This window comes from Schistocerca americana, chromosome 11 (assembly GCF_021461395.2).
Source record: "Schistocerca americana isolate TAMUIC-IGC-003095 chromosome 11, iqSchAmer2.1, whole genome shotgun sequence".
NCBI classification, from domain to species: domain Eukaryota; kingdom Metazoa; phylum Arthropoda; class Insecta; order Orthoptera; family Acrididae; genus Schistocerca; species Schistocerca americana.
Window position 1 is genome coordinate 13,077,956 of NC_060129.1, and position 144,179 is coordinate 13,222,134.

The 144,179-nt window shown below is 44.0% G+C and overlaps 1 protein-coding gene across 1 annotated transcript; it reads left to right on the forward strand.

The window, feature by feature from the left end:
- Window positions 1–26,751: 26,751 nt before the first annotated feature.
- Window positions 26,752–93,862, forward strand: LOC124554103 (histone-lysine N-methyltransferase EHMT1-like). The gene is made up of 4 exons (XM_047128168.1): window positions 26,752–26,804; window positions 68,220–68,796; window positions 76,106–76,210; window positions 93,311–93,862. Exons 2-4 carry the CDS (start codon window positions 68,231–68,233, stop codon window positions 93,795–93,797), a joined length of 1,158 nt encoding a protein of 385 aa, XP_046984124.1. The 5' UTR covers window positions 26,752–26,804; window positions 68,220–68,230; the 3' UTR covers window positions 93,798–93,862.
- The last annotated feature ends 50,317 nt before the right edge of the window (window positions 93,863–144,179 follow it).

Genomic DNA, 144,179 nt, shown 5'->3' on the forward strand with positions numbered 1-144,179 from the left:
CTGACGGCTAGGCTGATATTAGCTGCTCTTTGTATCTCGTCATATACCTACGACACAGCAACCTATGGAAGCAAGTAGCCGTTATTTCTTCTCTTGACCGGAAGCAAACCATAGTCCACTTATTTACCTTTTGGCTGTAATGAAATAGTGACGCAAATTCTGGAAACCGTTTTTCTCTAAGTGACCTTGTTACATTAGTCGATTCCAGTAGGGTCAACAGACGTCCCGATCTTCATGATGTTGGCTCGCATGGTCTCTGCAATGCAGCTGTGCTTGACGAAGTGAACTCGCCAGTCTTCATGTAACACGGAGAGGAGACACAGACAGATAATGCAGAGCACGAATTCCTTACGGACTTCTCATCGAGTAAAGACACATTCCCAGCTGAGTGCAGAATTGCCACTGGCAGATCGGTTTGCAGAGACTGCCCCCTGTAGTCCCACTGCTTGACCTTCACAGAAACCGACTGAGGACCAGATACGCTTCCCTACGTACGTATATCACTGTGATCGGAAATTCGAATACTAGAGATCAATTGTATCATAGCAAATGTCTCGCTGATGTCTCGCACATGTCTTTCACTCATACTGAGAAATGATTTCGAAACAGTATGTAAACATACTTGTCGCGCCGAATTGTGGAACAAGTTTGCGAAGTATAGCACACTTTATAAGATGAAATAAAAATCGTTACTATCGTTTTTCGTGGTCATCAAACAAATTTCGGGATATTGTTTTATTATATATCAAGAATGTGAAACACACTACTGTGGAATTTCGAGATGGAAGACGCTACAGAAATGTTATTAGCATGTTGTGAAAAGAGCACACGTGATCCCTTTATCGAGGAGAAAACAAAGCGATAAAAAATCCAAGTTTCTCGTCTGATGCCCGGTCAGCTACACACGATCGCTTTCAAAGTGGATGAATAACTATACTCGAAAAAATGAGACGTATTAAATGGGCAAAAATTCTTCTCTTCAGAGAAGCACGGATCTTTTTAGGGTACTTATATTCTAATAAGAAGAACGTAAGGCCAGGCTTTTTCGATTACAGGGTGCTAGAGCCAAACAAAAGCGCGCCCTTCCTAAAACGAGGAAAGTTTTCGGGTGCTGAATGTATTTTCTTAGTGAGGCCAATAACTGACCAAGCTCTGTCGGTTCTAAAATATACGTGAACTTTCGTAAGTAGCTTTCTACGTAAGCAAATTCGTCTCCGATGCTGGTTTGACGGCTGTTGTCTTAGCGTTAACGGTCTACAGTCATTTCCAAGACTTGTTTACATTTCAAGCATGGTGGAAGCAGTGTCGCAGACGTAGACACCCTCTTTCGCAGCACGGCTGCAGTCAGCTGGTCCAGAAAGAGACGGCTGAGAGTTTCGTCCGGATCTTGATTCGTTGTTCACGTTTAACGCGGCAAGAACGCCGAAAGCGTGCGTCACAAGAATGTCGCTGCGAAATATTCCTTTTGCAGTTGTAACGGAATTTTGTGGCGCACTGCTGTTTTCACGGCGTTTTATAAATTGCACGTCTTATTAATTGTTCGTTTACGCACTGCTAAAGAACTGAAAACCCTTGAACTGAGGAAAAATGTAATTACAATGAAGAGCTGAGGAAACATTTAACTTTGCAGAGAGAAAAATTACTGCCGCTTACATCAGTAAGTATCATTTTCTGGTGACGAATAAGGCAGGTAGTTTCTGCTGGAATGAACGACCACTTTTGCGATACGCTTTCCACGTCTGCATACGAGCTCTAGCCGCTGTTTCACAATAATAAATCATTATCACGGCATGTGAACAAACCGCTGGTCGACGCTCACATAACACGTGTGAATGCTGACGTGATAATTAAGAAGCCAGGAGATGACAAGTTTTTATATCCCGTCCATGACTACTGCGAAAATAATGAACTGTTTTTATATGCCGACAGATTGCGTAATAGAGCACACAACTCTTTGCTGTAGGGAGGTGGAAGTGTTATGCAAACATGACGCCACAAGTGGTTAGTGGAACTCAGTGTCGTTTGTCAGTAAAGTATACAATACGTAACCTCATTTGGGAAGAAAGATAACTTTTGCGAATTTGTCTGTGGAGCCATACCTCTAAATGTGTCCTTATGCAGCCTAATCACAATTTTGTGTGCCCCACCGTCGTAATTTATTGTTTACAGGTTTACATGCTTATTACCGTGCTATATGTAAAGTCTCAATGCTGTTTGTACATATATTAACATTTTTTCACGTGTTCATTTACTTCATCAAACGGATATTGTTCCAGAGGAAGTTAAACTGCCGACATTCCGGAGCGCTAGCAGCAACAGTCAGTCGCTTGAGGCAGCGACAAAGCTCTGTGGGCTGCAGGGCAAGGAGAATTCACGCAAAAATAAATTCGTCTTCTTCATTACTGCGATCTGCTAGTTCAGTTAAATGTGCTGGAATTCAAAACAATGTCATTACGTTTGTAAGTCATTCAGTGATGTACCTGCAACTTATATAACTTGAGCAGTGCTGGTTGAGCGAGGTTTTGTCATCCAACACCGTTACACATGCCAGACGTGACGGGACAAAGGTGCTGACCGCATTCTCAGGAGTTCCATACTTAATCTTTGATAAAATGAATGTGCTTAAAACGGTAAAATGGTGGAATGCCGTCGTATTGATTTTTACCTTAAAAACACAGTAGGAAATTCGGCATCGGTAATCGCATTTCCAGAACCGATTTGATACTGTTTACAGGACGAACCAGAAGGGGTCCATGCACATGGGTTTATGAAGAGTGTGTTTATTAGCCGTATGTAGGACTGTTAAAAGTAGGTTTCATATTTCCGTTGAAGCAGTTACATTGAATATTAACATATCGTTCGTTTCCCAGAACGGGATGACAAAAAATATTTTTGCACTTCACGTTTCTTCTCTGTTCTATATTTATAATTTTATACGAAAAGCTATTAAAAGTCCTATCGCCATTATAATGTACTTCATCGTTGTGTGACACAATGGAGACGTATTACTCTGTTTATTCTTTTTAGCGTCTCATTGTTACAGAAATTCCAGAGCCAGTACTGCGTGAGTAGACCACAGCCCCCTGTGAGAGGCTGGCTGCAGTTGGTACTTGCCGCCGTCTCAGCAGTTGGCAGCACTGGCAGCGTGGCAGTCCCTGCGCCTTCTGTTGTCTGACGAATTTGTAGCGAGCTGTTTCCAGTGTGAAGACGTGCGTCCGCATTTTGTGCTGCAGCTTCCGAGTTGATATCTACTTCTCCGTTAATAAGGTAAAGGTGACCATTTCCATTCGTTCCCGCTATGTTGGATTATTTTCTTTTTTGTTTTTGCAATGCCGTAGTAGTTGTACGGTCTCAAGTGTTCTCCATCGAGGCTATTGCGTGTAAAGCAAACTATGAAGGTTACTATGCTCTCAAAATACTAGCGAATTTCGTATTAAAAATCTTATTTCTAAGCGCTATCGAAATTCCAGTTAAATCTGCTGTTTCACTGACTGTAGGCATGAATGAAAAGCACAGTCACCGACTAGATTTTTTTTGTCGTTTTCGCGCCATTTTGTTGAATTGTTTTTTCGAAATATTGGTTTGTATTCGTTACTTCTGTTGCATAAAACAACTACCATGCTTGTAGGTGGGGAATAATATAACGGAATGGTGGGACACAGATTTTGTCGTGGAATAAAAGGTTTTCCTTCTATCTTCAGCAGGTGCGATGCTAGGACAGAACTTAATCCACTCTTGAATTAAAGAACTACGTTCTGTCTGGTCGCTGCGTAGAACATGGGACAGTATGATACTAGATTAGTCGCGCGACATCAAACTATGTGGGACGCCTTTTGACAATGCCTTCGTGCGGCAGTGAATCGGATATTTCGGAAGCCCTCAGCTTTACGAAAGCAGCCGAATGCAGCACTTGAGCCTAACAATTATTTAGTCCAACGATTCTAATAGCTTGTTTCTCCCTGTCCTGTATTAGCAAACAGCAAGTTGATATTTTTACTTTTGTGGAGTCATGTTTTCGGCGACAATTCCGCCTGTTGCTCCATTTCGTCTTTAGTGTATTTGTGTACATGCAGAAATCAATGAATTCTTACGTTGACCTCAAAATGTTCGCCGTTATGGGTTTAGTACTGCATTCACGTAGGCAAATAATCGTGTATATTCAGACTGACTGTGGCTTATACTTATCAAACAGTACTCCCTTTTCTAACAAATAAGTATTTGAATGAGGAAAACAATACTGCACATTAAGCACCAATATTGAAAATATTTTTTGCTAAAACCAGTCGCCCTGAATGTATTTTCTGAAAAGTCATCATCATTGGTCAGAGCGATATAGAAAGACGTGGTGTGACGATTACAGATGTTACTGCAGTAAACTATTATCCATATTCGTGATGGAGCAGTGCACAGGCGAACTTCTGGTTCACAGTATGTCCGTTGGACTCACCAACTGGCAGTTCGCTCGTGGACTGATCGACAACAAAAGGTTGTGAAGTGTCTCTTCGGAAGGAGTCTTATTTATTTATATTTTTCTCATTTGTTCGGAGTCTTCAAAAAGACGCGTGAGCGTAATTGTGTGGTCCAAGATGCAAAAATTGTTGAATGTATTATTAGCCTCAGCGTATTTGTACTTGAAGAGCATGGACTCAACTATTGAAATTGTTGTGGACCCACGCAGCACTTGAAGAATACTCCTCTTACCATCATGTTCAGGCTGTTGTTGTTGTGGTCTTCAGTCTTGAGACTGGTTTGATGCAGCTCTCCATGCCACTCTATCCTGTGCAAGCTTCTTCATCTCCCAGTACCTACTGCAACCTGCATCCTTCTGAATCTGCTTGGTGTATTCATCTCTTGGTCTCCCTCTACGATTTTTACCCTCCACGCTGCCCTCCAGTGCTAAATTGGTGATCCCTTGATGCCTCAGAACATGTCCTACCAATCGATCGCTTCTTCTAGTCAAGTTGTGCCACAAACTTCTCTTCTCTCCAATCCTATTCAATACCTCCTCATTAGTTACGTGATCTACCCACCTTATCTTCAGCATTCTTCTGTAGCACCACATTTCGAAAGCTTCTATTCTCTTCTTGTCCAAACTAGTTATCGTCCATGTTTCACTTCCATACATGGCTACACTCCATACAAATACTTTCAGAAATGACTTCCTGACACTTAAATCAATACTCGATGTTAACAAATTTCTCTTCTTGAGAAACGCTTTCCTTGCCATTGCCAGTCTACATTTTATATCCTCTCTACTTCGACCATCAGTTATTTTGCTCCCCAAATAGCAAAACTCCTTTACTACTTTAAGTGTCTCATTTCCTAATCTAATACCCTCAGCATCTCCCGACTTAATCCGACTACATTCCATTATCCTCGTTTTGCTTTTGTTGATGTTCATCTTATATCCCCCTTTCAAGACGCTATCCATTCCGTTCAACTGCTCTTCCAAGTCCTTTGTTGTCTCTGACAGAATTGCAATGTCATCGGCGAACCTCAAGGTTTTTATTTCTTCTCCATGGACTTTAATACCTACTCCACATTTTTCTTTTGTTTCCTTCACTGCTTGCTCAATATACAGATGGAACAACATTGGGGAGAGGCTACAACCCTGTCTCACTCCCTTCCCAACCACTGCTTCCCTTTCATGCCCCTCAACTCTTATAACTGCCATTTGGTTTCTGTACAAATTGTAAATAGCCTTTCGTTGCCTGTATTTTACCCCTGCCACCTTCAGAATCTGAAAGAGTATTCCAGTCAACATTGTCAAAAGCTTTCTCTAAGTCTACAAATGCTAGAAACGTAGGTTTGCCTTTCCTTAATCTTTCTTCTAAGATAAGTCGTAGGGTCAGTATTGCCTCACGTGTTCCAATATTTCTACGGAATCCAAACTGATTTAACCCGAGGTCGGCTTCTACTAGTTTTTCCATTCGTCTGCCTGATAGTTCGGTAATTTTCACATCTGTCAACACCTGCTTTCTTTGGGAGTGGATATGGTAGTCGAATCCTGGCTCTTGGCGTAAGCTGGAAAGTAAAATCTCAAAACTAATGTTGCTCTCATCTGCAGCTGACTGCTGTGAAAAAATGTCTTAAATGTTAAAGCGGGCGATCTGATCTTCCGCTATCATTTTGCATTATAAGGCGATGCGCAATGGCGTCTCTTGAAGCAGAGGCCGCTAAAATTGTAGAGCTGTAAGCGTCTTAAGAAAAAATAATTCGATGCAGGGATCATGAGGGCTCACTGTACTTCGAAATAACGCACATTTAAATTTTAAGGTACTATATTAGCAACAACTAACGTACGTGGTACAGTATGTCTTCTACCTATTACTAGAAACAAGCGAAGAGAGGGAGAGAACAACAATCAAGGAGCGTTATTCTCCGGTATTAATTGTATAGAAGTTTACATTTAAGGAGTTTACTCCTTGATAGGAACATTAAATTTAATATTTACTATAAAATTTTACGCCGTCTTTGCGCTCGGTGATACACGAGGTTCGTGTACATTTACTTCGTCGCGAGATACATTTCTCGTTCCAAGTTTTTTAAATGTCTTTACGACACAATTGTCGCTTGGTAGAAACTGAGGATTCACATATATATTCTTGTTAAACAAAGGCACAGGAGTTGTTGAGTAACACTTTATTAGCTTAAATAAGGATTAATCAACTGCTAGTGCGGATTTAACGAGAATACATTCTTATAGCTGTAGTCGCCTATAATGTAAAGTGTATTGTTATTACGTAGAGCAAGCAATACAGTTTATATCACAGCAAGCGGATCTCTTGATACTAATACGCAAAGAGTAATTTCAACGTCTTTCGTTGAAGTAAACGAAAAAATTGGAATGCGAACAGTAGACAAACGTTCAGGATCAAGGAGTGATATAAGCTCCTCTCTACGTCCATGAAACCCTGGTTATGCTGATAGACAGGTCTGTAGCGTAAGGAGGTGGTCTAGGTTAGAGGTTGGAACAAGACGGTATGGTTGGAGACGGGTAATCCATTGGATGTGAATGGGCAACGGATTGGTATGCAGCAGCGGCTGATGTCCACTTTGCACTGTAATTAAGGCACTTTGCCATATACAGGGCGAGTGAGGAGGAAAGGTACATGCTTTCAGATGCGGTAGTATAAGTGATACTGAACAAACAACTTCATGTGGACATATGCCATATTGCGAATGGTTTCCGAGATAGAATGTTTGTTATTACTTCTGTACGTTATTCTTTAATAACTCGAAAACCGCACATTCCAAGGAAAACGTGTCTTAGTACACAATTAAACTAGATTTGCTACTAAAAAGTCCTATTTATTTTTTGTCTAGAACTAACAGTTTGCGCAGAGACATCGCGAGAATATTGAAAATCTCGCGCGTGCGCTGTAGCGTACGCGCTTTTTGTAAGCCAGTTTGAGGCAGTTTTCCTTCCTGATAGACCGAAAGCGCCCAGTAACCAAAACGCTCGTCTCCACTTCACTTCATGTGTGTTACTGTGGTAGGTTGTAAAAAAACAATAAAACAGAACGTAAATAGAAATGTACCTTAAGTGTTGTATCTGGGAAACCATTAGGAATAGGCCATACATCCACATCAAGTTTTTTGTTCAGAATCACTAATGCCATCACCCGTCAAAACACGTACCTTTCCTCCTGACTCACCCTGTGTATCGTACCTTCCAAATTAAAACCTAAAACTGCAAGGTAACTTCGCCAAACGTTAGAACGATGAAAGAATTCTCCCATGAGTGCCCTGCCGATGTCAGATATTTACTTTGACCTGTGTCGTAATTTCACGGGACGTCCTGCGTGCACAGACAGACCACATTTATTTTCCTCCTACATTCTTGGCTTAGGCACAGTGTGCTGATACTTTTAAGTACCTTAGACTGAAAGGGAGCTTTACTTAGCGAAGCATGTCTTATAAGGGGGAATAAATTAGTTTTTGTTGCTATAGGTATTTCACACATACTGCATTTTGGGAGTGGCTTATCCGGCATTTTGGTGATCGGTCAAACTAGATGGGTAGTGGTATTAACAGGTACCATATTTTTGAATTGCTAGTATCGACACACCTTGTAGAGTACTGCTGGTACATTTTGTTTCACGAAATTCGTGCATCAGTAATCATGTGCAGTTTAATGTGTTTTCTGTCTAAGTCGGAGAACAATATCTTTACTACTCGTTCGTTAGATGTTTCTAACCGTATGATCTTCGACTGCAAATGTGTAGTGTTATATGGAGGCCAGAATTTAGAGGAGAACGTTCACTGATCAGTATGTAAATGAATAGACGGTAATAAATTTGTCGTCGGGATGGAAATTTCATTGTTACCCACATACCGCACACGAAGCTGTACGGAGAATTTTCCCGTCATTAACAAATAATGTGACGTCAGTGCCTCATCTCGTGGCAACAGTTGTCCTGTGCTGTGATTGGCCGAAAACAGCAGTCGGAACTGAAGCCAGATTAGGCCTATATTCAATTTTAGCGAAGTTTAGGTGGCTTGTTTCGGAGTCATTGCTTATTAAATTGTACTCTACGAAATTAAGTTCGTGGGACGTTTTAATGGACATAGGTGCTGGAAAACGAAAGCCACCTTCGCTTCCAGGCACGCGGCACGAGCATAAGACAGGGTTTCCAGTACGTGGAACTGGAACAACGGTTCTGCTCACGTGGTCCGCTGTGTTGTGAAGACAAAAATAAATAAATAAAATAAAATAAAGGAAACCGCAGGAGAGAAGACTTGTTGTGACGTGAAGACTGTTTAATAGAACGACTCAGTGGCGTACCAACCATTTCTTTGGGTGTGGGGGGGGGGGGGGGGGTTCATGGAAACCCATTTGCTGAATTAGTCTTTCAGCCAAACCGTTAAGAATACATAAATACTGACCGTGTGGGAAGGTGTGTTAGTTACGCAGCGCTGTTCTACAGAAACAAGTCGTTAATAATAATATGGACCCAGCTTTAAGGTTCGTCCTCTGTAAAATTGTCTCGTTGCTTTAATTTTTAAAAAGACATTGGTCCTACTTTGTTTTTAGACCATTTACGAAAAGGAATACCTATTTACTGTAGACTGTGGCTAACAGTCGGGTAGACAAACCTTTTATTATTATTTTATAAACACTGTGCATCACATCATAATGGAAAAACAAAAACGTGTTTTGAAATAAAGACATTTATTTTGTTTTTATTTAGACAAAAAATTTTAGGTAATATTTCCAAATGTAGTTTTCCTTTCTACGGTTCGGGAATTTCCAGTCCCGTCTTGATGAATATGAAAGAGGAGTAAAGGGGTGAGTCTCGATTGAGTCAGCGTTCATCTGAGGCAAGTTTTAAATCGTATCAAAGCGCCGAATGACCTCTGAGGATGGTGACGGTCAGAACCAGAATGATGAGGCAAATAAATTCCTGGAGGAGTTCTTTAACCCTAACAGGTTCAGCGGTAAGTTTTCTTCCAATAGAGGGTACGTTATATGGTTGTATACCAGTCGCAATGGTTCGCATCATTTCGAGCTGTGCAGAAAACCTGTCCAGGTTGAAGTCTGTTGTATTTACTCGAAGCAATTCTTCCAAAGGTGTTGTAGATAGAGGACATATTTGGGAGAACGTTAATAACCGCCGCTTCAAGATGGGATAGTCTCTTTAATTCCTCTTGGTTGCCCTTCGATACTTTTTTTCAGAATGTGATCAAGAATTTGGAACGAATCCTTCCTAAATTTTCGTTCTGAAGGCAATTTTTTATCAGCAAATGGAGTTTCTGTGTGTTGCAATTTCGCTGGAATTTTTCTTGGCTGTTAGAAATTTGTGTGTTTCATATTTAGGCTTTTAGAATAATTTTTGGATTTCTCTAACAGCATATCAAATGGTTCTGTAGTTAGATTTGGAGAAGCTAGTTTCAGAACCTCTACAAAATGTTTCACTCTGACTGCTTTAAAATTTGTATTCCGTGCGGATCTGACCGGCTCTCTCACAATCCAGAAGCTTTAGTTGCTACTGCTACACTATGCGATCAAAGGTACCTTGACACCTGACCGAAAATGACTTAAAAGTCGGTCGCGCCCTCCATCGGTAATGCTGGAATTAGTGTAGTGTTGGCCCACCCTTAACCTTGATGACAGCTTCCACTCCCGTAGCCATAAGTTCAGTCAGGTGCTGGAAGGTTTGCTGGGGAATGGCAGCCCATTCTTCACGGAGTGCTGCACTGAGGAGAGGTAACAATGTCGGTCGGTGAGGCCTGTCACGAAGTCGGCCTTCCAAAACGTCCCAAAGGTGTTCTGTAGGATTCAGGTCAGGACTCTGTGCAGGCCAGTCCATAACAGGGATGTTACTGTCGTGTAACCACTCCGCCACCGGCCGTGTTCGATCGTGTTGAAAGATGCAGTCGTCATCCCCGAATTGCCCTTCAATAGTGGTAGGCAAGAAGGTGCTCAAACGACAATGTAGGGGTGTTCTGTGATAGTGCCACGCAAAACAAGGGGTGCCAGCCTCCTCCATGAGAAACACGACCACACCACAACACCGCCGCCTCCGAATTTCACTGTCGGCACTACACACGCTGGCAGATGACGTTCACCATACCCCGCTATCGGAACGCCTCATTGTGTACTGTGATTCGTCACTCCACACAACGTTTCCCCCTGTTCAATCGTCCAGTGTTTACGCTCCTTAACACCAAGCGAGGCGTCGTTTAGCATTTACCGGCGTGATGCGTGGCTTATGAGCTGCAGCTCGACCGTGAAATCAAAGTTTTCTCACCTCCCGCCTGTCATAGTACTTGCAGTGCATCCTGATGCAGTTCGGAATTCCTTTGTGATGGTCTGACAGATGTCTGCCTGTTACACATTACGACCCTCTGCAACTGTCGGCGGTCTGTCGGTCGACAGAAGAGGTCGGCCTGTATGCTTTTGTGCTGTCTGTGTCCCTTCACGTTTCCTCTTCACTATCACATCGGATACAGTGGACCTAGGGAGTGTAGAAATCTCGCGTGCAGACGTATGAGACAAGTGCTAACCAATCACCTGACCACGTTCGAAGTCCGTGAGCGCGAATTCTGCTCTCTCACAATGTCTGATGACGACTGAGGTCGCTGATACGGAGTACCTGGCGGTAGGTGGCAGCACAATGCACTTCACATGAGAAACGTATATTTGGGGGGGGGGGGGGGGCTGGTACTTTTGATCATTGTGTATATAAAAATAGTTTCGAACTCTTCGGGCCGCTTCGCATAGCCCCGCAGGACTGATCTTTTGTCTGTTAAGTGAGCTCGGTACATTCAATATTTCGGTCACTGTCTTCTGGACTCGCTGATAGTTTTCCCTCAAATATGTGAAAAATGTCACTCTTACAGCCCACAGCATCTGCATACACGTCTTTCGGTTTTGCTAGAATTATACGTGAGGCGTCTTTCACAGTTACCAGTACATCGCACAATGGATCACAACTTCTTGAAACAATGAATGCTGCAGTGGATGTAACAACGCTTTGGCCGGTCTTTACGGGTTTTCTTCCCCCCTTGTTCCGCCCAGACATATTAGCTGCACAATCGTAGCAGTGGGCGCGTAAAAACTGTTTTAGTGACAGCCCTAGAAGGGTGTATTTCATCGTAGTTACCAGCGTTTTTGCCTTGGAGTCCGACGGACTGCATGACCCCAGGAAAAGTTTTTATTTCAAGCGTCTCAGGGTCAACACTATGTACACGAAGAGTGCCAGCCAATTTCGTCGTTTATTCTGTTCTAATTCTGTAGAAAGGCGAATTTTTTATTTGCTGCACATTTCCTCGCTGGATCGTGTGAGCGATAATTTCCACTACTTCGTTTTGTATCGCCGACGGCAACCAAGGGTTATGACGTTTTCAGAAATATCTTCAGTTCTGGGACATCATTCTTCTGATCAAGAAATGTCGTGAAGTTCCCAGAGACTGTTTCAAGACCTCTGTGTTTTTCCCATTCGACCCAGGAACCTGAGTGAGCTGATAATTACTAGCAGAGCGGTTCTAGCTTCATCCTGATCGGTCAGCAGACATCTGACACGACCAGCAACAGGTGTCCTGTTTTCATGTTGCCGAGTAATTGCTCGAGACCCTCGTTGGAAAAGACTTTTCGTGTATCTTGAATTTTTCTCCGGTTTTTTCCAGTTACAGAAAACTTCTTTAAGAAAAGCTCTCCCTTTCTTTGGTCTTCTATTCTTCACTAAGTGGATGGACCGAATGCAGCATCGCCACTCTTTTCTCTGTAATGTAGCCACGGATAAGCCACAGACCATTCCGATTTACAATATCTTTTATTCCTTCGTGGAAAGTTACGCTTGTTTGCTGGATGAAATTTTGTTTCATGAACAGGTATACTTGAAGTAGAACCCACTGTTTCCATGTGAGAATGCGTGTTTGGCAGTCCTGCGCCACAACTTTTATGTCCATCGCCTCTACCTCATTGTATGTGTCGCAAGTAAGAGGGATCTTTGTAAACGTTATTGAACATCTTCACTGGTGTCCAATATCAAAGCAAGGAACGGAAATTTTTCAAGGTTGCGTTTATTTTGCCACAAAGCTGTGAAAAAAGATAGTAAAACAGTAACAATGCAAAGAACACAGGACGTAATCAACTGCAACACGCATAATAGACAGAAATGATTTTCGTTTTTTCCAACTTGACGGATTTGCACACATTCTGACAACTGGTTAACGTGCTGACCAGGGCGTGTGACCTCCTGTGGCACAAATACGGGCCTGACAAAGACGGACCGCTGTGAATGACGTCACCAATCTCGTGTTGAGGCGACAACGCCCTTTCCGCCTGCAGAGCTGCTCCCAAGTCTCCCAGAGTGGCCAGTGGATGCAGCCTGTTTCCTTACTGCGTCCCAGACTCGAGTCGGGAGAGCGAACTGGCCGCGGCACGCGTGCAGCATCTTCAGTTTCCGTAAGAAACACCAGCCACGTGTGCTGAGAGAGGTCGGCCATCATCGCTCGTCGAGACAGTCTGGGCACACCGCAGCTCGCAGCAGCCTCGCCTGACATTCCGAGCTCTCCTCACAGCAGCTACGCCGTGCTGGTTCAGCCGTACGAGTTCCTGAAGAGGTGTTCGAATGGTCGACACAGTCCCTGCCCACACCACCAGGGATCTCTTTCCACAAGGTTTGGAGCCCAGCACCGTGTTCCACGTGCCCCCCACATGCGAATCCGCCGAGAATCTCTCTCCACCAAATCGGGACTCGTGTGTGGAAAGAACATTCGCCCACTGTTCTACGTCTAGGTGGCGTGTTGACGGCTCCACTCTAGACGTTCCCTTCTGTGAAGACACGCAGGAGGAAACTCACGTGGTAAATAAAATGTTTTCTGTGTGTTCAATGAGGAACTGCCGAGTAAAGCACTGTATTTGTGTGTTTGGCATTCAGCTTTCAGTTGTTAAATCAATTCAAGATAAACTGAACAGTGTTCGTACCGTTAAATGTAACATTTGTCATGAAACGTGTATGAAATTACAGAGAACTCAAATCTCGTCTAATATGTACGAATGCTTCTCAATGGCTGTTTAACGTGCAAGAATGAAGCCGCTTCGCAGTATGTTAGGACTTCTTGCCGGAAGCGACTGTATATTAATTGCTTCTGTTTTTGCGGCAAGTTTTATTCTAAACATTGACTTGCATTATAGCACTGTATTTTCCTTTCATAAGCTAACGATTGGCATTAATATACGGCGCATATCAAAAAGAATCGTCCGATTTAAAAAATCATAGCCATTATGTTATTTGAGACGTGTGTGTGAACAACGTACTGTTGCAGAGAGCAAACTCGTAGTTTTACATGGTTCCCGCCAGGTAGCAGCAGAGCGCGCCGAGTTCAGTTCAAATATAAATGGTGTCCGGATAACAGAAAGCGTTTCGTGTTCAGCAATGTTGTGGATCCTCCTACAGCACAGAGCGTTAGACGATGCCGTGAACAATTCCGAGGAACAGGTTGCTTGTGTCGCAGCAAATCGCCGGATCGTCCCCGAATGTCTTTGACAAGGACGTCGAACGCATCCGCCATAGCTTCACAGGGAGTCCGCAGAAATCCGTTCGCCGTGCAGTTCGACAGCTAAACGTGGCCCCGATCTACGTCTGGCGTTTGTTGCGCCGACGTCTACGCATGAAACCACACAAAAGTCAGCTGCTGCAAGCTCTTCGTGAAGGTGATTTCTAAATCTGAGGTTCACAGACCGATGGATTCGCTCCCACTGGACCACATGATTCAGCCTTGCTTCACTGGCCTCCAACGTCACCGAACCTGACCTCATGTGATAATTTCTTTTTTTTTTTTTTTTGGGGGGGGGGGGGCTTTCAGTGCCTCCGTTACCAATAACAATGAAAGAAGTGAGACATTGCATAACAGCAGCTGTGGAAGCGGCAACTCGACACATGGTCGCCGCAGTGTGGAAACAATTTGAATAGCGCATTGATGTATGACGTGCAGCTCAAAAAGGCATATTCAACACCTATGGAAAGGTATGGAAAAACTTTTAGAGTTTCCCGTTCACCAAGAAACTAAATTCATTGTATGTGTGCAACAGTTTCAGACATGGCAAATAGGATGATTGTTTTCAGTACACCCTGTAAACTTCGAGCCTGTGTACTTCCACATTATGGTAGATAAAAACATCTCAGTATTTTTTGTACAGAGAACTACTAATTTCTCTGCGCGCAATTTCCTGAAGTGTTTGGGTAGTAATTTGTCACGCTCAACTCTGTTACCTATAATGCCTTAACGGGACCACACCCTGCCTATCTAACCCATGCTAATTTAGGCAAGTATTTGACTCATTTCTGAAAAAAAAAATTATTTGATGCAGGACCGTAATATTTTTACTGTATGTTACGTGATGCTAATAGAGCCAACTGTATTAAAAACTACTTGATTAATTTAATAGTTTTTAAGAAATACTTTTTTAAATTTATTAACAAAAAATATTAACTTTTTCTGCAGAAAATATTTTTGTGAACTTCCTAATGGAGTATTAATGAATGTAGTACCAGAGGTGGCCTTTTATGTTACGCAGAGTCTCTGGAAACGTCATTCATTTATCTATGATAGTTCGATATAATAAGGCATGTGTACTGAAAATTTTATTTTGAGGGAAATTGACTTTAAAGCAAAACCCTTTGAAATTTGTTACTTACAGTCAATTAAAACTGTGCTGCCGCATATGATGGCCCTTCTTTGGCCTCTAGCAGGTCTTCCAGCCTCTCTTTCACCTTCCTGCATGTTTGTCTTGCTTTCTTGGCCATTTTGGATGCAGACCTGTCTGCATCGGCTATCCTCGCTTTATTGCAATGTTGCAGCCCAGTGATCATACTTTCACCAGGGTTAATTCCCAGCTTTTTCAGTACGCAAAACTTTCCAATATTACCACAATTGAATGTAATAACAGCATCATGGACTCGTAGTTTCATTGGATGCATGCCTACAAATACAGTTTTAGGAAGGCGGTTCCAAGTTACGCTGTTGAAACATTCATTTGGGTTCTGTGTCTGCCCACGCAGACATTTCCGTATAAGTTCAGGATGAGCCAGTTCTCTGAAAATTGGTTTAATTTCTGTAATCAGAGCAGCAGGAAGAGAATGCTGGTGGGAATAAGATTCTCCAGTTGCCTAAACCCTATTGTATTTGCACCACGAAGTTTCTCCTGATGGACACAATCCATGACATGGCTTATTGTCAGTAGAGGACATCTCTCTTCATTGCCTCCAGATTTCCTTTATTTGTCCTAATTGCCTGCCGTAGTATACCTGCAAGTTTTCTATTTCAGTTTTAGTTAATCGACCCTGTCCGGTCTACAATTTTCCATCTTCTAATTTTTTCCACTCGTATCAACAGTTTTCTCAACCTTGTTCCCAAACGTTTTTGAACATGGCCTACACATTTTGCTAATAATGGCATCTCCATATGGCTTAGTTGACAGTGGGTGACAAAAGTGGGCGTGGCACATAAACACATGTGGTAGGAAAATGCTCTTTCAGGGTGTATACGACCTGGGACAACCCGGAGATTCGGGAATTTTTTGGAATTCCGGGAATTTTTCATTTTTCCAGTTTTCAGTTAAATTTTTGTAATTTTGACTGGTAAGAACCGACACTCTGACGAAGGATATTACTGTATCCGCTACTGCAGAATAATACAATAAAACATAAACGAGATAAGGAAGACGAAAATGCAGCTAAGTTGCAAAGGACAAACCAGTGCTCATACAAGCGTCTGTCAACAGTAAAACGTGTCAAAGGCTTCAGGAAGACTATGCAATGTTTCAGAACGACAAATTGCCTCCGATGAGCGTGAAGTCTCAACTATTTACATTACATTAGTTGCAGCAATTACGAGCGGGCTCATGCGCATGCGCAGTGCAGTCGGGTTCGAGTTGTAGATTCTCCCGCTTCTGGCTACAGAAATGTGGCTGTCGGCTGTGCAAGCAGTCGCAGCAAGCAGCTAGATGCTACCGGGAAAAGGGGGCGCCAAATTCATACTCCTGGGCAAGAAAACGTTTCACGAAACGCCTAGCATCTAGCTCTCGTTGGTCTCTAGATTATTCATATGATTTTGAAACTCGTCCCTGTTGGTCTTTGAACATTTCTGAACACCTTTTAAATTGATTTATGAATGAGTCATAAGTTGATTTTTGAGTGTGTGCATAGTGTATGTGATGTGTGTCTCAGGAGAATCCCCGTCGCATCTAGAAATAAAGTTTCCGCAGACAACAGGGGATGGGGCTATACGAGCTGAACGGAGTAAAGCGGAACGGATGAATGCCAATCGCTGTCTGATTATGTGGTTGATAGCGTTTGCGAATGACCAGTGTTGTCACAATTACTAGCGAAATCCATAGATTCAGAGTACCAGAATGGTAATAAACGACTGACAGGAATAACCGATGAGAAATATTACGTATTATCTTCTCGGTGTATCCAAGAAAATGAAATTTGGACAGAAAATTTTTGTCCAGATCGCTACACCATTAAGGACCGTTGTACAGTCCCCGACTAGCAGCCGCTTAAGTTCTATTCTGGAAGTAACGCAGAAAACGTAAAACGCCTAACTGGAAAATAATCGCGGTATAACTAAATCTGTGATTCTAGCGGGGTTAGTGAAGTTAATCGGCGAACAAATTTTGACAATGGCAGGAGTAGCTACAGAATTGGTGATGACAGGATTGATTGTTAGAACGTGGAACGAGAAGAAACGGGGACATCACACAATTTTAGAAGAATAAGACGAATCCAGATTTATATAAAAACTTAGTAATACTACTTTTCGATCTCGTGCTTGAGAACCTGGTGCGTATAAATAAAATTTGAAACTATTTCCTAACAAAATTTTTTGCTTGTAGTAGGTCTAATAGCCATGTGATATTGGTACTTTGTGAATTAATTCTGTCGTGTTATAAAAATGGCCATCTGTGCCAAAACAGTCACGTTTATTTGATGTGTGTTACAAAATTGCTGCAATATTAGAAAGGCCTATTTTATCTAGCAGACAATGACAAAATAGACGTAAACAGATCGAAAAGCCACACCAGTCTTGGATATTATTTGTGTTAAAAGCTTTTTCAGTATTAGCTAACGACATTTCGATTTTTCATGTAGCAAAACGTTTGACGAACTTTGAGGTTATAGATTCTTTCGCAGAAAGGAAACCATGCCATGTAAAGCTGGAGCAAGATTAGAGAGAAAAAAATGCTACGAGCTAAGGATTGAATAAATGTGTAATTTCTTGCTTATCTCTTGTTTATTCGTTTTATGTATCCTATATTTAATTTTATGCCACAGAAAACAGCAAGTTATTAGCTAATAGGCAATAAAGAGTGCAAATTTTCTGGAGAGTTCTTGTTCTCCGTATTACAAATATTCCCATCCTCTATTAATTGCGAGATTTTTTTAAATAGGGGCAGGCTGGCAAACTGGGAGCAGAAGTGGCACCAGAGGACATTTCAGTTTCCACTGTCCTGAATATAGTTTGGTGGCATCCATTACAAAATGTACACGTTTCAATTCCACAGAGCGAAATACAGTGACGTGCGGTAGAAGAATGCCTTATGAAGAGGCGTGGCACTGCACTCTGGCACACTTCAGACCAAATAATATCTTACATTTCCTCGAACACGTATGTTTCAGACTTTTCAGAAAGACGTGCGCTACAAGATGAACATATTTTTGGAAAACTGGATTTTTTTAGTATTATCGTAGATCCGGTGCTGATGCGCAGAGCAGTCTCAAGGTGGGCAGTCTCCACGTGACCCGTGTTTACATTTACTGATTTTGCTGTTTCCCCTTAGTTTACATAATTGCGGAAGCCAAAATTTTTCATCAGTTTGAGATTTTATTTTATTTCCATCTTTCTGACAGTCAAGCATTAATCGCCTTGCGGAACAATGAAGAACAAATAAGCCCTCGGTCACAAATATTAAGTCAAAATTGACCAGGTTTCGACGCTACTATGAGCGTCGTCTTCAGAATTAAACTAACTGTTCTAAAACATAATAGGTATATAAGACATTAATAAACTAAAGTGTGTACTGACTGGAAAGAGATGCAGTACTTACAAGTCACATTCTAAAATAATCTAAGCCGGAAAGGCGACGTCGTGAAAAGTTGTAAATATGATAAGATGGCGAGCCGCTAAGGGCTGCTCGTACCCGAGTGAACACGGGTTGCAACCAAACTGCGGTGCCCACGTTAGGAAGTGTGGCCAAGTAAACACGGGGTTGCTACGAGCGCCACCTAGTAACCGCAGAAACAACTACGCTACTGCACATTCAAAATCAGACAAATGAAATTGTAATGAAGCTTATTCAGGCATAACGTAAGCACTAATAAAGCGCTAATAATAAGATGAAGTTACGTATTTATCTGCTTTAAACATATACATTTTGTAACGTAAAAAAAACGTCAGTTATGACATACAAGAAAACAGCAAAGACGTAACAGGAAAACAACATTTCGGCAAACTGCATGAGGAAATTGAATCAAAGATCAAGCAACGGCTTTATACAGTGGAAAAAGTTTTTATTTCCCAGCTGCAGCTGTTCGCTGAGAATGAGGCCATCATGACGAGATAGATGTTTGAAAATCTCCAATTCCTCTAAAACATCTAACCTACGCCCCTTCTTTTCGGTATGCAAAAATTGTTATCGCCAATGGCTTTAGGCACGTGTCCAGTAATTACGAGATGATCGGCAAAGGATGAATTTAGGGGACTGGTGCCGTTTTTTCTCGAAAGATGTTCCTTATATCTGATGGTGAAAGTACATCCAGTTTGCCCTGTATAATAGGAGGAGCAGGTATCACAGGTGATATTATAAACGCCAGAAGTTTCTGTAGGGGAGCGAATGGATTTCAAATTATGAATGAAGTTTCTCTTCAGATTATTATCAGAGAAGGCAACATTGCAGTTGTATTTGTTGCGAAGCAGGCGCTGAATCTGATAGGAAATGGGTCCTGCGAAAGGAATAGAAGAACGTTTAGTTGGTTAACTTCAGCGCGTGAGGTGTTGAGCGTAGTAATTCTTGCAATTTTCTTTTTGAGGATATCGTCCACTATGTTAGGCGTATATTCATTATTGACTGCTATGGCTTTAAGTAAATTTATGTCCTCATTGAACTTTTCCGTTTAAAGTGGTATAGAGGTGGCTCGGTGGACGGCAGAGTGAAAAGAGGAAGCAGGCACGATTTGGTCAGGATACTTTTCTTTTCGAAAAATATTGAAAGTGATGTTATTGCCTTCTATTGTAAGGGGCAAGTCCAAATAATGTAATTGGCGGTTTTCGTTTTCGAGTTGAATAGTGAAAGAAATTTTTTCATGGAGGTTGTTAAGAAGTTTAAATAAATGATCAATGCTATCGGCGGGTCCGTATAGATGACTAGAATATCATCAACGTATCTTGTGTAAGAAAGGATACCTAGTGAAGCGTCTGAGAAACGGTTAAACAATTTTTTTTCCCAAAGAATTGATAAAGATGTCGACAAGGATGCCGGCTAAAGGGTTGCCCATAGCGAGCCCATCAGACTGCTGCTACAGTTGTCCGTTTAGTTCCAAGAAGTTGTACGTGACAACGACAATGAGATTCATAAAATCGGTAATCTGTTCATCTGATGGATCTTTTTTAAAGTGACGTACGGTAGGGCGACAGACAGGCAGACACTAACTGCCTAACAAATGCGGACGGGAGACAGACGAGCAAGCTGGGGGACGAGAGACTGACCAAGAAAACAAGTGGAATTTAACAAGGAAATGAAACAACATATCACGAATCTCTCAACTTCTAATAAACTGCGATGTCTGGCAAAGACCTCTCCCGAACCGTCCGTTGCCAGCCGCTTCAACGGACGCAGGAGGGCGCGCCCATCTCCCGCCTCACGGCGTCGCAGCTCGCACCGGCCAGACCGATGTCGTGGTTTGACTCCTGCTGCTCTCGTGTCGGCCGCGAAGCCACTACCCCTCGCTATACGGCGCGGCCCACTGGACTCACGTGGCGACCTCACACGCGCCGACGCTCAAGACGGACAAGTCGTCTCGTGTCTCAGTGCGCGACCGACCAACCGATCTATCGATCCTACCGCCAACGACCGTTGGCTGAGCAGACGGGCGGCCTGACACACACTGGCACTCCGGACGACAGACAGACACTGAGGGCCCCACACTGACCCGGCTGACCGACTGACCGACTGGCGAGCTCGTAGCGCCCCTTACATGCACGTGAACAGGCAACCTTTCCCTTTTCCCACCAGAGGGAGACACCAAAGCTGCTGTTGCCACAAACGGAGGGCGACTGCTTCACACTACGCGCTGCGGCGCGCTCTTCCAAACAGCAAATTTTACCTCGGCTCACTGCCGCTAAGTTTACATGCGACACATCTTCCGAAAGGCGCGAACCGAATTTCGGAATCAGTTTTTCGCAGTCGTGTTTACATGTTAAGGTCTGAAGCGGATTTGCCATCCCAGTTACCCAGATACGATGATAGGAAAACAGCCGTTAGTTTCCGATTTACTCAGCACAGTCGCTATTTCTCTCCAGTTAGAGCATGTGCAAATAGCTTTAGTCTAATATTCCTGCTTGTCCTTCACTGTACAGGATGCCACTCCGTCCATATTAGTCTAAAACTTTTAAAAACGAGTTCAAACCTGGTAGCCCAAGCATTTTTGCGTTTACTTGGGAGTGAGAACTGAATGCGCAGTTCGGAAAATCGGCAACTGGAGGCGGATTTCCAGAATAGATTTACGTGACTACCCAGAAGCGATATTCGGAAATGTGATTACGGTATCCTGTGTTTGGAGTCCCGTGTAAACGGGGACGGGGTTCGTGCTGCCAGCTGTATACGGCAGTGCGAGACAAACCGGTGTGGGTGGAGGCAGGCGGTCCGGTCCGGTCCGGCAGTGCGGACACCGACGTAGACGCCTCGCCGGCTCTGCAGCAGCCGCTCCCTCGCCTGCCGGGGGCCGACCTGGCAACGCCGCGCCGTGACGTCAGCCGCACGGTTGCACGGTTTGTGCGGGTCAGTCGTGGAGTGTCGGACGGGGGGGACGGGGGGGGGGGGGGGCAGGCGACCAGTGTCAGCAGGTCCTCAGGGCATCTCTTCTGCGCGTGAGTACAGGGGGAGGCGGGCAGCTGGCCCCGACTGCAGTTTCCGGAAGCCGCGGCTGTTACGCCGTTCTGCACGATTTGTGTCGTCCGTCGCCAAACTCACGACAGAGCAACGTCAGAAAACTTCTCCTCTATAATACATTGTCTTACTTTGAAAACAGAAAATAGCGTCGCTACGAATGGCGAATAGTCTGTTTAATTACCGTGCCGAGTGTGTAATAATTTTTTGCTCGTTACTTCCTGTCTTTCTACTCATTTAATCGCTGTCAGTCTAGATTCCCTCAGAATTCTCTTACCACACACACTTCAAGTGAAAACGACGCGTTATTATGTCACAGTGCATCGAAATAAGACACGCTAGTAGGACAGAGTTTCAGGGAGAGCATAAGGCAACAATTGACAGGAATGGGGGAAAGAAATACAGTAGAAGAAGAATGGGTAGCTTTGAGGGATGAAGTAGTGAACGCAGCAGAGGATCAAGTAGGTAAAAAGACGAGGGCTAGTAGAAATCCTTGGGTAACAGAAGAAATATTGAATTTAATTGATGAAAGGAGAAAATATAAAAATGCAGTAAATGAAGCAGGCAAAAAGGAACACAAACGTCTCAAAAATGATATCGACAGGAAGTGCAAAATGGCTAAGCAGGGATGGCTAGAGGACAAATGTAAGGATGTAGAGGCTTGTCTCACTAGGGGTAAGATAGATACTGCCTACAGGAAAATTAGAGAGACCTTTGGAGATAAGAGAACGACTTGTATGAATATCAAGGGCACAGATGGAAACCCAGTTCTAAGCAAAGAAGGGAAAGCAGAAAGGTGGTAGGAGTATATAGAGGGTCTATACAAGGGCGATGTACTTGAGGACAATATTATGGAAATGGAAGAGGATGTAGATGAAGATGAAATGGGAGATACGATACTGCGTGAAGAGTTTGACAGAGCACTGAAAGACCTGAGTCGAAACAAGGCCCCCGGAGTAGACAACATTCCATTGGAACTACTGACGGCCTTGGCAGAGCCAGTCCTGACAAAACTCTACCATCTGGTGAGCAAGATGTATGAGACAGGCGAAATACCCTCAGACTTCAAGAAGAATATAATAATTCCAATCCCAAAGAAAGCAGGTGTTGACAGATGTGAGAATTACCGAACAAGCAGTTTAATAAGCCACAGCTGCAAAATACTAACACGAATTCTTTCCAGACGAATAGAAAAACTAGTAGAAGCCGACCTCGGGGAAGATCAGTTTGGATTCCGTAGAAATACTGGAACACGTGAGGCAATACTGACCTTACAACTTATCTTAGAGGAAAGATTAAGGAAAGGCAAACCTACGTTTCTAGCATTTGTAGACTTAGAGAAAGCTTTTGACAATATTGACTGGAATACTTTCTTCAAATTCTGAAGGTGCCGGGGGCAAAATACAGGGAGCGAAAGGCTATTTACAATTTGTACAGAAACCAGATGGCAGTTATAAGAGTTGAGGGGCATGAAAGGGAAGCAGTGGTTGGGAAAGGGAGTAAGACAGGGTTGTAGCCTCTCCCCGATGTTATTCAATCTGTATATTGAGCAAGCAGTAAAGGAAACAAAAGAAAAATTCGGAGTAGGTATTAAAATCCATGGAGAAGAAATAAAAACTTTGAGGTTCGCCGATGACATCGTAATTCTGTCAGAGACAGCAAAGGACTTGGAAGAGCCGTTGAACGGAATGGACAGTGTCTTGAAAGGAGGATATAAGATGAACATCAACAAAAGCAAAACGGGGATAATGGAATGTAGTCAAATTAAGTCGGGTGATGTTGAGGGTATTAGATTAGGAAAAGAGACACTTAAAGTAGTAAAGGAGTTTTGCTATTTGGGGAGCAAAATAACTGATGATGGTCGAAGTAGAGAGGATATAAAATGTAGACTGTCAATGGCAAGGAAAGCGTTTCTCAAGAAGAGAAATTTGTTAACATCGAGTATAGATTTAAGTGTCAGGAAGTCGTTTCTGAAAGTATTTGTATGGAGTGTAGCCATGTATGGAAGTGAAACATGGACGATAAGTAGTTTGGACAAGAAGAGAATAGAAGCTTTCGAAATGTGGTGCTACAGAAGAATGCTGTAGATAAGGTGGGTAGATCACGTAACTAATGAGGAGGTATTGAGTAGGATTGGGGAGAAGAGAAGTTTGTGGCACAACTTGACTAGAAGAAGGGATCGGTTGGTAGGACATGTTTTGAGGCATCAAGGGATCACTAATTTAGCATTGGAGGGCACCGGGGAGGGTAAAAATCGTAGAGGGAGACCAAGAGATGAATACACTAAGCAGATTCAGAAGGATGTAGGTTGCAGCAGGTACTGGGAGATGATGAAGCTTGCACAGGATAGAGTAGCATGGAGAGCTGCATCAAACCAGTCTCATGACTGAAGACCACAACAACAACATACACTACTGGCCATTAAAATTGCTACACTACGAAGATGACGTGCTACAGACGCGAAATTTAACCGACAGGAAGCAGATGCTGTGATATGCAAATGATTAGCTTTTCAGAGTATACAGGCAAGGTTGGCGCCGGTAGTGGCACCTACAATGTGCTGACATGAGGAAAGTTTCCAATACACAAACAGCAGTTGACCGGCGTTGCCTGGTGAAACGTTATTGTGTTGCCTAGTGTAAGGAGGAGAAATGCGTACCATCACGTTTCCGACTTTGATAAAGGGCGGATTGTAGCCTATCGCGATTGCGGTTTATCGTATCGCGACATTGCTGCTCGTGTTGGTCGAGATCCAATGACTGTTAGCAGAATATGGAATCGGTGGGTTCCGGAGGGTAATACGGAACGCCGTGCTGGATCCTAACGGCCTCGTATCACTAGCAGTCGAGATGACAGGCATCTTGTCCGGATGGCTGTAACAGATCGTGCAGCTACGTCTCGATCCTTGAGTCAACAGATGGGGACGTTTGCAAGACGACAACCATCTGCACGAACAGTTCGACGACGTTTGCAGCAGCATGGACTATCAGCTCGGAGACCGTGGCTGCGGTTACCCTTGACGCTGCATCAAAGACAGGAGTGCCTGCGGTGATGTACTCAACGACGAACCTGGGTGCACGAATGACAAAACGTCATTTTTCTTTCGGATAAATCCAGGTTCTGTTTACAGCATCGTGATGATCGCGGTGAACGCACACTGGAAGTGTGTATTCGCCATCGTCATACTGGCGTATCACCCGGCGTGATGGTATGGGGTGCCATTGGTTACACGTCTCGGTCACCTCTTGTTCGCATTGACGGCACTTTGAACAGTGGGCGTTACATTTCATATGTGTTACGACCCGTGGCTCGACCCTTCATTCGATCCCTGCGAAACCCTACATTTCAGCAGGATAATTCATGACCGCATGTTGCAGGTCCTGTACGGGCCTTTCTGGATAAGGAAAATGTTCGACTGCAGTCCTGGCCAGCGCATTCTCCAGATGTCTCACCAATTGAAAACGTCTGGTGGCCGAGGAACTGGCTCGTCGCAATACGCCAGTCACTACTCTTGATGAACTGTGGTATCGTGTTGAAGCTGCATGGGCAGCTGTACCTGTACACGCCATCCAAGCTCTCTTTGCCTCAATGCCCAGGCGTATGAAGGGCGTTATTACGGCCAGAGGTGGTTGTTGTGGGTACTGACTTCTCAGGATCTATGCACCCATATTGCGTGAGAACGTAATCAGATGTCAGTTCTAGTATATTTGTCCAATGAATACCCGTTTATCATCTGCATTTCTCCTTGGTGTAGCAATTTTAATGGCCGGTACTGTTTTTTATCATCACGTAATAAGACATTAAAAACTTTATTAAACATTAAAAAACTACACTACTAATTTTCAGGTTTTAATTTTCTTCTCAGAGGTTTCCTGTGGACTAGCTGGGATTTTTTCGGAGAAATCTAGCTAGATTGGCTTCTTGTAGGAATGGCAAACATAAGAAGTCTGTCTCTTCTTTTTTGGGTGACAGATGGAGCGTGTTTTGCGTTTCTCCAATCGTTGTACCACTACTTGTACGTCCGGTTCTGGTAGGCGCAAAACAAGATGAATCGACACACAAAGTTCGCGGCCTATGCGGTAATGGTTGACTCGCTCTTTATTGTGCTGTGAGCAACGAGTTTGCAGGATTCATCAAAAAATCAAAGCGGCTCATCTGAGTACAGTTTCTGTAGGAATTGTGAAGGACAAACGCGTTCACACCACTTACGTCCAACACGCGGAAAAGTATTATCGTTTGCCACCGCTGGAAGAGGCTTCGGTCACCTCCGACATTTGTTTCAATGAAACATATATGTAGCAGGACCCTAAGCTAAAGATGGGGCTCTACAATTGTCTTTACCACTTCGATAACTGTCATCATTTAAGGATGTCCCAGGTGGCGAAACAAATTCGTCTGCGCTGTTCCTGTAGCGAAATATATCTTCCCTTCCAATTTCGTTGTGACTATCTAATCAAACACGATAAAACAGTGCCGGCCGGTGTGGCCGTGCGGTTCTAGGCGCTTCAGTCAGGAACCGCGTGACCGCTACGGTCGCAGGTTCGAATCCTGCCTCTGGCATGGATGTGTGTGATGTCCTTAGGTTAGTTAGGTTTAAGTAGTTCTAAGTTCTAGGGGACTGATGACCTCAGATGTTAAGTCCCATAGTGCTCAGAGCCATTTTTGAACGATAAAACAGTATTCTCAAAGTGAAGGAGCATAACACGGATAGCAGAGGGAGACTCGGCTACTGAATCCGTAGCGCAGAGTCCACAGAGGGGGGCCTCGGAGAGCGCTGGCACGAAAGCAGCATTGGTGGTGTAGCTTCAGGCCAGACTGCAGAGAACAGCCCCGCCCGTACGCATCAGCAGCAGAGTGGCAGCAAACGCTGGGTCGTTACGGCGTAGCTGTCAAAATGGCGCTGAGAGGGGCTGAGCGGACGTACAGGGAGTTGGTTTATTCGGAATGCAGTGTTCTGTCGCGGGAAGCGTGGAGACTGCTCCGTTCTCGGAGAGAGAGAGAGAATAATAGTGCACGAGGCGCGGACGTGACGGCTCGCTGCGTCAGCTGCTGGTGTTGGGGGGGGGGGGGGGAAGGGGTCACGTGACGTCGCAGCCGCCGCCCCTCCTCTTCTAGAACAGTCTCTTGCGAGGCGGCGCTCAGTCGCTTTCCTACAGCAGGGCAGGCGTGTTCGTGGACGCAACAGGTAGGACTAGTTACGTAAACTTCGATAAACTAAAGATCAATTATTAGCCTCTGCACTATCGGTAGTCTGGTTTCACTATCGATAGTCATATCGTTTATAATGAAATCGTCTTCTATAGACGCGCGAATGTTTTCGGATGTTGTTTTACTGGATTCCTAATATGCACGGTACACTCGTGAAATTGTCGTTCGGGGAAAACCCCACTTGATCGCTACCTCTGAGATGCTTTGTCCCGTGGCTAGTCCGCCGACTGTCACACCAAGTTCCAACTCACTTTACTGTTGTTAGCAGCAGTAACCGATGTGAGGCTAAGCGAAAATTGACTTCCTTTTTTTTCACTCCACTCACTAATTTTTTAAGAGTTATCGACAGCCATAGTGCACGTCATTTACGACGGCGGCCGAGTTTAGGTTCGTTCTGCGCATCTGACGCCACAAAACACAGTCAGCCAATGAACAGAGAACGACGTTGCCAGAGCTCGACTGCAGTGCAGAGCACGGACGAGTGTCTTCAGTTTTAGAAACGTTCAGTCATAAATAAAGTAATTGAACAAAAGCAATGTAGCAGCAGTAACCGATGTGAGGCTAAGCGAAAATTGACTTCCTTTTTTTTCACTCCACTCACTAATTTTTTAAGAGTTATCGACAGCCATAGTGCGCGTCATTTACGACGGCGGCCGAGTTTAGGTTCGTTCTGCGCATCTGACGCCACAAAACACAGTCAGCCAATGAACAGAGAACGACGTTGCCAGAGCTCGACTGCAGTGCAGAGCACGGACGAGTGTCTTCAGTTTTAGAAACGTTCAGTCATAAATAAAGTAATTGAACAAAAGCAATGTAGCAGCAGTAACCGATGTGAGGCTAAGCGAAAATTGACTTCCTTTTTTTTCACTCCACTCACTAATTTTTTAAAAGTTATCGACAGCCATAGTGCGCGTCATTTACGACGGCGGCCGAGTTTAGGTTCGTTCTGCGCATCTGACGTCACAAAACACAGTCAGCCAATGAACAGAGAACGACGTTGCCAGAGCTCGACTGCAGTGCAGAGCACGGACGAGTGTCTTCAGTTTTAGAAACGTTCAGTCATAAATAAAGTAATTGAACAAAAGCAATGTAGCAGCAGTAACCGATGTGAGGCTAAGCGAAAATTGACTTCCTTTTTTTTCACTCCACTCACTAATTTTTTAAGAGTTATCGACAGCCATAGTGCGCGTCATTTACGACGGCGGCCGAGTTTAGGTTCGTTCTGCGCATCTGACGCCACAAAACACAGTCAGCCAATGAACAGAGAACGACGTTGCCAGAGCTCGACTGCAGTGCAGAGCACGGACGAGTGTCTTCAGTTTTAGAAACGTTCAGTCATAAATAAAGTAATTGAACAAAAGCAATGTAGCAGCAGTAACCGATGTGAGGCTAAGCGAAAATTGACTTCCTTTTTTTTCACTCCACTCACTAATTTTTTAAGAGTTATCGACAGCCATAGTGCGCGTCATTTACGACGGCGGCCGAGTTTAGGTTCGTTCTGCGCATCTGACGCCACAAAACACAGTCAGCCAATGAACAGAGAACGACGTTGCCAGAGCTCGACTGCAGTGCAGAGCACGGACGAGTGTCTTCAGTTTTAGAAACGTTCAGTCATAAATAAAGTAATTGAACAAAAGCAATGTAGCAGCAGTAACCGATGTGAGGCTAAGCGAAAATTGACTTCCTTTTTTTTCACTCCACTCACTAATTTTTTAAGAGTTATCGACAGCCATAGTGCGCGTCATTTACGACGGCGGCCGAGTTTAGGTTCGTTCTGCGCATCTGACGCCACAAAACACAGTCAGCCAATGAACAGAGAACGACGTTGCCAGAGCTCGACTGCAGTGCAGAGCACGGACGAGTGTCTTCAGTTTTAGAAACGTTCAGTCATAAATAAAGTAATTGAACAAAAGCAATGTAGCAGCAGTAACCGATGTGAGGCTAAGCGAAAATTGACTTCCTTTTTTTTCACTCCACTCACTAATTTTTTAAGAGTTATCGACAGCCATAGTGCGCGTCATTTACGACGGCGGCCGAGTTTAGGTTCGTTCTGCGCATCTGACGCCACAAAACACAGTCAGCCAATGAACAGAGAACGACGTTGCCAGAGCTCGACTGCAGTGCAGAGCACGGACGAGTGTCTTCAGTTTTAGAAACGTTCAGTCATAAATAAAGTAATTGAACAAAAGCAATGTAGCAGCAGTAACCGATGTGAGGCTAAGCGAAAATTGACTTCCTTTTTTTTCACTCCACTCACTAATTTTTTAAGAGTTATCGACAGCCATAGTGCGCGTCATTTACGACGGCGGCCGAGTTTAGGTTCGTTCTGCGCATCTGACGCCACAAAACACAGTCAGCCAATGAACAGAGAACGACGTTGCCAGAGCTCGACTGCAGTGCAGAGCACGGACGAGTGTCTTCAGTTTTAGAAACGTTCAGTCATAAATAAAGTAATTGAACAAAAGCAATGTAGCAGCAGTAACCGATGTGAGGCTAAGCGAAAATTGACTTCCTTTTTTTTCACTCCACTCACTAATTTTTTAAGAGTTATCGACAGCCATAGTGCGCGTCATTTACGACGGCGGCCGAGTTTAGGTTCGTTCTGCGCATCTGACGCCACAAAACACAGTCAGCCAATGAACAGAGAACGACGTTGCCAGAGCTCGACTGCAGTGCAGAGCACGGACGAGTGTCTTCAGTTTTAGAAACGTTCAGTCATAAATAAAGTAATTGAACAAAAGCAATGTAGCAGCAGTAACCGATGTGAGGCTAAGCGAAAATTGACTTCCTTTTTTTTCACTCCACTCACTAATTTTTTAAGAGTTATCGACAGCCATAGTGCGCGTCATTTACGACGGCGGCCGAGTTTAGGTTCGTTCTGCGCATCTGACGTCACAAAACACAGTCAGCCAATGAACAGAGAACGACGTTGCCAGAGCTCGACTGCAGTGCAGAGCACGGACGAGTGTCTTCAGTTTTAGAAACGTTCAGTCATAAATAAAGTAATTGAACAAAAGCAATGTAGCAGCAGTAACCGATGTGAGGCTAAGCGAAAATTGACTTCCTTTTTTTTCACTCCACTCACTAATTTTTTAAGAGTTATCGACAGCCATAGTGCGCGTCATTTACGACGGCGGCCGAGTTTAGGTTCGTTCTGCGCATCTGACGCCACAAAACACAGTCAGCCAATGAACAGAGAACGACGTTGCCAGAGCTCGACTGCAGTGCAGAGCACGGACGAGTGTCTTCAGTTTTAGAAACGTTCAGTCATAAATAAAGTAATTGAACAAAAGCAATGTAGCAGCAGTAACCGATGTGAGGCTAAGCGAAAATTGACTTCCTTTTTTTTCACTCCACTCACTAATTTTTTAAGAGTTATCGACAGCCATAGTGCGCGTCATTTACGACGGCGGCCGAGTTTAGGTTCGTTCTGCGCATCTGACGCCACAAAACACAGTCAGCCAATGAACAGAGAACGACGTTGCCAGAGCTCGACTGCAGTGCAGAGCACGGACGAGTGTCTTCAGTTTTAGAAACGTTCAGTCATAAATAAAGTAATTGAACAAAAGCAATGTAGCAGCAGTAACCGATGTGAGGCTAAGCGAAAATTGACTTCCTTTTTTTTCACTCCACTCACTAATTTTTTAAGAGTTATCGACAGCCATAGTGCGCGTCATTTACGACGGCGGCCGAGTTTAGGTTCGTTCTGCGCATCTGACGCCACAAAACACAGTCAGCCAATGAACAGAGAACGACGTTGCCAGAGCTCGACTGCAGTGCAGAGCACGGACGAGTGTCTTCAGTTTTAGAAACGTTCAGTCATAAATAAAGTAATTGAACAAAAGCAATGTAGCAGCAGTAACCGATGTGAGGCTAAGCGAAAATTGACTTCCTTTTTTTTCACTCCACTCACTAATTTTTTAAGAGTTATCGACAGCCATAGTGCGCGTCATTTACGACGGCGGCCGAGTTTAGGTTCGTTCTGCGCATCTGACGCCACAAAACACAGTCAGCCAATGAACAGAGAACGACGTTGCCAGAGCTCGACTGCAGTGCAGAGCACGGACGAGTGTCTTCAGTTTTAGAAACGTTCAGTCATAAATAAAGTAATTGAACAAAAGCAATGTAGCAGCAGTAACCGATGTGAGGCTAAGCGAAAATTGACTTCCTTTTTTTTCACTCCACTCACTAATTTTTTAAGAGTTATCGACAGCCATAGTGCGCGTCATTTACGACGGCGGCCGAGTTTAGGTTCGTTCTGCGCATCTGACGCCACAAAACACAGTCAGCCAATGAACAGAGAACGACGTTGCCAGAGCTCGACTGCAGTGCAGAGCACGGACGAGTGTCTTCAGTTTTAGAAACGTTCAGTCATAAATAAAGTAATTGAACAAAAGCAATGTAGCAGCAGTAACCGATGTGAGGCTAAGCGAAAATTGACTTCCTTTTTTTTCACTCCACTCACTAATTTTTTAAGAGTTATCGACAGCCATAGTGCGCGTCATTTACGACGGCGGCCGAGTTTAGGTTCGTTCTGCGCATCTGACGCCACAAAACACAGTCAGCCAATGAACAGAGAACGACGTTGCCAGAGCTCGACTGCAGTGCAGAGCACGGACGAGTGTCTTCAGTTTTAGAAACGTTCAGTCATAAATAAAGTAATTGAACAAAAGCAATGTAGCAGCAGTAACCGATGTGAGGCTAAGCGAAAATTGACTTCCTTTTTTTTCACTCCACTCACTAATTTTTTAAGAGTTATCGACAGCCATAGTGCGCGTCATTTACGACGGCGGCCGAGTTTAGGTTCGTTCTGCGCATCTGACGCCACAAAACACAGTCAGCCAATGAACAGAGAACGACGTTGCCAGAGCTCGACTGCAGTGCAGAGCACGGACGAGTGTCTTCAGTTTTAGAAACGTTCAGTCATAAATAAAGTAATTGAACAAAAGCAATGTAGCAGCAGTAACCGATGTGAGGCTAAGCGAAAATTGACTTCCTTTTTTTTCACTCCACTCACTAATTTTTTAAGAGTTATCGACAGCCATAGTGCGCGTCATTTACGACGGCGGCCGAGTTTAGGTTCGTTCTGCGCATCTGACGCCACAAAACACAGTCAGCCAATGAACAGAGAACGACGTTGCCAGAGCTCGACTGCAGTGCAGAGCACGGACGAGTGTCTTCAGTTTTAGAAACGTTCAGTCATAAATAAAGTAATTGAACAAAAGCAATGTAGCAGCAGTAACCGATGTGAGGCTAAGCGAAAATTGACTTCCTTTTTTTTCACTCCACTCACAAATTTTTTAAGAGTTATCGACAGCCATAGTGCGCGTCATTTACGACGGCGGCCGAGTTTAGGTTCGTTCTGCGCATCTGACGCCACAAAACACAGTCAGCCAATGAACAGAGAACGACGTTGCCAGAGCTCGACTGCAGTGCAGAGCACGGACGAGTGTCTTCAGTTTTAGAAACGTTCAGTCATAAATAAAGTAATTGAACAAAAGCAATGTAGCAGCAGTAACCGATGTGAGGCTAAGCGAAAATTGACTTCCTTTTTTTTCACTCCACTCACTAATTTTTTAAGAGTTATCGACAGCCATAGTGCGCGTCATTTACGACGGCGGCCGAGTTTAGGTTCGTTCTGCGCATCTGACGCCACAAAACACAGTCAGCCAATGAACAGAGAACGACGTTGCCAGAGCTCGACTGCAGTGCAGAGCACGGACGAGTGTCTTCAGTTTTAGAAACGTTCAGTCATAAATAAAGTAATTGAACAAAAGCAATGTAGCAGCAGTAACCGATGTGAGGCTAAGCGAAAATTGACTTCCTTTTTTTTCACTCCACTCACTAATTTTTTAAGAGTTATCGACAGCCATAGTGCGCGTCATTTACGACGGCGGCCGAGTTTAGGTTCGTTCTGCGCATCTGACGTCACAAAACACAGTCAGCCAATGAACAGAGAACGACGTTGCCAGAGCTCGACTGCAGTGCAGAGCACGGACGAGTGTCTTCAGTTTTAGAAACGTTCAGTCATAAATAAAGTAATTGAACAAAAGCAATGTAGCAGCAGTAACTGATGTGAGGCTAAGCGAAAATTGACTTCCTTTTTTTTCACTCCACTCACTAATTTTTTAAGAGTTATCGACAGCCATAGTGCGCGTCATTTACGACGGCGGCCGAGTTTAGGTTCGTTCTGCGCATCTGACGCCACAAAACACAGTCAGCCAATGAACAGAGAACGACGTTGCCAGAGCTCGACTGCAGTGCAGAGCACGGACGAGTGTCTTCAGTTTTAGAAACGTTCAGTCATAAATAAAGTAATTGAACAAAAGCAATGTAGCAGCAGTAACCGATGTGAGGCTAAGCGAAAATTGACTTCCTTTTTTTTCACTCCACTCACTAATTTTTTAAGAGTTATCGACAGCCATAGTGCGCGTCATTTACGACGGCGGCCGAGTTTAGGTTCGTTCTGCGCATCTGACGCCACAAAACACAGTCAGCCAATGAACAGAGAACGACGTTGCCAGAGCTCGACTGCAGTGCAGAGCACGGACGAGTGTCTTCAGTTTTAGAAACGTTCAGTCATAAATAAAGTAATTGAACAAAAGCAATGTAGCAGCAGTAACCGATGTGAGGCTAAGCGAAAATTGACTTCCTTTTTTTTCACTCCACTCACTAATTTTTTAAGAGTTATCGACAGCCATAGTGCGCGTCATTTACGACGGCGGCCGAGTTTAGGTTCGTTCTGCGCATCTGACGCCACAAAACACAGTCAGCCAATGAACAGAGAACGACGTTGCCAGAGCTCGACTGCAGTGCAGAGCACGGACGAGTGTCTTCAGTTTTAGAAACGTTCAGTCATAAATAAAGTAATTGAACAAAAGCAATGTAGCAGCAGTAACCGATGTGAGGCTAAGCGAAAATTGACTTCCTTTTTTTTCACTCCACTCACTAATTTTTTAAGAGTTATCGACAGCCATAGTGCGCGTCATTTACGACGGCGGCCGAGTTTAGGTTCGTTCTGCGCATCTGACGCCACAAAACACAGTCAGCCAATGAACAGAGAACGACGTTGCCAGAGCTCGACTGCAGTGCAGAGCACGGACGAGTGTCTTCAGTTTTAGAAACGTTCAGTCATAAATAAAGTAATTGAACAAAAGCAATGTAGCAGCAGTAACCGATGTGAGGCTAAGCGAAAATTGACTTCCTTTTTTTTCACTCCACTCACTAATTTTTTAAGAGTTATCGACAGCCATAGTGCGCGTCATTTACGACGGCGGCCGAGTTTAGGTTCGTTCTGCGCATCTGACGCCACAAAACACAGTCAGCCAATGAACAGAGAACGACGTTGCCAGAGCTCGACTGCAGTGCAGAGCACGGACGAGTGTCTTCAGTTTTAGAAACGTTCAGTCATAAATAAAGTAATTGAACAAAAGCAATGTAGCAGCAGTAACCGATGTGAGGCTAAGCGAAAATTGACTTCCTTTTTTTTCACTCCACTCACTAATTTTTTAAGAGTTATCGACAGCCATAGTGCGCGTCATTTACGACGGCGGCCGAGTTTAGGTTCGTTCTGCGCATCTGACGCCACAAAACACAGTCAGCCAATGAACAGAGAACGACGTTGCCAGAGCTCGACTGCAGTGCAGAGCACGGACGAGTGTCTTCAGTTTTAGAAACGTTCAGTCATAAATAAAGTAATTGAACAAAAGCAATGTAGCAGCAGTAACCGATGTGAGGCTAAGCGAAAATTGACTTCCTTTTTTTTCACTCCACTCACTAATTTTTAAGAGTTATCGACAGCCATAGTGCGCGTCATTTACGACGGCGGCCGAGTTTAGGTTCGTTCTGCGCATCTGACGCCACAAAACACAGTCAGCCAATGAACAGAGAACGACGTTGCCAGAGCTCGACTGCAGTGCAGAGCACGGACGAGTGTCTTCAGTTTTAGAAACGTTCAGTCATAAATAAAGTAATTGAACAAAAGCAATGTAGCAGCAGTAACCGATGTGAGGCTAAGCGAAAATTGACTTCCTTTTTTTTCACTCCACTCACTAATTTTTTAAGAGTTATCGACAGCCATAGTGCGCGTCATTTACGACGGCGGCCGAGTTTAGGTTCGTTCTGCGCATCTGACGCCACAAAACACAGTCAGCCAATGAACAGAGAACGACGTTGCCAGAGCTCGACTGCAGTGCAGAGCACGGACGAGTGTCTTCAGTTTTAGAAACGTTCAGTCATAAATAAAGTAATTGAACAAAAGCAATGTAGCAGCAGTAACCGATGTGAGGCTAAGCGAAAATTGACTTCCTTTTTTTTCACTCCACTCACTAATTTTTTAAGAGTTATCGACAGCCATAGTGCGCGTCATTTACGACGGCGGCCGAGTTTAGGTTCGTTCTGCGCATCTGACGCCACAAAACACAGTCAGCCAATGAACAGAGAACGACGTTGCCAGAGCTCGACTGCAGTGCAGAGCACGGACGAGTGTCTTCAGTTTTAGAAACGTTCAGTCATAAATAAAGTAATTGAACAAAAGCAATGTAGCAGCAGTAACCGATGTGAGGCTAAGCGAAAATTCACTTCCTTTTTTTTCACTCCACTCACTAATTTTTTAAGAGTTATCGACAGCCATAGTGCGCGTCATTTACGACGGCGGCCGAGTTTAGGTTCGTTCTGCGCATCTGACGCCACAAAACACAGTCAGCCAATGAACAGAGAACGACGTTGCCAGAGCTCGACTGCAGTGCAGAGCACGGTCGAGTGTCTTCAGTTTTAGAAACGTTCAGTCATAAATAAAGTAATTGAACAAAAGCAATGTAGCAGCAGTAACCGATGTGAGGCTAAGCGAAAATTGACTTCCTTTTTTTTCACTCCACTCACTAATTTTTTAAGAGTTATCGACAGCCATAGTGCGCGTCATTTACGACGGCGGCCGAGTTTAGGTTCGTTCTGCGCATCTGACGCCACAAAACACAGTCAGCCAATGAACAGAGAACGACGTTGCCAGAGCTCGACTGCAGTGCAGAGCACGGACGAGTGTCTTCAGTTTTAGAAACGTTCAGTCATAAATAAAGTAATTGAACAAAAGCAATGTAGCAGCAGTAACCGATGTGAGGCTAAGCGAAAATTGACTTCCTTTTTTTTCACTCCACTCACAAATTTTTTAAGAGTTATCGACAGCCATAGTGCGCGTCATTTACGACGGCGGCCGAGTTTAGGTTCGTTCTGCGCATCTGATGCCACAAAACACAGTCAGCCAATGAACAGAGAACGACGTTGCCAGAGCTCGACTGCAGTGCAGAGCACGGACGAGTGTCTTCAGTTTTAGAAACGTTCAGTCATAAATAAAGTAATTGAACAAAAGCAATGTAGCAGCAGTAACCGATGTGAGGCTAAGCGAAAATTGACTTCCTTTTTTTTCACTCCACTCACTAATTTTTTAAGAGTTATCGACAGCCATAGTGCGCGTCATTTACGACGGCGGCCGAGTTTAGGTTCGTTCTGCGCATCTGACGTCACAAAACACAGTCAGCCAATGAACAGAGAACGACGTTGCCAGAGCTCGACTGCAGTGCAGAGCACGGACGAGTGTCTTCAGTTTTAGAAACGTTCAGTCATAAATAAAGTAATTGAACAAAAGCAATGTAGCAGCAGTAACCGATGTGAGGCTAAGCGAAAATTCACTTCCTTTTTTTTCACTCCACTCACTAATTTTTTAAGAGTTATCGACAGCCATAGTGCGCGTCATTTACGACGGCGGCCGAGTTTAGGTTCGTTCTGCGCATCTGACGCCACAAAACACAGTCAGCCAATGAACAGAGAACGACGTTGCCAGAGCTCGACTGCAGTGCAGAGCACGGACGAGTGTCTTCAGTTTTAGAAACGTTCAGTCATAAATAAAGTAATTGAACAAAAGCAATGTAGCAGCAGTAACCGATGTGAGGCTAAGCGAAAATTGACTTCCTTTTTTTTCACTCCACTCACTAATTTTTTAAGAGTTATCGACAGCCATAGTGCGCGTCATTTACGACGGCGGCCGAGTTTAGGTTCGTTCTGCGCATCTGACGCCACAAAACACAGTCAGCCAATGAACAGAGAACGACGTTGCCAGAGCTCGACTGCAGTGCAGAGCACGGACGAGTGTCTTCAGTTTTAGAAACGTTCAGTCATAAATAAAGTAATTGAACAAAAGCAATGTAGCAGCAGTAACCGATGTGAGGCTAAGCGAAAATTGACTTCCTTTTTTTTCACTCCACTCACAAATTTTTTAAGAGTTATCGACAGCCATAGTGCGCGTCATTTACGACGGCGGCCGAGTTTAGGTTCGTTCTGCGCATCTGATGCCACAAAACACAGTCAGCCAATGAACAGAGAACGACGTTGCCAGAGCTCGACTGCAGTGCAGAGCACGGACGAGTGTCTTCAGTTTTAGAAACGTTCAGTCATAAATAAAGTAATTGAACAAAAGCAATGTAGCAGCAGTAACCGATGTGAGGCTAAGCGAAAATTGACTTCCTTTTTTTTCACTCCACTCACAAATTTTTTAAGAGTTATCGACAGCCATAGTGCGCGTCATTTACGACGGCGGCCGAGTTTAGGTTCGTTCTGCGCATCTGATGCCACAAAACACAGTCAGCCAATGAACAGAGAACGACGTTGCCAGAGCTCGACTGCAGTGCAGAGCACGGACGAGTGTCTTCAGTTTTAGAAACGTTCAGTCATAAATAAAGTAATTGAACAAAAGCAATGTAGCAGCAGTAACCGATGTGAGGCTAAGCGAAAATTGACTTCCTTTTTTTTCACTCCACTCACTAATTTTTTAAGAGTTATCGACAGCCATAGTGCGCGTCATTTACGACGGCGGCCGAGTTTAGGTTCGTTCTGCGCATCTGACGTCACAAAACACAGTCAGCCAATGAACAGAGAACGACGTTGCCAGAGCTCGACTGCAGTGCAGAGCACGGACGAGTGTCTTCAGTTTTAGAAACGTTCAGTCATAAATAAAGTAATTGAACAAAAGCAATGTAGCAGCAGTAACCGATGTGAGGCTAAGCGAAAATTGACTTCCTTTTTTTTCACTCCACTCACTAATTTTTTAAGAGTTATCGACAGCCATAGTGCGCGTCATTTACGACGGCGGCCGAGTTTAGGTTCGTTCTGCGCATCTGACGCCACAAAACACAGTCAGCCAATGAACAGAGAACGACGTTGCCAGAGCTCGACTGCAGTGCAGAGCACGGACGAGTGTCTTCAGTTTTAGAAACGTTCAGTCATAAATAAAGTAATTGAACAAAAGCAATGTAGCAGCAGTAACCGATGTGAGGCTAAGCGAAAATTGACTTCCTTTTTTTTCACTCCACTCACTAATTTTTTAAGAGTTATCGACAGCCATAGTGCGCGTCATTTACGACGGCGGCCGAGTTTAGGTTCGTTCTGCGCATCTGACGCCACAAAACACAGTCAGCCAATGAACAGAGAACGACGTTGCCAGAGCTCGACTGCAGTGCAGAGCACGGACGAGTGTCTTCAGTTTTAGAAACGTTCAGTCATAAATAAGGTAATTGAACAAAAGCAATGTCATGATAGCAGACTTTCTTTTATAGAATGTTTGGAAAAAGCATTCTTTATACCAATTGCTTCATATTCTATTAATTAAACCAAACAAGCAATAAGCCTACTAATTCAGGCGATAGCAAGGAAAGGTGTTTGTATCATTATCGCGAACCGCTTTTTTCGCAATAAACAACAGCGGTAATTGTTTATTTCCTATTGTACTTCGACGAAACGGGAGTAATTAATAGTCATACCAACAGCGATTGTCGGTATTTTGCGTCCTTTTTAGAGTCCTCCAGGAGTTCTGTCCACCGACGAGCGGCGTTGGCATAATGGTTAAGGTGCATAGGGGCTACGCAAAAGGCGCCGACTTCAAACCTTCATGCCGGCACGGTTAACTCAGCGTGTTCGGTCAGAGGGTTATCTGCCCTCTGTAATAAAAAAAAAACTGAGTTAATTGATCAACGACGAACCGAAACTGGTGTCTTGCGACGTATGTCACGAGCAGATGCAACTAACAAACACGAACAAAATGAGATTAAAAAAAAAAACCTTGTTCAGAGCTTGATATTTTCTTTAATTATAAACAATATCAAAGTATCCAACTGCATGAATTTAGAATTTTTTGAAATTCTAGTGCTTTGTCTCTTCATTATAATCATAAGTTCTCGGTTTTTCTAATTTCGTCCTCCAGTATTTCTTTTCACATCAATTAAAAACAATGAAAAGGCACACATACAAAATTCATGTTATCTGTTTTGTTTGTATATCTTCTCTTCCGCAGTCGCTGTTTTACTGTTCATACTGAGATATTTTCTTTCGCGACAGTATTAAAAGTATTATTGAGAGCAGAATTTCGGCTCGTACGTTGCCGAGCTACTTGATTGTCTGACACAATTCTTTGCTTCGCTGCTTTGGCAACGTCATATTCAATGTTTTCGTCGACTGATATATGTTTTGGCAAGTATTTGCTATCCGTTGTGACAAACACAAATTGTTTGCGCACTGTGCCTCACTCACAATATATTTTAGTTCTATGTTTTATACATCCACAATTCAGTTTTGTGTAGTTCGCCAACTTTGTTTTAATCAGAACGTTTTGGAAAAAAGCGAAATGACTGTGGTATAAATAAAAGTTTTATTACAGTCGCTAAAGATGGAATATTTCCCAGTTTATAAACACTGTTTATGTTTTAAAGGATGTTCATTTTAACTGGGGACATGCTTTTGTAAGTCCACAGTTTTGTTTAATGTAATTTGTCCTGCCTCGTGAAGACTGGGTGTTGTGTGATGTCCTTAGGTTAGGTAGGTTTAAGTAGTTCTAAGTTCTAGGGGACTGATGACCATAGATGTCAAGTCCCATAGTCCTCAGAGCCATTTGACCCATTTTTTGTAATTTGTCTACTTCCTTTTGATTGACTGAAGTCCTTTGAAATACAGTCAAATGCGCCCGGTGTAAATAAAACTTTTATTACAGTCGCGAAAGACGGAATATTTCTCAGTATTACATACGACACCTATCAGGTGCTTAAATTAAATGAGATATTGTTATACAGTAAATTTTATATGAAATTTAGATATCTTGTCCACATTTCATTCTCAACACTGTGGCAACTATAATCGACCATACGGAAAGTATACGCTATGGACTTTTACCTCTGCAAAGTCTTCAAACTTTCGTGCAATGGTTTACTACATTTAATGCTGCACATCGAAACAAAATTAAGTCATTTATGGGGGGAAGGTATCAGTCAAGAACATGTGTAAGAACCAAATTTTGGGGCCAAACAGTTTTTGTGAAATAGAATGATACGTGTGTCAAAGCAGTGGGAACACCATGTGTCTGCACAGGCGAGCAGTGCAGTGATGACAAAATCGCGCACAGCGCGGAATGCGGGGAGCACGTCTGTGCAGCAGCGAAAGGGTCAATGCGGCCGTGGTGGCTTTACTTCATAAACTGCGCGCTGCCCCCTAAACGTAAGTTTGCGAACTGTAGTATACTATGGCGCTGCTTGTCTTGGCGCGTACAACTGGCAACGCAGCAATCTCCCGCGTCTGGGCGGGCATGCGCGAGCCGCCGAGATAAAAGAATTGGTATAGTGAAACAAGGTTTCCCTCGTATGAAAATAAACATCAAATTTCTTCTCTTATGTTACTCCAAAGTTTCGTAAGCTATTGAGGTCTTTGTTGCCAATTACTTGTTTAATGAGGGTCTCTGTTTCAGAATTCTGTCGCAGTAGTTGCTGTGAGATGAGTTTGTGCTAATTACGCTTTGTTTTGACAATGGAAGTACTATTAAACCTGTCAACAAGAAATGTGGACGCTACTCATAAATGGTGATGTTTCTTCGAATCAGAAAACTTTAACAACACACAAAGACTGCCAATTCTGTTGGAATTTTGGTTGAATCCCCATAACCCATCGGTATTTTTGACACTGAGCGACTGGAATAAAAACTTGCCAAAGGATTTTATTCCTTCTCTTGATCTGAGTATGATTTTAATTAATTACGAGCGTTCTTTCAGGTGGAATGATAGGAACATGCCAGGTGCTGGTTACTCACATACGGCTTGCAAAACTGACAGTGTGCAGTTCGCGAATAAAATAGTTCTTACTGAGAAAAATAAAAAAATGATCTGTCGCACAACACAATGGTCAGTGCATTGTCAGCAGCTGAGCATAATGCGCACGAAAGTAATGCGGAAGGTAGCCATTTGTGCCTCGTGAGCGATAGTTCGAAAAACATTGTCATGAAAGTAGAGCTGCCTTTGTCAGCAATACATTTCAACAAATTAAATATATTTAATTACCACACTCTTTCAGGAAACTCCTACTTTCGTAATAATACCGACATTTTTTTTATGTATGTAGCCTGTTGTATAATTAGTTTATTAATGCTCACACTGTGTATGCAACAATTGAAATCGTTTCTCTCAACATGGCGAGCCAATTAAAAGATGATTATTTGTGACTGTTTTTCGACTGTTTCTAGCTTACAATGGAAATGTGATGTCCACCTGTACATAGTGTAATGTCTCTTATTACATCAATATCCAAATAACGATAGTGGAACTTACGTACTACATTCCTTTGGACGATTTTTTCCAGATGCACAATGGGGTCATATCTGTGGAAGTTACACGTTTTCGACTTTTTGCAACAGATCGTAGAGATACGTCAGCATAACAGGCAACGAGTAGATAACCATGTTTAACTTTCCTGCCTTGCCTCGAAATCACGTGATTTTATAATATTCCTTACTTCCTTAATCACCACCTTCAGGATGAATCGTCTGCCTGTTCTTACGGTCTGAAAACATTGTGGAGACAGAAAATATAATCAGAATTGCTAATGGCTCACCAGTTATCGAACTGTGCATTGTTCTTGATGAAAGAATAAACAAAACGAAAGAACTGTACAGATGTATGTAACTGAAAACTTATGTACTAACGAAAATAGATGGAGTGCTTAAACGGCGCAAAACGAAACATTACTCAGTGACAGTAAAATACAGTATACAGCAAGGCCGTATTTTTCGGATGGGCAGTACTTTCACTGGCCATATGCGCCATGCCAAGTGGACATACGGCAGGACTGCCTCCCCCCTCCATCCCTGCCTCAGGGCTCGCGCGGCGCGAGAAACTGTGCCGCAACCGGAGCGCCGCGCGACCTGGCGCAGACGCGCGTCGCGTCCCAGTCGCGTCGCGTCGCAGTTCGAGCAGTCCCATTTGAACCTGTGAAGTTACGAAAACGCGCGCTGGACTGGGTCGCGCTATACGCGTCTTAATTTGCGTCTAGCTTAACAACTGCGCCACTTTTGTGTTACACAGGCGATGCCGACCGCAGCGCCATATTCTGCATGTTTATATCTGTGTCTGAATACGTATAGCTATACCAGTTTCTTTGGCGCGTATCAATAGTTTTGAAGAACACCGTCAGTAGTGTGTCGGCTATCGATGCTTAAGTAACACTAAGTAGTGGCCTTCCTCTGTTGCGGGGGCGTGAGGCCGTGGGGCGGCACGCGGGGGTAGCGGCTGTGGCCGGCCCGCCTCCCCTACCTACGCCCCCGCCGCCCACAAAGCGGCAGGGCGGCGCGCCTCCCACGCTGGCCTTCTGCCCTAGTGTGAACCACTGCAGACGTGAGCGCGTGCGTGAATTACGTCACCCGGTCGCGACTGACGTGAGGTGGCCATTCTGTGCCGCCACAGAGGCGAGGACGACTTTTCCGCTACTGGAGACCTGCCAGTTTAGCAGTGCGGAAGTACACTTCTCGGCCAGTTGCTCTGACGAATTCTTCCGAGAAAGGTTGCCAGAAGACGGTGTACAAGTGTTGCCGGAACATCGCTCCGAGACGAACGCATTACTCGGGGGCTTCGACGTCGAGAAACGGTGAGTGTCTGTTCCTTAGTTTAGCTGTTAAGTCCCACAGTGCTCAAAGCCATTTGTTCCTTAGTTTCTGTCGCCTAGTGTAAAGTACCTTTTCGGCTCGCTAGATGGCGGTGCCATAGGTCCAACGGATATCAACTGCGTTTTTTTAAATAGGAACACTCATTTAGCCAGATGGCGCTACGGTTGGCCCGCTAGATGGCGCTGCCATAGGTCAAAGGGATATCGACTGCGTTTTTTTTAAAAATAGGAACCCCCCTTTTTTATTACATATTCGTGTAGTACGTAGAGAAATTTGAATGTTTTAGGTGGGCCACTTTTTCCGCTTTGTGATTCATGGCGCTATAATGGTCACAAACGTATAAGTGGTATCACGTAACATTCCGCCAGTGCGGACGGTATTTGCTTCGTGATACATTACCCGTGTTAAAATGGACCGTTTACCAATTGCGGAAAAGGTCGATATCGTGTTGATGTATGGCTATTGTGCCGGCCGCGGTGGTCTCGCGGTTCTAGGCGCTCAGTCCGGAGCTGCGCGACTGCTACGGTCGCAGGTTCGAATCCTGCCTCGGGCATGGATGTGTGTGATGTCCTTAGGTTGGTTAGGTTTAAGTAGTTCTAAGTTCTAGGGGACTGATGACCACTGATGTTAAGTCCCATAGTGCTCAGAGCCATTTTATGGCTATCGTGAACAAAATGCCCAACGGGCGCGGCTAAGTATGCTGCACGGTATCCTGGACGACATCATCCAAGTGTCTGGACCGTTCGCCGGATAGTTACGTTATTTAAGGAAACAGGAAGTGTCCAGCCACATGTGAAACGTCAACCACAACTTCCAACAAATGATGATGCCCAAGTAGGCGTTTTAGCTGGTGTCGCGGCTAATCCGCACATCAGTAGCAGACAAATTGCGCGGGAATCGGGAATCTCAAAAACGTCGGTGTTGAGAATGCTACATCAACATCGATTGCACCCGTACCATATTTCTGCGCACCGGGAATTGCATGGCGACGACTTTGAGCGTCATGTACAGTTCTGCCACTGGGCACAAGAGAAATTACGGGACGATGACAGATTTTTTGCACGCGTTCTACTTAGCGTCATTCACCGACAGCGGTAACGTAAACCGGCATAATATGCACTACTGGGCAACGGAAAATCCACGATGGCTGCGACAAGTGGAACATGAGCGACCTTGGCGGGTTAATGTACGGTGCGGCATTATGGGAGGAAGGATAATTGGCCCTCATTTTATCGATGGGAATCTAAATGGTGCAATGTATGCTGATTTCCGATGTAATGTTCTACCGATGTTACTACAAGATGTTTCACTGCATGACAGAATGGCGATGTACGTCCAGCATGATTGATGTCCGGCACATAGCTCGCGAGCGGTTGAAGCGCTATTGAGTAGCATATTTCATGACAGGTGGATTGGTCGCACGTTCACCGGATGACGTCCCCGGATTTCTTTCTATGGGGAAAGTTTAAGGATATTTTCTATGGTGATCCACCGACAACGCCTGACAACATGCGTAAGCGCATTGTCAATGCATGTGCGAACATTGCGGAAGGCGAACTACTCGCTGTGAGCCATATGCTTATGACTATTACAGCGCCATCTATCACAGAGCGAAAAAAGTGGTCCAACTGAAACATTCATCTCTCTTTACGTACTACACGAATATGTAATAAGAATGGGGGTTCCTATTAAAAGAAAAAAAAGCAGTTGATATCCGTTTGACCTATGGCAGCGCCATCTGTTTTCCTCCTTCAAGCTAGACAAGTTTCGTTCTTTGTCGTTTTTTGGTTTGACGCTTATTTCGTGAGATATTTGGCCGGGTCTCGATCAATAGACCACTCTGTGTGTGTGTGTGTGTGTGTGTGTGACAATGATAGTTACCTTTTATTATTTTCCTTAATTGTGCTTCATATTTTAGGAATAAATGCAACGTAATTTGGGTCTAGGAATGTAGGCGCCGTCTGACGTACGTCATGCACACCTTAGGCCGTAAAATGCTGCGTAATGTGCCGCCGAGGTGCCGAAATCTTTCTTAAAGCTGGAGATACCGTCGTGTTGTATTTACAGTCTAGTCTAAACGTGCTCGGAGCTGCAGACACGGAATGTCGGCTATCCGGTGACACAGGGACTCCGCAAAGTGTTCGTCTAATACGTGATCGTATGTTTAAGTATGTATAAAGGGTCGAAAACTGCCGGATGGAAACGAAGCAGGTACAAGCACGTCCTTATTGATCAGTGAAAATGAGAATGCAATAAAGAAACACAGGTTTGCTCCGTGAATAAAGACGGTTAAGCATTCAGAAATACAGATAGGCAATGTAAGACGCAAAATCAGTATTCGTCTGCAGTACTGAAAATCACACTTTGAACATAGAATGTTGTTAGTAGGACCTCCTTTCCTCCTATAATCGCTGACATTCTTCTTGGAATGGATTTCACCAGAGATTGTGTTGTGTGCACTGTAATTTTACGGCATTCCTCTTGGAGAGCGGTCTGTCGATCAATTCTATTGGATGTCTGACGTGATGTTTTTGTCGAGCAAATGCCACAAATTGTCGATAGGATTAGTGCCTGGGGTGTCTGCATCCAGTGGGGCCTGTTATACAAGAGCCACAGTTAGAGCAGCACGTTTTGAATTAATGTCTTGTGTGAAAATATAATACCCATATGATTCACAGTACTGTTTTTAGGGTATTTATGGTGCATCTTGTGGTCCATAATGCCATCAATGAGCACCCTCACACATGTACTGAAACCGTGTGTAACTGGAGATGTTACATTTCTCTCTTCAAGTTGACAATTCTTTTTTCTCCACGCTGTTACGCGCCCTTTACACGTAAACAGCTCAAATCCATTATCGTCAGTAAATACAATCTTCCTGCAGAAATCAAACGCACCTGATTTATGTTCCCTTTGAAATGCAACGCGCTTTCTTCTATTCACTTCAGTTCACTGACGTACGGTTTTCTGCGGGCTGTTCGTGCAGAAACAGGCCTTCCTGTACGCACACGAAAACCAGTAGCGAGGTGTGGGGCGCTGAGTTTCGAATTTTTGATGACTTCTCGAAGTAGCTGTCGTTTCTCCATCTCGGACAGAACTGCAACACGACCGCTTCGCGATTTGTTTTCGTACTTTCTGCTGCGGTTAAACCTGTGTGTAATACTCGTAACTGTACTGCTGTGTGTACCGGCGTTTTCTCCAAAACATTTTCCTCGTCGAAACAACCTGAGGCACGTATCTCTTCGTTTATAGTTTCGCAACGCTCTCGACCTATATGGCGTGAGTATGAGTGAACGGAGAGGCAGCTGTTCGGTGGGCTGGGTGGAACGCGAACGAACGCGAGAGGCCGTGTGTCGCCGCGGCTGTTGCCCAGTGGGGCGGGACCCGTTTGGCGGTCTTACGTAGCGTGTGTTTGGTCACAAATATAGGTGAAGACCGGTTTATTGCCAAGTGTCGAAATCAACCGATGTAAGGAAATAGTTACTATTCGTTTCGCAGCGATATTTGTATGACTGTGTTATAGTCTATGCGCCACGGTCGGTCGAACAGTTTGTGGAGTAACTGTACTTGTGGTCACAACACGATCCACGAACGACGCCCTGTTCTCCGAACTGTGGTAGCTTTGTTTACAAAAAGATGTTGCAACTTTTGCCGGTAGCAATACGTCAAATTCAGTGTAAAGAGCGGTGAAGTGCATACTATTCTAATTACCAATAATGTGCTCAGTTTACTTTGAAAAAAAAAATTGCTCTAGTGACCCGAAGAGGCGGCAACGTGTATCTCACACTGTTACTCGGGTTATGCAGGCAGAATAGGTCCAGCTTGCTACTAAATGGCCGAATAGAAATGGAAGAAAATTAACAGTTCGCTCAGAAATGCTCAGTTACGAAACAAATGTTACTCCTGTTTAGAAGTGAAACCGTGAAAGAAAGTACACCCGAAGAAATAGGTGGCATACTTCGGACTTGGTCTTCTTCTCAATAAAATTGCCTCGTGTTCAATGTACGGAGCCCTGGAATGCAACCGATGTGATACTGTCGTAATTGCCGACGGATAGTACCACGGAGGGCATTAGTATCAACTAAAATACTATTATGCTCAACACGATGTTTCGGCTCTTATGCAGTTTATAGTGTCCATGCGCTGATCACGAGAAAAGTGCCTATTTTTGAAGGGAACGCGTATTTCTGAAGATATAAGCATATATATGCACGGAATACCAAAAAAGTACTTATTTTCATATGGATGCAAAAAAAAATCAATTAACTGCCTGCTTTGACCAACTTGCCAATATGCTGCAGACTATATTTCTTCACAGTCTTTAGCCATAGGTAAAGCTTACAGTTTCATACATCCTAACCATGATATCTACAGTTGGCTTTGCATATTGTTGCATGTGGTATATGTCCCTGTTGCTCACAGTTATATATATCTTGGTCAGTGCGCCCAACAACCTATATTTTTCTGTTGAGGCTGTCTGTTTTGAAGTATCGTATATCACTGTGTGTGCCAAAATGGCGAGAAATTTTCGAGATGTGAGTGACTTTGTAATGGAAGATTTATACCATATTACGGAGAACACCCAAAGTTCTATACAATGGGCTAGGCAACAAGGTCTTTTGAAGAACGATATGGTGTGTGAAAATGGGAATTGTCTTGGATACACAGGAGAAAACTACGGGGAAAGATGGTGAAATTTGGCGCTGCTCCGTTGGCAGGGCCTGCAGAATGAAATGTTCGGTCAGGAAAATGTCATTTATTGCTGGCAGTCATTCGGACATTTGTAAAATTTGGCGACTGTCTTAGATGTGGGCTTTCGAACTCAATAAGCAAAAGTTTTTAATGAGGGACCTCAAAATTGGCAGTGAGCAGACTGTGGTCGATTGGTGCCAATTTTGTAGGGATATCTGCCATGAATATTTCGTAATTGAGCCAATAGTTTTTGACGGCCCTGGCCATACTGTTGAAGTAGACGAGAGCTGCTTCGTCAGGAGAAAGTACCATCGAGGTCATAGTGTGCGGGAGCAATGGGTCCTGACGTTGAGACAAAGCAAAGCTTTATGGTTGCTGTGCCACGTCGTGATGCTACGCATTTGCTGCAACAGTATGTTTTGCCCGGAACCACAGTAGTTTCCGATTTGTGGCAAGCTTACATCACCATATGTAACATGGGCTACAATCATCTGTCAATCATTCGCTTTATTTTGTCGATCCCTTTACAAACGATACCACAAATCACGTGGAGTCAGTCTGGCAAAAAGCTAAAGAAAAAAATAAAAGGCGTTTCGGAACTCACCGTGCTCTGCTGAATAAGTACCCGGCGGAATTTCTCTGGCGTCAACGTTTTGGGGAAAATCCATTCCACAGTCTCATTGAGCGTGTTCGAAAAATCTATCGCAATGCCGCAAATTAACTTGAGGTAGCTGTTTTTTATCTAATCTGTGATTCGAGCTTTAACGTATATCTTTTTTGCAAAAAAAAAAAAAAATGGTTTTGAAATTCCGTGCATACATGTGCAATACATCATTTCTGATTTAAAAAATTTTTTTGAGACAGTTAATTGATTTTTTTTTTTTTTTTTTTTTTTTTTTTTTTTTTTTTTTTTTGCGTCCTTACGAAACGCATCAGATATGATTGTAACACACAATTTTTGAAATAAAAAATGTTTTGGTATTCCGTGCGTATATATGCTTATATCTTCAGAAATACGCGTTTCCTCGAAAAATAGGTACTTTCCTCGTGATCAGCGCATGTACCCCCTAAACTGCAGAAGTGCCGATTGTTCTTCATAATACTACCCGCTTATGCCTGTTCCGCTCGCGAATGGCGAGTGGGTCTGTAAGCGTCTGTATTGGCTGCAGTTTCCGGATTTCGCCCTCGTGCTCATTTCGCTGCAAGGCCGTGAGTCTGGAGGAGGCGCGCTGGCGCTGCCAAACAGCAGTCTGGCCGCAGGAAGCGGGCGTCCGCGCACCGCAGGTCAGATAACTGCGTGTCGGCAGCTCAGGGTCGGCCGGTGACGTCAGCGGCCGCGCCGGCAGGGAAGTGCGCAGCGGCGAGGCCGAGAGTGCGCACACTACCCTCCTCCACATACCGCAACGTGGTGCAGGCGGTTACTCAGTTTTACTGCACTCCGCATCACAGTATTAATTCGGTACTACTTCCCGTTTAGATTTGGCTGTTGCACGAGAGATGTGTTGCAATAGAGCAATTAACGAATTACGATTGCGCGGATGAGAGCGTACTGTTGGATTCACAATGGTAGATTGGGTACGCTTCATATCTTCGAGAGCGATGTTTCACACTGGTGCGGAAAACACCGGGCCATAAAAAATGTGTAGGCCACATGAAGTTTTCAGGTGGAAGAATGTTTCCTTCAGCTTGAAAGATGTGATTGTTCGTATGTTGGCATAGTTTGACAACACAAATTGTATCGTTTATCGTTCCTGTTATAAAAGTGGTTCGTCGACCGTCAGTCAGCCTCTCCTCTCCTCTCCTCTCCTGTACTGCGCTTCGTTAGTGCTGCTCCCTCGTCACTGAGTTCGCGACGCTCCCAGTAGAGTCCCCCAGCCACCAGGGAGAGCTGCCTCAGCAGTCGGGCAGAGGTGAAGATGAGCTGCGGTGACGGGCGCCAGCCGAGACACTCGGCCGGGAATCGAACCCGGCTACGCTGACCGCGAGAGCACGGGTTGGTGCGCGCTGCTCACTGCTGGTCCCTGCGCTCCGCCCCCCCCCCCCCCCCCCCCCCTGCTGCACGTACTCACCCTCCCGGGATTCTTCAGTTCGTTGCTCATGCAGCGATGTCTGGACGAACGCCGGACATTTGCCACGCCGGACATTTGCCACACTCGCCCCTTCGCCATGTAGCGATCCCTCAGGTAAGGGACGCCCTTCCTCGTACTTCTTCTGTCCGCTTGCAAACCGCCGTCTCCACATCTTACTCGGTACAAGCAGTACGTAAGGGACCATCTTCGACATCTTGGCCAAATACAGAGCTCCTTTTCCGAAATCGAAGTATTTATAACTTTTGGGAAACGAAAGCAATACCGACGCTTGTCAGTATGTAATTAGTTCTGCGAAGTATACATATAGATTCGTATGTCTGTACGGTAGCTTCCTTTCACGCTTACTGATTGCGATAGAAACAGTCCGTCGCCATGGGAGCAACAAGAAAGGAACGATGTAAAGAGAATGCGAATGTACGCTAATCATTTCTTTTTGATCACTGCATTTGTGCCTACTTTAATTACTACAACTGCATGCCCAAAATACAAGGAAAGAAGAAATGGCTATGTCAGTGTTTGAAAAGAACGACATACTCCATATTAATTTACTCTCTAAAATGCGATATCCCTACTCTCTAAAATGCCACATCCCTTGCGGCGAAACATTAGTTAATAAAGTATAGCGGGACACTGTTAAAATTATGACTGAAAATTCGTTCACTAAATAAAGGTAAGAACATCTGTGATTGACGTGTCATCTAAAGTCGACGTTACAATTTTAAAATGTTAGAAATAAGGAAATGAAGTAATACAGAATGCTGTGCTTGTAACGTACGTTGTTGTTCTTCATTGTTTGCCTGTGGTATTTACAGGCTCACAGAGAAAGCAACCTAGGTTTTGGAGGGAAAAGCCGTGATTTTAATGATCTGCGCAACAGAAACAAGAAGCACAACTTAAGGAAAAATAATGTAATGTGTGTTCCAGCTCACAAACGACATTGAAGCAGGTAGTTCCTGTGACTTAGTATGGGCAGAGGTTGTATTCGACAACCGGAATAAATTAATAACTGGCTCCTTTTACCAACCCCCGGTCTCAGATGAAACAGTTGCTGAACAGTTCAAAGAAAACTTGAGTCTCATCACAAATAGGTGCCCTACTCATACAATTACAGTTGGCAGTGATTTCAGTCTACCTTCCGTATGTTGACAAAAATACATTTTCAGACCCTATTGTAGATAGAAAACAACTTCCGTAATTGTTCTAAATGCTTTTTTAAAAATTATTTTGAAGAATTAGTTCACGAGGCCATTCAAATCGCAAATGGTTACGAAAACGCACTTGACCTCTTAACCACAAATAATTCTGAGCATCACGACGGATACAGGGATTAGTGAACACACAGTCGTAGCGAGGCTCAATTCCGTAACAAAGAAATTCACCAAAACTAAACGCGAAATATATCTGTTTATAAAAGCAACTAAAAATTCGGTTGACGTCTTTCTGAGAGACAGTCTCCAATCCTTCCAAACTATGTAAGTGAAGACCATATGTGGCTTACGTTCAAACAAATAGTATCAACAGCTGTCGAGAGATTCATACCAAATAAATTAATAAGAGACGGAACTGATCCCCCATGGTACACATAACACGACAGAAAGCTGCTGCAGGAGCACCGAAAAAGGTATGTATAATTTAGACGAACGCAAAATCTCCAAGATTGACCAAGTTTTACCGAGGCTCGAAATTTGGTGCGGATTTCTATGCGACATGCATTTAATAGTTTCTACAACGAAACTCTCTCTAGATATGTGGCGGAAAATCCAAAGAGACTGGTTCTGTGTTAAGGAAACCAGCGGAAAGGCTCAGTAAGTGATGAGGAAGGGGAGACAAGGGACCCAACGCTTCGGAGCAGTAAAATCGTGGCAAATGTCCGCACACCACAACCACACTGCAGTGACGTTTCAGAGATCATTAATCCGTCCCTTCCTGAGTGTTCTCTTTAGAAATGCGTGAAAAATTACGTACTACGCTCCAGGTGTTACACGTGCCTCGTGTACGGGTCTCAGCCGGTCGTAGAGCTATCAGGTCACCCAAAATATACGCACAGTATGTACCGAGGTCCGGCTTCCGCTGAACTATAGCGGACATTTAATGAAATTCCGGACTACGCCAGTTACAGCGGATCTGCACTTCGGGTTAATTAGGATTTTTAAATGACACACGCACCTAATTTTTCCCTGTAAATTGGGAAAGCCGCGTGTCCCGAAGAATAATGAAAACCCGGACAACTACGGATACAATTACAACGGAATCGTTACTGCGCGACTAGTTTTGCACGGTAGCGATACAAAGAAACGTGAAACTATGAAATAGTTACTGAAATTTGCAATAAATAATCTGAATGTTACTTTAGATGGCAAATTACTTGAACCGTCGCCAGCTCCATTTGTGAGCAAAAATAGCTGTACGTTTGTTACTCTCTATATAAGAGCCAGTGTCCTGACTGAATCATCGCCCAGTCCAAACCGCTGAGGGCAGAAAGTCGATCTGCAGGTGGTGTGCACCTTACACTGTACGCGTCGTTTGATGTTTCGTTTAGCGAAGAATCCGTAATTTTGCAGTTCTCTGTTAACGTAATATTCAGATGTGAGTAGAGTTTGCAGCGCACACAAAAAACATGTCATTCTGAGATAATATTTCGTCAACATTTCATTTAAATTATGGTTCAACTCTTCTACGTTGTCATTATTCTGTAACTAGTTGCTTTACGGAGCAACAAAGTTCACCGATGTTAAATAACAGTTTTGAGTAGCACTGTTTCACTTCTTTATCGTATTTACCGAAATTAAATAATGTAACCATTCCAATATTTTAATATTCTTTCGCTCGTGGTGTTCCCGGAGTCAGTAATGGTGAAGGGATAGCGCCTGTCGGGCAAATGACTGACGTAAAGTTCATTAGATTATAACACTTGCTGATCTCAACAGCCTCACTCAGTTACGAAACAGTACTGCACCTGCCGGCCTGTTACGGCCTCAACGTGAGACCACTCGGGTCTCAGTTGGATGAGCTGGTGCTAGGTACGGCGTTAGTGGTGGACAGCGTGTGACGACACGCAGTTCTCCAATGTCGCTCGACGTAACAAGTTTGGGTCGACAGTAGCGTCGTGGGATATTGGAGCCGCCACTCGCCTCCGCAGGGTACGGCCGGCCCTGTACGAAGGCCCCGCAACTCCCCCCCTCCCAGCTGCGGCGCAACGCCTCTGCAGCGGACCGCCTGCCGCCGGCAGCTCTCTCCGCCACACGCCGCGACTCACCCCGTACTCCAGACGTACGCTTCGGCTCCGAACAACAGCAAACTCGCTTGCATAGGCCAGCGTTTTAACTACATCTAAATTACAATATTCACCTCTAATTAGTTCGTTCGAACGAATTTTTTGACATTCAAATTACATAACAAGGAAAAACTGGTAGAAGCCAAACTCGGGGGAGATCAGTTTGGATTCCGTAGAAATGTTGGAACACGGGAGGCAATACTGACCCTACGACTTATCTTAGAAGAAAGATTAAGGAAAGGCAAACCTACGTTTCTCGCATTTGTAGACTTAGAGAAAGCTTTTGACAATGTTGACTGGAATACTCTCTTTCAAATTCTGAAGGTGGCAGGGGTAAAATACAGGGAGCGAAAGCCTATTTACAATTTGTGCAGAAACCAGATGGCAGCTATGAGAGTCGAGGGGCACGAAAGGAAGCAGTGGTTGGAAAGGGAATGAGACAGGGTTGTAGCCTATCCCCGATGTTATTCAATCTGTATATTGAGCAAGCAGTAAAGGAAACGAAAGAAAAATTAGGAGTAGAAATTAAAATCCGTGGAGGTTCGCCTATGACATTGTAATTCTGTCAGAGATACCAAAGGACCTGGAAGAGCAGCTGAACGGAATGGCCTCGTGATGGCTGGGTGTTGTGTGCTGTCCTTAGGTTAGTTAGGTTTAAGTAGTTCTAAGTTCTAGGGGTCTGATGACCATAGCTGTTAAGTCCCATAGTGCTCAGAGCCATTTGAACCATTTTTGAACGGAATGGACAGTGACTTGAAAGGAGGATATAAGATGAACATCAACAAAAGCAAAACGAGGATAATGGAATGTAGTCGAATTAAGTCGGGTGATGCTGCGGGAATCAGTTTAGGAAATGAGACACACAAAGTAGTAAAGGAGTTTTGCTATTTGGGGAGCAAAATAACTGATGATGGTCGAAGCAGAGAGGATATGAAATGTAGACTGGCAATGGCAGGGAAAGCGTTTCAGAAGAAGAAAAATTTGTTAACATTGGTATCAGGAAGTCGTTTCTGAAAACATTTGTATAGAGTGTAGCCATGTATGGAAGTGAAAAATGGACGATAAACAGTTTGGTCAAGAAGAGAATAGTTGTTGTTGTTGTGGTCTTCAGTCCTGAGACTGGTTTGATGCAGCTCTCCATGCTACTCTATCCTGTGCAAGCTTTTTCATCTCCCAGTACCTACTGCAACCTACATCCTTCTGAACCTGCTTAGTGTATTCATCTCTTGGTCTCCCTCTACGATTTTTACCCTCCACGCTGCCCTCCAATACTAAATTGGTGATCCCTTGATGCCTCAGAACATGTCCTACCAACCGATCCCTTCTTCTGGTCAAGTTGTGCCACAAACTTCTCTTCTCCCCAATCCTATTCAATACTTCCTCATTAGTTATGTGATCTACCCATCTAATCTTCAGCATTCTTCTGTAGCACCACATTTCGAAAGCTTCTATTCTCTTCTTGTCCAAACTATTTATCGTCCATGTTTCACTTCCATACATGGCTACACTCCATACGAATACTTTCAGAAATGACTTCCTGACACTTAAATCAATACTGGATGTTAACAAATTTCTCTTCTTCAGAGAATAGAAGCTTCCGAAATGTAGTGCTACAGAAGAATGCTGAAGGTTAGATGGGTAGATCACATAACTAATGAGGAAGTATTGAATAGGATAGGGGAGAAGAGAAGTTTAAAGACAACAACAACAACACAGCCCTATTCCGTCTTCGTGAGTGATGTTCAACAGAAATTTTTATGTGGGAGAAAAAGGAGAGGTTAACATTCTGTCCTTCCCCTTGAAGTGGTGTCGGGTGTCAAAAAGTCCGGTAAGCGATTCGCGACGTGGCTTTCTAGCCCGGTGGGGGGGGGGGGGGGGGGGGGGGGGAGGAGAGGAGGTGATGAGGGGTCAAAGTGCTGGGAGGGGGGGGGGGGTCGCGTGACGTCAGAGCCGCGTCCGGTTCTGGAACAGAGGCTGGATCATGGAGGTGGAATGAGGGGAGACGGCGCTGCAGACTGACGCTGTAAGTCAGTGGGCGGGGCTGCCGCCATCTTGGATCCCACAAAACATTTGCAGACGAGTGTTTACAATTGCTGCTTGTTCGTCATTTCTGTCTTGTGCACGCGATATTTATTTTTTGCAGTAAATGTTACACTGTTTTAGTGAACAACACAGCATAAGGAACGCAACTTCAAACGTTTAATGCGTATTCGATGCAGTAATACGACACGAAAATATGACGCTTCTGGCCCCAGTACTGTAATTCCGTTTTGTTTATACACTTCGAATAACCGAGAATACAAGTATGTGCTCTAAAAAGCGTGCTTTCGTAATCCATTTCTCTTCACTTTCATTGTGTTTGTGTCGATAATTGATAAAGCGAGAACTCCGAAAGCAATGATTGATAGTTTAGAGGCACCCATTTGTATTCGTTGCATTTTCAAGTCAAATGCAAGTTTTAAATGTTCAAGTTTGCAAGAAACTTACTTTATTTCCTTTGGTGTCCCAAAGATGTATGCAACGATGATTTAAACAAGCCAGCCGTCGTATCAACAGAGTGAAAGATTCGTTAAATTGCGAAGGAAGTGGACGGAATTCAAGATTGTCAGGCCCATTGTAATTTACACATCTGCTTTGTTCTTAAATTGTACGTACCAAGTGACATTCAGTGTGGCGAATAACAGCAGTTTACAGGGTAACACGACAGCACAGTGCTTAATGTAATGACCTAAGTAGCCTGGACTTAGATAGGGAACTTTGCTGTAACAAATATCCAACCCTTTAAATACTTATAATTCAACCACTGTAACAGGTGTTCCACACATTTCACTGAAGATTCAATTAACTACGTGTAGTTACATTACTTTTGTATTAAACTATCGCATTTAAAACATTGGTCTCCATTTCCAGGATATTTCCTGCCAGGACTTTCCAGTTACTTGGGAATAAGCAAACACTGAAGACCAAGTGCATCGCTCACTTCCACAGAGCTGTTCGCGCTGGATTGACAATAAGTCTAAAGTCAAATCCAGAAATAAAACCATACTGTAAAACTTTACAGTTCATCAGAATTTCAAGTATGCATAAGAAAATAGCGCTTAAATAAGTCCACTTACGAATGAAATGTGATTTGTTTAGATTACAATCAGAACGACGCAAGCCGGCATTTTTCCTCTTATTTTTACCTCCATAGGCAGCGGCGAGTGCCCTCTCCACAGCAGAGCAGATTGTGTGTGTGTGTGTGTGTGTGTGTGTGTGTGAGCGCACGCAGCAGCAAGGAACGTACCTCTGTTGTGGACACAGATTTTTGTAAGACGCGAAATATTAACCTGCTACAATAGGTTTTAAAATATCTTTTAATGCGTATCTATTTCAGATGATGGTTTCCAGCCTGAGATCAGTTTGAAACTGTAATGTTTGGAAGATACAGGTTGGCTGGGTGATTTGTGGGAGGGACCAGACGAGGTCATCGCTCCCATCGGATTTGCGGAGGAAGGGCAACGAAGTCGGCCGCGCCCTTTCAAAGGAACCATCCCGACATTCGCCTGAAGCGATTTAGGGAAATGGCGGAAAACCTCAGTCAGGATGGCCGTGCGCGGGTTTGAACCGTCGTCCTTCCGAATACGAGAACATACTACAGGGCGTCCGGAAGTGCGCAGCTTAATACACTATTTCTCTCTTCTGAAGCATAACAAACAGTTGTTGAAACGTGGGCAATGAAAGAAACGTAAACTCGATGCTTGAAGAAACTGGCGTCCAAATTTTCTATTTACCCTTCGATTTAATAACTGAGTAATACATTTTTGCCAGCGACGAAAAGTTTCACAAAAAGTAATGAAAACATAGCACAAGTGTAGGTTACGGTATATTTATAACTGTCGAGAAACTGTCTTCAATCGTAGAGAATACTGTCGTTTTCAGATGACACTTTTCCCTTGCACACAGAAGCACTTACTCAGAATTTCTCTTGCATAGATGGTAACCGTAGCTTCCACACGTTAAGTCGCTTTCTGTGGTCTTCTTTCTCTGGCTCTCTGCTTAACTGCGTTCTTGAAGCATGTGTAGCACCTGGCTTTCTCCTAGCTGGTTCTTCATTTGGAACAGGAGTAACTTAAATAACCTCTAGCTTCTTTCCAGGTGTGCCTCTTAACAGCGTAAATGATGGGCAAATGCAGTCGTTTCAAGTCCTCGAATCGTTCTTTGAAAGTTACAATCCTGATTCTCGCGTCTGCAGTTTTCTGCCGTTCGTTGCGCCGAGGTACACCCACCCTGGACGTTGTGTAAGAGCTGACCGCAGCTGCGGGAAGCAGACTGCACAACACACGCCTCCAGTCCCTGGCGTTTGCAGCACCCACTCCTCCCTAAGGTTCTTCTGGGTTTTCTTCTTCCGTGCGTCAAGTTGTCATTCCTGGCAGCAAATTTTTCTTCACTTTCTCCTTTGTGATTCAAGTATAACTCTTACTGGTCGGTAAATCTGCGAATGCAAACCTGGAGGAATACACCTCTTTGCCTGCTGCCGTCTAAGCTCTTTCGGTGTGCGTTTCGTGTTGCATTAGGAAGTCCCAGCTGAGATAAGCCTGTAGTCGTGTGACAGAGATGGTGGGTTGTGGTGTCGCAGCCTGTATTCCTTTCCTTACCGGCTCCACCGCTGCTTCCAAACTCTCTCTCAGCACGGCGTCCACACCGAGCGAGATGGCGCAGTGGTTAGCACACTGGACTCGCATTCGGGAGGACGACGGTTCAATCCCGCGTCCGGCCATCCCGATTTAGGTTTTCCGTGATTTCCCTAAATCGCTCCAGGCAAATGCCGGGATGGTTCCTTTCAAAGGGCACGGCCGACTTCCTTCTCTGCCCTTCCCTAATCCGATGAGACCGATGACCTCGATGTCTGGTCTCCTTCCCCAAAAACAACCAACAACCAACGGCGTCCACAGGCGCGCCTGCTCTCCCTTCGTCTGTTGTGTATCACTCGGGTGCACTACCGAACGTGCTAACGTGTGCGCCAGGTTTGCCTTTGGGGAAAGCGTTAAATGGCAAGACACAACATCCCGTCAATTGTATTGTGACGCCCACCTTGCGAATATTTATTTATTTATTTTATTTATTTATTTATTTATTGTTCCGTGGGACCACATTTAGGAGAAGTCTCCATGGTCATGGAACGAGTCAATACATGAAATTATAACACGATTGTAGAAACAGATAAAATGAAATATAAGAAACATATTCAGGCGACAAGTCGTTAGTTTAAATAAAGAAAATCAAGAATGTAACACTGGAATTTGCTTAATTTTTTAGCTCTTCCAGGAGCTCCTCGACAGAATAGAAGGAGTGAGCCATGAGGAAACTCTTCAGTTTAGACTTAAAAGTGTTTGGGCTACTCCTAAGATTTTTGAGTTCTTGTGGTAGCTTATTGAAAATGGATGCAGCAGAATACTGCACTCCCTTTCTGCACAAGAGTCAAGGAAGTGCATTCCACATGCAGATTTGATTTCTGCCTAGTATTAACTGAGTGAAAGCTGCTAACTCTTGGGAATAGGCTAATATTGCTAACAACAAACGACATTAAAGAAAATACATACTGTGAGGGCAATGTCAAAATTCCCAGACTATTGAATAGGGGTCGACAAGAGGTTTTCGAACTTACACCATACACAGCTCGAACAGCCCGTTTTTGAGCCAAAAATACCCTTTTTGAATCAGAAGAATTACCCCAAAAAATAATACCATATGACATAAGCGTATGAAAATATGCGAAGTATACTACTTTTCGTGTTGAAATGTCACTTATTTCAGATACTGTTCTAATGGTAAATAAAGCGGCATTTAGTTTCTGAACAAGATCCTGAACATGGGCTTTCCACAACAGCTTACTATCTATCCGTACGCCTAGGAACTTCAACTGTTCCGTCTCGCTTATAACATGCCCATTCTGTCTGATTAAAATGTCAGTTCTTGTTGAATTGTGGGTTAGAAACTGTAAAAACTGAGTCTTACTGTGATTTATCATCAAATTATTTTCCACAAGCCACGAACTTATATCTTGAACTACATTATTTGATAATGTTTCAATATTACACACAAGATCCTTCACTACCAAGGTGGTGTCATCAGCAAACAGAAATATTTTTGAATCACCTGTAATACTAGAAGGCATATCATTTACATAAATAAGAAACAGCAGTGGCCCCAGCACCGACCCTTGGGGAACGCCCCATTTAACAGTGCACCATTGGGACTGAACATCATTACCACTCTCAATATTGCGGATGATTACCTTCTGCTTTCTGTTCTTTTTCGAAGACTGTGGCAAATATCCAGGTAAGCTCTCATTTTAATTAAAATTCAGAACAAAGCGTCTATTTGAGAATCTGAAACGGGAGATTCATTTTCTCATTCAGATTCTTCAGTTGTAGGACCGCAATTTTCCTAACAATTTCGAGAGTGAAATTTTTTTGAATGGTTCACCACACACATTCCTCTCGCAGCTGTAGTTACTCGCTGAGGTTCGTGGACCAAGTTGGCAAACTCACTTTTCACAGACTCCGGGATGCTTCTTCGGGATGCGCTCTACCAGAGCTTGTTGCGTATTTGGAGTGTTACCTGTGTGGATTGTTTCTTCGTTGTCCTCCGTTTCTTTTTCATTTGCATTCTCTCCAACTTGTATGTAATCCGACTCGTAATCTCGTAACGCTCATAATTGTTCGACTGCTGAAAAGTTAAGCGTGAATTTCTGCTTCGTCCAGGCAAATCTATCTTAGAAGACACACGTTTGGTTTATTGTGACAAACTGCTGCTATTAATGGTCAGTTATAAATCAGCTACGAAAATGAAAGTAAACAATTACATGTTCAAAAAGGCGTTGCAAAACTTAGATTTTAGGTTGCCGAATGAAATTAAGGCCTAATTGGAGTTGTCACAGGTGATGCCAAGACTGTGCAAAATACGTCCTTGAGCACAAGTTACGTTCTTGTCGTTCCATTTCGACATTGTGAAATCGGAAGGCAGGGTGATATGTTAAAATGTGTCTTTAAGAACCGTAGTTCAAGGTCGTTAAAACTCCTTCATTAACTAATAGTTTCAGAACATTGACCAACCGTCGTCAGATCTAAAATGCAGAAAGTTGCATAAGAGGTGAAGAATAACATACACATTATATGTTTAAACTTCAATTGTTTCATACGTACAAAAAAATTGCTGCTTAATTATGTCAGGCATGAGGCAATAGACATCGTCAGGATTGGTTGTGCTGAATCGCTGACTTGTTAAAACGTTATTTTAACGCCGTTCTGCTCATTTTTCGTCAGACGTAGCGGTAGCGGGTGCGTATGCGTACCGTCGCAAGTCGAGTACTGACGTAGCCAAAAGTCGGTCGCTATGGTTACATAACGTACGACGTCTGCCACGCAGGTCTCCGGTAGTCACAGTGTGTGAGCGCAGTGTGACGTCAGTGGTGACCACAACGCAGTGCGCGTGTCGACCTAAAGGCCTGGCCACACACAATCCGTCAGCGGCCAGGGGCGTTAGTCGGCTGCTACAGGGTGGAAGGGGCCGAACGCCATTATTAAGCCTGCATGCGTAGCGCGATTGTCTTGGCGTTCAGACGGTTTGGAATCTTCACGCGGGACACGTTATCTCCGTGCGAGGAAATGAGTAGCTCGCGCTAGCGATACGAAATGGCACCGAGAAGACGAGATGTTGAGTGCTCGACATTCTTAGCGAGAGAGAAAGCTTAGGAGAATAGCATCGTCTGTGCATTGATGTAGTGTCTGACGAAGATAGGTTCTTCAAATATTTTCGTACGTCGCGAGGATGTTTCGAGGAAATGCATCGCCTGATAAAAAGGTAGCATCGAGATGTGCACAACGAACTGGAGAAAGCCAATTGATACAAGGCACAGACTAGCCATTTCTTTGAGGTAAGTTTTACCATTTGTGACTTCTTTGTGCTTCAAACAGAAGTCATATAATTTATTCCGTTTCAGTTTTGCTGTATGATACGAAATGTTCGGCGGAAGAAAGTGCTGTCCCACTACGTAGTTACGAGTGGAGTGATAAATTTATCTGCAGTGTTTACGAATACAGCAAACGATAGTAACATCTGGTTCCGTATGTTCCGCTAGAGAGAACTTTCTACTTAATAAATTGCTTTGTTTCATTGTATTCATAACATTGTCATTGAATTTAAAGAAACGTATCTTTGGTCGTTAACTCATCTATTCGTTCTATCGGCATAAGATACTTGACTACAGGCGACAGTCACCAGACTGTAGCTTTTTCTTCTCGGTTAGGACGTTCGACAGTCTCAGAAATTGTGAAACAAGTGAGCCAGGCAATATGGACTGTTCTACAACCCAAGTATTTACCTACTCCTACAACAGAGATGTGGAAGAAATCTGAAGAAGGATTTCTAGAACTTTGAGGGTTTCCGAACTGCCTCGGAAGCGTAGGCGGAAAGCGTATCAGGTTAAAATGCCCGAAGGACAGTGGATCCCAGTTCTCCTGTTACAAACAATTCTTTTCGTTGCTTCTCCTGGCGATCGTTGATCCATACTACGGGTTCACAGTAGTTGATATTGGAAATTATGGACGCCACAGTGACAACAGTATTTCTGAGAATTCAGCTCTCTGTCAAGAGTATATCGAGGGCAAAAGTATTCTACCACCAAATCAGGATCGCGTGTATCGTACAAAAAGTTGTACTGCCTCACCTCCTCTGTAAGTCTTTCCGTGTCCACGATGCGTGCACCACGAGCTGCGAGACAAAAACCGCCCCACGCCGCTGCTTCCAGTGTGACCGCAGAGCAGCTGAGTGCGCAGGCAGCCGCTCCGGCTTGCGGCGAGTCTGTGGCCTGTGGCAACCCGAGCCGCGCTCTGTTGAGAGACGGCCGCCATACGACGACGGGCGACTCCGCAGTGCGCGGCCCAAGGCCACTCACAGGCCGCCTTCTGTCTGGCGGCGCATCGCTGGCAACGCCGCACACGTCTCGCCTCGTGTGCAGAGGTGGGCCAAACGGTTACTCTGGAGCAACCGTTACCACAGTTCCAGTTACTCTTTGATAACCGTTATGTTTAACGGTTATTAATAACTGCCAAGTTAATTTTCGCTAGCGAGTACCGAATACTCAGAGGGGCTACAGTTAAATACCGACATTGTTGCAATCCTTCAGTTTAGTTATCAGTATAACTGCGAGTAGTGTGGAATGGCTGGAATGTCGCATGAATCGTGTCATAACCTTAGCTTATTAACTCCGGGTACATTTTAGAACGATTATTAGTGTTTCATATTATATGTTTGTAGGTTATCAGTCGCTATTAGAAATATTATCTTCGCAGCTGCGACAGAAAGTACGCGTAACTTCGCCACAGCACTGTTCAAGTAAAATGTTAACAACGTGCGTTTTTAAGTATGAAGTGATATGTAAACTGAATACTCTAGGTTAAATTCGAAGCTTAATTTCCTGTGCTGCTCACTTAATAGAATAAGTGTACAGCCTTGTAATACAACAAAAAATATACGCAATGTGACAGATTCGTTTACTCCTGTCATGTAAAAGATAATCCTATTGGGGAAAGTGTGAGTGCGCTAATCCAAGTTGTATGTGAGATTTGGAAACTGCTCGATTTCTCCAGCTACAACATGTTTATAACATATGAAGACACGCAGATCGAAAGCGTTGACAGTGTTACATTTCTTGCACTACAACTCGATAATAAATTCAGTTTGGAAGGGCATACCACATTTTTTCACTCTATTATTTCATAAGGAAGCATATTCTGCGGTAACTCATCAAACGTAGCAAAAGTTTTTCGCATGTAAAAGCGTGTAATAAAAATCATTTGTGGTATAAATTGGAGAACATCATGTAGGAACCTGTTCAAGGCACTTTGTAATCTAACCACTTGTTCCTAGTATAATTATTCCTTAATGAAATTTGTTACAGGTATTTCCAACCAATAACTCAATACATAATATCAGTACTATAAATAGGAACAGCAATCTACATAAAGACCTAAAATCACTTACCTTTGTCCAAAAATGGTACAATATTCAGGAACATGCATTTTCAATAAACTGCCAGCAAGTCAGCAACCATTAAAAACTCGGTTTCAGATAAAGCACGGTTTACAGCGTGTTTGAAAGACTTTTCGATACGGAAGTGTCTGATTCCACCCGTCTGCTTTGGCCCAGGACCTCGTCAATATGCCGGAAATGGCTATTTTAAGTGTGTCTATGACGTCACTACATACACATGGCAACAAACACGAAGATACATATAAATAATACAATAACATCTCCCACCAAATATACAATCAAACCAACTGGACAACTGCGGGAAGTTGGGGGTTTTAGGGTGAGGACAAGCTAGTAAAAAAAACACACCATGATCCCAAAACACAAAATCAAGAACAAAAAAAAAAAAATACAGCATTCCGCTACACCAACAAAAATCTGCAGGAATCTGACACTTCCCTTGAACAATATAGGTGAACCGTAGGTGACCATACCAAAACACCAATACCCACAACTAAAAGTACGAAAATTGGAATGGGACATTTCCCTTGACCTACATTGGTCAACCTCAGATGACGATACCAAAACATGAACACCTACAACTATGAAAATGGGAATTGGTCATTTCCGGTGACTTATAAAGGTCCACCACAACTACTGATGCCAAAAAGCCAACACCTACAACTGCGAAAAATAAAACCACAATCCCAAAAATCCACAAATCAAACATTCCTACATAAATTAAATCACATTCAGTACTCCATAAATACACAAAACATGACAACTAGAAAAAAAGAAATTAATTACCACCAGCAAATTGCGGCACTGCCCCCCCCCCCCCCCCCCACACACACACACAAAAACCAAGTCAACACCGTGTCGTAATGACATTCACACACGACACCCTTACGTCGAAGCAGACGGGTGGAATCGGACGCTTCCATTGACCCCTCCTTCTACTCTGTAGATGAATATCGTAACAGAGACTGATAGACCAGCTTAGGTAAAAATTCTGCTATATTTCAGTTTTGACAGCACTTGGTTGCAACAGTTCAAGATCGGGTATTCTGTGTATGATAAATTTATTCTGACAGTGTATCAATTCTGTAAATATTAGCAGTTACTGTAATATATTCACATATTTTGGCAATCTCCTGACAAATGATGGGGATAATAATTATTATATTTGACTGTATTATGTTGTACTTTCTGACATGTTATTTGTCATTCGCGATGGCCAGCGGCTATTTCCGAAGAAGTACCTAACGTAAATATTTGTTAGCTCCAGTAACTATCGTCTCTGAAATGTCACCGGTGTCTAAGACTGGAGTCACTGTGCCAGGAACACAGGCACACAGTTATTTTCCGTTACCAACTTCCAGGTTACCTGTAGTGGTAGCCCGATAACTGCCAGAGGAGAATACCGATCTCTGACAGATATTTCCATAGTCGCTCGAATTCCTTATGGTAACTCTCCTTGTACTACCCGAACTAAATTAACACATAAGGCGGTGGCTCAAGGGATCGACTGTGCTTGTTGATGCCTGTACTGCAGCTCCTATCAGCCGCCGCTCGGACATTAACGTTGTTTGTGCTAAAAGTAACGAAGGCCCACGAAATAGTACACAGTTCTTATCAACAGATGGCGCGCAGTCTCACAGTTATTCCCGTGGCCTATAGAACGCCTTCCAAATGGTCTACCCTCTCCTTAGTTCCTAGCCAGATCTCCGATGAGTTGATGCGAAGGCGTAGTATGATCTTCGGTCAACAGATGGCGCGATGCACTGTTGACACTAGACAGTTATTGAAATAACTGCCAGAATCTGAGGAACGGTTATCGCAGTATCCGTTACTTCTATCAGTTACGTTATTTTCTGCCACCTCTATGCAGTGAAAGGCGGCGCTGGTGGGCAACCGAGCCGTGGCTCTGTAGGAACACAAAGGACTGCAACGTAACCAACTGCCTACCAGGTCTGCCTTACAAGGGGTGCGAGAAGCTGGCCGGTTTCCACAATCTGTAGTAACCAATTCACCTAAGCTGTTTGTAAATTTGTACAAAACAAGGACATTATACAAAAGGAAATTAATACGGTCACAGTGGAAAGCAGTGAAATATTTTAAGATACAGGAAAAGTACGAGGGCTATCGGCAAAGCACATTACGTTTTGGAATAAAAAATAAATAATGTATTGGAAATTTTTTTTATTATATACATATGAAAGCCACACTGAAATACTACTTTTCTACAAAGTTGCCATTTAAATTAAGGCACTTACCGTAGCGATGGACGAGCTTGGAAATTCCTGCCGGCCGGTGTGGCCGTGCGGTTAAAGGCGCTTCAGTCTGGAACCGCGTGACCGCTACGGTCGCAGGTTCGAATCCTGCCTCGGGCATGGATGTGTGTGATGTCCTTAGGTTTAATTAGTTCTAAGTTCTAGGCGACTGATGACCTCAGAAGTTAAGTCGCATAGTGCTCAGAGCCATTTGGAAATTCCTTCGTCGTAAAATTCGGCCGCCTGGGCCTTCAACCACGTGGTCACCTCTTCTCGAAGCTGTGCGTCGTCATCAAAACGCTGCGTAGCCAACCACTTCTTCATTGCTGGGAATAAGTGGAATGCGCTCGGTGCCAGGTCGGGACTGTACGGCGGATGAGGAAACAACTCCCACTTAAAAGATTCGAGAACTTCACGAGTGGCATTTGCCGTGTGGGCCCGGGCGTTGTCGTGAATCGGCAAGATCTTTGAGCCCAACTTTCCCCTGCGCTTGTTTTGTATCGCTCTTCTGAGGTTGTGCAGAGTTTGGCAATACCTTTGAGAGTTTATTGTAGTGCCTCCTTCCAGGAAATCCACAAAAATTACACCTTTTCTGTCCCAAAAGAAGAGGTAACCACGTGGTTGAAGGCAAGGCGGCCGAATTTTACGACGAAGGAATTTCCGAGCTCGTCCATCGCTACGATAAGTGCCTTAATTTAAATGGCAACTATGCAGAAAAGTAGTATTTAAGTGTGGCTTTCATCTGTATATAATAAAAAAAATTCCAATACTTTATTTATTTTTAATTCCAAAACGTAATGTACTTTGTGGCTAGCCCTCGTATATGCAATACTACTGATAAAAAATTTTAATCCACAACATTGAGTATTAAAGCGAGTATTAACGTAACCTGAAGTTCAGATGCCAGTTACAATCTGAGTTGTAAATGGCTTCAATCAGAAGCGAGTAAACAGATGGATAAAGCCTCATGGCTAAAATTGAGACATTATACGATGCATTTATGACGGTTACCACTTCATGAATGTAATCATGCTACCTCACATCTAGGTATTTGCTATAAATTATACACCAAAACCGAGACATACATAGCGTGTCAAAACACTAGTCAACTGATAAACTTTAAGCATTTTCTGTTGGTCATACAGAGGACGAACGCGTGTGTATATCCCAAATGAGTCTTAAGGTCCAGGTGTTGAGTCCACAGTACTTACATGTCGAGTAGGACAACTGAGTTTCAGCGGTCCACACACAAACGAACAGCTTGAGTTGGGTGGTGTTGTGAGCTGAGGTGCAGCAGCCGTGTGCTTTGTATGCTGCGGCTGACGTCACGAAGCCCGACACACGTCGCCCCCTGCCAGCCAGTGATGATGGGATGGCCAGGCGTGGTGATTCGAGCGCACCGAGAATATCTCGAGCCTCTAGTTCTCGAGCAGTTCTCGAGAATCTCACGAGAAACGGCTCGGCGGCGTGCGCCGCTGCGCGCGAGTTGGCTGCGACGACATACGCCGCGCCGCTGTTTTATGAATTGAATGCCGCCGCTAGACTTCGTTTCTTTGGCAACGTGTAGATATACAAACCAAATTAGAAGAGACAAATTGAACACACAACAGTTACGACTCTAGATCACTTTTTACCAAAATATGCGTAGCTGTTGACACAAGAATAATTGTGCTGTACACCAATTAGCGCAAAGAACATTAAAATTGTGAAGTAAAAAGTTTCTAACGTGAAAATGTGCTTATGTCTTGCGATTTTATAGTGCGGTCTGCAGCCCGCTACCAAGTCAGAGGAAACGCAAATGCCAGCCGAACATTCGAATAATTAAGTGGCCACTGGTTCAGGCAAAAAAAGATGATGATCTGTTTCATAACCTACAATTCTGAGTCCACTGGGAGTGCCTTAAACTAAAAGGCGAAAAGCGTCTTAGACAAATAAAATAAATCACACAAATAAAATGGCATTTGTTATTTACAAAATGAATATTTCTGTGCTTGCTGCAGGTGATGGCCATGTTAACAAACTACTTGTTAATTATTTCGTTTTGCCTTAAGACATTTTATTTGCAACGTTTAGTATTTATAATTACCTATAATATCACCAGATTGCCAATCACTCTTTCCAGCATCGCTAAAATTGTCTTCACAGGCAGGCTGTATACGTCGATTTCTTTTACCGAAAGATTTTACATCCCTGATCGAATCTTTGTGTCAAACACCTTGGGACAAAGTACCAAATAGACTACTGGCCATTAAAAGTGGTACACCAAGAAGAAATGCAGATGATAAAAATGGATATTCATTGGACAAATATAATATGCTAGAACTGACATGTGAGTATATTTTCACGCAGTTTGGGTGCATAGATCCTGAGAGATCAGTACCCAGAACAACCTCCTCTGGCCGTAGTAGCGGCCTTCATACGCCTGAGCATTGAGTCAAACAGAGCTTGGATGGCGTGTACAGGTACAGCTGCCCATGCAGCTTCAACACGATACCACAGTTCATCAAGAGTAGTGACCGGCGTATTGTGACGAGCCAGTTGGTCGGCCACCATCGACCAGACGTTTTCAGTTGGTGAGAGATCTGGAGAATGTGCTGGCCAGGGCAGCAGTCGAACATTTTCTGTATCCAGAAAGGCCTGTACAGACACGCAACATGCGGTCGTCCATTATCCTGCTGAAATGTGGGATTTCACAGGGATCGAATGAAGGGTAGGGCCACCGGTCGTAACACATCTGAAATGCAACGTCCACTGTCCAAAGTGCCGTCAAAGCGAACAAGAGGTGGCAGAGACGTGTAACCAGTGGCACCCCAGACTGTCACGCCGGGTGATACGCCACTATGGCGATGACGAATACACGCTTTCAATGTGCGTTCACCGCGATGTCCCCAAACACGGATGCGACCATCACGATGCTGTAAACAAAACCTGGATTCATCCGTAAAAATGAGCTGTTCACCAGTGGCTGGTATCTCGGTGTCGTAATTGACACGCACGGACAGGTTTCGCAAACTGTCGACCGACGCAGGTACACTCGTCGACGGTGCTGCGTAACGATAAAGAGCTGCCCCGTAACGCCGTGTTTCAGAATCGACTACGATGGCGGCCGGCAACGAAGCTCAGCACAGCACACCGGTGTACCTGGGCGCCCTGCTGGATGACGGGGAGGGCGCCACCGTGACTCTGGCGGCGGGGGAGACGCGGCTGGTGGTGCACAGGGCAGTCCTCGTGGCCGGGAGCCCCGTGTTCGAAGCAATGTTCCGCCACGACACGGCGGAGTCGCGCGGCGGCCTCGTCGACGTCGCAGACGTGGACGGGCCGGTGCTGAGGGAGCTGCTGACGTACCTGTACACCCTCCGCGCCCCGCAGCTGGCGAGCCTGGCCCCCCGCCTGCTCGTCGCCGCCGACAAGTACGGCGTGGCGAGCCTGAAGGCCCAGTGTGAGCAGCAGCTGGCCGCTGGGCTGACGGTGGACAACGCGGCGGCCACAGCTGTTCTCGCGGTGCGACACTGCTGCCCCGGCCTCCGGCAGACGGCCGTCTCCTACATAAAGGGCCACACACACCGAGTGATGGCGACGCAGGGCTGGGCTGACGCAGTGCGCACCCGGCCAGAAGACGTCGTCGAACTCAGCAGGTTGCTGGCGGAGACGCCACCGGAATCCAGGTGAGCACGGGGTGATCACCGTTGATCCACTGTGTGTGAAACTTCCTGGCAGATTAAAACTGTGTGTCGGACTGAGACTCGAAATCGGGACTTTTGCAGAGGTCCCGAGTTTGAGTGTCGGTCCGGCACGCAGTTTTAATCAGCCAGGAAGTTTCGTATCAGCGCACACTCTGCCGCAGAGTGAAAGTCTCGTTCTGGAAACCCGTGTGTGTGTGTGTGTGTGTGTGTGTGTGTGTGTGTGTGTGTGTGTGCAGGTATTACTTTATTATAATTTGAAGAAGATGAAATACTTTACTTTGCAGAGCAATGAATTTATTGTTGTCAGTTTGCTAAAGATATTTGGCTTCATTAATCTTTCCCACTGAGGCAGTCAATTTATTTGAAACAAAGGTTTCATTCCACAGTTGTTTGTTGAATGTAAACTGCATGTTTCCATCTTCTGCCATGTGTGAGATTATGTGATAATGAAGAACCATACATGAGATAGTACAGTACAGTACTGATACTCCAGGAAAATTTACGCCCCAAAAACCGTACTGAAAATCTTAATGTCAGGTGGGACATACTTAACTGTAAATCTGCACAAACCAATGTGCACTTGAGACCAAATTATGCATTTTAGTATAGTTTACGAAATTCCTATGCTCACGGAGTATCCTCTCGTGTCCTGTTTCTTTTATGTCGTAATCTAAGCTCTCTTTATGCTTTATACTCACAAACATGCGGCCTTCCTACATCACTGGAGCTGTGCACGCACAGTAATGCCTGTTTTATGGCGCTCTGGCTACTGCTAAGCCGAAGATATTTCTGACAGTCTCAGGGTAGTACTGCGAATGGTGGTTTGAAAAGTGTTACTTTCAAAGTAAATTTGCTTCTACGCAAGATTAATTGTTACGTGTGAGAAAGTGGATTGAATTTCTTAAATAACAGAGTGTTTGACTTTCGTTTAAAAGTGAACACTTTCAGGACCAGCCACATAGAATAATTTCTAGCCCAGAAAACGAGACATTCACGTCAATATTTTAAATTTACTGGCACATTTGTGTGAAGTACCTTAAGTGTAACACACGCAAGAAAGATCAATATTAGATGTGAAAGCTTAGCTTCCCTTGTATGTTATTAATTTCAGGGACCAATATTATATGTGAAAGGTTAGCTTTTTTTTTTGTTGCGAGGCTATGCATATTAATGTAAACCATTAACTTTTGCTCTTTGTGTCCGTGCGCTATGTAAGTAATGTTGCTATTGGTTTACCACATCACATGTCCTATGCTCTGAATATCTGCTGCCATCGGCTGGCGAGATCACGTGACATGAGATAAGATTGGCTGACAAAAGGGCATCGCAATCTCGATTTCAAAGCTCCGGAAACTGAGGTGTTGTGTGTGTTTGGTGCAATTTGAATTTACACTTTCGTAATATGAAAATATGCAGTGTATATGTTGCTGACATCAAAGGTCTTTCCAAAACTTCTCTCCCTTGTTCCCTTTTTTTCCACGAACTTCTGCGCCAGTGTACAAAACGTTAACCGTTCAAAGCATTGATAAGTTTTACACTTGGGAAGGAAAATCTATGGATGTCACTTAGCACGGAAAAAGTGTATTTTCGCCCAGGTAAGAGTGCATTTTTTAAGGGGGATATCTGGGAAAAATCCGGGAATTTTTTCCTTGTCTGTATATACACCCTGATTTCAGGAATTGCGACTGCCTCACTGCAAGTACATTGTGCAATGTGGCGTTTTGCAGACATTTTATTTATTCTAGTTCACTTTGGGATTCGGAAAGTAATTTATGTATTAGCTGTGTTGCTGTGAGACATGTGACTGACTCCACACTTGTCGTACATTTATGGTATTACTAAGAAGCCAAAAGTTTGTTTTATTGGTACTACTTTACATTTATGTAAGGGTTGTGCCATCTGCAATGGTTCACTTGGGTTGCAGTCATTAAAGATGTTCAGTGACACATCCTGCACGTGGCATGTACTGTTGTGTAATTGGTGTACAACTACGTACAAACAGCGTGTATCTCTCTGTGCGGCACTTTGACAGCCATTAATTTTGTTTATTCTGGCCGGTGGTCATCGGCATTTCGTCGCCGTTATGTGCACTGTAGTACTCAAAAACTCAATGAAGCACACACGAATAAACCGTATCTCTGTTTACATTGCGGGTGACTGGACATCTGGATGTTTCCCAGGCCGCGTACTAACACTGTACACAGCAGTACGTAAATTCAGCGTTTGTTGTATCGTAGTAAGTCAATCACATTGCAATTTTGAGCAGCGTGCAGGTCAGTCTTGTATCGCAAAAAGCACAATAATGTCGTGTTCCACCCATTTCACGTGCCAAATTCGTGTACGAATTTCTCGGGATGTAACTGACATATTGCGATGCAATCAGTCCCATTACTATGAGTATTATGATTTCTCATGTTACTGTGTATGGAATAATATGGTGTGTCCATTTTGAAAAAACTTAAGATCGTGCTGAAACCAGTATTTACACACGGTTCAGAATGTCTCGCAGTACTGGCTTCTGTGAGCCCCTGCCGTACATTCGTACCCGTGAAAGCTGTAATTTAGTATCTGTTGGTGGTTCCAGAGATTTTGACGGTGAAAAGTTGTAGGTGGGACACCCGTTATCAGTAGAATTCTGCAAGTCGTCAACATTTGGACAGTTCACTTGTATACTTCGACACACAAAAATGTTGTTAGAAATAATTTACAGAATCTGCAGTTTTCCAGGTAAAAGTTTTTAAGTCATTTTACGTTCTTTTCAACACGTGAAAACCCTCCCGAGGCCATTTTTGCCTCTATAGTACCACTTCGCTTGTATTTGTATACACGTGAAGCGCCCGTTATACAAAGGTATCGTCTCATAGAGTTTTATTCATGGAAAAATGCTGGCTAAAAGCGACGTTTGGTGATTTCAGAACCTATGCAATGGCCCGAAAACCCTTGGCATGATTTCATTACGTCAGTTAAAACTATATTAACACTTTGCCTGCATATACAGGGTGTAAATTTCAAGTTGACAAAGCAGCATAACTCTAAACATAAGCTTCACATGAAATAATGTGTAAAATGCAAATTTGATTATTTTTGAGGGGGATATCTGATGGTGCTAAAATTAGCCCGCCACCCCAGCCCCCCACGGGTGGGGCGTAAGGCAACTTTAAAATTTCAAACGGGAACCATTTTTTACTGCAGAACCAGATTCTACATAAAAAACTACGTACATTTTGTCTTAAACATGTGTTTTGATTCTTGGTAGTGGGCACTGCAATTCAAGAAAATCCATGTTCTCATGTTTGCATGGAAAATGGTTATGGATAAATAAAAAGTAGGATGTTTGGTTGGTTAGTTAGTTAGATAGTCAGATGATTTGTTTGATAATTAAAAGTTGTGTGGCCTCATGACCACGAAACAAACAGAACTTACCAGAATCTGCAGAAGAAATTAATACAGTATTTGGGTCAACATTTCCTCTCTCAAACACCACCCTATGGGTAGAGGGGGAGGTGTTTTTTATTCATCCGTAACCATTATCCATGCAAAAATGAGAATATGGAATTTCTTGATTTACTGGGACAACTAATAAGAATCAAAACAAATGTTCAAGAAAAATGTACATAGTTATTATGTAGAATCTGAAGCTTATTTTTCGAGTTATTCTGGTTTGCCAACTAAAAAGTTACACCCTGTATATGCCAAACGTGAACTTTCGGCTATCATGACTGAGAATGATATCGAAAAAAGAAAAACAAAATTCAGAATTACGCAAGAATGTAGTCTTAAGAAGACATAGCAAAGACGATGTCATGACTAGAAATGACCATCCGCATTTGGGCTACCTAAAAATCGTCTTTGTCCTTGGCTTTCACAGGAACTGCCCATGAACAAATAGTGCTTTTATAAGCCGCGTAAGGTGCTGCGTTGGCCACACCTTACGCGAAAGAACCAGCTGATTTGCTCAGTTTGCCTGGGCTGTAGGAAGTGTGAGGTGTTCAAGCTTTGACCGTGTACTGAAGGATAGCTACAGTATGGCATCTCTCGCGACAGGTGTACAGAGGGTCTTGAGGCTAAGGGCAATCCGAGGCACTAGACGCCTTGTCTCTGCCACCAGCAGAACGCAGTTTGTGACCCCCCTGAAAAACTGCATTTGTGGGCGCAGCGTAACGGTATCTTGCAGTGGGGTGCACGGGCCAACTGAAACACAGTGTCCTACAAGCGTAAGTCGCTCGCTCAGAAGTGTGATACGTCAGTGAGTGTAAAGACCAGCTGGCATTCCATACGCTCTTGCCACCGAATGCTTCTGCCGCAGTGCAGACAGTACCGGGTGATCAAAAAGTCAGTATAAATTTGAAAACTTAATAAACAACGGAATAATGTAGATAGAGAGGTAAAAATTGACACACGTGCTTGGAATGACATGGGGTTTTATTAGAACCACCCCATATTCCTAGAGGCTTGAAAGATCTCTTGCGCGCGTCGTTTGATGATGATCGTGTGCTCAGACGCCACTTTCGTCGTGCTTGGCCTCCCGGGTCCCCAGACCTCAGTCCGTGCGATTATTGGCTTTGGGGTTACCTGAAGTCGCAAATGTATTGTGATCGACCAACATCTGTAGGGATGCTGAAAGACAACATCCGACACCAATGCCTCACCATAACTCCGGACATGCTTTACAGTGCTGTTTACAGCGTTACTCCTCGACTACAGCTATGATATGAATGATAATGGACATATTGAGCATTTCCTGTAAAGAACATCATCTTTGCTTTGTCTTACTTTGTTATGCTAATTATTGCTATTCCTATCAGATGAAGCGCCATCTGTCGGACATTTTTTGAACGCTTGTATTTTTTTGGTTCTGATAAAACCCCATGTCATTCCAAACATGTGTGTCAATTTGTACCTCTGTCTGCATTATTCCGTGATTTATTTAGTTCTCAAATTTATACTGACTTTTTGATCACCTGGTACTTTGTGTAACTTGCTTTAATTTCCTTGGCACTTGTATCCATTATGGCAGCAGTTTCTGTAGCCAACGTATTTTATTACCCCCAAGCAATGGGGGGGGGGGGGGGGGGAGGAGAATGTGGTGTAATTTTATATGATATGGCACATCAAATAAAAAATAGTTTCTTGTACTATGTATAATTAAATATAATAATTAAAGTTTGAAACAGCAGCACAATAAATCTCGTTACTCTGATATTCCGTACATGTAAATATAGTTCTGATTGCCGTTCAGCAATTAGCTTCCTAAACTCCTCAACGCCAGAAGTCACAGCCAGCTGATGTTACAACTAGTTCCTTCTTTATTTTAGGTAAGATTTTTGGAAATCAGCGATATTTCAGTTAAGAAAATTTGCAAAAAACAGTGTCGATCACTCATGTGTATATTAAAGATATGACCATTTTCCACCTCTAGAAGTAGGCCATTTCCACATAATGCTGTGTAGAGGTAAGTACTAAAAATTCTCATTTGCGCAGGAAAGTTGGCAAACATTGAGCAGAGTGTGCATTCAAACCATGTATCGTTAACCACGGGGCTGGCAGGGAGGTCGCTGGCGACAGCTGTGCTCGCCTCAGCTGAGGAACTACAGCTGCGCATCAGACAGCGTGCAAGAGGGCGCGTCACGCCCGTGTTAAGTCAGTGGCAAGCGATTCACGTTTACAGACCTGAAACTCTGTGTTTAAAAATGAACAAAAGTTTAACCCAAAACAGGGCTTCCTACACCCTATGCATATCGTGTATCTGAAAAACAGTTTTGTAAAACAAATAGTAAGCGAATGTGATAGGTGGAACTGTAACCCAGAACCCTATTTTTAGTCAATCATTAGGAATGCGAAGACGCCTTTCCCGTAGCAACTAACTTATCTCTCATATTTGTAATAGCCCAGCGGCCTGGAGACTCAGGGGGCCACCGGCGTTCATCCCCCCTCCCAACCCAGCACCTCAGGCCGGAAACTTTGACCCTCGTGTCTGTGCAGTTACGTGAAATGTGGTGCTCGTACCCCACCTGTGCCTGACACTCTTCAAAGTCTGCGACACCGCGCTATTGAAGCTGCGAATTCTGTAACGAGACACCAGCTGCTTTGTGTGTGGCAGGAAATGAGCCAGTGGTTTGGCACTTTTCGTGTAACACATGGTGCTCACACTGAATGCACAAAAATTACTGTTTAAACCATCACATTGGCTTGTTATTGTTTTATAAACTTTTTTTTTGTTTACGGTGTAATTTTTGTACATTTGTAAAAATGGACATTCAGATTTTGATATACGACACGTAAATCGCTTCCCGGTGGCTGACAGTGGTGTGACGTGCCCTGTTCCACGCTGACTGACGCGCGGCTGACGCGAGCGTCCTCCCTGCCAGCCCCGTGGTTAAAGATACGTGGTTTCAACGCACACTCTACTTAATGTTAGCTGACTTCCCTGTGCAAATGAGAATTTTTAGCGTTTACCTCTACACAGCATTATGTCAAAATTATCAAACACCACAGGCAGAAACCATTCGTATCTTCAATAAACAAACGTGCACTTGAGGCCGTTGTTTACTAATTTTGCTTCCACCGTGCAATCGTTATTCCTCGAGCCGTCACAGAAATCCATTTTCTTAGATTCTATTTAAAGTGAATACAATCATAAATTCAAACTTTTAATTCTGATACAGTGGCAGCCTCTTAACGTATGTCAGGCAGTAACATATCTACGTTGTCATTGTGTACACCAATTCGGCTTTGTAGTTGGATCGTGTTTAGCATTGGCCTACCTGAGTCGAGTGTGTCGTTAACTCGTGTGTGTCGACCCTATTTAGTGGACAACATTTAGATGTTATGATATTTCCAATGAGTGTAAAAGTTTCCACTGGCCTAGCTCCATTGTCTCATGTCTTGCAGTATTTCTGCACTGCTGCCTTCTCTGAGGTACCTTCCCTGCAAAGTTAAGTATCTGGTGTCTTAATGTTTATTTCCTGTGCCTGTTACAGTCAAGTCCCTGGTAAACGAGCTAGTGGTTTATTTGCAATGTCCTGTTCAACAACCCTCCTATCTGTCCAGCTGTGCTGAGCCCTTAGATTCATCTTCGGTTTGGTACACTCAGCTGCTGTTATGGAGAAACTTGGGAGAACCGACCTGTAAACTGATGGAACGGTGAGTCGTCGAACTCGGGAGACCCACCAGCGTGACAGGCAGTGTGTGTTGCGTAAGCGGCCCCCCACCCCCAGCACTGTGCACACGCCCACCCACGCAGCGCCTCTTGCTTGCAGCGCCTCTTGCTTGCAGCGCCTCTTGTTTGCAGCTCGCCCGCCAGCCCCGGCCCCAGCGCCGCCACTCAGCCTCCCACCGGCGTGGCTGCCCGCCACACTCCGCCGCCTCCTGACGACGCAGCCGTCTCTCGCCTGCGGTGAGTGCTGCCGCTGCACACACGCGACTTGCTCACCCACAGTAATGCTCAGCGCCTTGCCGCATCAACCGTGTGTCACGCTAAAAAGATCTAATTTGAATTTTTCTGAAATTTTCGATAAAGCTGAGCTTACAGCTATCAGGAAAAATTATTTCTACATTTAATTGGTGTGTTCAATGTAACTGCTGCTCTAGATGTTCCTTGCGAATATTAGAAATTAGTTCTGAAGGAAGTGGGTATAAAGCCAGACTGCCGGTGCACTGTCATTCGACGAAACCTACGTGTCACGGCAATGAATGTAGAACTGTTCGGAAGTACTCACGAGGAACCTCTTAGAGTGCGAGATCACAAATTCAGTCTTTTCCTCATTTGAAACTGTTAACGTTTTTAATGGGGAAAATATCAGCTGCTAATGACTCACCATCTCGATCAGGAGGGCGACAGAAAATGAGTGTCCGGAAGGTACAGAGACCAATCTCCTATGGGACACACATAATACACTTAACAAAATAGACATCGTCGACATTAGAGAAATGTTCAGGACAGATCATTAACTTGAACCGCAAGCACCAGATGCAAAACGGTGAGTCACAGTGGTCGCAAATGTTCGCACCCTCGAGATCGAAGCAAAGACCTTGAATGTGAAACCGTCTGTCGTGGTGTTCGTCGTGAAACTGGCTCTCCTTCAAGGCGTATGTGCAGTTAGTGTGATAGTACGTTTTATAGGCACGGAACAAACAAATATTTTCCAGTGATAAAAGTCGCAACATCAGACACCTTTCAGGAGGTACAGTTCACTCTGAGACAGTATGGTTTTTATACGCAGACCAGGAATGGAGCGAAAGAAAGTTATTTTAACCAGCTATCGATCAAAAGTGGTGCTCGTACCGCACTTCCTCTCACGCCCATTTCCCTGCTCTTCCTCGGTTTGGCGTAACTACTCCCTACTCTCCTTGCAAGATCATGCACACGACAAGGAATCATAGGGGGAGCAGCAACCCCAACTTCTCACAGCACAGTAAGTAACTTTTGCAGCCAGTTTACCATCCAGATTAACAGTCGGCACAATTGTATATGGCTGCATTAAGGCATTGATATTAGTTAATCTTGACAGAACTTTCACAGTACATCTAATCCACTGTTACGTGCATTTTCTCTTGAGGTCCCGAATGGCCAAAGTTGAAAAAAAGTTCCGTACTAAATGATGCGACAAGTTTATCTCATCTACGAATTTTCATGTGGCTTCTGCAGTTGGCTGTGCATTGTCGACTTCACACCTTATTTGAAATTTCGTTACCTGGTTTCTTTCAGTTCTGTAGCACTTTCCAAAGCTATGCCCATCCACTGCTTCCCCAAAAATGACTGTAACCTATATCACACACAGTTTGATGTGCGTAATGTAGTAGGTAGCTATCATGCAACCCTGTAAACTGTGTCGAGCATCCCTGAAATGCACAAATACCAATTTTTGTAACGAGTGTATCTCGTCCTCCCTTGGGGACGGACGACATGGTCATATTGCTGTGGTCTTATTGAAAGCCCGTTAACAATTTTTTTACTGTGCTTCTTGGCCAAAGATAGTCCTTCACTGCATTTCAGTGGAGGCGGGATTTGTCGATCCCTGTCTGACAAGAACGATGAACTACATGGCTCGACAAGGTAATTCCACTTGTTAAGCACATATCGCCATCATTGTGTTCCTCATGTACATTGTCTGCACTATCAAACACATGACACTGGGCATTCTGCTGACTCACTCTCTAAAAACACTAATATTTCATCTGCCATTCCTTTCTCACTACACGGAATTCTTTGGTTTACTTTCTGACAATGTCAACTTCGATAACTGTTGTAGAGATAATGCAATATCTGTTGTTTATCGTCATTACTCTGCCTTGTATCAACAGCACTAGAGTGTAGCTTTGTTGTGAATTACTTGTCAACTGATCAGTTAAACTATGGTCTGCAGCCACATGCTGTGCTCACCATTGTATATGTCTAGTGTCGACCACTGTTGCCATTAACAGGCCGTATTGTGGGGAACAAAATGTCGTAAACGTCATTGGCCTTTTGTGACCTCGCAAGCAAGTGGTTCCTTGTCGGGGGGGGGGGGGGGGGGGGGTGTAATGAAGGAAGAGAAAGTAGAATTAGAAGTAGGACAGTCAACTAACTGCAAAAATGTGAATACGTCTTGTTTAGTCTGTCTGAGTGTTCTTAGAATTTCCTTTAATTGACATTTATTGGCACTTTCATTTGTAGCGACCATTGAATACTTTAATACAAAGGATGTATATGAGAACCTTTGTGTGTATAAAGGTCAGGGTGAAAACATCAGCCATAATGAAAGTTGAATTCAGGTGTGAAGGCACGCTCATGTGGCGTAATAGCTGTGGTGCTTGTTCACAATAAGTGGGAAATAAGGTCAGCTCTGTTGCTGGTGTGGCAGGGTTGTGGCGTATGTAGCACTGCATTCCCCACCAGTGTTAAACCACGCCCTGCAGCTGATTGGATTCAGCACGTGTCTTCAGTTCAGGTTTTTCTTTCACCGTGGAGCAGTTTCTCCTTAATACCTTTCTAATACTCACTTTGCTTATTGCATATCAGCGACCGATGGTAGCCGACATGGACAGTTAGCTTTATGAAAACAAAAATTTATATCTGACACTGAATTGAAAGGTTTAGGAGATGGCTTCATTGAGACTGCATTGACTTTGCTTAATGTCCTAGAATAGTACTTGCACAGGCCTCAGACTAGCAACAGTGCGACTATTCAGCATGAAACTGATCAGAGCAGAATGCAGCAAGACGTTATAGATAGAAGTGTCCTAAGTTTCAGGTGGGAAAGTGGGTGCGGAACATACATTGTACCTTACACTGGACAGGATATGTATGAACTGATTTTAGAAAACACATTACTCCTCCCTATACAGAGATTCATGGCTCGATTACCCATGGTGGTCAGTCATACAAGTGTGGAATGTGTGGATCTATCTGTGATGGGTCCCATGGCTTCCTATTGTTACAATCCAATTTCGTTATTCTGTCCACTGAAACTGTCTGTGCTAGTCTCGGTGTTCCACCGCCCAGAACCCTACCAGACTGCCTTACTGATTTGGTTATTTTCTCCTAGTTCAGTATATTATAGCGACCATTTATTTTCATACATTGACATGTTTGTCGCATCTATCGCGATTACCAGCTGCCATTGATGGAAACACAGCCTGACTATGCCACTCCCATCTGCATAGCTCCATAAATGTGCGAACTTCCCATACATTAACTTCTCGCACAGGAAACACCCTCTTCACACTTTACACAGTATCACCGTGGGCAACTGGGAAAATAGCAATGCCAGAATAACAACCCTCACCCCATAGGAATGAAGCCCAGCGTACACACTTAACAGTGAAAGCTACTCACAGCTGCTACTGGATTTTATACTACTGTAAACAGTGAGGGTAAAATTAATGAGAGTAATTAGGGGCTCTATCGGAAACTGGGTTGTCCCAGTGGCAGGGCGTGGCCAGGGTTTAACGCGGCGTGAGCGGCCATTTGCATTTTATAGGCTGGTGGGTGCAGCTGTCAGTGCGGCGACATCGGGCCGTGTCCTGCCTGCCCCTGACTGGTGCCATACGCAAACATACTTGAGAAAATATTAGCTCTTTCACTGCTCCGGATGTAAATATACGCTAATCGTTTCAGTGCTCCAGATGTATATATAGTATTTGCCATAAAAATATTTACACTGGTTCCCTGCTACAGTCGTATAGTTACGTATAACGCCGACAATCTGGCTAGCGAGTATGCAGTTTAATTGTTCTAATACTACGAAATACCTGAACAACTATTGAATGCTGAATTCTCTTTCTGCTGAGTTCATTCGTATCGCTATATTACCTAGTTTGTGTGCAGCGGTTTCTGCATTATCGAATAAAATGACGCGACGTTACCGTTCGTTTACAGATGATGACCTGCTGCGTATTCTAAACCAAAGTGACGACGAGGACATCATCTTGCCCAATCCAGCTGACTGTGGGTGGACAGATAATGACGACGATGAGTTTTTTGATAAATCTGTGACCACAAATATAAAAAATATTTGTGAACCAACAAATGTTGAACCAGTAAATGCAGATCCAGTTTTTGATGTTATCGTCGATTCTTTCTCCGATTCCGAAGAAGAGCCTGAGCGTTTGCCTGAAAAATCTCCTAAGAGACACAAAACAGTTGATTTTAGATGGAAAGGCTCTGATTGGGACACTAAAGTGTATAATTTCGATAACAGTGGTTCCGGTTGCAAAATCGTCAATTTAGATGATTTATGTACTGTATACGAGCGCCTCCAAGTTTTTAAGCCAAGAAATTATGAGCTACATAGCTGAGCAATGTAATTTATATTATGAACACCTTTGCAATGATGCCAGTGAAAAATCAAGAATGCGACGTTGGAAAAACACATTCAATGACGAAGTCGATAGTTTCCTTGCTGTAAATTTTCTGTTGGTTCGAGTGAGAAAAAATGAAATAAACAGTTATTGTACCAATGATCAGTTACTGTCTACTCCAGTGTTTGCGCAAATCATGCCGAGAGATAGATGTCTTCTGTTACTTGCAATGTTACATTTTGCTGATAACAGTAAGGACCCTGGAGATGACAAAATCTGGAAATTACATCGAATTGTGGATCACTTAAGAAAACTATTTCCAGGTGCTTTCTATCCTTTTAAAAAGTTTTGCATTGACGAAAGTTAGTTCTCTTCAAAGGTCGTGTCTTCTTCAAGCAGTACATTCCTTCCAAACGCCGAAGATTTGGTGTAAAAATTTTTGTGTTATGTGAATGTAAAACTGGTTATATTCTTGACTTTATATTATTTATGTGGGTGCAGCAACAGACGTAAAAAAAGAAACTGACTTTAGTGTAAATATTGGAATACCTGGAAGCATTGTTCTCACTTTACTTGAATGTTACCTTGGTAAAGGTCACACATTATATGCTGACAATTGGTACACTAGCCCAATGTTATTTTCTTATTTGCATGACAGAGTGACTAATGCCTGTGGAACTGTGAGAACAAACAGCAAAGGCATGCCTTCTTTTTCAGAAAAACTTAGTAAAGGTGAGATCGAGTTTGTGTCAACAGATAAACTTCTTGCTCTGAAGTGGCAGGACAAGCGGGAAGTGAGGATGCTTTCAACTCTTCATACAAACGAAGTTACAGCGACTGACAAAATTGACAGAACCACGAATGAACCAAAAACAAAACCAGCTTGCATCTTAAGCTACACTGAAAATATTGGGGGCCGTCGACAGGAGCGACATGATGCTAAGTTCAGTAGAATGTGTACAAAAAACTGTAAAATGATATAAAGTTTTTTTTTTTTCATTTGGTGGATATGTCTCTGCTCAATGCGAAGTGCATTATATAAAACTCAAACAGGACGAAATATTTCAGTATCTGATTTTCAACAGAAACTTATCAAGGAACTCCTAGAGATTCACCACCGACCCCAAACAGAGGGACGTCGTGGAAGGAGATCGGCTGATGGTGACAATCCCTTACACCTAACCGAGCGCCAATTTATCTCGCTAATCCCAGGAGCTTCAAAGAAGGAGGCCGCCCAGGGAAGGTGTATTGTATGTGCAAAACATGATAAACGTATTGATACAAGATAAATTTGTGTAAAATGTAATGTGCCTTTATGTTTGAATTTTTATTTCAAGAGATAGCACACTTTGAAGTATTACAAATGTAATATGTTTTGTATTTCTTTCTCCTAATGAAGTACCATTTTTGAACAAAGTAAGACTTTCTGAACAAAGATTAAAAAAAAAAGGAAACGATTTACACCGACAATACCGGCTTTTGCGTCTCATTTTTATCTCAATAATAACGGTAGACTGCTACAGTCGTAAATATATGCACCGGGTGAAAATAACGTGCACAGGGTGGGAGCCACTGAGAGTAAATGCGCAGTGAAAGGGTTAACACTCGGAGGTCGGAATATTTGGTGCTTCAGTGAAATAAGACAGCAAATCCAGTGAGCAACTGCAAACACTATATTCCCCATTAACCGACAAAACAATTCTGAACCAGCGTGGTACACTGCTTCTGGCCACTATGGTTGACGTTCCAGTAAGTCTCTGCATTTAGTCCTCTCCCCCAGTCACCAACCCCTGACATCTTCATGGATTAGACTGCTCCCTGGACAGCATATATGCCAAGAGCCGATTTCTGTAGTTCTTCTGGCTCCAGCCTCCCAACCTCTTAAGAATAATGACGTAAAGGTCCTTTGCACACGAACACATGTCCAAAGGAAGGGGCATTGCGACAACAGCTGCTGTTACGATGTTACAATCAACAACACAGGCATAGAATTATCGTATTTATCCTCCAGTACCTGGCAATGACTTTCAATCAAAGTATCATCCCCTGTATGGTAATTAATCTGTGTATGAGTACACACTGTGATGGAGTAACAATGACATTTGGAAGTTTATATCTGGCCATGAGCCGTGCACGGATAGCCGAAGTGGGTAAGGCGAGCGCTCGTGCAAAGAGAGAAATCGGGGCTGAGTCCTTGTCCAGCACAAATCTTCATTGCCTTCCATCCCTCACACAGCTGACGGTTGTCCGTATTCGCATCTGTGAATACATTTCATGCTGCTTTTCACAATGGCTGCAGCCACTACAGTGCCTTTTTCCACAGACATGCATGCGTGTCTTGAAGGAACATTGCGTCATTCGTCTTAAAAGCACAGGTACGTCAATATCGTCAATGACAACACACTGATGTGACAAACGTCATGGGATACCTCCTGGTAACGTGGCGGGAATCCCTTTGCTCGACGTAGCGTAGCAGCTGGACATGGCGCGGGCCCAGCAAGTCGCCAGAGGTCGCCCGCACAGATACTGAGACGTGCTGCCTCTACAGTGAAAGTGTAGCCCGTGCAGGATTTTGTGCACTAACAGATCTCTCACTTATGTCCATAAATAGTCGGTGAGGTTCGTATCAGGTGATTTGGGTGGCTAAATCATTCGCTCTAGTTGTCCGGATCGTTACTCAAACCAGTCGCAAATACTTGTTGCCCGGTGACATGGTGCATTGCCATCCACAAACATTCCATCGTTGTTTGGGAAAATGAAGTATATGAATCGCTCAAAGTGGCCGACCTTAACAATTCCCAGTCAACGTTCGGTTCAAGTTCGACCAGAGGACCCAGTCCATTCCATATAAATACATCCCTCGCCACTGTCGAGCCACCACCGGCTTGCACAGTGCCTCGTTGACAACTCGCCTCCGTGGCTTCGCAGGGCCTGCGTCACAGCCGAACCCCACCGCCAGCTCTCACCACCTGAACTCTGGACTCACCTGAACTCTGGACTCGCCTGACCGGGCCACAGTTTTCCTGGCACCTAGTCTCCAGCTGATACGGCCACAGACCCCAGTGAGGCGATGCAGGCGATGTCGAGCTGTTGGCAAAGGCGCTCACGTCGGTCCTCTGTTGCCATAACGCATTAGCGCCAAATTTCGCCACATACTCCTAAGATATACGTTCGCCGTAATGTCCGACGTTGATTTCTGTGGTTATTTCATGCAGTGTTGCTTGTCTGTTAGCACTGACGAATCTTTGCAAACGCCGCTGCACTCGGTCGTTAAGTGAAGGCAGTCGGCCACTGCGTTCTCTGTGCTGACAGACAATACCTGAAATTTGGTATTTTTATCGTACTCACATCGCTGTGGACGTGGTAATATTGGAATCCATAGCAATTTCCAAAATGGAGCGTCACATGCGTCCAGCTTAAGAATGTTGATGAAATGTAGGCATATCGGTATCTTCTCCAAAGATTATTGATATATATCGGCCATATATTTTCCGTCGGTATATCAATAAATCGATATCAAAACGGCAATATCGAATGTGATATTTTTATTTTATATTATATTTTTTCACAATTTTCGATAAATAGTTGAAGTTTATTTTTTCATATTGTAGTGGGACATGATTTTTACCTTCAGGTGCTAAATAATCTTACTACTTTTTGAGCTTTCATCACTTCCAATCTGTCTCTTTGACTGTCTAAAAGAGTATATGTGGCAGAGAACAACACCGATTTCACCGTGGTTAGTTGGGGGGGAGGGGGGGTTCAATGGAATGACAACACAAGATTTACGATGTAAAGAAACAGAGCACTAATTTCCTTAAAAACTAATTTTTAACGCAAGTAGTGTGCTATTTCTGCACATCGAAATTCTTTAAAAACCGTTGCTGGAAATGAAGAACAAAAATCTAAATGACAAGACTGATGGTTGCAGTGTGCTCAGAGGTGTGAGCGGAAATGCTGATGTAATCGGTGACCAGCGCTACCAATGGAAACTGCAGGGTTTAACTTCACCACAGAATTTCGACTCTGCACCTGCTAGGTTGCTGGTGTTTGCAGAAATGAAGAAACAGGGAGGTCAACATGAAGTGTTCCTGACAAACCCGATGTGTGACAAAACCGGACGATGGACCCACCATGCGACCTGTATGCAGTTACCGTTTTTAGCAAAGTGTTTATCGGTATGCCAGAACGTCCAACTTTTTACTTTAAACTCTCGCTCAAAAGGAGATAGGCAGGCTACTAGCTCAGAATATGTACTACCCGTGACAACCGGGAGAACCGGGATAATTCCGGGAATTTTTGCATCTGGGAGAAATCCGGGGAATTGTTTAGAATTGCGGGAACTTTTCACTGTTTTAGTTTTCAGTTAAATTTTCGTGATTTTGATTCGTAAGAACGAATATTCTAACACAGGATGTTACTGTACCATGCTCTGCAGAATAATACTGCAGCAACAAAACATCAACGACAGAAAAGAAATGAAAACAAAACTTCAGTTGTGAAGGAAATGCGCCACATAGAACAACAAAACACAGTACTCACATAAGCGTCTGCCAACAGCAAAGTATGTCAAATGCTTCATAACAACAAATTGCCTCCGACGAGCGTGACGTGACAACTGTTTGAATTGGATTCCTTTGAGGAGTTGAGGGCTGGCCCTTGCGCACGCGCAGTTGTCGCGTATGTGTAGTGCCTCCTCCCGCTTCTGGGTACAGAAGTGTGGCTGGGAGCCAGCATCTGATGTCGTCCCCCTTGGGAAATGTAGTGATCCGGGGCTGGTGCACAGAGCAGTCTGAGCTGTGGTGGGCAGGTGGGTCGCCTCCACGTGACCTGTGTATACGTTCAGCGATTTTATTGTTTCCCCTTCGTTCATTTGTTCATGAAAACAAAACGGATTTTTTGAGTGGGAGCTGTCAAATGAATTAAAATACATTCACATCAGTACGGAGGGCTAAAGTATGTTACTAGTTTCATATTTTATTTCAACCTTTCTGACAGTCAAGCATTAATCGCCTTGCAGAAGAATGAAGTAATTTTTGAAGGTTTGCCAAAGAGATTCGACTTTTATTAACCTTTTCTGCTGAGGCAGTCTAATTTATTTGAAACGAAGTGTTTTAATTTCACACTATTGGCTAGTTTCAACTGTTCGCTGCATTTCAAGTGCACTTATGGCATTATGCCATAGTAAAAAACCAAACATGATGTAATACAGTACTGGTGCGCCAAGAAAATTTACATCCGAATCTGGACATACGAATGTGCACTGTAAGCCGAATTATGCATTTTAGTGTGGTGCACGAAATCTCTATGCTCTTGGAGTATTCTCTGATGTCTTGTTTCTTTCATGACATAATCTTTCAGTGTTTTACACGTACGAACGTAAGGGCTTCCAGCGTCATCGTAGCTGCAGAAGCCTGTGACTCATTTCATCTGGCGCTCTCTGGCAACTGCTGAAACGAACAAATTTCTCACAGGTCGTGGGAAAATATTGCAAATGGTGGTTTGAAAAGTGTTACATTCAATGCAAATTTCCTTTCACGCAAGATGAACTATGTTCGAGAATGTATGATGAATTTATTAAATCACAAAGCGTTTGACTCTCATTTAAAAATCAACTCCTTGAGGAGGACCCTTTACAAGAATTTCGAACCCAGAAGATCAGACATTTAGGTCGTTATTAAAAATTTTTGTGGCACGTTTTTGTGATGTGTCTTAAAGTGTAACGCGCGCAAAGAAGATCAACATTATGTGTGCAGGCTTAGGTTCTGTCGCAGTTTATTGATCTTAGAGTCCAATATTATATGTGAATGCTATGATATTAATTAAAACCATCAACTTTTCTTATTTGTGTGTTGTCCCTACTTAAGAGTGACTTTGCTATTGGCTGACTACATCACGTGTCGTTGGCTGACTACATCACTTGTCGTGTGCTGTTATCACCTGGCGAGATCACGTGACATGAGCTGTGACTGGCTTACAAAATCTGATCACAATCTCGATTTCAATGCTTCGGAAGATAACATGCGGTGTTTGGTGGAATCCGAATTTATACCTTCGTAATACGAACATAGGCCCGTGGTCTAGGGGTAGCGTCTTTGATTCATAATCAGGACGTCTTCGGTCCCGGTTTCGATCCCCACCACTGCCTAAATTTAGATAAGTAATCAGCATTGGTGGCCGAAGACTTCCGGCATAAGAAGTCAGCCTCATTCTGCCAACGGCCTTGTCAAAGAGGACGGAGGAGCGGATAGAGGTTCAGGGCACTCTCTTGTCCTAGGGGTGGGAAATTGCCCCTAAAGGCGGAAGAATCAGCAATGATCAACGACATGAGGATGCAGAAGGCAATGGAAACCACTACATTAGAGACACGTAACTTGTATCCACAGGACATGTGGCCTGTAATTGAAGAAGTGTCATGATGATCTTTCCATTGGCAAAAGATTCCGCAATAGTCCCCCATTCGGATCTCCGGGAGGGGACTGCCAAGGGGGAGGTTACCATGAGAAAAAGATTGAATAATCTACGGAAGGATAACGTTCTACGAGTCGGGACGTGGAATGTCAGAAGCTTGAGCGTGGTAGGGAAACTAGAAAATCTGAAAAGAGAAATGCAAAGGCTCAACCTAGATATAGTAGGGGTCAGTGAAGTGAAGTGAAGTGGAAGGAAGACAAGGATTTCTGGTCAGATGAGTATCGGGTAATATCAACAGCAGCAGAAAATGGTATAACAGGTGTAGGATTCGTTATGAATAGGAAGGTAGGGCAGAGGGTGTGTTACTGTGAACAGTTCAGTGATCGGGTTGTTCTAATCAGAATCGACAGCAGACCAACACCGACAACGATAGTTCATGTATACATGCCGACGTCGCAGGCTGAAGATGAACAGATAGAGAAAGTGTATGAGGATATTGAAAGGGTAATGCATTATGTAAAGGGGGACGAAAATCTAATAGTCATGGGCGACTGGAATGCAGTTGTAGGGGAAGGAGTAGAAGAAAAGGTTACAGGAGAATATGGGCTTGGGACAAGGAATGAAAGAGGAGAAAGACTAATTGAGTTCTGTAACAAGTTTCAGATAGTAATAGCGTATACCCTGTTCAAGAATCACAAGAGGAGGAGGTATACTTGGAAAAGGCCAGGAGATACGGGAAGATTTCAATTAGATTACATCATGGTCAGACAGAGATTCCGAAATCAGATACTGGATTGTAAGGCGTACCCAGGAGCAGATATAGACTCGGATCACAATATAGTAGTGATGAAGAGTACGCTGAAGTTCAAGATATTAGCCAGGAAGAATCAATACGCAAAGAAGTGGGATACGGAAGTACTAAGGAATGACGAGATACGTTTGAAGTTCTCCAACGCTATAGATACAGCAATAAGGAATAGCGCAGTAGGCAGTACAGTAGAAGAGGAATGGACATCTCTAAAAAGTGCCATCATGGAAGTTGGGAGGGAAAACATAGGCACAAAGAAGGTAGCTGCGAAAAAAACCATGGGTAACAGAAGAAATACTTCAGTTGATTGATGAAAGGAGGAGGTACAAACATGTATTTCTGTATTCCTGATTTTCCCAGAACATGTCGCTGAGGAATGAAATAAATTGGAAGTGCAGAGAAGCTAAGATGAAATGGCTGCAGGAAAAATGTGAAGACATTGAAAAAGATATGATTGTCGGAAGGACAGACTCAGCATACAGGAAAGTCAAAACAACCTTTGGTGACATTAAAAGCAACGGTAGTAACATTAAGAGTGCAACGGGAGTTCCACTGTTAAATGCAGAGGAGAGAGCAGATAGGTGGAAAGAATACATTGAAAGTCTCTATGAAGGTGAAGATTTGTCTGATGTGATGGAAGAAGAAACAGGAGTCGATTTAGAAGAGATAGGGGATCCAGTATTAGAATCGGAATTTAAAAGAGCTTTGCAGGACTTACGGTCAAATAAGGCAGAAGGGATAGATAACATTCCATTAGAATTTCTAAAATCATTGGAGGAAGTGGCAACAAAACGACTATTCACGTTGGTGTGTAGAATATATGAGTCTGGCAATATACCATCTGACTTTCCGAAAAGCATCATCCACACAATTCCGAAGACGGCAAGAGCTGACAAGTGTGAGAATTATCACACAATCAGCTTAACAGATAATGCATCAAAGCTGCTTACAAGAATAATATCCAGAAGAATGGAAAATTGAGAATGCGCTAGGTGACGATCAGTTTGGCTTTAGGAAAAGTAAAGGGACGAGAGAGGCAATTCTATAATGGAAGCAAGGCTAAAGAAAAATCAAGACACTTTCATACGATTTGTCGACCTGGAAAAAGTGTTCGACAATATAAAATGGTGCAAGCTGTTCGAGATTCTGAAAAAAGTAGGGGTAAGCTATAGGGAGAGACGGGTCATATACAATATGTACAACAACCAAGAGGGAATAATAAGAGTGGACGATCAAGAACGAAGTGCTCGTATTAAGAAGGGTGTAAGACAAGGCTGTAGCCTTTCGCCCCTACTCTTCAATCTGTACATCGAGGAAGCAATGATGGAAATGAAAGAAAGGTTCAGGAGTGGAATTAAAATACAAGGGGAAAGGATATCAATGATACGATTCGCTGATGACATTGCTATCCTGAGTGAAAGTGAAGAAGAATTAAATGATCTGCTGAACGGAATGAACAGTCTAATGAGTACACAGAATGGTTTGAGAGTAAATCGGAGAAAGACGAAGGTAATAAGAAGTAGTAGAAATGAGAACAGCGAGAACCTTAACATCAGGATTGATGGTCACGAAGTCAATGAAGTTAAGGAATTCTGCTACCTAGGCAGTAAAATAACCAATGACGGACAAAGCAAGGAGGACATGAAAAGCAGACTCGCTATGGCAAAAAAGGCATTTCTGGCCAAGAGAAGTCTACTAATATCAAATACCAGCCCTAGTTTGAGGAAGAAATTTCTGAGGATGTACGTCTGGAGTACATCATTGTATGGTAGTGAAACATGGACTGTGGGAATACCGGAACAGAAGAGAATCGAAGCATTTGAGATGTGGTGCTATAGACGAATGTTGAAAATTAGGTGGACTGATAAGGTAAGGAATGAGGAGGTTCTACGCAGAATCGGAGAGGAAAGGAATATGTGGAAAACACTGATAAGGAGAAGGGACAGGATGATAGGACATCTGCTAAGACATGAGGGAATGACTTTCATGGTACTAGAGGGAGCTGTAGAGGGCAAAAACAGTAGAGGAAGACAGAGATTGGAATACGTCAAGCAAATAATTGAGGACGTAGGTTGCAAGTGCTACTCTGAGATGAAGAGGTTACCACAGGAAAGGAATTCGTGGCGGGCCGCATCAAACCAGTCAGAATAAAAAAAATAAATAAAAATAATACGAACATATGCAGCGTACATCTTGCTGCACATCAAAGGTCTTTCAGAACTTCCCCCCCCCCCCCCCCCCTTCTGAGTTTCGTTTCCTAATGTACCGGGAAATTCTACGTCGGTAGGTAAAACCATAAACAATCAAAGGATTGATGAGTTTTACAGTGGCAAGGAAGAGTATAGTGTCACTTAACACGGAAAAAGTGTATTTTGACCTGAGAGAAAGTGTATTTTGAACCAGGGAAACCAGGAAAAATTCGAGAATATTTTTTTCCTTGTCCACGTGTACATGCTGTACAGCTTGTTGATGTGCAGAGCACGTAATAATAAATCGATACTTCTAAAGCTCTAAAACCAGCAGTATGTTTACAACGTGCAGCCGATATTTTTATAGGCAGGAGTGTCCCGTTATTTTGCCCGCCGATACACTCCCTTTTCAAGATATCTATAGTCGATATGGACATTTTAATAAATATCAATGTATTGTATACTCCATATTTTTAAAAATATCAACAGTCCTGGTCTAGCGCCGACTACTGTTTCGCAGTCGAAGTTGGTTAATTCCCGTCATGCGGCCATTAAAATGCTGGCAACCCTTCCAGACGAGTACAGTTGACAGCCCCGCCAACGCATGGCGCTTCCTGCACCTTGCGTGCGCCACACCGCAGCCACCTGTGTGTGTGGACATGGCTATCGCACGACTTTCGTCAGCTCAGTGTAATAAGCTAGTACTCGACCTGATCTCTGCTTGAAGGCACGCGGTTGCTTCTTAATGCTGAAACATCTGGTCTTAGGTCGAAATTAAAAATACTCGCAATTGTACGTACACGGAATACACTTTAAATACATTAAACATTTTATTCAAAATAACTGATGACTCGTTATCCGCGAGCAAAATAATTTTCTTAAGCATGTGTAGTTTTACACTTAAGTATGCTCAAATTGTGTAGCATCGACTGCAGGGCATATTTGCAGTTGCTGTTTGAGAGATGGATGAACAGAAGGAAGTGCGTTGGATGATGAGCCATTGCATGGTATGGCAGTTTGCTGGAGCATATCATCTGACATAGTTGGGGTTCACGACAGACCATGTCTCTCAGTGCTGCTCGTAGAAACGAAATCGAGAGTAGTGGAATCAGGGTAGCTGTCTGGTCGTCATGCTGCAGCATTCCGTCCTGTCCAGTTGTCGGCAAACTTTTCATTCAGGCGTTTCTCTACAGCAGGGGAAGCATCTGGGCAGCAGTCTGTTATCCAGTGGTACTTGTTCTGGAGGAACAGGCAGTGAGAGGCACCAACTTGAAGCACCAACTTGAACCTGGAAAGTATGACATGACATGATAAGAAGTTCAAGAGACCCTACTTATATAGGGTAATGAGAATGTGATGACACCATGTGGTGTCATAAATCCTTTGCAAGTCAAAGATGAAAACAGTGATAAGGTGTTATCAGTAGGCAAAAGCCATCCGGATAGCACACTCTGTAGAGACCAAATTGTCAGTCGTTGAACAGTCTTGGCAGAAATTACCCTGGGATGCAGCCAAAAGGTCCCAAGATTCATGGTATCAACAGAACTGTGGGCTCACCAATATTCAAGCAACTTGTAGAGAACATTAGGCTACATAGTTAACTGAGCGATACCTTTCTCAGGTGGTGTTAGCACACTGCCAGTACCTGGACTATCACTCTTTCTTGACACTGAGATGGGAACTTGCCCTCACTCCTGATGTGGTTGAAAATGGCTAGAACGTGACACTGGCAATCAGGTTAAGGAAGCACATCACCTGCTGCCAGAGTTGCAAGGATACAGTATCAATACATATCGATTCTAAATCAGGTTTGTTTGTGTGTGTGTGGAGGGGAGGGGGGATCTGGAGCCACAGAGGCCACCGGGAACTCCACCTTTATATCAGAGGTGGAGTGTGCTGAGTCCAGTGGCATGGCAGCCCCTGGTATCTCCTCCTTGGGAACTACAACTTGTCGATTTTCTTAGCCAATTTCAATTTCTGCTAGGGCTTTTCTGTCTTAGTTTCAGGGACAGAGGAGAAACAAAGTCCTATGACCAGCAGCATGCAGCTCCTTTAACCACAAGCTCATATCCACATGCAGATCAACAGGAAGCTGGGAGTGCCCCAAGGGATGGAGGAGTGTGACATGTCTCCGGCTGGGGACTGGGGACTGACATCCCCAACAGGTGGGAAGTTGCAGCTCCCAAAGTGGGTGCGGGGGAAGCAGTAGGAGAAGAGGCCCCAACCACCAGGGAGTGGGTGTAAGCACCCCAAGGGCCCAATGCAGAAGGCACAAAGGGTGATTGAGGGTACTGCTGGTACAGAAGATGTCACTGTAACCGTAGCCATGACAGACATATAGTCCTTGGCATTTGTGAGGAATTTGCAGCAAAGGCACAAGTAGTGTTATCCCGGTGTATTCAGGGCGCTACCATGGTGCAGATACTTGACGACCCCCTCTACCCGCAATGGGATGGCTACCTTGTTGGGCTTTGGGTGTGTTACCATTTCCAGAAAGAAAGGGTGCAGAGATGGACCTACACAAATGGGAACATGACCACATTGGGCAAGTGTCCTTGCATGATATGCACTTCTGTAAAATCTGGAAGAGGAGTGGTTAGTCAAACGCAACACTGGTAGCACATAGTTTTGGATGAAAATGAGTTCAGTACCAGTAGAGGAAAAATTGATAATGTCCAAAATCAGAAACGTAATCCAAGCATGGTCAGTACCATGAAGACCATCCAATGATTGGTTGGTGTGCGAGGTGCTCAACTGCGTGGTCATTAATGCCCATACACCAGATTTTTTTTTTTTTTTTTTGGCACAGTCAAATTTTATTTGACACGGTCCAATCTGGCCACTGCAATGAATGCTGATGACATGATGTGGACAAGACGAACACCCAGTCTCCAAGCAGAGAAAATCCCCAACCCAGCCAGGACTCAAACCTGGGGCCCTGTGATCAAGAGGCAGCAACACTAGACCACGAGCTGCGGACAGATCATCCAATGAAAAGGCAGAAGGGACATGTAATAGTAGAAGAATGGGCTTGCAGCACGGAAAGGGAAGTAGTACTGCAATGGCTGAGACTCGTGTCAGCCAAGCATGTACTGACAGAAAGACTGAAGAGCCCGTGAGGGGTGGGAGGGGGGTGTAACCTTACCCTGAAGGAAGTTTAAAATGATGTATCTGAGAATTAAAATTCCGTCTGTGACGGTTTCTTTCATTTGGTGTGTGTGTGTGTGTGTGTGTGTGTGTGTGTGTGTGCGTGTGCGTGTGTGTGTGTGTGTGTAGTAGAGTGTGAGTGTGTCGATGTTCTGTGCAGGACCCTCTCTGAAGAGGAGAAAGGGAGGAGGCTGATTGAGGCGGCCAAGCAGGGGGCGGCGGACCAACTGCACGAGTTACTGGTGGCAGGGGCGGACGTGAGGGTGAGGGAGGACAGCTGGACCGCCCTGCACTTCGCAGCCCAAGAGGGGCACGTGGCGGCGGCCAGCTGCCTCATCAGTGCCGGCGCGGAGGTCGACGCCACGGCTGGCCGTAATGTTTGGACGCCCCTGCACTTGGCTGCATTGTATGGCCGCGCTGGTGTGGTGCAGCTGCTGCTCGGCGCCTCTGCTGACCCCAATGCCAGGGATGGTCGGGGGCAGACGCCGCTGCACAGGGCGGCAGTGGGGGGCCACGCAGGTGCAGCGGATGAGCTCCTGCGGGCGGGATCCGACAGGGGGGCCACGGATGTGTATGGCAGGACCCCCCTGGACCTCGCCAGGGACTACAGAAAGCACGTGCTGGTGGATATGCTGAGTCAACGTTGACATAAGGAAACACAATTGATTACATCATATGTGTTGGTCTTTCAAATATAGAATACAAAAATCAATCCTTTGTTCATTTATTTGTACATATCATCTTGTGCTGCGTATGACTACTCTGGTAACACTGTGACAACTGCAACAAGATGAGATACCTGTAAACTAACATGAGGAGCCCTTCTTTTGAGGATTAAGTCTGTAAAATACTTATTGAACAGTTTTTGCAAAAACTTAGGATCAACTGAAAAACAGTCCATTATTAACGAAGACCACTTGTCTCTTTCAACTTTGTGTTTCTCATGGTGTACAACATATTTAAGCACCTTAGAAGAACACAGATGACTTCTATCACGACCGTGTGCATTTGAAAATGTGAGCACTCAATCTCTTTGAAGATACTAATGGCGCAATATTGTTGTTTTTGTCTACCACATCATGCAGCTGCATTAATGTTCGTTGTTCGAACCTGTCCCCTACATCAACTCATAACTGGAAACTATATGCTGGCAGCATGCGTAGTGGTATGTTACGCCAGCATAAGCTGCACCATACTCAAATTACTGGCTCACAAGTTTTTCAGTTAGAATCTATCTTCAGTTGTGATCTCACGGCTAGTATACTTGCTTATCAGCAGTAGGCAAATACTTGCTCTCTTTAATTACAACCTCAGATCGGTAGCAAGAGTTACACCACATAATTGACAACACTGCACACGGAATGTGTCACACACCAGACGGATTTATAGAGGTGACGCTATCACGAAAAGTAAAATAAATAAAATTCTCTACTTTGGCCCATGAATCGAGTAAGTACTTCCAACTACTAGTGTGAGTCTAATGAGCAACTTCAAATGTAGATGTGGTGCTCGATGTAAATTACACACTTTGCCTTTATTTTCATCGAGTGTTAAGCTGGAATAATTGGCATCAGGCATTGCGCACTGAAGCAGACGACCCCCTCAGCAGGCGGCGAGCCTTCCGCACTCCGGACGACGTCCCACCCCCAGTGGAGGTGCTCGCATCGCCCGTCTGCTGCCACAGCCCATCGACGCCAATCGTCACCACTCTGCCCTCACTGATGTGTCCGCTGCTCACCCCATGTTGACTGCTGCGGTCACTCCAGGCAGTGTTGCTCGTCTGTCAGCACTGACAACTACACGCAGATGGCGTTGTCCCCTGTCGTCCAGTGCAGGCCATTGGCCACTGCCTGGAATTCTGTGTTCGTCTCCACACTGCGGATCTCAGAACACGGAATTCCCTAACGTCGCATGCGTGTAGGTATGACTAGCATTCTATGTTGAAATTCGGAATTGTCGTCGTGTGGCCACAATCACGTTGGACATGAATCGCCTGAGTACAAGGGACAGCTTTGCCAAGCCGCTGCCCCTTCACACCGTGTCATGTCATATTGTCGCCATTTGTATATGTGCGTATTGTTATTTCGTAACTTCGTCACTTGAGTGTGTAAAACTAAATGCACTAAGACAAAAAAGTTTTCAAAGGCTTTTCCTCTGACAGCAGTGCTAAACTGAAGCGATTCACTGGTGGTTACAGAGAGGGAAGAGATACGTGCCAGTGTGCACAGAAGAGGTTCTTATATAGTGTCAAGTAATGTAAAAGACTCATAAAATGTTAATGTCTGAAATGAAATGGCCGAATTAAGCATGGGAGGTTTTCCGGATTTTACATTGCAATGTGACGCTGTATGTAAGGGAACAGTGCAGAATACAGCAGAGCTGGCGACCGAGAAGGCGTTCCCTGTGCATGCGCCGGCAGCAGATTCACCATGCGGCATGATGGTGAGTGGCTGGGGTGAGGGCTCGTGAGCCAGCCATGGGGCCGCCAGAGAGACTCGCGCCCGCCAGCCTCCAGTATTTGGATGCGAGACAGACCTGGAACCTGCCTTCAGTAAGCATCAGTCAGCAGAGTCCACCTGTGGCACAGTAAGTGGTCATTTGTATAACCACTACACGACGAAATACACAACTTACACCCAAATATTCACACCACATTACAAACAGAAACAGACTACACACTACATTTTCTCGATCTCGCCATATGAAAAAGGAACAACACCCATAGCTTCACAATATTCGGGAAACTGACAACCACAAAATTGCCGTTCACAATGTGTCAAATCACCCGGTGGCCCACAAGCTTCAGATTCGTGCTCCACACACTGAACATAATATCTGTAAGGAAACAGCATCACACACAGGAGCTAGACACAATAACACATATAGGACAGGAAAATAGTGGTAAGTCCTATATGATGGAGAAATTAAACCAACAAATTAGTAGACAGGAAAGGAAAAAAAACACGCACGCGCGCACACACACACACACACAGGGGGGGGCGGGGGAGAGAGAGAGAGAGAGAGAGAGAGAGAGAGAGAAAACAAAATTCAAATTCATCTCCAAATACTCTACAACAAATGAACGCCAACAGCTTTAGGAAACACAACACAGCGCTCACCGCGTTTTCCGAAGTGAAAAGCCATTTGTAAGAAAGAAGTTACACAAACTACATCTGATGTGGGGTTACCAACACAAGTACAAGGATAGCATAGCAATAGGGACAAGAAAGGAGACATGAAGAGCGCTAAAAACAGAAATGACACTCCTTCATTTACTGCAATATTACACACGCACATCATGATATACGAGACATTATAATTGCTATACTCAAATCTATTATGACAAACAATATGTATCACGAATGGCACACATAATGGAGTTTAAGAAATTACAATGGCACATCAACTCCGCTATCACAAACTGTGCATAATGAAGACCACACAATTTTACCAATGTAAGAAATTAAAATAATACTAACACTAAATTAACTAAAGTGCCTCGAAGGAAATGTTTGAGAAGAACACGATGGGGCCGCAAGAGAGGAGCCCCCCCCCCCCCCCCCCCCCAGAGGGTTCACAAATCTTTTGTGGATACATGCATAGCGAGCACAGTTTCCCGAGCTAATGTGGCCCTCCTTCCTTTCCAGGATGCGTACCTTCCTTTTCCGCACCCTTCCCCATCCCCCATCTTCGCCCCCCCCCCCCTCACCTCCGCCTCTTTCCTTCCCTTTTCCCCCTCTGGGAGTATGTTTAGTGCCTATGTCCAGAGACGGACACTCGAAACTGTACAACAGTCTCTCTTCTTCGCTTTCTCTGCTGGCAAGTCTTTGTCCTTCCTTTGTCCTTCTCTTTTCCTTACCTCTTCTCTTTACCCTTTTCTCCACTGCCTCATTTGAGACCTCTCTTCTTTCCTTTCCCTTTCTTTATTTCCGCCCTGGGTAGACAGGTAGGACACGTGTGTACCCCCTGGTAACGGCCAGGCCCAGGGAGGGGTGATTACCCGAGCTGATACCTTCCGAAAGTGCCGATTGGTCCCTCTGTCCGTTTCTCGGGAGGTGTGAACTGAGGTGTGAACAATCACCTAAGGTGGGAGTGCCCTCAGAGAGGGCCCCCACAAGGGAGGACCACGCCATCGGAGACACCGGTAATCATGGGGGATGCTTCCGCAATGGTTTCCTCATCATCTACTATGCACACAAGCGTAAGTTTAATGAGTCTCAGCCATGGACAGTTCTTCCATTGTTGCCACAGTTTCTCGTTTCTCGGTCTGACAAAGGCCAAGACTTCTCCACGGTCAACCCTCTCATTATTCAGAAAGGTGTTGACGCAATTGCAGGTCCTATAGTCTTGTTCCCGATTACGAAATGGCACCTTGTTGTTAGAAACAGTGCCCTCCAGGCACAAAAATTGTTGCCTACTTCACTGCTACACACCTTCCCTGTCCGGGTGGAAGTGCACCGCACTTTAAATTCATCACATGGGGTCGTTTATACACGCTCCCTCGACGGATTGTCCAACGAGGAAATTCAAAACTACCTGTCTGACCAAGGCGTAACGACTGTTCATCTAGTCATGAAAAGGGTTGACACGAACATCGTTCCAACCTGTAATGTCTTTTTGACATTTGACAGAGTTCAACTCCCATCGAACATAAAAGCGGGCTATGAGATAATTTCTGTTCACCCTTACATCCCAAACCCTACAGGGTGTCAGCGGTTCAATAAAAGTGGGCTATGAGATAATTTCTGTTCGCACTTATATCCCAAACCCTACGCGGTGTCAGCAGTTCAATCATACCTGCCAGTCCTGTTCCAATCCGGCCAAATGCGTTGTGTGGCAAGGATGGCCACGAGGGTGCTTGTCCACCTCCATCCCCTCGTTGCATCAACTGTATGGGTGACCACGCTGCTTCCTCTAGAGAGTGCCCCATTTTTAAAGCCGAACGGCTCATTCAGGGAATCAGAGTGAAAGAAAAGGTGTCGACCAGTCGAAAGCCCACTGTGCCTCAGACAGGTAAATACAGCACTGTCCTAGCCTCTCATCGGCCAACAAAGGAGGCCGCCACACAGACTTGTGGTCTCACCTTTAGTGCCACGATTGTCAGATCGGCCAGCGCAAAGATCACCCATTCAACCTACCCACTCTCGCCTGCTCACTCTATGGCTTACCCGTCATCGGGTTCTGTTAAATCTCGAGCCCCAAAGTCAGAGACCTGGACTTCTAAAAAAGAGCCTAGTCGTGAAGATTTTTTACGTACCCCAACTTCACAATCATCGGTTCCTCCTCCATCTCAACGTCCTGTTTCCAAGAAGGCTAATAAGAAACCCAGTTTCTCTCCTTCTCCGCCATGGCGTGTCCCATCTACAGCATCACCTGGCAGTAACCACCCTCGGCCGTCATCTTCTGTGTCGCTGAGGCGCACTGCTGGCGGCCGATCAACCGGTCGATCGCTGGTGGCAGGAGCTTCTCCCGAACAACCTATGGATCAGGATCTTCTGTCGTTCCACGCTGTCGGTCGCAAGCTCTGAGCAGTCGTTAAGGGCAACCTTGGTCACATTCTTTCATTTTCTATCCACCCTATGTCCATTATCCATTGGAATATCCGCGGCATTCGAGCCAATTGGGATGAATTGTCGATCCTCTTACGATCCTACTCGCCAGTCATCTTTTGTCTTCAGGAAACAATGCTGCATCCCCACGATCGCTTTGTTTTCCCCCATTTTCAGTCAGTCCGATTTGATCTCCCATCTGTTGAAGGCACTCCAGTACATGGCGGACACATGATTCTTCTCCATGATACTCTCCATTATCACCCAATCCCCCTAAACACTTCCTTCCAAGCTGTCGCTGTCTGTCTTTCCCTTTCTGGATACACCTTCTCTCTTTGTACTGTATACATTCCATCGATCACACCAATGGCACGAGCTGATCTCCTTCATCTTCTTGGTCAGCTTCGGCCCCCCTAGTTGTTGGTTGGGGGATCTCTGCATCCTTGTCCGCGCGGCTCACTATTGATAGACGTCTTCCACCAAGCGGATGTTGTTTGCCTCAACACTGGGGACCCTACATTTTTGTCTGCCTCCACGACAAATTTCTCTCATTTGGAACTTTCGGTTGGTACTGTTCCGCTAGATCGGCGCTTCGAATGGTTCACTCTTGCTGATACACACTCGAGTGACCACTTTCCATGTGTCCTTCGATTGCAGTCACAACTGCCATATATGCGCCCGAGACGCTGGAAGTTTGCGCAAGCCGATTGGACATTTTTTTCGTCTCTAGCGACATTCGATGACCGTTACTTTCCTAGCGTCGACAGTGAGGTCACTCATATTACAGAAGTTATTCTTACAGCTGCGGAACGTTCAATACCACGCAACCTCCGAATTGCCCCGGCGCCCCTCAGTTCCTTGGTGGAACGAGGCATGCCGTGACGCTATACGTGAGTGGCGACATGCTCTTCGCGTTTTCAGACACCATTCTACTTTGGCCAACTGTATCCACTATAAGCAGTTCCGTGCGCAATGGCGTCGCATTATCCGCGATAGCAAGAAGGCAAGCTGGGACTTCTTTACTAGCTCATTTAACACCTTCACTCCCTCCTCGGAAGTTTGGAGTCAGATTCGATGGTTATCAGGCGCGCCTAGTTTCTTCCCGGTCTCTGGGCTCACTGTCGCACATGATACATTAGTGGACTCCGTCGCAATTTCTAACTCATTGGGTCAACACTTTGCTGAGATTTCGAGCTCTTCCAATTACCCGCCAGCGTTTCTCCCGAAGAAACGTGCAGCGGAAGTGCAACCTCTTGCTTTCTCCTCAAAATCGCGAAAACTATAATACTGTTTGCTCCATGTAGGAACTCCAACATGTACACTCTTCTTCTCGCTCTTCTGCCCCAGGACCGGATGGTATCCACATCTAAATATTGCTGCATTTATCATACCATGGTCTGTGTTACCTCCTTTGCCTTTATAATCGAATTTGGACCGACAGTACTTTTCCCAGACGATGGCGGGAAGCTGTCGTCGTTCCTGTTCCGAAACCTGGAAAGGACAAACATCTCCCCTCTAGCTATCGCCCCATTTCTCTCACGAGTAGTGTATGTAAGGTTTTGGAGCGTATGGTGAATTGCCGTTTAGCCTGGTGGCTGGAGTCCCACAGTCTTTTAACACCTGCCCAATGCAGTTTCCGAAAGCATCGTTCTGCAGTTGACCATCTCGTTGCTCTCTCTCCACTTATATCATGAACAATTTTCTCCAGAAACGCCAAACAGTAGCAGTATTTTTTGATCTGGAGAGAGCATACAATAGGCCGGCCAGAGTGGCCGTGCATTTCTAGGCGCTACAGTCTGGAGCCGAGCGACTGCTACGGTCGCAGGTTCGAATCCTGCCTTGGGCATGGATGTGTGTGATGTCCTTAGGTCAGTTAGATTTAATTAGTTCTGAGTTCTAGGCGACTGATGACCTCAGAAGTTAAGTCGCATAGTGCTCAGAGCCATTTTAGAGCATACAATACCTGTTGGAGGACGTGCATCCTCTGCACACTGTTCTCTTTAGGCTTTCGAGGTCGGCTGCCCATTTTTCTTCTTGAATTTATGGCAGAGCGCACATTTAAAGTGCGGGTGAACACTACCCTCTCCCGTACTTTCTCCGAAGAAAATGGGGTACCCTAGGGCTCCTTGCTAAGTGTTGTACTGTTTGCCATCGCCATTAATCCAATTATGGAGTGTCTCCTTCCTGATGTCTCGGGCTCCCTCTTTGTGGACGATTTTGCGATCTACTACAGCTCTCAATGGACCAGCCTTCTTGAACGATGTCTTCAAGGATGTCTTGATTGCCTCCACTCTTGGAGCATCCAAACCGGCTTCCGCTTTTCTCCCACTAAGACCGTTTGTGTTAATTTTTGGCGTCGTACGGAGTTTCTTCTGCCTTCCTTACATCTAGGACCTGTCAACCTTCCTTTCGGAAAGTCACTAAATTTTTGAGTCTTATGTTTGACAGAAAACTGTGCTGCTCCTCTCACGTTTCCTATCTTTCGGCTCTCTGTCTGCGATCCCTCAACACCCTCCGTGTCCTGAATGGTACCTCCTGGGGAGCGGACTGAGTCGTCCTCCTCCGCCTCTGTTGCGCCTTAGTGCGCTCGGAATTTGGCTATGGAAGCATAGTTTACTCTTCTGCTTGGCCATCTTTTCTTCGGTGTCTCGACTCTATCCACCATCGTGGATTACGTTTAGTGTCTGGAGCTTTTTACATCAGCCCTGTGGAAAGCCTTTATGCTGAGACTGCTGAACCTCCGCTGTCCAATCGGCGAGCTGTCCTTCTGAGTCGTTATGCTAGCCATCTGTTTTCCGTGCCTGCTAATCCGGCCCATGACATTTTTTTCGACGCCTCCTTCGATATAGGGTATGCAGGCCCCCCTTCCTACCTACTACCACCGGGAGTCCGCTTCCGTCAACTGCTCCATTCTCTTTCCTTCCACTTTCCTAAAACTTTCTTGACAACTTGGGGTACAGCACCGCCTTGGCTCTGGCCCCGGACCTGCCTGCTCCGCGACCTTTGTCAGTTTTCCATGATGGTACCCCTTCTCTTGTTTATCATAGGGCATTTGCTGCTCTATGTGCACAAATGAAGGATGACACATTTATTTACGCTGATGGCTCAAAAACATCGTTTGGTGTTGGGAGTGCCTATATTGTTGGCGACACCCCAAATCGGTTTCGGCTTCGCAACCAGTGTTCGGTTTATACTGTGGAGCTTTACGCTGTTCTCCAGGCTGTCCAATACATCCGTCGCCATCAGCGGGTACAGTATGTTATCTGCTCTCTACCCTGTCCACGCTCTGGTCCACCGCATTCAGGACTGCCTATGCTTGCTCCACCATCTCGGTGGTGTTCCTCTGGATCCCAGGACATGTTCATATCTGTGGAAATGAGGCGGCCAATATAGCAGCTAAGGCTGCAGTCTCTCTTCTTCAGCCAGCTATTCGCATGATTCACTTCGAGCGATCTACGGAGTGTTTTACGTCGTTGTGTTGCTCTTTTATGGCACACACATTGGTCGACACTTCCCAATAATAAATTGCGGGATGTGAAAGTTCTTCCCTGTGCTTGGACTTCTTCCTCCCGTACGCGTCTTCGGGAGGAGGTAATTTTAACTAGACTCCGGATAGGACACTGTCTTTTTTGGCCATCGACATCTTTTAAGCGGCGATCCTCCCCCACTCTGTCCCCACTGTCCTCAACTGTGGACGGTGGTACACCTTTTACTCGAGTGCCCCTATTTTACGCCATTACGCGCCCGTCTACAGCTGTCGCCTGATATCTCTTCCGTTTTAGCAGATGACACACTCAGCCGATCGCATTCTTGAGTTCATTAGCGCCAGTGAGATGTCAGTCATTTGAAGCTCTTTTTGGGGACAAACACCCCCCCCCCTTCTATAGTGGTTTTTTAAGCTTTCCTTCTGTTTTTGGTTTCCCCACTTTCTTGAGTTTCGCTCACATTACTGCTGGTTTCCAGTTTCGTTTTTTTACTTTTTCCTAAGTCACAGACCGGGCACTAATGACTGTAGCAGTTTTGTGCCCTAAAACCATAACAAAAAAAGGGAGGAGCCAACACAATACTTAGGTGCACCAAAACACCAGACCGCGCCAGCAATGGACACGTAAGGCATGCAACTACTCTCTCCATTGTGGTTCCGCGCATTCCACCCAAGTAATACCTACCTGAAACATTTTAATACTTGGAACAGTACACCAGTGATCAGCAAATTAAAAAAACAATAACATGACATAAAAATACAATAATTTAAGGAAATCACATCATACGACTATGAGCTTAAGGTCTTTCGGTAATTAACAGATTACGAAAGAGGTAAAGGGGCATGTGCCACTATTAAATCTTCCATAATTACACTACTAAATTTCTCAATACCCAAGTTGCACTTAACGCAACAAGAATTAAATCATTTGAGTGATAATGTTACTTTAAAATAATAATAAAATCATTTCATACAGCAGAGGACCAAGAATGGCCGGATCAGTGCTCGCCAGTGAAGCAGTTCACACAAATGGTATTCTACGGCTCCGAGCACACAGCCCCATAAAAAATGCAACACAACCACAGCAACCCGGCTTACTACTAGAACCACCAGGCAGTAAACCAAAATCGTACTAAGCCAAACAAGGACCGACTTTTAAAATAACGAGACCTAGCTCGGGCCAGACAAAAGACCAAATGCCGGGAAATCCATAAGGAACCTCAGCCAACTTAATACCAAAACAACAATTTACGAACAATATGCAAAACACAAGACCTCTCAGTCCAAAGACTTCCGTTTAGAAGCGAAAGTGGCTCCGACCCGCCTGCTGAGGTGCGAACCGTCATACGGAGTGCCGAATCAAGCTTAACCTTCGTTAACAGAAAGCAGAAGCACCACAAGACAAAATAAACTCCAATTTAACTGCGCAAGGCAGACTCTAAGGAGTGCCACTCGAACACTATGCACTTGAAGATCAAACATAAAGCACCCAGACTAACGTGCCGCTGAACGACGCACTTCCATCGCCAGCGTCTAGTAGAGTACGGAGAGCAGCGTACCCCGTTGATATACATCCATGGGATGGTAAACGAGGATAGCAGTCGCAGCGACGGAGAGACAGGAGTACGAAATGACATACCGCCGCATATAGAAGGTACTTCAAACTCAGGCTCGACAAACTACAACTGGTGAGATTTTGCTCCCCTTGGGAATCAAGTTAAACGGTACACCACGCCGCCTTCCACACTATTAACCGTAAAATCACGGTCCGGTCTTCCCATCGGCCCCCATTCGGCGTCCAGACGCAAACAACCCAAGCCGAGCCGAACTGTCTTCACACCATGGCAGCCATCTCATCTCCTCATGCGCCTCCAGCTAACCTCTGGCCAGCGATCACACACGAAAACAACCGTCTAACTCCATAGCGCCGTCTGAGTGAAAACTGTGTCTGTCTGCAGTGCCCTCAGAACGCAAAAGAAGTATAATATCACAAAAAACTATCAACAACATATATATACGCTAAATATTTTGACACGCCCAAGTTAAGTCGCTTAACATTCAAGAGATGTGTTAACTTGCTGATAAATATCATATTTCGATCGTTGGGTTTGCAGATGACTCAGTACCAGTGTAAAACTATGTAATGTAAAAATCACGGTAAGAAGAAAAACGAACAAAAACTTCCTTAGGACTCATTTTGTTAGATCAATTAAAACGTAAAATAGGTTCACTTTCCACAACTTACAAGAACCAGTCCCACTCAGGATGGCACACAGGTGCTGAAACATGTTTGGGTAACAAGAGAAATAGTGTTTCTGCATAAAAGGGAAGCCTGTTTCCGAAAATAGATGTATATATTCGCCGTTTACTGTAAAAGTTATTTTCACAATTGCAGTGTCGCCTTTGGGCTATGAAAAAGATTTCATGTCGGCACATGTGAGACTTCAAACTCCTCCGACACACACACGTCTCGATTTTTAGTAACTTCTAGTGATTTACCGTTTCACCTATGTAAATGGTAACTGTTTTATTGCATTCGTTAAAGAACGCACTGTAATGGCGTCTTGGAATTTATTTCAAATGGGTTAGCTACCCTCACAGCGAAATTACAGCCAGAAAGTCGCCTGCTTGCATCTCAATGGGAATTCGTTGTGCTGTAAGAACTGCTTAAGTGACCATATCCGCGAGAGATGTACGAAGAACAAGCAAGAGGAAATGCGTGTACAGGAAATAGTTATCTGTAGCAGTCTCGCAAGGGATGTTACGACCAGTGGTACAGTACGGTCTGTTTTTGGCTTTTGATTGCATTGGTTTCCGGTGGTGGAAGGTTTGGCCATTGTCCGATTGGGCAACGTTTCTGGGTAGGGCTGGCATTTTACTTTCTTCTATGTAGCATGTAAGTAAAATGCACACTTGGAGGCACCTTCCTTGCTGTCCTATAGCAAATGGGGTGCCAAACCTACCATGGCCAGAACTTCAGCCCAAGCTTTGTGCTTCTCAACTGCCGAGTATGCCTGCCCGGTATGGTGCAGATCCGCCCACGCAAAAAAGGTAGATATTAGCTTGAATGAAACATGCAGGATAGTGACAGGCTGCATGAAACCAACCCCATAGAAAATCTTCACAGGGCCGCAGGTTTCACAAACCATGACTCATGTAGGAAAGCCCATGAACATACTGAGAAGCTAAAACAAACCTTTGATGCCCGTCACTCAATATTTGGCCTAGAGTGTGGCCCCAGCAGACTCAAATCCAGACGCCGTTTCCCAAGTTGCGCCTTAGATGAGCCCCCCCATCTACTATCCACTAAGAGAGGACCCACCAAGCGGCGTTTCTGGTGATTGGAAAAACCAGAGAATGCTTAACTGTATCAGAACTAGGGTTGTTGTTGTTGTGGTCTTCAGTCCTGAGACTGGTTTGATGCAGCTCTCCATGCTACTCTATCCTGTGCAAGCTTTTTCATCTCCCAGTACCTACTGCAACCTACATCCTTCTGAATCTGCTTAGTATATTCATCTCTTGGTCTCCCTCTACGATTTTTACCCTCCACGCTGCCCTCCAATACTAAATTGGTGATCCCTTGATGCCTCAGAACATGTCCTACCAACCGATCCCTTCTTCTGGTCAAGTTGTGCCACAAACTCCTCTTCTCCCCAATCCTATTCAATACTTCCTCATTAGTTATGTGATCTACCCATCTAATCTTCAGCATTCTTCTGCAGCACCACATTTCGAAAGCTTCTATTCTCTTCATGTCCAAACTATTTATCGTCCATGTTTCACTTCCATACATGGCTACACTCCATACGAATACTTTTATAAATGACTTCCTGACACTTAAATCAATACTGGATGTTAACAAATTTCTCTTCTTCAGAAACGCTTTCCTTGCCATTGCCAGCCTACATTTTATATCCTCTCTACTTTGACCATCATCAGTTATTTTGCTCCCCAAATAGCAAAACTCCTTTACTACTTTAAGTGCCTCATTTCCTAATCTAATTCCCTCAGCATCACCCGACTTAATTAGACTACATTCCATTATCCTTGTTTTGCTTTTGTTGATGTTCATCTTATATCCTCCTTTCAAGACGCTGTCCATTCCATTCAACTGCTCTTCCAAGTCCTTTGCTGTCTCTGACAGAATTACAATGTCATCGGCAAACCTCAAAAGTTTTTATTTCTTCTCCATGAATTTTAATACCTACTCCGAATTTTTCTTTAGTTTCCTTTACTGCTTGCTCAATATACAGATTGAACAACATCGGGCAGAGGCTACAGCCCTGTCTTACTCCCTTCCCAACCACTGCTTCCCTTTCATGTCCCTCGACTCTTATAACTGCCATCTGGTTTCTGTAGAAATTGTAAATAGCCTTTCGCTCCCTGTATTTTGCCCCTGCCACCTTTAGAATTTGAAAGAGAGTATTCCAGTCAACATTGTCTAAAGCTTTCTCTAAGTCTACAAATGCTAGAAACGTAGGTTTGCCTTTCCTTAATCTTTCTTATAAGATAAGTCGTAAGGTCAGTATTGCCTCACGTGTTCCAGTGTTTCTACGGAATCCAAACTGATCTTCCCCGAAGTTGGCTTCTACTAGTTTTTCCATTCGTCTGTAAAGAATTCGTGTTAGTATTTTGCAGCTGTGACTTATTAAACTGATTGTTCGGTAATTTTCACATCTGTCAACACCTGCTTTCATTGGGATTGGAATTATTATATTCTTCTTGAAGTCTGAGGGTATTTCGCCTGTTTCATACATCTTGCTCACCAGATGGTAGAGTCTTGTCAGGACTGGCTCTCCCAAGGCCGTCAGTAGTTCCAATGGAATATTGTCTACTCCGGGGGCCTTGTTTCGACTCAGGTCTTCCAGTGCTCTGTCAAACTCTTCCCGCAGTATCATATCTCCCATTTCATCTTCATCTACATCCTCTTCCATTTCCATAATATTGTCCTCAAGTACATCGCCCTTGTATAGACCCTCTATATACTCCTTCCACCTTTCTGCTTTCCCATCTTTGCTTAGAACTGGGTTTCCATCTGAGCTCTTGATATTCATACAAGTCGTTCTCTTATCTCCAAAGGTCTCTTTAATTTTCCTGTAGGCAGTATCTATCTTACCCCTAGTGAGATAGGCCTCTACATCCTTACATTTGTCCTCTAGCCATCCCTGCTTAGCCATTTTGCACTTCCTGTCGATCTCATTTTTGAGACGTTTGTATTCCTTTTTGTCTGCTTCATTTACTGCATTTTTATATTTTCTCCTTTCATCAATTAAATTCAATATTTCTTCTGTTACCCAAGGATTTCTACTAGCCCTCGTCTTTTTAGCTACTTGATCCTCTGCTGCCTTCACTACTTAATCCCTCAAAGCTACCCATTCTTCTTCTACTGTATTTATTTCCCCTATTCCTGTCAATTGCTCCCTTATGCTCTCCCTGAATCTCTGTACAACCTCTGGTTCTTTTAGTTTATCCAGGTCCCATCTCCTTAAATTCCCACCTTTTTGCAGTTTCTTCATTTTTAATCTACAGGTCATAACCAATAAATTGTGGTCAGAGTCCACATCTGCCCCTGGAAATGTCTTACAATTTAAAACCTGGTTCCTAAATCTCTGTCTTACCATTATATAATCTATCTGATACCTTTTAGTATCTCCAGGGTTCTTCCATGTATACAACCTTCTTTCATGATTCTTAAACCAAGTGTTAGTTATGATTATGTTGTGCTCTGTGCAAAATTCTACCAGGCGGCTTCCTCTTTCATTTCTTAGCCCCAATCCATATTCACCTACTATGTTTCCTTCTCTCCCTTTTCCTACACTCGAATTCCAGTCACCCATGACTATTAAATTTTCGTCTCCCTTCACAATCTGAATAATTTCTTTTATTTCATCATACATTTCTTCAATTTCTTCGTCATCTGCAGAGCTAGTTGGCATATAAACTTGTACTACTGTAGTAGGCGTGGGCTTCGTATCTATTTTGGCCACAATAATGCGTTCACTATGCTGTTTGTAGTAGCTTACCCGCATTCCTATTTTCCTATTCATTATTAAACCTACTCCTGCATTACCCCTATTTGATTTTGTGTTTATAACCCTGTAGTCACCTGACCAGAAGTCTTGTTCCTCCTGCCACCGAACTTCACTAATTCCCACTATATCTAACTTCAACCTATCCATTTCCCTTTTTAAATTTTCTAACCTACCTGCCCGATTGAGGGATCTGACATTCCACGCTCCGATCCGTAGAACGCCAGTTTCCTTTCTCCTGATAACGTCGTCCTCTTGAGTAGTCCCCGCCCGGAGATCCGAATGGGGGACTATTTTACCTCCGGAATATTTTACCCAAGAGGACGCCATCATCATGTAATCATACAGTAAAGCTGCATGCCCTCGGGAAAAATTACGGCTGTAGTTTCCCCTTGCTTTCAGCCGTTCGCAGTACCAGCACAGCAAGGCCGTTTTGGTTATTGTTACAAGGCCAGATCAGTCAATCATCCAGACTGTTGCCCTTGCAACTACTGAAAAGGCTGCTGCCCCTCTTCAGGAACCACACGTTTGTCTGGCCTCTCAACAGATACCCTCCGTTGTGGTTGCACCTACGGTACGGCTATCTGTATCGCTGAGGCACGCAAGCCTCCCCACCAACGGCAAGGTCCATGGTTCATGTGGGTGGCAGAACTAGGGTGGGGGTGGCAGAACTAGGGTGGCTCCCGTGAAATTTAATCTGATCAAATGGGGTTTGTTGGACGAAAATGACGACAAATGTGACTGCGGCACTCGACAGGACATGGAAACATCTCCTACAATGCCGTGGCAACCCCCACAGATGCACCCTCGACGATCTATGGCTGGCTAAAGAAGAAGCATTGGACATTGCCCAATACTGGGCAAACAAATCGTAGTTTCCGGACACGAAAAAGTAAGTAAGTACGGTGGGTATATTGCTTTCGGAGATTTGGTGTCAAATGGGGGTCTCGCATGTAAAAAAAATGTTGGAAGAAAGTAATGACTAAATATTTGTACAAAGAACGGATGTTGAAAAATTACAGGGTGTATACGACCCAGAACAACCGGAAACCCGTGAATTTTTTCATTGTTTTAGTTTTCAGATAAATTTTTGTAATTTTTAGTGGTAAGAATTGATTCTCTGGCAAAGGCTGACACTGTATCCCGCTACTTGAGAATAAAACTGCAGCAATAAAACATAAACGAGAGGAAAAAAATAAATCCTTAGTTGCAACGGAAATGCGCCATTTACAACAAGAAAAGACAGCAAGAAATAGGTCAAAGGCCTTAAGGCGAAGACGATTTGGTACTTCGTAACAACAAACTCCTTTCTGTGAGCGTGACATCACAACTACTTATATCAGTTTCATCTGAGCAGTTGCCAGCGCGCTCATGCGCATGCGCAGTTGACTCGCCTGCGAGCAGTACCTTCCCCCTCTTCCCGCTGCTCGGACTGCTCCGGCCGTTAGCTGTATCGCGCGCCCTAGCTGCCAGATTCGCGCATGCGCAGAGTTTTGTGAGTTGAAAGGGGGGGGGGGGAGTGTCCACGTGACCCGTGTTTGCGTTCAGTGATTTCGCTGCTTCCTCTTCATTTACAGCTCCGACGTCTAATGAACACAAAACGTATTTCTGTGACCGGGAGCTATCAAGCGAATTGAAATACGTTCACATATTTATGGAAGGCAAAAATATATTATTAGTTTCAGTTTTCTGGATTTTATTTTATTTCAGAGTTTTAAGCAGTAAAGCATTAATTGCTTTGCAGAACAATGAACTTATTGTTGTCAGTTTGCTAAAGAAATTTCACTTCATCAGTTTTTCATACTGAGGCAATCAATTCATTTGAAACAAAATATTTCATTCCACAGTATTGGCTAGTCCAAATTGTTCACTGAATTTCAAGTGCAAATTTTCACCATCTACCATAATGAAGAACGAGACATAAGGTAGTACAGTACTCCTACCCCAAGAAAACTTACGTCCCAAAAACCACACTGAAAAGCTTAATGTCAGGTAAGACCTACTTAATTGTGAATCTCGACAAAACAATGTGCACTTCAGACCGAATTATTCACGTTAGGGTAGTTTACGAAATTCTGATGCACTCGGAGTATCCTTTGATGCCATGTTTCTTTTATGGCGTAATGTAACACCTCTTAATGCTTTACACACACACACATGCGCGCTTCCTACGTCACTGCAGCTGCGCACGCGCAGTAATGCCTGCTTTCTGGCGCTCTCTGGCAACTGTTAAGCCGAAGATGTTTGTGACAGTCTTCGGATAGTATTGCGAACGGTGGTTTGAAAAGTGTTAGTTTCAAAGTAAATTTGCTTCTACGCAAGATGAATTATGTTGCATGTTGTAAAGACATTGCTTTCCCCGAAAGTCGATAATTTTTTTTCTTTTGTACATTTTTTGTCATAGTACAGATGTATCATTTATTTCAACTATTCTTTTTTGTTAATACCTCACATTGTTTCTTCATTCATTTTGCTACTGTTTCATATTGTACGAATATGAATGTTCTGGTTTTATATGCTTTGTAAATTTTTGGTTAGGCTAGGAGAAGTACTGTGTCAGAGAGTGAACGACTATCGATAGAGAGCGTACGAGTTGTGGTATCGTGGCCAGTTCGTGGATGGAGAAACATTGCAAAGTTCGGCGTGAAAGAAGGTGATATGCGGAGGAACAATTAATTACAGTGCGTCCGCTGTGTTAATAGAAGATCGTGCATTCTTAAGTGAACAGTAAAACCTGAAAAGTATATCGAGTGTTTGCGGTGACGATTTTACATACGGTGTGAACTTGTGACAATTAGCCGTGAACCACACACCATTGTCGTGTGGAGACACTAACTGTTAGAATTGCGTGAAAGTGGAACAAACCAAAATGTTAAGTAAAAGAACACTAACTGTTAGAATTGCGTGAAAGTGGAACAAACCAAAATGTTAAGTAAAAGAACAGTGATTTGATCAAGAAACATTTATTATAACATCCAAACTGTCTTAAAGACTACGAAGTAAATTGAACTAATGTTTAACGAACTGTTACAGTGATGAACACATGTGACTGTTTTCCTGTGGCAACACAGTGAAAGAACTGTGCGAAGTATTGGCATTAACCGGCTGTATATCGTAAATACTAAAGACATTGCATAATTCCGACCTACCCACACCGCGTGCTTAATAAACTTTTAATAATAAAACATCGCGCATGTAACGACAACGCACACACTGGAACTATTATTATCGGGCCAATGCTGCCAGCTGATTCGACTACAATGGAGATGTGGACCACCGCCATAACTGGAATATTAATGAAACAGGAGGATCCATCATTATCTTCACGCCACGAACCAGGATTAACTTCACACGTCATCCGTGTGGACCACCACTGAAGTCATCGCACTGCCTGCAGCAACAGTTAAGAAATTAAAAGAAAATTATTACTGTCTCTCTCATTTCAAAATTACAGACAACTGGAGTTAAACTATTTATTTTAAAAGTTCTGTCACAGTATCAAGATTCAATTTTGATTAGTTCCAATAAACATCCTTTCCATTATTTCGTCTTGTTGACAGTGTTGAAAACCCGCCAAATTAAAGTTCAGTTAATAATTTTCTTTCAAAATTCTTCTCAGACATTTTGCTGCTCATCATAATTTTATTTTAATGTTTGTGTGTAACTTCTTTTGGAGGGAGTACATTTTTTTTTTGTGCAGTAAAATTAGCTACCATAAAATTACGTATATTACCAGCTGATGCTGTCCGCCATTACTGCTTGAAAACTGACCAATAGTATTTTTGCAGTTATTTTCTCATTGGCTGTCAGCTTCAAAACAAAATTACGTATTTCGTGGCCATCTAGCAGATGCGCGATGTCTATGTAGGCATTACTTTTGCAGGTTTACTGGAATTATATTGACTTTCATTGTTCATTTGGCCCTTGTTAAATTGATTTATCGCATCTATATAATATTTGTACTGAATTACCTAATTTATTTTTTTTATTATGTAAACATTGGCGTACCATATTTATATTAAAATTGACGTCTTATTGGCCCCACGTAAGATTCTGCACATTCTGACAAACACTATAACAACTTTTTTTTTCATCTATGACTAACAGGGGTAGTCAGATTCCTTGTATAGGTCATGTTTTATTATTTAAAAGGTTTTTTTTTTTGAGAAGTAGAGAACCAGTTTCTTTTCAGATGGCGACCAATTAGCGTCAGGATAGTATTGTTTCAATGCTGTCTTGTCGAATTTTTGCAGTCTTCAGGTACGAGTTCAGAGTTTGACAGAGTAATTTTGTGTTTTGCTTGGGTTAACTGTATTTAATTTTGTGGGCAATATGACGATCGAAGAGGAAGAAAGAGTAGCTAGTTTTCAGATGTGGGAAGATGAAGAAAATAAGGAAAAAGACACAGAATTTGTTATGGAAAAAGTAGACATGGTGACAGCCATTAAATTACAATCTGGTGTCAAAAGAGAAGTATATGAGAAGGGAGGAGTAGAAAGTATGTTAGCATTGCTGTTAACGAATATGAAGGAAATGGAAATGGGACTGAGTGGCAAGATAGAAGCTGTTAGCAAAGAAATGGATGAAGAAATTAAAAAGCTAGATGAAAAATTTGAACAACATCTGAAAGGATTTAAATGGGAATTGGAAGAGGAATTGGAAAAGAAAATTTTGGGTTTTAAGTCAGATGTTAACAAAGATTTTGAGAAGTTTAAAGATGATGTTAAAGAGACTTCTAAAGAGACAGAGATTGAGTTATATAGGAAGCAGGAGAAATTTGAAAACAGTATAAAGGAAAGTGTAGAAGGCTTGGATAAGACCATTAAAGCCCAAGCTACTGAACGTATGAAAGGGAAGGAGGAAATTAATGATTATTGCAAAGGAATTTTCTGTGAATATAGGCAAAAGACTAAGACAGAAGTGGAAGATATTAAAGAGACTGCTTCTAAAATTGAGAATAGAGTACGGAGTTTAGAAAACATGGTACAGGATAAGCAGCTTACTGTATCATCAATAGTAGTGCAGATAAAGGATGGGAGTAGTTTCAACAATACAAATTTTGATCGTAATGGAGATGTACGTCCTGTGTCATTTGTGAATAGTTTGAGGGTTCAGTTTATTACAGATTGGACAGAAAGAGATAAGCTATGTAGGGCAAGTGCTTGTTTAAAGGGAGAAGGTTTAGAATGGGGAGCTGATGCACCAGAAAAATATAAAACATTTGGGGATTTTGTGTCAGCGTTTTTGAAAGAGTACTGGTCGAAAAAAAAAAATAAAGTAATCTCATAGAAGCTTTTAAGAAGGCCCCATGGTATGATAGGAGGAGTAGGGAGAATATGAGAGAATATTGTGAGAAGTGGATCAGTAAACTGAAACATTGGGACAGCCTATGGAGTGACAAAGACACTGTAGAAGTATTGATAGGGAAGTTGCCTCCTAGTAGAAGATGTGAGTTGATAGGAAATGTTAATACTACTAAAGATTTTCTGAACAGAGTGAGGGATGTAGATAGGTGGCGTTTATTTAATGAAAACAGGCATGTAGATGGTCATCATGAGAATCAGGATAGAATAGGAAGAGTGAACCAAGTAAATGTTAGAGGTAGAGGAAGAAGATGAGGTTGAGAAAATTTCAGAGGAAATAGCCAAGGTTATCAGACAGTAGGGGAGTCACGAGAGGGAAACAGAACCCTGCTACAGTGATGACCCGTGCTGGGGTGGGTAATAGGTTAGGGCTGATTGAATTTTCAAATCACCATGGTAATGTAAGGGATACATTGATGTGTAATAGTATTAGTAATGATTATGGTGATAGGGTGTGTAGTCATCATGGTTGAAGAAATTGGACCTGAAATTAATGGTAAATGAGGTAAGGAATTAGGGGCCCCATGTATGGAAATATTTTCTCAGATGAATGAGGGAGTTAAAGAATATGAAGGGCAGCCAAAGAGGGTGATAAAGAAACAGAAGCTATTGCAAAATGCTAGTGATAACAGTGAAGGGAAGAATATGAGTAACGGTTGCAGTAGGGGAGGAGAGAAAGAAAGTAGTGGAAAGGGTGCTTTCCATTAATGTGATGATTTAAGAAAAGATCTTAAGCTGGGAGAACGGTCAATTTCTGAGGTCAATGGAGAAGTGATGAATACACATGCTTTGAACCATAAAGAGAGAGTAATTAATGAGGAAGAAATTAATGTTTTTATTATTCATAGAGATGTAGGAATAGCAGCTGATGATAAGAAGGAAGTAGGTGTTCGTGCTCTTCAGAAATGTTTAGAAGGGAATGAATTATGATGACTCGGTTCATAGTGAAATTGAGCAGGATTTGTTACGTGAAGAAAGTACTGATGAGGATGACAGGATTAATCAACCTTTTGTGAGAATTTGAATGTAGGGTGGGGAAGAAAAAGCTCTTTTGAGTACAGGTAGTGAAATTAGTGCTATTGCTGAAAGTTTATTTAATAAAATAAGGGAGCATAATGAAGTGATGAATGTACCAGTAGTAGGTTTGATGATAGTGGGTGCTACAGGGAAATTAAGCAAGGTTATTAAACATCAATTAATTCTGGAATTTGAGATTGGGGACATAGGTCTAGTATATAATTTTTTTGTAGTGCCTGGGCTAACAGTGAATATTATATTGGGCTTGAATTGGTTGACAGAGTGCAAAGCAGAGATAAATTGTGGGGAAAGTTTTGTTAATTTTGAGGGTGATGGATCAAAGATCAGTGTGAAGTTTGATGGATTGGTTATAGACAAGGACCACTTATTAGGGCATTTGAAAGTGAAGATGATGCCTGTAGGGACTAGTTTAGGCGATGTTAAGCTGAACTTGGATTATAGAAGTGAGGAGGATACAAGTGGACTTATAGATGCACTGGAGAACCAAATCTCTAAAGTTGAAGGGTTAGATGAATGTCAGAAAGAACAACTGAAAGAAGTTTCGTGGGTAAATAGAGAAGTGTTTTCTGACAAACTGGGAAGGGTAAAGAATTTTGAATGTAAGTTGGATATCAAACCACAAGAACCTTTTTCGAAAAACCATACTCTATACCGTTTGTGCAGAGGGAAGTGGTGAATAAAGATATTGAGAGGATGTTGGATTGTGGTGTTATAGGGCGAGGGAAGAGTGAATATAATTCACCTTTGGTCGTTGTGGGCAAGATAGATGGTAGTGTGAGACTAGTTATTGATGCCAAAATGTTAAATGAAGTGGTAAGAAGAGAAACTGATGGTTCAAATGGCTCTGAGTACTATGGAACATAACATCTATGGTCATCAGTCCCCTAGAACTTAGAACTACTTAAACCTAACTAACCTAAGGACAGAACACAACACCCAGCCATCACGAGGCAGAGAAAATCGCTGACCCCGCCGGGAATCGAACCCGGGAACCCGGGCGTGGGAAGCGAGAACGCTACCGCACGACCACGAGATGTGGGCAGCGAAACTGATGTGTCAGAGAGTATGGAGGGGATGTTACAGAGGTATCAGAAAGTAAACTATCTTAGTGATCTCGATCTGACCTGGATACTGGCAGGTGCCACTTGCTAAGGAATATAGGAAGTATACAGCATATTTGGTAAATGGCAAGTGTTATCAGTACACTGTTGCCCCATTCTGGCTGAATATTAGTGTATCTGTTTTTATACGAGCCCTTGATCAAGTATTAGGACCAGAGTTGAGTTCAAAACTAACAATATATGTGGATGACCTATTAGTTGCCACTGAGTCATGGGAAGATCATTGTTGTTCATTAAATGAGTTGTTTCAAGCCTTAAGGAAAGGGGGAATGACCCAGAGACTCAAAAAGTGTGAGTTTGTTCGCAAGGAGATAAAGCTTTTGGGTAGAATTTTGTCAACTACTAGTATTAAAGTCGATCCAGACAAAATGAAAGCAATTAAGGAGTGCCTATCCCTGAGGAATAGAAAAGAGTTGAAATGATTTTTGGGTATGTGTAATTTTTACCGTAATTTTGTGTCAGGGCAAGTTTTTAACAACCCATGCTTGAATAAGTCATTGAGTCATAAAGTAAACTACATTTGGACAGAAGAGTGTCAGAAAGCCTTTACTGAACTTAAGGAAGCTTTGAAAGAGGAAAAGATTTTACACCATCCTGATCTTAGTAAACAATTTTGTTTGGGGACTGATTCGGGTGGGTACAGTATTGGAGTGGAATTGTTTCAAAATTTTGGGGATGAGAAAAATGAAGATCATAGGACCATAGCCTTTGCAAATAGGTCATTGACCAGGTATGAGAGAAATTACACTGTGACTGAGTGCAAAGCATTGGCAATAGTTTGGGGATTTCAAAAGTTTAGAGATTACCTATGGGGAAATAAAACGATCATTTATACTGATCACAAGGCACCTATATTTTTCAAAAAGTTTCTGCTGATACATAGATGGTTAACAAGATGGACTTTGTTCTTACAACAGTTTTCTTTTGAGATAAGGTATGTTAAAGGTACACAGAACAAAATTGCAGATGCTTTATCCAGATTACCATGAGGTAGGGTACGATGTGGATGAGGAACATTTAATATTATTTTATATAAAAGGTGTTCAAGGGGAAAAGAAAATTGAAGGGATTTGTAAAAAACATGAGATAGTACCAGAATCATATGGAAGATGGTGAAACGTGAGTTGGAAAGGAAGAATAGTAACAATAAATTGTAAAAATATTACAAAATTCATGATGGAGTATTGTTTAGGCAAACTGATGACAATTCGGATAATTGGAAACTGTGTAGGCCTCGGGAATATATAGGCGAGATAATAGATTATATACATTTGAGTTTTGGACATGTAGGTTCTAACAAGGGAACCTCCCCATCGCCCCCCCCCCCCCCCTCAGATTTAGTTATAAGTTGGCACACTGGATAGGCCTTGAAAAACTGAACACAGATCAATCGAGAAAACAGGAAGAAGTTGTGTGGAACTATGAAAAAAATAAGCAAAATATATAAACTGAGTAGTCTATGCGCAAGTTAAGCAACAACATGGACAAAGGGAGCCCAGCAGCGCTGTGGTCCCATGGTTAGCGTGGGCAGCTGCGGAACGAGAGGTCCTTTGTTGAAGTCTTCCCTCGAGTGAAATAATTTAATTTTTTATTTTCAGACAATTATTACCTGTCCGTCCGATGCGAGATAACTGCGCCGTAGTATGGGGACGCTACACCTAAACAAACATCGAAACACACGACGTCAGTCCACTTTTCATCCAAAATTATTCATTGTCTTGCGAAAGGCATTCCATACAGTTTCGCACGGCCGCCTGATCAACAGGAGCGTGTGGAATATGGGACCAGCTGTGTGAATGGACAGAATAGCGCCCACCAAACGGAACACAGTGTATCATCCTGAACGGAGAGAAGTCTTCGGATGTAGGAGTAACTTAAGCGGGTATTACACGAGGATTCGCTGCGAATGGCACTGATCATGCGCGACAGCCATCTAGCGGTAGAACGGGTGAAACTACGAAAATTAGCGGACACATTATCCGCGCGTAAGAATAGGAAGCACTTCCAAAATGCCGTCAATCCGCACATGCACATTAAGCAGCGATAACTCGCGCATGCGCAGAAGGGTGTACTACAGTGCTTACTGCTTGTTGTATGGTTATTGCCAGGTGTCTAGTGGCTAATTTCAGATTTACGTGTTGGGAATTTTTCGCGTTGGGGATCTTACACATTTTATTTTTCAGTAAGCAGGTTTCATAAATGCAGTAGACTCTTTTATACTAGCTGTTTGAGAAAGGATTTTTCTATTGATAGCTTCGTATTCTAGAAATGAAATGCAGCAAAGAGGCGTTAAGCGTCTTAAATCAGGCGTACAGCGAGGAAGGTGATTTATGACCCACTCTATCATATTAAGCTACATCGTAAGTCGTTTTCTTCTGAGTAATATGCATATAACGTTAAACGGCGATTTACGATTTGTATCGCAAGTTTCTAGTTTACGAAAGTTCCGGTTTGATTTGATAGCATCTCTTGCTCGATTTCAGCATGCCAGAAAACAGAAACTGGCAGTGAAAGGGAGAAAGTCGTTGCATTTCTGCACAGTGCGACAGACGAGGACTGCAAAACTCTGAGTAGATCATATATATAGAGGGATCCAAAAGAAGTCCATAACTTGCAGACTAATTGACGGAATTTTTGGTGAAAGTGTAGCTTAAAGTCCATCTAAAAGATATCACTGTAGGTGTTCGAAATGGTCACCATTAACATCCACACACAAACGATGCCGCCGAACTGCAGCACGAACTACTGACTGCTACGTATTCAGTTGGATATTTGCACATGAATGTACGATGGAATCTCCAAGTTCATCCAATGTGCGAGGCTTTTGTCGATAAACGACGTCCTTTAATGTTCCCCACAGGTAAAAGTCCAGAGGAGTTAGGTCTGGGGAACGTGATGGGTACTCCACAGCACCTCTACGGCCTATCCATCTTTCCTGGTAGATTTTCGACGAGATACGCCACGATTTTGGTAGTGGGCTGGGGCACCATCTTGTTGAAAGCAAACTCTTCTGTCTCCATACAAGTCTCGGATGGCAGGTAAAATGGATGTCTGAATCTTCTGAAGGTACACCTCGCCGTCAAAGAAGAATGGCCCTATCGAGCCCTGGTGAGACAACCCACACCACACATTTACTCCTGGCAAATTCACGGCTTTGTCTACAGGGACGTCTCATATTTTCGGCGGCCCAGTAGATGCAATTGTGTCGATTTACTGCAGCATTGAGTTTGAACTGTGACTCATCAGACTACACAATCATATCTGCAAACTCTTCATAGTTGCACACGATGTTTGTAAACCACTCGCAGCATTCCATTCTACGATCTGGGTCATCCTCGTTCATTGCGTGTAGCAATCGTGGGATGCAGCACTTCCACTCTGCTGTCTTCAAAATTCGCCCAACACTCGAGCGAGTCACTCCAGTTTCACGGGCACACTGCCTCACAGACTTCTGTGGTGGGCGAGTGAACTGTTGTAACACACGACGGGAGTTAGCCGGACTTGTTGCTGTTACGGGTCGTCCAGGTCGTTGTCTGTGTACATCTGTAACACAGCCCTCGGCTTCACATTTGTCTCGAATGCGTCGAATCGTTAAACGTGTCCGTGGTTCTGTTTGTTACTCATTTCGCCATTGTCGTTGAACCTCATAAATGTTTTCGTACTTGAAATACCACTTCAAAACTGACTTCCTTTAATGGAATGTAAGCCTTGCGCCAGCCATGTTTACTCGAGTAACTAGGAGCAGCTAACAACAAAACACTGACTATCTGTCGGCTGTCATGTGACAAAACAAAACAACGCAATACAACGCTTGTGTGGCGATTGCCGGAACTACAAACGATTACACTACCAAAGATGAGACAACTCTTTCAATTAGTTTGCCACTTATGGATTTTTAAACAGTGGATACATTTTTGGACCCATCAGTGTATACATACATTCCAAACTTGGAAAATTAACTCACGTACAACTTTAAGTTGTGCTGCAAATTGCGGAGCATACATCCACAACAAGTTTTGAAATGGTGGGCTGTGGTATTATGTGGTTAATAGACAGACTCTTGAATGACTCCCCAGTCAGCAGGAAACGTAGTGTTACATCCAGCCTGCATCGTAACAGTGCATTTACCGGTATTTTATTGATGATGTAGGCTGGTATAATCACCAAATGTATAAACATATGATTTTATTCTTAGTTTCAAGACTGTGAGATAGCCTCCCTTATGATTGCGTCACACTTGTTAATTCCATCTTCTATCATAGACAGCAGCTTCTCGAAACAGACCATGCCCATCCTCACGAAGGACCGAAATTCATGCTTATACTTCGAGCCTCAGTTCTTTCGTAAACAGTGAATTTAATCCCATGCTTTTGTCGCTTCTTTTCAACCGGGATCGAACTCACCGACAACGTCTGGCTTTCTGTTTCCGTCGCCGTTCTGCCCTAGTCCGAAGATTTACTGTCACTGCCAGGGCAACAGCTGCAAAAACAAGTGGGTCCTCCATGTGCAGAATGCTGTATGAACACATATAGCTGTGTAACCAAGTGTCGTAATGTAAAACTAAGTGTTGAGTCTGTAATTCAGAACAGTAGTAACCTACATAAGAAATTAACAACTACTTGATAAATAATGATACACAGTTTCTTATGAAAGAGGAACCTTGAGTGACACGAATAATTAGAACGGATGACATTCCAATATGTCACACGGTCCCCCTCGTGTTTCACGCGGAAGAACGAACGACTCGACAACAGATCTGACAGTCCTGTTTGCGTTTCGCGCGTTACCACTGTCTACTGCGCATGCGCGCCAGGTATGTCCCGCGTGGATGGCGTAAGAGGTCTACGTGAACCAGCCTGTAGTTACAGATATGCACGTTTGGATCGCTGGTGCATAGGTCTACGGTTTAGGGGCATAAGTGTAATATTGGCTTTTAGGGTGTGCCCCAGGGGATTATTACAGGGCGCTTACTTTTCACTATATATACGACGTAGTAGAATACGTCAGGAGTTACTTCATGCTTTTGCTGCTGTACACAGGGGAGTCGCGGCGGTGGAAAACTGCAGGGGGTGCAGGCTTTGGTGCAGGGAGTCGCAGCGGACCCTCAACACGGACAGGCGTAACGTAGTGCGAGTACGTACACAGGGAGACCAGTCACTGTAAGATTACAAAATTACAGAACAATCACTGGACAAATGGTTGCAGTAAGTATCAGCTCTTAACTTCTCGAATTTTCTCGCTGTGGCCATTTCGCGAGATGTGTGGGGGGGGGGGGGGGGGAGAGGCGGTGTGTAGTGCGACTCTTAGCGGAAAATGCTCTCTCGCAATGTCAGCAGCAGACCTCTCCCTGATGCACAGCGCCTCTCCTGCAGCGTCTGCCGCTCGACTTTGTTGGCCGTCTCTGTGACGCTCTCTCTCGCGCAGACCAAAAGGTCCCGTGACGTAACGCGCCGCTCTTCTTTGCACCTCCCCTGTCTCTTCCTCCAGTCCCACCAGGTGAGCGTCCCAGACTGTCGAACAGTACTCAAGAATCGGTCGCACAAGCGCCTTGTGAGCCACGTGTCTCGTGGATGGTTTGCGTTTCCTTAAGGTTCTCCCTACGAATGTGTCTGGCATCCCCTTTTGCTGCTAATTGGTTTGGATGGTCATTACACATAGGTTTGCTCTGGATAACTACTTATAGATTTACGATAGGTAACTTACTGCTTCCAGAAATTTGTCATCAGGTATGTAGTTTTAGAGCAGTGCATTTCTTTTCCTATGTTTGAGCAATATGTTAAATTTATTTACGTTCAGCGTCAACTGGCAGAGCCTCCAATGTTCATTAATCCTCTGCAGGTGATTCAGCAAATCTGCACCGCCTTCTGGCGTCGCTGCTTCCTTACAGACGACCGCGTCATCCACCAACAGTGTCAGAGACCTTCCAGCTGTAACACTGTCACAGCAGGGCCGCAGAACCACTTGTTCAGAATGTAGTCTGCCACTACTAGTCACAGATCCGCAGACAGGGATGCCAAGTCTAACTCTACGACAGCAGACAGGGGAATGAACGTTGGAAATGTCGTCTGCCAGAATACGTACACGGGGACGCACACTGATGCTACGAGTGATTTAGATGTGCAAGTCCAGTGCCTCCACCGCACACTTCTCGTAACTTATTTTTAGTGTTTTTTCATTACCTCCCACCTCACAGCTGTTGCCCCAATAAGTTTCTTCTCCGTTGTTCTTGAGTTGTAACGCTTGTGCCGTAAACACTGCTTAATAATGTGATGACTACGTACGTTTTAAAACTCAGCATAACAATAAACATAAGATGGTAGGATGCCAGCCATTTTTGTTTTGTTTCACCAATGGCAAAATTAGCAAGACGATAATATTCATAACAAGATTCCCAGTCACTATTCAGTAGTTCCGGAGCCCTCCTAACGTCTCAGAAATGCTTCACATGGTCTTGGAATCAACTTGATACCGCACAAACACGTTTGCCGAGACAGCTGTAACAATTAACTCTGTCTTTAGGCGGAGCTGCACTTCACACACCAGCTCGCGTGTTGCCACTTTGGAAACCTATGGTAGACTAGTCGTGAGCTATCGTAACAGTCTGAGTTCGGCACCTACCCCTTGGTCCGTGATTTCCATCAATAAGCACTGAAGGTAACCGGAAGTCCTAATTAGCATTTCCTGATGGACAGACAGATAGTGAAATTATTACTAATAAGTTCTCACTGCAAGTAGCGTCATCGGGACGGCCGGAGCTGTATGTTAGTATTTCAACAGTGAATACGAAAGAGGAAAGATGCGCTCTGTGGCGCCCACCTTGCCGGGTGAGTCCCCACTGAGGCGAATGCCGGACATTTGCCACACCGGACATTTGCCACACTTGCCCCTTCGCCAGGTAGCTTGAGTAGCGATCCCTCAGGTAAGGGACGCCCTTCCTCGTACTACTTCTGTCCGCTTTCAAACCGCCGTCTCCACATCTTACTCGATACAACCTGTACGTAAGGGACCTTCTTCTTCGACGTCTTGGGCAAATACTGAGATTCTTTTCCGAAATCGAAATATTTATAACTTTTGGGAAACGAAAGCAATACCGACGCTTATGTTAGTATGTAATTAGTTCTGCCAAGTATAAATACAGATTCCTCTCTATGTACGGTAGCTTCCTTTAACGCTTACTGATTGCAATAAAAACAGTCCATCGGCATGGGAGCAACAAGAAAGGAACGGTGAAACGAGAACGCAAATGCACGCTAATCATTTCTTTTTGAGCACTGCATTTGTGCCTACTTTAATTGCTACAACAGCATACCCAAAAGACAATAGGGTAGGAATAAATGGGTTTGTGAATGTTTGAAAAGAAGAACGACATACTCCATATTTATTTCCTCTCTAAAAACATTAGTTAATAAAGTGGACCGGGACAATGTTCAAAACATAACTGAAAACACTTTCACTAAATAGAGATAAGAACATCTATGATTGACATGTCGTCTAAAGTCGACTTACAATTTTAAAATGTTAGAAATAAATAGAAAACAACTTCCGTAATTGTTCTAAATGCTTTTTTTAAAATTATTTTTAACAATTAGTTGACGAGGCCATTCAAATTGTAAATGGTTACGAAAACACACTTGACGTCTTAGCCACAAATTATCCTGAGCATCACGATGGATACAGGGTTTAGTGAACACGCAGTCGTAGCGAGGCTCACTTCCGTAACAAAGAAATTCACCAAAACTAAACGCGAAATATATCTATTTATAAAAGCAACCAAAAATTCGGTTGACGTCTTTCTAAGAGAGAGTCTCCAATCCTTCCAAACTATGTAAATGAAGACCATACGTGGCTTAAGTTCAAAGAAATAGTATCAACAGCACTCGAAATATTCATACCAAATAAATTAATAAGAGACGGAACTGATCCGCCATGGTACACAAAACACGAAAGAAAGTTGTTGCAGGAGAACCGCAAATGGCACGTATAGTTTAGACGAACGCAAAATCTCCAAGGTTGGTGAAGTTTTACTGAGGCTCGAAATTTGGTGCGGATTTAAATGCGAGATGCATTTAATAGTTTCCACAACGAAACTAGCTCTAGAAATGTGGCGGAAAATCCAAAGAGATACTGGTCCCGTGTTAAGTAAACCAGAGGAAAGGTTCAGTATGTACCTTTACTGCGCGACAGCGACGGTAATGTTACTGATGACAGTGCTACTAAAGTGGAGTTAGTAAATGCATTTTCCGAAATTTCTTCACCAAAGAAGGCGAAGTAAATATTCCAGAATTCGATATGAGAACACCTGCAAACATAATTTAGAAGTAGATCGCTGGTGTTGCAAGGCGATTGAAATTACACTGTCAGTGACAGACGAAATGATCAAATATCTTTTCAAAAAGTCTCTAATGTATAAGAAAAGTAGGTCTAATACATTTGTTTCTGATGTCCTTTAGCAACAATTAATTTTCAGTAGTAAACTCCTTGCTTTTACTGACCTGTTTAAAGATAATCAACAATTTAGTAAGAAATTTTAGTTTTTAAAGGAAATATCTAAATGTACTTAAGTAGATTTACATCTACTATAAATGTTTGCAGCTAAACTTAAATAAAAAATATCTGAGGTGCCAAAATTGTCAACCTTGGGAGCAGGTCAGTTTTGGGATGACAATTATAGGTGCAAATCAAAGCTTCAGTTCCCATTTTCTTTTACAAAAGCGTATACTATCAGTTTAACAAACCATGATATTTTAGGTGATAGTTGCGATTATGAAGCTTCAGAAAATTATTTTAGAACTCACAATTATTTAATAGAATGGTCATAATATTGGAAGGTAGAAAAAAGTTATCTTAACGTGACAACAATAGGGACACTTTTGTGAGGCTTGAAACACTTTTTAATTTTTACATTAAAGGCTGATTCGTATCACACTTTGCACAGGCTTTGGACCGTGAAAATGATAAATGACCATCTACCATTCTGGCGTGTGTAAAGTCAGCCTAAACACGCTGACCTAATGCACACTCTATTTATAACTACAACTTAATATTAGCTCCGATAATGCTGCTTCAATGTTTTAATAATTTTATCTCAGTAATCTGCGAGGAATTAGTGGTCTTCATAGTTTTTAATACATTATTTTTAACGTATTTTATTCCAGTTTCTGAATATGGGCAATGGCTTTCAAGCAAGGCCTAATGTTGCCAGTCTCTTCATAATTCTTTACGATTCTCTCTATCCTGTCGTCCAGCTTCAAGTACTTCTCCTTCCTCTTCTTACCTTCAAGATTCATTTCCAATTTCATGTAAATGCAGTTTGTGAGCTCTGCTTCATTTTTCAAACACTCCACCAAATAGTTGATTCTAGGGTGAGGGTTTCCAACAATAGTATTTGTTTTGTTGTGCCACCCTTCAACAGCATTCGTCGTTCGGTGCCTTTTTCCGCAACAGTCCCACTTTTGTATTGCGATATCCCCATTCTCTAGCCAGTTATCCACAAAGTAGTCAAAAAAATGATAGAACCTTCCGTTATCAAGAGCTTCTGCATGAATCTCAATCCGTCCATTGCTTACATCCTCCGGTTTTACAACTGCCAGCGCTGCACACATGCTGACGTGAAGTCTGAAATCCTCGTTCTGGCGGTACTCCTCAGTTAGACCGAGAACTCGAGTTCTTATCCATAAACTCTTCTTCATATGGAAATAGAATTCATTTATTTCAGTTGTGGGAAAAATTTGGCGAATGGCCGACTTTACTTGTTTAGGACACCACTCAGACACTGCCTGTTTTATCAGACGAAACAGACGAACAGATGTGTCTTTCTTCTTATTAGGGAGCAGTGCAAATACAGTAGAAGGAATGTTTGTTTCTTTAATCGGGCCTCCTGAGTCTATGTGTATGGTGTAGATCTGTGCAAACTGCTTGCTGCATCTCTTAAATGTTCCATCCATAAAAAAATGGGAACACGTTTTTAAACTTTCTTTTCCTTTGCTTCCACTAAAAATCGTTATTCACACTTCTAATCTATCGTCTTCCAGATGAAAACTACTGCCATCACCCGTTTTTAATAGATCTTCATGAAGATCAATTTCGTAAGAGTTCTGAGGCTCTTGTCGGTTCCCCCACTCTTGACTCCATCGACGACGCACGGTTCTCTTCATAGATTCCGAATTAGGCATTACCGTAACAAAGTCATAAACTTTATTATGTAGTTTCCCATTTCATCCCCGTATATGTCCGATAACTGTGTAGTTTCTTCTCGAGACCTTCTCTTTGGTCTCTCCACTTGCTTTCTCACTTTCAGAGCTGCATCGTCAGGTGGTCCACAGAGATGTTCTAATACGCTCAACACTTCTCTGTCCCTCGAAAGCAGCTTTCCCTTGCAATGATCCGCTTTTTGGGGTAAACACATCTGTGTAACAACACCTTCTTTAGAGTCCCTCTGTTTAAGATACGCGTAACCTTTGTAATGAGCAGGAGGCCTGTCCTTGTTCGTTGTAATATCTTCCATACTGATGGTCGCGTTAGGAACTTGGAAAGCAAACTGGGAGGGCGGGTGAGGAGGACACCACTGAGGCGGCCGCCTGCCATCTGGCGCGCCGCCCCGTGAGTCCGCCCTGTGACGCTACCCGCTAGCCAGCCTGCCGCAGCAAAACCTTCCCACACTGCGCATCCAAACGTAGCAGCAAAAGGCAATGCGTGAGCGTGGGCGGGGATGTGACGTAAACGCCACACGAAGCCTTTCTACTACACCATTTAAATACTTTGTAAACACCAACAGCTTATGAAAGTTCCTTGGGTTACTGCGGAAGTTGCCGTCCGCATCTGTCGCTTTTGTTGCGTTGAGGCTAGGCGCAAACTCAGACGTGTACAGCACGTGTGACGTGACACGGCGCTACAGCGCGACACGCACGTGCCACAAACTATTCACTGAAAATATATGACTTTCGTCTTACTAGTAGCGTTATATGTCATCTTCGTGCCGAAGTGCCCATCACCTCGCTAATGACCTTTCTTATTGTGATGTAGACATTTCAGTAAGACACTACGCAAAACTCAAAAAGTTTGCAACGAAAATTAGGGGTTGCTATGATTTTGCGTTTGGTGCGTATTACACCTTATGTTGGTGCGTATGATATTCAGCTTACATGTTGAATTTTTGTTTAGACTCGGGAGGAGGTCTCTATCTGCCTCCGATCTCGAGAAAATGGATCGCATGTAGCGCGCTCACTTCCGATCTCACGCCCGCGAGAATGAAATACTCGCAACATCTCTCGTATCTCCTAAACCGCTCGAGACATCGAAACGAAAGTTTGGCGAATGATAGCACACAAGGAGGAGAGTGTTTTGCCAATTCTTGAACACTCGGAACTTTCTTATCTGTGGCGATATATCAGTACTTATACTTCCCTTTTTACTTATTTCACTCCAGTCACTGTAATTTTTTAAGAGTTATCGATAGCTAGCGAAACAACAGCTTCCTAGTACGAAAATAAATATGAAATTTCTTCTTTTATGTTACTGCAAACCGACACTATGAGATTCTTCGTAAGCTATTGAGCTCTGTGATTGCCAGTTACGTGTTTAATGAGGCACCCGTTTCGGAATTCTGTCTCAATAGCTGCTGTGAGATGAGTTTGGCAAATTACACTGTGACAAAGGAAGTACAATTAAACGAGTCACCAAGAGAAATGTGGCTGTTACTCACAAACGGCGATCCGTCTTCGAATGACAAAAGGATAACAACTCTCACAAAAACAGATTGCTAATTTTGTTGGAATTTTGCTCGATTCCCCGTAACCTATCGTATTTTTAAGACTGAGCGACTGCAATGGAAACTTACCAAAGGATTTTATTCCTTCTCTTGATCTGAGCAGTAGTGAAATAATTACGAGCGTTCCTTCACGCAGAATGATACTCACGTGCCAGATACTGGTTACTCACCTAGGGCTTGACAAACTCAAAATGTGTGATCGCGAATAAAATAGTTGTTATTGAGAAAAATAAACAGTTGATCTGTCGCACAACACAATGGTCAGTGTATTGTCAGCAGCGGAGGATAATGCGCGCAACAGGAATGCAGAAGCTTGCCATGTGTGCCTTGTGAGATGGAGTTGGAAAAACATTGTCATGTAAGATCTGCCTTTGTCAGCAGTACATTTCAACCAATTAAATATATCTAATCATAAGATTCTTTTAGAATATTCCTACTTTCGTAATAATACCGACCATTTTCTTCATTTGTGTAGCCTGTTGTATAATTAGTTTATTAATGCTGATAATGTGCATGCAACAGTTGAGATGCTTTTTCTCATCATGGTGAACCAATTAAAACATTGTTACTTGTGACAGCTTTTCCGCGGTTTCTACCTTGCGGTGAAAATGTCATGTTCACATGCATGTAGTAGGGTGTGTCATATTACATTATTACATCCATATCCAAGTAATCACAGAAAGACTTCTATACTTCAGAACTTGGACGCTTTTTACCAGGAGCACGAAGGGATCACAACTGTGGAGATTATCCCTTTCTAAATTTTTGTAACAGATCGTACAGACACACCAGCATACTAGGCAGTGAGAAGATAACCTTGTTTTACTTTCCTGCCTTGATTCTTGATCACATGATTTTATAATATTCCTTGCTTCCTTATTCACTACTCAGTGTCCCTTCTTGCAATCTGAAAATATCGCGGAGGCATATGATACAATTCCAGCGGCCAATGGCTCATCAGTTACTGAAGTATGCATTTTCTTGACAGAAGAAAAACAAAACAAAACAAAACTATACAGATATAAGTAACAGAAAAGTATAATGTACTAACGAAGAAAGCTAAAGCATTGAAATGGCGAAAAACGAAACACTACACAAAGGCAATAAAATTTAGTACACAGTAAGGTAAAAGTATCGTATGGCGTTGTGGTTGCGGCACAGTTTCTCACGCCGAGCGTCACGCGTGCCTCGCTAGCACCGTGGGAAATTTGAGGCGGGGAGCGGAAAAGTAGCCCCGCCATATGATCACACCGGAACGGCGCATATCAGCAGTGGTAGTATTGCCAATATGATAAATTTTACCCTACTGTGTACTGAATTTTATTGCCTTTGGGTAGTGTTTCGTTTTTTGCCATTTAAATGCTCCAGCTTTCTTCGTTAGTATGTTTTACTTTTCTGTTATTTATATCTGGACAGTGAAACGCTTCGGGGAGCTGCCTCTCTTTACACCAGATCTTGCAGAAAAGTCTGATCAACATCTGTCCATCAACTATGCTATGCTGTATCCCTATAGGGTTCTGTTCGAATACAATAATCGGTTTCCTCAAAAACATTCAAAGATGCAAGTACTTTCATTTCCGTAAACAAACAAAATTTGAATTTTCCCTCAGTTACCTGATACGGTATCTCTACCGTTTTACAATCTGGCGGTACGTTACCAGATTCCCACCTAAAGTCACCTCCAGCGTCAGCCTCTGCCTACAGTCTCTGTGGACGCTGTCGCACATTTAAGCCAGAAAATTTCTGCACTTTCCTCACCTACATATCTCTCTCAACGGCGAGTCTTTAAGGGACAAACATTACAGGCAAAAGAAGTGACGCACCTCAGCTCTGGAAACGACACGGGAGCTGGAGGCGCACGCGACTCGCCTGCTGGAAAGCCGCTTTCCTCCAGAATGCAATCCGCCCGTCCCACCAGCTTAGTGGCTCAGTTTCCACCCACGGGCTCACATTAGCTTCACTGTCAGCTGTTGGTGCTCTACAAGACAAAGAGCAATCCATAAAGGGGGTCCAAAACTGGACGGGAAATCATATTACGACCGGTAGCCGAGTTTTTTAATACGCTCTTAAAATATGTAAATGACGTACATCTAAGCTATCGTTTGAAGCACAGCTGCTTACAAGCGTCAAACGTAGAAATTTCCATCGTTTGTTTCGTGCCTCTACAATGTAACTGTGAAACGCCTGCTGTCTAAATGTTTACGCTGTAGTTGGTTCTCCCTCCGCTAAGTAGCGCTGCGGCATCTTGCGCATTCCGGCCACGCAGTGAAACAGTGGCGCAGCGATGTTGAAGGCGACAGAGGACAGACCCGTCAGCAGAGTCTGCTCGGACCAAATGCGGTCTCCACTCTGCGTCAAGTTTAAATACAGGGTGTCTCAAAAGGTGCGCTGCGACGTCAGTGTCACATAATTCGACCTTTCAGGGAAAAAGTAAAGTTCGTGTGATGCACCAAGTCAACAAGTTTCATTCTGGTTCTTAAACAAAGTTGTACCCGCTCCCTGCTTGTGACGCGTTCCGTGTCTCGTCGTTTAAGACGCTTCGCCGTTGTTTCGGTGCCTTCAGAAGAGACTTACGTCGGGAACGACAGGAAAACCTGCCCAGGTCCCTCTCCGTCTTCCAACCATGCCCCATCCAGGGCGAACACATCTGCTACGATAGAATTACTATGTACTTTCCCACTTGCACACCAAATTTTTATGCGGAATCGTATCTGGTATTCCGATCACATTTGTGACTGGCGAATAGTAAGGAAAGACTCTTGTTTTGTTCAGACAGGTGCTTCGATGTAAAAAGCGAAACAGCTACGATTAAAATTTTCTAGCTTATATACGTACGCTTCTGGAGACAATGTTTAGCAGCTTTAATATTACTCATTATTGGTATCTAATGAAAATAGGTTAGGTTCTGGTCATAACAAAACATCAGCACCTAACTGTTGGCCAGGTTGTGTTCAGCACCAAATGGTTGAAATGGCTCTGAGCACTATGGGGCTTAACATGTGAGGTCATCAGTCACGTAGAACTTGGAACTAGTTAAACCTAACTAACCTAAGGACATCACACACATCCGTGCCCGAGGCAGGATTCGAACCTGCGACCGTAGCGGTCGCGCAGTTCCACACTGTAGCGCCTAGAACCGCTCGGCCACTCCGGCCGTGTTGAGCACCTGCTTCACGCACATCAACACGTCACATACATTACGTTATGTTGTCCGGTAGGTGTATATCGAGACCACAAAGAAAAGTGCGTTTTGTATGACCGCATTTGCGTGTGATAATCGGCTCTCGCCGTGTGTACTGGTCCGTTCTGGAACCAAGACCGCACCTGCAGTTCGCAGTGACAGCAGAGTTGTAATGACGGTTGGAACACGGCCTGCCTGCCAGAGACGCTGTCAAACGGGTCCGCCATTACTGACGATGCGAGAGAGCTGTCTGACCAGCTCGTTTAAACGGTGTAGTTGACTCTTAACGCTTTGCGAATAGTCTCGAAGTGGACAGTGGTTCATTTAGAGATTGGCTGACCCGTTGTTACCTGTGCATGCAGTTTCATTTCGCTGCACTGAAAGCTGTGACGGGCTGCGTATGGGACAGCCTTCAATTGCAGCGTGGGACAGCTGCAGTGAGACTAGCTTATACACGCCTCGCTGTCAACTTTACACGCCAGTCTTGGTGACGCGACCGAGTGGGAGCGAGGGAGGGAGGGAGGGACGGGGGAGGGAGGGGGTCCCCAGTGGCCGCCGCACGCCAGTCCAGCCACACAGGCCGCCCCCGCCGCCCCCCACACTTCGCGCCTCGCCTTGAGTGAAAAGGCTTCGGACGTATTAAGAGAAGCAGAAAACGTTTTCCCTCATCGATTCCGAACCAGTACCCTTCTCCGCTTCCTCCTCGCGACTTCACTGACCCACAAGCACACGTGGACAACTGTTCGCTGTGATTATTTAAAATATTTCCAAAGTACTGCTAAGCCTACCCCATCACACAAGTGGTATCAGACAGTTGCTTTACACACGCCGTCAGTGTAAAACTACCAGACTCGTGCAAAAGCAATTTGTGAAACAGTTCCTGAGAGGCGGTTTTAATTTATTCCGCCTTTCATTTAGCTGATAACAGTATCCAGTACTCCAACCGAGAAAAGGGAATCAGTTGCATTTCAGCGTCGTCCGTAATTGGAACACCGATCGCGTTTCCAGTTCATGTACTACACGTGAAATGCAAGCACACACGTAGGTACCAATTTTTTTTGGGTAGTTGATCTACCTCGTAAGCCAAATCATCTTCGTCATCATATGTCCCCTTACTTGACTCGTTTGCATATCGTCAGCAACAGGGAAACGAGCGTTTTAACTCACGAGCAATGTCTAAAGTGCGGCGGAACAGCTCAGGGCCGAAAGTTTCGTTACAGTTGGTGACGGAATCTCTCGCGACGCCATTCCTGTGTGACGGACGCTCTCCGTATTCTCGCCACGTCACACTCTAACAGCGAATCAAGATCAGGACGGAAATCTCCGTCGCCTTTTTTTCGGGAGGATGTCAATGCCGTCGTGCTGGCAGGTAGCGAGTCGACGTCTGCGACGCCGTTGCTCCACGCCGATACGTGGCCGAGTGGGGCAATTCCCCTGCCGCCTCTCCACACTTAAGACCACTCACTGATGGGGAGCCTGGACTCCACGGCCTCTCCGAGGGCACAAAATGTCCAGACTTTTAGTTGTTTAGCTGAGCGGCTGTACTGCTCCGTTTTGCCAACTGTTACACGTCGTTGTGCCGAGTAGAAAACGGCGCGAAATGTTAGAAATATGGAGTCGCTCCCGTAATTAACTATTCCCTCGGCCTGACTTGCGTTTAATGTTTACAGTTTCTTAATATTGCTTACAAGGGAACGTCCCCATCGCACCCCCCTCATATTTAGTTATAAGTTGGCACAGTGGATAGGCGATGAAAAACTGAACGCAGATCAATCGAGAAAACAGGAAGAAGTTGTGTGGAACTATGAAAAAAATTAAGCAAAATATAAAAAATGAGTAGTCCATGTCTAAGAGAGGCCACATCATGGATAGTCTGAGGTTAGGAGCGCCGTAGTCCCGTGCTTAGCGTGAGCTGCTGCGTAACGAGAGGTCCTTGGTTCAAGTCTTTCCTCGAGAGAAAAGTTTAATTTTTTATTTTCAGACAAGTATCTGTCCGTCCGATGCGAGGTAACTGCGCGTAATATGGGGACGCTACACCTAAACGAACATCGAAAGACACGACGTCAGTCGACTACAGCGCACGGAAGAAAGAGTATTCCTGCCAACGAGGCTCGCTGGCTGGCAGTTGACTGTTCGCTACTTTGGACGAGAGTGCATTAAATACGGGAGATGTATTCCGTGGGCAATATGAATCCAGCGAATATTGCTCACGACTTCAATAACAAGGTCAATGAATATTTTCCTATGGAGGAATCGGTTGACCTATGACCTTGCGATCAAATGTTTTCCGTTCCCATTGGAGAGGCACGTTCTTTCGTTTACTAATCGCACGGTTTTGCGGTGCGGTCGCAAAGCACAGACACTAAACTTTTTACAGTGAACAGAGACGGGAATGAACGAGCGGACAGATCATAACCTTGCGAAAATAAAGAAAGTTAACTTTCCACTCGAGGGAAGACTTGAACCAAGGATCTCTCGTGCCGCAGCTGCTTACGCTAACCACGGGACCACGGCGCTCCTGACAGCACATTCTCCCTGATGTTGCCTATCTTCCGCAGTGACTACTCTGTTTGTATATTTTGCTTATTTCTTCATAGTTCCACACAACTTCTTCCCGTTTTCTCGATTCATCTGTGTTCAGTTTTTCAAGGCCTATCCACTGTGCCAACTTATAAATAAATCTGAGGGGGCTGCGATGGGGAGGTCCCCTTGTTAGTACATATTCACATTTGTTTTTCGTGAATCGGCGATCAATTACATGACACACGGTGGCGAGAATTCCTCGGCGTCATAGCAGCCTCTAGAACTCACACAGAGACGTAAAAGTGTAGTATAGAAGAGAGCCGTGTGTTTCCACTTGTGGCTGCGTGTCTCTCTCTCGACTGTACACAACTGTGACGTGGGAGAGCTTGCGTCTCTCTTCAGGCGTCTGCGCATTGAGTTTCTCCAAAACTTCCGTGACACTCTCCCGTGGGTCACACAAACCTGTGCTGCCCTTCTCTGTACTCGTTCAGAAGCCCCTGTCGCTGCTGTGTGGTACGGGTCCGACACGCCTGAGCGTCATTCTACTTGTTTTTGCTAGTACAGGACTGTGTTTGTGTGACAGCTGGTCACGCCGCTATGAAGAGTGCGTCACGCGCTGTGTGTAAACACGCGCACGCCGCGCTGAGGCGCTCAGTCTTGGCTCGGCAGCCGTTTAGAGTGGAGCTTCCGTTGGATGTTACCGCCGAGTGCGAAGTGCGCATTACTTTTGAACGCAAACGGCACTGCACCGGTTGAAATCCATCGTCAACTGACGGAAGTCTATGGTGAGTCGTGTGTGGATGTCAAAAATATTCGTAAGCGGTGTAGAGAGTTTGCAGTTGGTAGGACCGAAATTCGCGACGAACAAAGGAGCGGGAGACCGTCAGTTTCTGAGGAGGCAGTGTTGAAGGCTGAGGAAAGCGTGCCTCCAGATCGGCGGATCTCCCTGGATGGTCTCTGCACGTCGCTTCCTGAGGCTTCCCGAACCACCGCTCACAGAAATTTAAGAGAAACGTCGAACTACCGGAGGGTGGGCGCAAGATGGGTGCCACGCGTGCTGACCGAGGACCACATGCGGCAACGAGTTGATGCTTCCCGCGGATTTCTTCACCGCCTTGCAGCCGAACAGGACAACTTTCTGGACTCAATTGTCACTGGTGACGAGAACATTTGGCCGCAAAGCGATTCAGCTCCGACGACGAGGTGAAAGAAGAGGTTCATATCTTTCGGAACAGCGTGGCGGCGAGCTGGTATGGCATGGGCGTACAAAAACTGCCACGGTGTCTACAAAAATGCGTTGACGGAAATGGTGATTATCTCGAAAAATAGCTAAATGTTCAAGCTATAAACTGATGTAAACCTTTTTGTTGAAATGAACAGGTCTATGTACTTATAAAAAGATAGGAGAGCCTACTTTTGGGATTACCCTCGTATGACGGCACCCACGAGTGTTTCTCAACCAATATCCCCTGTATACTGGCTCCACTGTCAGTGTCCTGCCAGAGGCCCGAAGTCATCCTCGCCTCATTTCTCCCCAGATTTTAAATTCGTCAGCACGGGGTAAACGAACACATAAAATGACACGTAACTGAACAGAAGTGCCCTCAATACAACTCTGGTCGGAAAAATTTTTCCAAACCGGGAAGGGAGTTTCGGACGCTCACGGTATTCTCACTGCCTCAGATGTGAATAAAAGTGCGAGATTCGGACGAAAGCCACCGCCGGCTTTTGCCGCACAGCTGACTGCAGTCCCGCCGTCGATGTCTGCCGCGCGGTTGCCGCCCACCGACTCGTAAATAATTGGGCGGTCTCTGAGCGCCGCGCCAGAGGAACTGGGCTCTGCCGTGCTGACACACCCACAGACCCGGCAGCCGGGTCGGCGGATCCTCACCCCTGCGGCCTGCCTGCAGCCACAGCTGACGTCCCTCGCTTTGACGTCAGTACAAGTGGCGGAAACACTTCTGCTTGAAACACTGCAGCGAATGTTTACAGCCAACACCCACTACGGCCTCGCATTGCTCGTTGCAAACGTAGTCGGGTTCCGCAACATCTGCGCGCCACAAGACACCCTCTGCACCACCGACAGCCTCGAGCACAGCCCTGAGTGGTCTCACGACGCACCCAGCTGGTGGCGCCAGGAATTCTAAAGGAGGCGCCGGCAAACCCGCCACGGCTCATCGCCGTACTTTCCTTTCTCTCGACATCAACACCAATACAGCCGCTCCACTTTGTTCTCTCAGTTTCAACTCTTCTTCGATTTGTGCCATCCGTGTGTGTGGTATCGTCTGTTTATCTAAGGTTATTTACAATTCTCACCTGCTGTTTGATTTCCGGTTTGCTCTTCATGCAGCCCCGCATTCCTCATAACGTGCTCTGCACACAGACTGAATAAATAACGCGACATGCAGCACTCCTTTCTGATTCCCGACCATTTAGTTGCTCCGTACATGGTTCTTACCGTGACCTCGTGGTCGGGATACAAATTCCGCGTGAGGTAAACGAGGCGGTCTGGTACTCCCTGCGTTTTAAGCATCTCAAATTTTTGTCATCGGCACAATCAAATGCTTTGGCATAGTGAATAACGCAGAGGCACCCGTCTCACAAGGTTACTGCCAAGACGGAGCGCTCCGTCACAGAGTTAAGACAAGTCACAGTGTAGCTGCCAAGCAAAAACTGCACGTGAAAGAGCAGAGAAGCGTTCATTCCATTTCAAAACTAAAATTTTAACAATCGATATGGATAATAATCATAACAAAGAAAAATAGGACGCATCGCAAAGCAGTTATTCAATGGGATGGAAATCAGTCGATGTGATGTATATGGACAGATGTACAAATGATCGCAATTTGACAAAAATTGGATGATTTATTCCAGTCTCTCAAATTGAGAAAGTCAGTAACCCATTGCTCCACCTCTGGTCCTTATGCGAGCATTTATTCGGTTTGAGATTGATTGATAGACTCGTTGAACGTCCTCCTGAGGGATACCTTGCCAAATTCTGTCCAGGTGGCACGTTAGATGGTGAAAATTTCGAGATGGTTGGAAGGCTCCATACTTTCTCAATTTGGTGGTCAAGGTAGGCTTTGGCGACTACTGAGGCAGGCAGTAGAATCTCTCGCCATGAGCGGGCGGGGGTTATCTTGCTTTTTCCTTTTTCCCTGCTGCAACATTAGTTTGAGGTAGTTCTTCGTATCTGGTGCACTGTATTTCTCTACCATTAGTTCGGAATGCCTTCTGATGCTTGCTGTGAAGGCCCCACGCGTAGGTGGGCGTAGGTGGATGCATTGGGAATGCGTGACAACTGGGGTGAGCTAAATTTTAAAACCTGTACGTTCAGAATGCCGTAATTGGTTACTGTTGAAGTTTTGGTCCAAGTTTTTTTCATGGGACCAATTTTTGGCGATATCATCTTACCAATCTGTTTTTTCTCCTTAAAATATGATGTTAAGGTGGTAATTTCTCACGAGATGGTGGAGGCTGATTGGAATGCATGATTTTTGCCTCATGCCATGAACAAAGACTGAAAGTGTTTAATGTCTAATGCTGACTTGGGAATTTTTCCTTTTTGTGAGACAGGGGTACAAGATAGTGTCCGATTTAGAGTTCCAGATTCGCATGTTTTACTGTTCATGTCATTTCTGCCTTATCTTTCACTGACGGTGTCAGTACCCATTTGTATTGAGATATACTGTGCAATTTTGAATATTCACGAGTGCCGCGATAAACTGATATTGTTATAGTTCATAGTAGGCTTAAACTTATTTATAATCTTCCAAAATTTTGGGAGCAGTATGCCTATCATCTATGAAAGCAATCGTTCATTAATTACATCAAAATAGGTTATTTTGAGAAGTTTCAAACACTTAAAACTATATTTTCCCAAGTTACCGTTAAAAATGTTTTGGATACATAATTTATTTCATAGCAAATCAGTGTTGTGGTTCACAGTTCTGCCGAAGAATACATCCACCCTGAACTTCATTTTGTATCAATGCAGGCCGGCCAGTGTGGCCGAGCGGTTCTAGGCGCTTCAGTCTGGAGCCGCGCTACCGCTACGGTCGCAGGTTCGAATCCTGCCTTGGGCGTGGATGTGTGTGATGTCCTTAGGTTAGTTAGGTTCAAGTAGTTCTAACTTCTAGGGGACTTATGACCGCAGATGTTAAGTCTCGTAGTGCTCAGAGCCATTTGAACCATATCAATGCAAATAAACGTGCAGTTTTGAGAATTTTTGGAAGCTATCATTGTATTTTGCGTAATCTACGAGCAATTTGTAGACAATCGACGCTTGTGATCTAGTTACTGTAGCAGATTTACTAAGTAACATCTAGTTTTCCTTTCAAGAGCAGTAACCCTATGTATTACCTGCATTTATCACAAATTAACTGTGCTTTTTTTTAGTTTGCTAACAACTGTAATTAACCGCAAAACAGTTTAGGAAACTAGTAGTTTTCGCCATAGGTTTCTGTGTTGCCTTAACAGAAATCGCGTAATTGCTTAAATTCTTACAGGGGATTAGCAACTTTATTAAAAGATAATCAGAGCACTTAATTCGAAGTTATTTTCTCGCTGTCTTATAATACATGTTCTCAGACGTGGGATAAGTTGGCTGACGTTCGCAACCAGCTGGAAATCATTCCGACTACTGCCAAACAAATGGCGGCTGCTGCGAACCGGTGTGTTGGAAGAGCTCCCTGAGAGTGGTGTACCCTTGACGCTTGTGCCAGAGATTCTTCGAGTACTATCCTCTCCCGTGAATCCCGTCTCCCCTGCAGAAAGCACGGGTCCTGTCATGACTCACCCATCTGACTGCGAGTGGTGTGTCAGTGGCAGACCCGGGCACCGTGTACAAGATGGAAGGGGACCAAGGAGGACTCGGGGTGTCTTACCGACCCCCCTCACCGACAAGTCTGAGGTACTGACTCTCACTGAAACTGAAGCTGAAACGGGTGCAGTGGGACTCATTTCTCATGTTTTTGGGATATTTTTGTGTCTGGTGTCAGGAGGAGACAAACGCAAAAGGGCAGGGGTCTATCAACTGTCAGCAGTTCCAATGTACAGCAAATGGTGGAATCCCTGAGGGAGGTGGCAGCGAGGGTCAGGAAAGGACACCGAGTGCACTCAGTGGGTATGCCTGGGGCCTCATTCAGCATGTTGAGGAGGCTATTCTGGCAGCCGTTGAGGGAACAGGCTGCAACCGACTGCCGTTGGAACAAATAACGCCTGTCGTCTGTGGTCATTCCAGTGACAGGTTGAGAAGACCAGCCTCGCACGCAGAGTCTCGACGAAGCTCACAGTTTGCAGCATTGTCCCAAGAAGCCATCGTGGCCCTTTGGCTCTGAGTGGTGTGGGAGAACCGTACCAGAAACTCTGAAGGTTCTGTGACAAGCTGGGCTGTGCCTTTCTGGACTTACGCCACAGGGTTGAGAACTGTGGGGTCCCCCTAAAAAGGTCAGGTCTGTGCTACACATCAGAGGCTGCTACTGAGGTAACTGATTGTGTGTGGAGTGGACATAAGGGTTCTTCAGACTAGGTGACTCTCCATCCAATCTCGATAACAATAGCTGTAGGAAACCCATAAGTATTAGCGTAAGATCGAAAGAAATGACTCCTGCAGGCGAGAATGTTAAAATCATAATGGTAAACTGCCAAATCATTCGCATTTAAAGCGCAAAGTTTGAAGTGTTGCTGAAAAGCAGTGAAGCTGACACAATACGATGTACAGAAAGCTGCTTGAAACATGAAATTGATAGCAGTGAGAATTTTGGGGACAATTTAAATGTATATCGAAAGGATACGCATATGGGAAATAGAGGGGGTGAATTCAGATCCATCTTGGTAGAAATCAAAGCTGCATGGCAGATTGATTGGCCAAGATTCAGTATCAGGGGTAGGCAAACTTTCGGCACAGGTCAGGAGCATGTAGAGGAACTCCGGCTCAAGTGTAAAAGAGTGGTTGACCATGCACTGGATAGATATGTACCCAGTAGAGCAGTCCGTAATGTGAGGAAACCTTCGGGGTATATAGCCACTATAAAGAAACTTCTAAAGAAACAGAGCTAGAGAAATGATGAACGACACATGTTTGGCTGTCAAAAGAGCAATGAGTGATGCCTTGAGTGACAACCGTAGCAGAATATTGTCAAGTGACATTTCACAGAACCCAAAGAAATTCTGGTCGTGTGTAAAGGCTGTTAGCGACATCAAGTTAGTGTCCAGTCCCTAGTGATTGAGACAGAAATTGAAATTGAGGGAAGCAAAGCAAAAGCTGAAATGCTTAACTCCATTTCCAAATGTAGCTTTACAAAGTAAAACACAATTGGTCAATTTAAGCCTCGTACCATTGAGAAGATGACTGAAATAGGTATTAGTGTTAGTGGTGTTGAGAAACAGATGAAATCGTTAAAACTAAACAAAGCTCCAGGCCCTTGTGGAATCCTTGTCAGGATCCATATTGAATCTGCAGTTCAGTTAGCTCCTCTTCTAACTATAATCTATTGTAGGTCCCTTGAACAAAAATCCCTGCCCATTTCTTGCAACAGTGCATGGGTCACACCCGTCTACAGGAAGGGTAGTAAAAGTGATGCAAAAAACTACTGCCCAATATCCTTGACATCAACTTGTTGCAGACTCTTAGAGCGTATTCTGAATCAAACACAATGAGGCATCTCGAACAGAACGACCTCGTCAGTGCCAACCAGCACAGATTTTGAAAATATCGATCATGTGAAACCCAACTTGCACTTTTATCACACGACATACTGAGAAGTTTGGATGGAGGCAACAAGATAGATGCATTATTTCTTGATTCTGAAAAGCGTTTGGTTCAGTATCATGTCTACGCTTGTTGTCACAAGTCCAATCATATGAGGTATCAAGTGAAATTTGTGACTGTATTGAGGAAGTTTTGGTAAGAAGGACATAGCGTGTTATGTTGTATGGACAGTTACTGTCAGATGCAGAAGTAACATCAGGTGCGTAACAGGGAAGAAGAGAAACACTACTTGTATAGCACGTCCTTATCTAACCGCAGCCAGGACTTATGAGTTCCGCTTCCACAATTATGTCCCTGCACGTACCTAGCAGAGCTAGGGTGTGCACTGCCACACTCATCTTCTTTTACGCTCTATTTTAAGTATAATAGATGTACATAGTATACTATTCTCCCATCTCAGGGAGGGACCTGCCCCCCCCCCCCCCAGGTTATATACATGTGTTTTGGGACCCTTGCTGTATATTAATGACCTAGCAGACGGTATTAATAGTAACCTCAGGCTTTTTGCAGATGATGCAGTTACGTATAATAAATCTATCTGAAAGAAGCTACATAAATATTCAGTCAGATCTCGGTAAGATTTCGACATGGTCCAGAGATTGGCAGCTTGCTTTAAATCTTCAGTAATGTGAAATAGTGCACTTCACAAACTGAGAAAATGTAGTACCCTATGCCTATAGTATCAGAGAGTGACTGTTGGAATCCACCAACTCATACAAATACCTGGGTGTAGCACTTTGTAGGGATATGGAACGGTATTATCACTTAGGCCCAGTCGTGGGTGAGGCAGTTGGTGAACTTGGGTTTTTTGGTAGAACACTGGGGAAGTGCAGGCAATGTATGCAGGAGACTGCTTACAAATCACCTGTGCATCTGGCTCTAGGATACTGCTCAAGTGTGTGGGACCTGTACAAGGTAAGACTGACAGGGGAGTAAGTGTACGGAGACGGGTAGCAGGAATGCTCACAGGCTTGTTTAATCTGTGGGAGAGTGTCACAGGTACTGAAGGAACTGAGCTGGAGGACTCTTCAGGGTAGAGAGACTGTCCAGAGAAAGTCTATTACAAGTAACAAAGTTTCAAGGACTGGTTTTAAATGATTGCTCAACGAATACACTACACTCCCCTACGTACCGCTCACATAGCAATTGCCAGGATAAGATTAGAATAATTATTGCACACTCAGAGGCATTCGAGCAATCATTCTGCCCGCGCTCAGTATGTGAGTGGAACAGGAAGAAACTCTAATAACTGGTACAGTGGGATGTACCCTCTGCCATGCACCTCGCCGTGGTTTGTGGGGTATAGATGGAGGTGTACCTGTAGTTACTTCAGTAAAACAGCCTGGACCAAACCCAGTTCACATCCGAAGCTAAGTACTGCAATTTTCTCTTTCCCACATTGTTCTTGTACCACTATATTCACAAGGTGAATAATGTAGTGATGTAATTAATTTTGATCGCGTAGTGAGGTTAAACTCCTCAGTTATAGTAGATAGTTGCTGTTTGTCTGCTGTTAGTAGCTTAATATTCATTTGATTACAATCGTATTTTTCAGATAAAGTAATGCAACATTTTTTTTCTCGAAACATCCATCACGTTGTTCCACAGCTCCTTGGCTATAAGCCCCCCACTACTTCAGTGTGGCCTCTGTTCAGCTCTGCTGCCTGGCACCACATCAGTGTGGCAGCCGGTACGCCTCCACACTGCCTCTCCACTGGCCCGTGCCTCGGCCAACTTGGAGTCCCCGAATGCTGAGGCAGTGACGTTGCCAACTCAGGGTAGTGTTTTAAACTACCTCTTTGAAGTAAGCAGATGTCGTGTGGTGCCGCTCCACACAGGGCCATTCTGTTCCAGGCTCAAAGTGGTGAAGCCACGTTTCATCTCCTGCGGTAACGTTCAACGAGATATCACCACGGTCAGCCTCGTAACAGGCTACCAGTTTGGCGCAGATGTTTCTTCTTTCCTCTGTGTGGGCTCTTTTGTGAGGCTTTGAAGAACCCAGCGACACAAACCCAGTGGACAAGTGAGTCATCATCGCCAACACAGACGTCAAGTTGAGCACTGAGTTGCTCGGCTGTTTGTTGTTCATCGATCGCCTCAGATGAGTGGGTCCACACGCTGCAGCACTGCGGGTCTCCCAGCCGTGTGCAGACAGCCAGCTCGTGGGAGACCAGGCAGGTGTCTCACGGAACAGAGGCTGGTTCCTCCTTGTCCTTCCGATGGCAGGTGCTTTGCCCAGTGACTCGCGTGCTTCCATTCACTCTCTTGTGTGCGTAGATGTTTCATAAACGCCTGTGGATACTTGTGGTGGTGTGGTTTTCTGCCAAAAGAACTTAAAAGTAACTGCTGTTTGCTTGGAATGCACCTCAGTTGCAGATGCCAGTTTGAAGACTGGATACAGCACTGCTGTCGACGGAAACTTATTGGTTATGACATGGGAGTCAACCAAATGTCGCCAATTAGCTACTTGCAGTCTAATACGGAAAACCCCGATTAGGACCGTCCACATCTAGGGTGGTCTGCTAGAGTGTCCATCTCTTATTTTATCTCAGCCAGCATCCTAACATTTTAAGATTGTTATTGTTGTCGTTGTTGTGGTCTTCAGTCCTGAGACTGGTTTGATGCAGCTCTCCATGCTACTCTATCCTGTCCAAGCTTCTTCATCTCCCAGTCCCTACTGCAGCCTACATCCTTCTGAATCTGCTTAGTGTATTCATCTCTTGGTCTCCCTCTACGATTTTTACCCTCCACGCTGCCCTCCAATAATAAATTGGTGATCCCTAAATGTCTCAGAACATGTCCTACCAACCGGTCCCTTCTTCTTGTCAAGTTGTGCCACAAACTCCTCTTCTCCCCAATTCTATTCAATACCTCCTCATTAGTTATGTGATCTACCCATCTAATCTTCAGCATTCTTCTCCAGCACCATATTTCGAAAGCTTCTACTCTCTTCTTGTCTAAACTATTTATCGTCCATGTTTCACTTCCATACATGGCTACACTCCATACAAATACTTTCAAAAACGACTTCCTGGCACTTAAATCTACACTCGATGTTAACAAATTTCTCTTCTTCAGAAACGCTTTCCTTGCCATTGCCAGTCTGCATTTTATATCCTTTCTGCCTCGACCATCATCAGCTATTTTGCTCCCCAAATAGCAAAACTCCTTTACTACTTTAAGTGTCTCATTTCCTAATCTAATTCCCTCAGCATCACCCGTCTTAATTCGACTACATTCCATTATCCCCGTTTTGCTTTTGTTGATGTTCATCTTATACCGTCCTTTCAAGACACTGTCCATTCCATTCAACTGCTCTTCCAAGTCCTTTGCTGTCTCTGACAGAATTACAATGTCATCGGCAAACCTCAAAGTTTTTATTTCTTCTCCATGGATTTTAATTCCTACTCCAAATTTTTCTTTTGTTTCCTTTACTGCTTGCTCAATATACAGATTTAATAACATCGGGGATAGGCTACAACCCTGTCTCACTCCCTTGCCAACCACTGCTTCCCTTTCATACCCCTCGACTCTTATAACTGCCATCTGCTTTCTGTACAAATGGTAAATAGCCTTTCGCACCCTGTATTTTACCCCCGCCACCTTCAGAATTTGAAAGAGAGTATTCCAGTCAACATTCTCAAAAGCTTTCTCGATGTCTTCAAATGCTAGAAACGTAGCTTTCTTCTAAGATAAGTCGTAGGGTCAGTATTGCCTCACGTGTTCCAACATTTCTACGGAATCCAAACTGATCTTCCCCGAGGTCGGCTTCTATCAGTTTTTCCATTCGTCTGTAAAGAATTTGCGTTAGTACTTTGCAGCTGTGACTTATCAAACTGATAGTTGGGTAATTTTCACATCTGTCAACACCTCCTTTCTTTGGGATTGGAATTATTATATTCTTCTTGAACTCTAAGGGTATTTCCCCTGTCTCATACATCTTGCTCACTAGATGGTAGAATTTTGTCAGGACTGGCTCTCCCAAGGCCGTCAGTAGTTGTAATGAAATGTTGTCTGCGCCGGAGCCTTGTTTCGACTCTGGTCTTTCAGTGCTCTGTCAAACTCTTCACACAGTATTAATCTCCTATTTCATCTTCATCTACATCCTCTTCCATTTCTATAACATTGCCCTCAAGTACATCGCCCTTGTATAGACCCTCTATACACTCCTTCCACCTTTCCCTTCTTTGCTTAGAACTGGG

What these genes read in the sequence shown, in the direction of transcription:
- LOC124554103 (XM_047128168.1), top strand. Translation starts at nt 68,231, where the DNA reads ATGGCGGCCGGCAACGAAGCTCAGCACAGCACACCGGTGTACCTGGGC. An exon ending in GAGACGCCACCGGAATCCAG is followed by an intron (nt 68,797 to 76,105) that starts GTGAGCACGGGG and finishes TCTTGTTTGCAG; the next exon opens with CTCGCCCGCCAGCCCCGGCC. An exon ending in GCAGCCGTCTCTCGCCTGCG is followed by an intron (nt 76,211 to 93,310) that starts GTGAGTGCTGCC and finishes TGTTCTGTGCAG; the next exon opens with GACCCTCTCTGAAGAGGAGA.